We start from the raw sequence: 144,179 nt of genomic DNA, 5'->3' as shown, positions 1-144,179 counted from the left end.
TAACACCACAGTATTATTTAGCGTAGTCTTACTTTCTTTACGTCACGTGGCATTTCCTCAAAAGAAGCAAAGAGCTCAGATGCTACCCGGATGCGAGATGGTCGTTAGGTGTTGAGGTGTAGCTCCTTACATGGTGCCTGTTGAGGTTGAACGTAACAGCAGTGAACGAGGGTGCAGCATGAATCACGGGCAGGATAGGTGGCATCAGAGCTCGAGTATATGAGGTTTCTATGCGATCTGGTAGATGTCACTAGCTGACGGACACTGTTCGAGCTGCAGTCAAAATGCTGTCATTTTTATTTGCAGTTATGTTTTTTCAAGTTTCTAATTATTCATTAATTACTGTTATAATTGTGCTTAGGCATGAGGGTGAATTAAGATGTCAGTGTGAAATAACATTTTACGTAAAGTTTTTCTACTATACATTGATGTAACTGGTCTGTCAGGAATGTTCGAAAATGACGTGTGTATTATTCATACCAGGAAATTTGTTACAAACTATTTCGTAAGTCTATGGTATTGGTGAAATGAGACTATGACGTTGGTAAAGTAGTTTTGTGAATAGGGAGTTAATTTTAATTTGTGGGTTTTACTGTTCTGATTCAGTGACAAATTTTGATTGGTTCTGTATACATGCTCAGATTTAGCGGGTTTAATGCTGCTTTCCAATTGGCTGTGATGTTTCTCTGTCAAACAGAAATTAGCATATTCGCACGTATTTTGGGAACTACAAACTGCTCTTGTGTAGAGAGATGAGTAGAGTCGGGGCTTCGATCTCATAGTGATCAGCCTCGTTGATAGATGCTCCGGTGAAAGCTATTGATATTGTGATAATTCGATACCAAAATGTCTAAGAAGTGCAGTAACATGTGTAAAAGAGTTCCATTTAATGTACGGTGTGAAATTCAGAACATGTGGAGACATTGTAAATAAGTAAATTCCTCATGTCGTCTTGCTTATTCGCGAACGTGTACTTTTTGTTACGTGAGACTGATTATAGCAACATCTGAGCGAGCTATTCTAAAAGAAACTATCCGTTTGTAAACTTTCTGTGAAGGATAACCAATAATTACCATAAACAGGGTGCGGTTTTGAATGATGTGGGCATGTGTACTTTTCAATCTTTGTACAGCTTAGAGTAAGGATTGGTAGTAACTGATGTATGCAAGCTTACGGTAATAGAGTGAAATCTTATGCACATAAATACTTTTATTTAACTAATCTTAACCTTCCACCATCAAATCAATTTTTAATGCGACTTGTGGTTACAAGACGCGCAGTTGTTTCTTTCCTGTAACTTTTTCCGGATAAGAAGTGCATTTCAGTAACTTTAGGGAGGCGTACCATTCCAGTCCCGAACAGAGCGCGGGAATAACGAACACCTAAACCTTTCTGTTCGAGCTCTGATTTCTCTTATTTTATTTTGATGATCATTCTTACCTATGTAGGTTGGGCTCAACAAAATATTTTCGCATTCGGAAGAGAAAGTTGGTGACTGAAATTTCGTAAATAGATTTCGCCGCGACGAAAAACGTCTTTGCTTTAATGACTTCCATCCCAATTCGCGTATCATATCTGCCACACTCTCTCCCCTATTACGTGATAATACAAAACGAGCTGCCCTTTTTTGCACCCTTTCGATGTCCTCCGTCAATCCCACTTGGTAAGGATCCCACACCGCGCAGCAATATTCTAACAGAGGACGAACGAGTGTAGTGTAAGCTGTCTCTTTAGTCGACATGTTGCATCTTCTAAGTGTCCTGCCAATGAAACGCAACCTTTGGCTCGCCTTCCCCACAATATTATCTATGTGGTCTTTCCAACTGAAGTTGTTCGTAATTTTAACACCCAGGTATTTAGTTGAATTGACAGCCTTGAGAATTGTACTATTTATCGAGTAATCGAATTCCAACGGATTTCTTTTGGAACTCATGTGGATCACCTCACACTTTTCGTTATTTAGCGTCAACTGCCACCTGCCACACCATACAGCAATCTTTTCTAAATCGCTTTGCAACTGATACTGGTCTTCGGATGAGCTTACTAGACGGTAAATTACAGCATCATCTACGAACAACCTAAGAGAACTGCTCAGATTGTCACCCAGGTCATTTATATAGACCAGGAACAGCAGAGGTCCGAGGACGCTTCCCTGGGGAACACCTGATATCACTTCAGTTTTACTCGATGATTTGCCGTCTATTACCACGAACTGCGACCTTCCTGACAGGAAATCGCGAATCCAGTCGCACAACTGAAACGATACCCCATAGGCCCGCAGCTTGATTAGAAGTCGCTTGTGAGGAACGGTGTCAAAAGCTTTCCGGAAATCTAGAAACACGGAATCAATTTGAGATCCCCTTGGCGCCGCAAATGGTGCATCGGTTGGGGATTATAGAAAGCTGTAAAGAAGAGACCCACGGACGAGAATAAATGTGAAAATGAACTATTTCGATCAGTGATCGAAAAACAGGCCAGAACAGTGTGTGACAAAGTGGGAAAGCAGGACATTTGAACGAGAAGTGTAATTCTACAGTGGGAAGAAGAAGAAGGTCATCGTACATAAGACAGAAGAAGCAGATGGAACGACGGACGCAGCGGCAGCCGCTGTCTCAGCCTCTGCACTGACGGTGTTGGCGGTAGATGGGAACCATTGAACTGGTATACCTAGAGGCGGAGGACGGCCCTGCTGTTTTATTTAGCGTGCCGAGACTACAATCGACAAGTAGGGATAGTTTAAGTTTAGTCCCCTGTTGTTTTCTTGGGTAAAAAGACTTTTTAAAATAGAGGGGAACCATAATTCTGTAGTTGTCAAGGAAGATTATGTGATTTAGTTTTATGGAAGCGCCAATCAGACAAGCACTACCAGACAGAGAAATGTGGGTGAATTGGAAATAAATGATGTTTCAGTTCCAAATTTACAACACTTATGTACAGTCATGGACAAAACGAGCGAGACCTCTCGCCTTTTCGTTATGCTGATCCGCACAGCCTTAAAGTCTGCTACGCTGCATGGCAGGTAAGGCGACGAAGTGCTACCAACATACTATGCACAAGTGTGATATTGACAAACTGTCCGAACTTGGTCAGACTGTTTTCAATCATGTGTAAGACTACATTAATGCTGATTAGTGTGTTAAGCACAACACGTGAATATGAGAAATAAATGAAAGAAGAAACGCTAATTCGTATGAACTGTACCAAAAAAAATGAATTTCATCTTATCGAGATAACACAACTGTTTTACTAAGACAAAGCACCCCAGATCGTTACGAATTAGCAAAATATTATTCGCATTCGGCCGTGAAACAGTCTGTGTCAATGTTCAGACCAGTTATACTGGATTATCGTTTGCTGACCTACTATCAATGTGTGCAAATTTAGCAATGCTTGAAGATTCATAACTAAATTCAGTTGAAAGTCATTCAGTGCCACACTTAAGCCAATTCAGTTATTGACAGAAGCGGAAAAAGTAGGCAGTAACAAGTATGATATTCTACAACAGTTTCATATTGACATTCACAGGGCGCCGGTACAGAGTAAAGGTAGCAAGAAAACGTATTGAGGGCGCGAGGATTTCTTAAAGTTTTTAATGATAGTCTATTAGCCTCCATCGAGATTAGAACCGAAAACAAACCAGAACTCCCTTGCAGTAGTAATCACATCTCACTACGCTAGCAGACAACACAGGCAAACAATCCTTCATTATTACCCCAGACGTGAATAAGCCGGCAATTCCCAATGAAAATGGCAAAATGATCTGCAGTTTCTGTGGCGTGGAGCTTTCTGGACTCAAAAACAAATTTTCTACCTTTATGTCACCGCTTATGTGACAATCATTCGGGATGTTTATCGAAATAACAAAATACTGTTATTAGCGATCAAATATAGTAGAATAATTTTGCATTACCCCAGGAAATAAACGACTACATAGCTGCCAAACGTATTCTACAATGTTTCGAATTCTCCATTAGACTCGCCACAGCGAGAAAACGTTCATTAGCCTAAGTGTTTCTTAAGCTAGCTAGCAATGGGAATGCTCGCACTTTTAAAACGCGGTAGCATTAATACTGGGATGTGAATTACCAAGTGTTTCTTCTTTCATTTATATCTTATATTTACGTGTTGCGTTTAACACACCAATCAGCATCAATATAGTCTGACACATGATTGAAAACAATCTGACAGAGTTCGGATGGTTTGCCAATTTCACGTCTGTGCATACTATGTTGGTAGCACTTCGTCGCCTTGCCTGTTATGCTGTATTGCCGACTTTCAAGCTGTGCGGATCAGTATAACGAAAACGCGAGGGGTCTCGCTCGTTTTGTCCTCGACTGTACAATTGTGGGAGAGAAACAGGGACAAAATTATCTAACAGATGTAACTATGGGAGAGGGTACCAGCCGTTTAATAATAGATTAGGTGATATTAGTGATTTTGATTTATTTCACACGAGCCAGGGTGACGCAAATGAACAGTAAACAAGAGATTTTGATTTCAAACTTGATATACTGCAAGTAAAGTGAACCGAACAGGAAAATGTAAAGGAGATGTTAGCAGCACTAATGCTTAGCATCAATGAAGCAAATGAAAATTTGGCTAGGGATCTTAAGCAAGATATTAAAGAAGTAAAACAACAACAGTTGAGTAAATTTGAAGAACAGAATGATAATTTTAATAGGATAATTGATCAGCAGTCCAATACCATTAAAGCTTAAACAGAAATCTGGTACTATTAATGATTTAGCTGGTGAGCTTAAACACATCAGAGCTAAAATTGATACTAAGTTAAAAAACCAGGTTTATGGTCTAAAGGAAATGTAACATGAAAGAACTGAAGGATTAAGTTTCTCAAGTAGAAGAAAATTGCAAGAAAGCCTCAGACAGCATAAGAAAGGAATTAACAGATACTGTACAAAGAGTAGCTAATGAAAGCAAGCAAAGAATAGACCCGATCCGGCAAGATGTTCAGAAAGTAGAGCATAAAATAACTACAGTTCTAGGCGTATATGGAAGTGAGCATACTATTTTGAATAGTAAAATCAATGAGGAAAGTGAAAATCGTTTAAAAGCTGTAAAGGTGGAGGATGTAGAAACTAATATGAATCACTTAACTAATTATGTGAGAGTTGTAGCAAATGAATTGCATAATTGTAACAACAGACAAACTAAAGTAGAACATAATACAAAAGTGTGTACCAACAGTGTGGGTGGTAGTCTGATAACAGAGTTGGCTGAAGTAGCTTATATTACTAACAGACAGTTCTTACGTTTTGATTCTCCTGGAAATGTACACTCAAATGAATTTTGGAATGATTTTGAAAATGTTTATAAAGACTGTGGACCGATAGGCAAAATATCGTTTTTTATTTTATCATAATTTTTGGGGAAAACTGGGAACTAGAGTGTGAGTGCTACTGAACCATATGATACTTTGGAAAAGTTTAAAGATGCATTTTTCAAAGAATACTGGGATAAACATAAGCAGATGGCGCTGAAAAACAATTTCTGGGCTGGGTGAAAGGAGAGTGTGAAAAGATTTGCTTCAAAGTGGGTTGCAAATTTATTATATCTCAATAACAAATTAGAGCCAGAGCAGATTGTAATGGGTTTATGTGGGGAACTGCCCATGAACTGGCATAACAAAATAACTGCTGCTCCCATAGACGATATTAATTAATTTACTTATTATCAGGAAAGAGTAGAGACACTAATGCAGGAGGAGACTCAGGCTAATAGAAAATTTAGGCCTTCGAATAAAACAGAACCTCGACAGAATGTAAATGTAAACAAAGTGGGTGTGTCATGAGGTAATCGAAGGGGAAGAGGACTAAGAGTCTGGTGCCAGCCTATGGCAGACAGGCAAACTAACTCCGATCTAGGACGTGCTAACAGATGACGATCTCGAGTATATGACGATAGTGATGTCCAAAACAGACAGCAGAGCAGAGTGCCAGAGGAAGGGATCGCAGAATCACAGAGGATAGGAAACTAGATCCCGTCCGTGAAGATGCTAGCGTTTGCAGGTCGGGAAATGATACTTTAAAACCGCTAGCATCTCGTTTTGTGGTGTGAAATGAGGAAGTGACTGAACTGGGAAGTAACGATGAGGGCAGTACGAATGAGCAAATAACATCAAAATACTTGTATTTAATGGTGGCTTTGGTGACTTCCTGTTTAGGAACGGAAGGGGGAAACTCTACAGTAATGAGGATTTAATATGTGTGTGTACAGTTGATGATACAGGTTCAAATCAACAGGGAAACGTGTCCAATGTAACAGACGAGGAATCTTTTCAGGAAGAAGTGGAGAGCAGAGATAGTAGAAAATTGCAATATTTTGAAGACAGAAATGTTGTGCAGATAATTAATGAGATTTTTTGTAGTAAGGGCAGAGGAACATGCTGAGGATGGCTGTGGGGGTCAGTTAAATAATAGATTAGAGGAGGTTCAGGAAGAAAAAGGTGATGTATCAAGGTGTTTTGATTTGTGATTAGTGGACAGATCGACGGCTACTAAGAGGATAAACACTGAAAATAATCCTACAAATATATGTGTGATCTATAGGCATGGGGAAGTTTTTGAAGGAAGGGAAGTTGCACACGATTTGCTGGCTGAATCTGAAGTCAGCAATATTGACAAGAAGGCAGGAGGCAGGGATCTATGTGCTATTAGTCAAAGGTGGTTAGATGCTTTGCCAAACAAGGACTAATTAATAATAATGCGTGTCATGGTGATTAAAATATTTGCAGCCATAGGAAAGGTTAAGAAACCTGCTAAATATGAAGTGTTGCTGCCTCTTAAAACAAATGGTATACGGTTTTACCATAAGTCCTAATAATTCAACGATTAGATGTGGACATATTCATAGGGGTGGACTTCTTCAATAAATAGAAAGGGAATCTAGATTTCAATGAGGATTCTATGATGTTAGGAACACAGGGAAGAAATGAAATTATACCACTTTCTAAGAAAAAGAACCTCCCCATGAACCATGCACCTTGCCATTGGTGGGGAGGTTTGCGTGCCTCACCGATACAGATGGCCGTACTGTAGGTGCAACCACAATGGAGGGGTATCTGTTGAGAGGTCAGACAAACGTGTGGTTCCTGAAGAGGGGCAGCAGCCTTTTCAGTAGTTGCAGGGGAAACAGTCTGGATGATTGACTGATCTGGCCTTGTAACACTAACCAAAACGGCCTTGCTGTGCTGGTACTCCAAACGGCTGAAAGCAAGGGGAAACTACAGCCGTAATTTTTCCCGAGGGCATGCAACTTCACTGTATGGTTAAATGATGATGGTGTCCTCTTGGGTAAAAGATTCCGGAGGTAAAATAGTCCCCCATTCGGATCTCCGGGCTGGGACTACTCAAGAGAACGTCATTATCAGGAGAAAGAAAACTGGCGTTCTACAGATCGGAGTGTGGAATGTCGGATCCCTTATAGTGGGAATTAGTGAAGTTCGGTGGCAGGAGGAACAAGACTTTTGGTCAGGTGAATACAGGGCTATAAATACAAAATCAAAACGGGGGAATGCAGGAGTATGTTTAATAATAAAAAAAAATAGGAGTGCGGGTAAGCTACTACAAACAGCACAGTGAACGCATTATTGTGGTCAAGATAGACACTAAGCCCACGCCTACTACAATAGTACAAGTTTATATGCCAACTAGCTCTGCAGATGATGAAGAAATTGATGAAATGTATGATGAGATAAAAGAAATTATTCAGGTAGTGAAGGGAGACGAAAATTTAATAGTCATAGGTGACTAGAATTCGAGAGTAGGAAAAGGGAGAGAAGGAAACATAGTAGGTGAATAGGGATTGGGGGTCAGAAATGAAACAGGAAGCTGTCTGGTAGAATATTGCACTGAGCATAACTTAATCATAGCTAACACTTAGTTCAAGAGTCATGAAAGAAGGTTGTATACATGGAAGAATCCCGGAGATACTAGGAGGTATCAGATCGATTATATAATTGTAAGACAGAGATTTAGGATCCAGGTTTTAAATTGTAAGACATTTCTCGGGACTCTGACCACAATCTATTAGTTATGAACTGTAGATTAAAACTGAAGAAACTGCAAAAAGTGGGAACTTAAGGAGATGGGACCTGGATAAACTGACTAAAGACAAGGATGTAGTCTTTCGTCCCTACTGTTCAATCTGTATATCGAAGAAGCAATGATGGAAATAAAAGAAAGGTTCTGAAATGGAATTAAAATTCTAGGTGAATTCGCTGATGGCATTACTATCCTGAATTAAAGTTGAGAAGAATTATATGTTCTGCTGTATGGAATGAACAATCCACTGAGTACAGAATATGGATTTAGAGTAAATCGAAGAAAGATGAAAGTAATGAGAAGTAGCAGAAATGAGAACGGCGAGAAACTTAACCTCAGGATTGATGCTCACGAAGTAGATGAAGTTAAGGAATTCTGCTTCCTAGGCAGCAAAATAAGCAATGACGGCTGGAGCAAAGAGGACATAAAAAGCAGACTAGCACTGGCAAAAAGGGCATTCCTGGCCAAGAGAAGTCTACTAATATCAAATACCGGCCTTAATTTGAGGGAGAAATTTCTGAGAATGTACGTCTTGAGTACAGCATTGTATGGTAGTGAAATATGGGCTGTGGGAAAACTGGAACAGAAGACAATCGAAGCATTTGAAATGTGGTGCTGTGGACGAATGTTGAAAATTAGGTGGACTGATAAGGTAAGGAATAAGGAGGTTCTCTACAGAATCGGAGAAGAAAGGAATATGTGAAAAACTGACAATAAGAAGGGACAGGATGATAGGACATCAGTTAAGAGATCAGGGAATGATTTCCATGGTACTGAAATTCACACCTTTTGGTGATATTGTAAATAACTAAATTTCGCATGGCGTCTTACTTTTTGTTACGTGAGACTGATACACAACATTTGAGCGAACTATTCTAAAAGAAACAATCCGTTTGTAAATTTTCTGTGAAGGATAACCATGTGAACTTTTCAATCTCGGTACAGCGTGGAGTAAGGCTTGGTAGTAATGGGTGTATGCAAGCTTATTCGATGGTAGGTTGTGGGTATGGCGATTGCGCGGTGAACTTCATCTGCCAGCGTGTGTAGTGAAAACAGTAAAATTCGGAAGCGGTGGTGTTATGGTGTGGTCGTGTTTTTCATCGAGGGGCTTGCACACCTTGTTGTTTTGCGTTGCACTATCACAGCACAGGCCTATATTGATGCTTTTAGCATCTTCTTTCTTCCCACTGTTGAAGAGCAATTCGGGGATGGCGATTACATCATTCAACACGCTCGAGCATGTAACATCCACGTGATAAATTTTTGGCTACAGTGCGACGAGAGGAAACTATGCCTCTAACAGTTATAAACATTATTTATTCGACATATGAAAAAATAGTGAATTATTTATTTATATAATATTCTACGATGTAATTGGACATATCGATGTGTATCATATAAAGACAATGATAATTGTAAAGTGCTTTTATGATCTGCGTTTGTCTTCTTTTGCTTTTACCTTTTGTTGGATGGCTTTTGTAGGTTCAGCACGCAAGACGCATATCAAACTGAGGTCTGTTAAGAAATTGTATTTGTTTGTTAATTATTACTTGAAAATAGAGCTCATTATTATTATAGTCATGAGTGAATAATTATTTGTAACTGTAATTCCACTCTCAGTAAGCAGCCATTGATGATAGCGATTTGTATCGCGTTTTTGTCTGTGTTTTCCTTACAAACAAATCAAATGTTTGCTTGATGAGGTCTAAATACTGCACAATATGAAAGTATAGTTTATAGCGTTTAGTAAACATTTTAAATATTTACTTATTTGTTCTAACAATAGAAAGTCTCTATCAATTGCCTGCCGCCATCTTAACAATTATCACAGCGGGAAATTCAAACTACGCAACTCTGCAGACATAAATGCTGAACGTAATACAAATGTGTAAAAATAAATGTGCACCGGTGGTTCCGAACTCATTTTAATGAAAATAATTCGAATCAAATTGGTTCTTAAAAAACAGTGCTCATAGCACGAACGTTCTAACAAACGCACGAGTTGCGAAGAATATTGTTTCAGGTAACATATGTCAGTGTTGTGCGCGGCTGATATTCGGTGGTTTTAATGATCATTTTGCTGAAGATAACTGCTTCCATCTTAATCAATAGTTGTATAGAATCTATTGTATGAACTGCGATTTAGTCACACTTACACAACTTACAGACAACACTTTAACACGACGTTAACTTGGAGTTCTTTAGCAACTTGACCAAATCTTTAGCCGGGAGAAAAATTATTTAGTAATTACTCAATGTAATAAAATAAGAGTATCATTTCCATTTACAAATTATTTAAATACCAAACCACTGAATAACACAGCGAACGCCACACTGGCGCCCAAAGTGGGGCCACCAATGCACATTTATTCCTTTTAAGAATTAAATTGAGATCTATTTCGGGTACGGAGTACCAAAACAAGCATCTTCCTACGGAACTGCCGGCGCGACAGTAACTAGATATAAGCAGTGCAGTCCACAGCTCTCGATCAACTCAAGTACGGACAAATGTTAATGTTCTGTAAGTACATAGCAGCACACTAACAACATTCGCTGCATGTGCAATTTAATATTGATATCAACACCTGCAGCTATAAGTAGTAATAATTGAATATTCTGGCTGCGAGAATAATATTTTTGAGTGTTATTTGTGTATATGTGTTAATTATAAGATCATTTTGTGTCAGCTTGTCAGTGATTTATATATTTGTTGTGCTATATTGGTGATAGAATGGTTAAACAAAAGAAAAATAAACCGAATGAGCATACTGATGCAGAGATGACATCAGAGTCTCAGGTAGAACACTCTAGCCATATTTCTGTCGAATTATTAGAAAATTTAATTATGAATGATAATTTAGAACTGATGTCCCGAGTGATAGTAAAACTGAGGAGTTGGCAAAACAAACTGACACTCCTGCATTCAACCAGTTAAGAATTAATGACAATATTTCTTCTGGGCAAGGGGCAGAAGTTAGCAATGCTCAAGCTATGTCCATACAAGATATGCTAACAGCATTTTTTGAAAAGTTTACTGTTAAAGAGCAGGAGCGTGAAAGACAACGTCAGCAGGAAAAGGAAAAACGTAGACAGGAAAAGCTTATAGAAAAACAGCGACAGGAGCTCAGGGACCAAGAAAAGGAAACGAAATTTATAGAAAATATAAACAATATTTTTCTGGAAAGATAAAGAAATTGTCCGTAGGATAAATGAAGTATTGGTCGATCGTGATAATGCTATTACTACCCATTTTAAGCAGGAGATCTATGCGGTAAAAACCACTATTGAACCGTTAACAAACATTCCAGTTCAGGTCAATAGTCTTCAAAGTGAAGTAGATAGACTAGAGAACCAATTCAAAGCCTTGGCAACCGCTGTGGAAACAATGCAGGAGGACATTCGCTCGGAAATCTGAAAGCAAGTCCGAACAGAAGTAGCCAGGGTGCTGAGCTCTGAAAATCAAAACTTTGAAAATCTGACAGTATGCAGTAATGACAACACTGGTACTGACAGGCAGAAGATCGCAGATAATCTGACGGCGAATATTAATGCACCACAAGGAAGACCAAATTTTGGTAATCAACCGATATTACCAGAGCATTATGTGACACCAAGGAACAATAATAGTGGAGTAGAATGTACTTGTAATGAAGTAACCACACCATCTGCGAATGATAGCATTTCCATGCACTTAACTACTTTGATGCATGAAGAAAGCCTAATTAAGCATAGACAGTTTCAAATATTTAACGGAGAAAGCAAGAAAAACATACATCCAGTAGTTTTCATTCGAAAGTTCAAAAGTGTTCTTCCAAAATCATGGTCGGAAGAACAGAAAATACAGTTTGTGATTTCACGTATTTCTGGTGATGCTTCGCTCTGGGTATTAAATGCAGCAGAAACTTGCAAGACTTTCCACGACTTTGAGAAGGCGTTCCTTGATCAATTCTGGTCAGCGTCTACTCAAGAGCGACTCCGTAAAATTGTTTACAATGCAGAAATGTGCAATCCGAGTCAGGTTCCTTAAGAAAGTACTTTGAAAAATATATTAACATGACCCGGTACTGGGATGAGCCAGTAACCACCAGAGACTTATTGCGAGTGTTAAAAGCTAGATTACCCATACATATTAGAGAAAAATTATTTAATGTTACAGACACCGATTTGAAAGAATTTCTGTCTGTAATTGATTCTCTGGATCTAGTGCAAGAAGACGCCAGAAAAAATTCTGACGTGATCAGCAATAATAATAGTCCTAATAGAAAAAAATCATGGAATGGAAATAATGGAAATAGGGGCAAAGGTAGTCCAAAGAAAAGTAAAAGTAAAGCTTATAGTAACGTAAAATACAATAATAATAATAGTAGTAAGAATCCCTACAACCAAAATTTTGGTTATCCCAATAATAATAATAGTAATTATCAAAAGGCCGAAGAACACCAACAACCGATTGGTAATCAGAGGCCGTACCACAATGAAAACCCAAACAATAACAATAGCAACCGAACGAGACGAAATAAAAACAGGTGTGAGAGACCATATAAAGACAAGCCTAAAAATATGCGGGGTGACAGTGAATATTGGCGACAGCCAGGGCCAAGTCATTGGCAGCTGCAGCAAAATTCTATCGATTCAGGTCAGCAAATAAATTATGTACAGGCTATACCTATACCAAGCAATCAATATCCACCGTGGTGGGATCCAAGCAGGCCTCCTCCGACTGAAAACTCACAAAATGTTAGAATAGTGGAGGTACCTTCGGAAACAAAACACAACACTCAGAAGCCAACAAACTAATTTCGGTCCCTGTAGGCCTTCGCCAGGTGACCGAGGCCAACAATGAAGGCAATAGGTCGACGGAACAAAAAATAAACATGATACGGTATCAGGATGGCAACAGGATCGAAGATGAGCTATATCAGGAACCTGCTGTCTCTGATAAGCCACAAAAGGAAAATATCGAAGAAAGTGTCACCGGAGCTGTAAATGGTGTAACAACTACTATTCCGCTTGACACAGGTGCGAATATATCAGTTATGAACACGCAGTTTTTCAAGAAGGTATCGGAGATAAGGAGATTGCCGATTTTGCCGGTTGCAAATTGTAAGGTTATAGGGGCATTGGGAAAAAAGGCACAGAGTGTAAAATACCAGACACAGGTGGAAGTTTCCTTGGGAAATGATCGCTTATTATGCACGTTCCTACTAATGGATAACTTGTCCATACCGGTGCTTCTGGGTCTTGAGTTCCTTCGGGAAAGGGAAGCTGTAATTGATCTCGCCCGTGGGACATGTGCACTTAAGTACCAACAGCGACCCATAACATTAATGCTGAATCGGGAGTTCGGTGCGAACCTTCCGCTGATGAGAAAAATGAATCTTTCTGTCAGCAAACAGAAGATGTTAGTGTTGGATCATAAGCACCCACAGATGTGTCACAAAAATCGAAATAACGATGCACCCAGCAACGTGAGTGACATCGTCACAACAATAGAAGAGAAAGTACAGGAGGCAACTTGCATTAATGCTTCAGAGGCTAGACAATTAACAGAATTATTATCCGGATACCTCGAAGTATTCACTGAACGCCCTGGAATCATAAAAGATTACCAGTATAATATGAAAGTATATCCGCACAAGACCTATTGCAGGGCATCTTACTCGGTCCCCTGGTCTAAGAAAATCGAAATGAAGATACAATGGACCAATCAGAAGTGCAAGTGCACCATTCCACAACTGTAAATTTAATGTTTATGGTAAAATAATTAGCAGTAATAATTTGATAATATTATGTATGTATTAGTTTATAAGCTTTTATGTCAAGTATTACACTGTAATATTCTTGAATTATTTGAACAAGGAGTAGAGAATCCCCATAATAAATGTATTTTTACTCTAAAAGGGATAAATAACTTGATAAACACTTGAGTGTTGTTATATTAAGTGTGAGGAATTTTACCGTCCTATACGTAGGATAGAAATGGTTAAAAAGCTTGAGTAATATATTTGTTCGTGTGTAAGAATGGATACAACAAAAATATTTTCGTAAGATTGAGTCATGTAGTCCCACACACGTAGCGAGTGTTGGTGGTGTGTGAGCTGTGTGACTGAGAAAAAATAAATTAATAAGTAAGTAAAAAATAAAATAAACTGCTTTCACCACTAGTGAAGCGAAATCTGAATGTGTACTGATTTACGTACACGGTTTCATTACAAAGTCATTTAAAATGCTCTTATGAGCAACATTCCTGTTAGATAAACCGAACATGGACCTCTGTCCCAAAAACATGGTAAATAACGATCCCAATAAAAAAAAGAATAGAAATATATTAATATATGTATCTGTAATAAAAATGGAAATGTGCTGTTATCTGGACAGTTCAGTAATGATCTCATGGTCAAGATAATGTAGCAGATTCTGAAAGTTTTATATATCGTCTCATGTTTATGTGACAGTGTAAAATTTTAAATCTTGTTATTCAGTCATGGTAATATGAACTTATGTTCCAGTGTACCATACCTCATTACTTGAAAAGTGTCATTTGCATATAGATTGTCTGTTAAGTACTGTGGAAAACTACTGACAGCAATCAGAACAGTGAAACGTGTTTCGCAGGAACTAGTGGACGCGTGAAGAACTGTGATTTACATTGTGAATAATGATGAACAGTGATAAAAACTGTGATCACCTAACCCTATCAACGCTCTTGGAGTGTCAAAGTTAGCAGCAACGCTATGAACGTTGAGTACTGTTGACTGTATTAACAAGTAATTTGAACTGATGACCTTTAGTAGTTTGATATGAAGCGTCTCCGCGTGCCATATATAATGTGACAGACTGTACAGCCAGCCGCGCGGCAAAACAATAATGCAATATTGGCTACGCAGCGCGTCGCGAAAATATTTACATTCCGCTTAAGTAAACGAAGCACACTATGGGCACTTGTATGGTTAACGGTGCAGTGTTCAAAATGCGCATATTGTGATAAACTTACATGTGAATCACTACATTGTGTTGAACAGTGTCAAAATGCAGAACATACTCCAAAAACAGTCTAATTCCATCCGTGTGAATGCAAGTGAAATGGACACTAATAGACTTCTCCACAGGATGAGAATAGTAATTATCTTGTCACTGATACTTATATTTTGACATTTTATGTACCCGTCTTAAACTGAGGGACGTGGGAAAGGAGAAACAATACCTGGTGCAGCGCGACTTGTAGCCAGCAGCAGATCCAAACCACGGTGCAGCCGACGGCGACCGACGCCCCACCGACTCGGCCGGGGGCGGTCCAGCAGCAGCCACTACCTGTCTGCGGTCCAACGGCTCGACAAGAGGGCGGTCCTCGACGTCAGCGGCAAATTGTTATGGGGTTCGATAAATGAGTAACTTTGGAAATTTGGTGATACCCCACCATGAGAAAACATTCATTATCTCAGATGCTTACAACAGAGACATAAATTTGCATTTTCCAGCATATTTTATTACATTCATGTCGAGCCTGACTGTTAAAAGTAGGTGTCTGTATTTTCTTGAAGCCCCTTGGACGGTTTTATTCCCGGTTTTCCGAGTCCAGTGAACCCAAATGGGGGTTCAAAATGGTTCAAATGGCTCTTAGCACTATGGGACTTAACATCTTAGGCCATCAGTCCCCTAGAACTTAGAACTACTTAAACCTAACTAATCTAAGGACATCACACACATCCATGCCCGAGGCAGGATTCGAACCTGCGACAGTAGCAGTCCCGCGGTTCCGGACTGCAGCGCCAGAACCGCACGGCCACCGCGGCCGGCCCCAAATGGGGGGGGGGGGGGATAGTTAATCTGGGAAGTATCCGCAGCAATTTCCGAGATAATACAGTCGCTGAAGTCATTTAAAGTACTCGATTCAACTATAATTTTATCATGTCTAAAACAACATTGAAATTAACATTTGCATCTTGAGAGTAACAAATCTACGTGGATTACGTGGACTGATAAAAAAATATACAATAGATAAACTAATTTTTTTTCTCAGCTCAAGGGGCATTGTAACATCCACGTGATAAATTTTTGGCTACAGTGCGACGAGAGGAAACTATGCCTCTAACAGTTATAAACATTATTTATTCGACATATGAAAAAATAGTGAATTATTTATTTATATAATATTCTACGATGTAATTGGACATATCGATGTGTATCATATAAAGACAATGATAATTGTAAAGTGCTTTTATGATCTGCGTTTGTCTTCTTTTGCTTTTACCTTTTGTTGGATGGCTTTTGTAGGTTCAGCACGCAAGACGCATATCAAACTGAGGTCTGTTAAGAAATTGTATTTGTTTGTTAATTATTACTTGAAAATAGAGCTCATTATTATTATAGTCATGAGTGAATAATTATTTGTAACTGTAATTCCACTCTCAGTAAGCAGCCATTGATGATAGCGATTTGTATCGCGTTTTTGTCTGTGTTTTCCTTACAAACAAATCAAATGTTTGCTTGATGAGGTCTAAATACTGCACAATATGAAAGTATAGTTTATAGCGTTTAGTAAACATTTTAAATATTTACTTATTTGTTCTAACAATAGAAAGTCTCTATCAATTGTCTGCCGCCATCTTAACAATTATCACAGCGGGAAATTCAAATTACGCAACTCTGCAGACATAAATGCTGAACGTAATACAAATGTGTAAAAATAAATGTGCACCGGTGGTTCCGAACTCATTTTAATGAAAATAATTCGAATCAGATTGGTTCTTAAAAAACAGTGCTCATAGCACGAACGTTCTAACAAACGCACGAGTTGCGAAGAATATTGCTTCAGGTAACATATGTCAGTGTTGTGCGCGGCTGATATTCGGTGGTTTTAACGATCATTTTGCTGATGATAACTGCTTCCATCTTAATCAATAGTTGTATAGAATCTGTTGTATGAACTGTGATTTAGTCACACTTACACAACTTACAGATAACACTTTAACACACCGGAAACTTGGAGTTCTTTAGCAACTTGATCAAATCTTTAGCCGGGAGAAAAATTATTTAAAATAAGAGTATCATTTCCATTTACAAATTAGTTAAATACCAAACCACTGAATAACACAGTGAACGCCACAAGCACCTATCCATAATGCACGGCCTGTGGCGGAGTAGTCACACGACAATAACATCCCTGTAATGGACTGGCCTGCGCAGAGTCCTGACCTGAATCCTATAGAATATCTTTGGGACGTTTTGGAACGCCGACTTCGTACCAGGCCTCACCGACCGACATTGGTATCTTTCCTCAGTGCAGCACTCCGTGAAGAATGGGCTGCCATTCCCCAAGAAACCTTCCAGCACCTGACTGAACGTATGCCCGCGATAGTGGAAGCTGTCATCTAGGCTAAGGGTGGGCCAACACCGAACTGAATTCCAGCACTACCGATGGAGGGCACCACGAACCCATAAGTCATTTTCAGCAAGGTGTCGGGATACTTTTGATCACATAGTGTATATGGAAGTTAAAGAAGTAGTGGTAATTTCTGCACACGATACAGATTTGGCTAGTATAGCGATTGTAGGTAGGATAGTATTAAAGAGGATTGTAAAAATAGTGTACACTAGAGTGGGACTGGTAGAGCGCCATAACTGGGTCAGTGGTATAGAAGAGCTCTTGAAGTCGGGTCACTGGTTAAATTTGTCAGACAAGAGATATCAATAAAGAAGTAATGACTAGTAGAAAGAGTACTAGGTCATGTAAGTTCGGATAGATTCCACACTCATAATGTCTTAAAAACGAGGCTAAGGCTAGGTTACTATGGACTTATTACTTTGGTAAATAAGTTTTTCCTAACTGCTAAGATAGAACATACGGTACAAAAGTAGAGTGCGCAGGCCAGTGTCGCCAAGCCATAGGCCAGGCAGTGCATGTGAAATTCAATTCCCTTAGATCAGTTTTGCTCCCCATAGGTTATTGAAGCGTCTATTCTATATGATGGTCTGTACAGATAGACAGTAAATTACTTAACTGGAAGAGAAAGAGTAGATGTAAGTAAGATGGGACTTCATCAGGTCCTATTAAGCTACCCTTATACCTTCCTCTCCCACGAGAAGTAACTACATAGCTACTTACCGTACTGGATAGAAAGAACTGATGGAATAATAGTGCAAACGGAACCTAGAGTTCTGTGTTTGTGCATCGTAGGAGTATGGCTCAAATGGCTCTGAGCACTATGGGACTTAACATCTGTGGTCATCAGTCCCCTAGAACTTAGAACTACTTAAACCTAACTAACCTAAGGACATCACACACATCTGTGCCCGAGGCAGGATTCGAACCTGCGACCGTAGCGGTCACGCGGTTCCAAGCTGAAAGCCTAGAACCGCACGGCCACCCAGACCGGCTTGTAGGAGTAAGGCAGTGAACCTAGTGCAAATATCAAAAGGAAACAGCAGCACCAAAAGCTGAAGATTATTCAAGGGTGTTTAAAGGAAACAGCAGCACCAAAAGCTGAAGATTATTCAAGGGTGTTTACTTCAGACATATCTAGGAGAGTGTGGATCGCAAAAATAATTTTAATACATCAGTGCTTCGTCTGAAGCCAGTTTCTCAAGCACGTTTCCCAGGAGGAAGGAGCATGCTATTTTTAGCAACATGTTTTGCATTGTTATAGAAAGTAATCATTACGGAGAGTGGTGAAATTCATTGATGAGAAGCTATTTGACATACATAATAATTTGTGAGATATAAAACAGAGAGAAGAAATTTATAAATGAGGCAGAATTTTGGATGCTTGTGTATTTTTGGTAAATAAAGTAGACGCATTACGTATTTTTGATGACGTGTCAGCACATGGGAGATGATACGTTCCCTATTCGCCATAAATATTTTTTCGTATTTTTTAAGATAATACAGGTCGTTTAGATAGTTTTGAACATAGCGCACAATTCAATCGATCAGATGTTTTTGCATATATGCACCTATATGACGCTCCACAAGTCACCGTATGGTGCGTGGCGGAGGGTACCTTTCATCACTGCTAGTCATTTCCTTTTCTGTTACACACGTAAGTGGAGTGAGGAAAAAACGGCTATATTCCGTGCGAGCCCCAAATCCTCTTATCTTAACTTAGCACTCGTTACCCTAAATATACGTCTCCTGCAGTAGAATCTTACTGCAGTTAGCTACAAATGACGGTTCTCTAAATTTTATCAACAGATTTTCGCGAAAAGAAGTCGTACTTCCTCTATGGATGTCCATTTGAGTTTACGAATCATTTCAGTAACACTAGCGTATTGATCGAATCTACCGATAACAAAACCAGAAGCATTCCTCTTGAACTGCTTTAACGTTTTCCTTTAATACGACATCGTGCGGACTCTTTATGGATGACCCGTACTTTTCTAATGCTTTTCCAATAATCTGAAGTCGACCATTTCCCTTCCCTACTACCGCCGTTGCATGATGGTTCCATTCATATCGCTTTGCAACGTTTAACCTACGTCACAGTGTCAAGCTGCACATAGTAATACTGTATTCGATGTGTACATGATTGTTTTTCTCACTCATCTGCATTAAATTACATATTCCTACATTTAGAGCAAGCTGTCATTCAACACGTCAAATAGAAATTCTGTCAGACTCATCCTGTATCCTTTAACAGTCACGCAACGACGATACGTATCCGTAAAATACAGCGTCATCCGCAAGATCCTTTGCATTTATAGAGAACAAGAAGGGCCGCATCACACTTCCCTGGGGCACTCCTGACCATACCCTTGTCTCTGATGAACATTCCTCGTCGACGACAAGATACTGGGTTCCATTACTTAAGAAGTCATCGAGTGACTCATACATCTGGAAACCTATTCCATAGGTCTGTACCTTCGTTAACAGGCTAGATTGGCGCTCTAAAAATATGGACTGTGACTGTTGCTTTTCGTTTATAGTTCGCAGTATGGCATCTGAGAAAAGGGCAAGCTGAGTTTTACACGAGCGATGCTTTCTAAACCCGTACTGATTCGTACAAATACACTACTGGCCATTAAAATTGCTACACCACGAAGATGACGTGCTACAGACGCGAAATTTAACCGACAGGAAGAAGATGCTGTGATATGCAAATGATTAGCTTTTCAGAGCATTCACACAAGGCTGGCGCCTGTGGCGACACTTACAACGTGCTGACATGAGGAAAATTTCCAACTGATTTCTCATACACAAATAGCAGTTGACCGGCGTTGCCTGGTGAAACGTTGTTGTGATGCCTCGTGTAAGCAGGAGAAATGCGTACCATTACGTTTCCGACTTTGATAAAGGTCGGATTGTAGCCTATCGCGATTGCGGTTTATCGTATCGCGACATTGCTGCTCGCGTTGGTCGAGATCCAATGACTGTTAGCAGAATATGGAATCGGTAGATTCAGGAGGGTAATACGGAACGCCGTGCTGGATCTAAACGGCCTCGTATTACTAGCAGTCGAGATGACAGGCATCTTATGCGCATGGCTGTAACGGATCGTGCAGCCACGTCTCGATCCCTGAGTCAACGGGGCCTTTTGCAAGACAACAACCATCTGCACGAACAGTTCGACGACGTTTGCAGCAGCATGGACTATCAGCTCGGAAACCGCGGCTGCGGTTATCCTTGACGCTGCATCACAGACAAGAGCCACTGCGATGGTGTACTCAACGACGAACCTGGGTGCACAAATGGCAAAACGTCATTTTTCGGATAAATCCAGATTCTGTTTACAGCATCATGATGGTCGCATCCGTGTATGGCGACATCGCGGTGAACGCACATTGGAAGCGTCTCAGTCACCTCTTGTTCGCATTGACGGCACTTTGAACACGGGACGTTACATTTCGGAAGTGTTACGACCCGTGGCTTTACCCTTCGTGCGATCCCTTCGAAACCCTACATTTCAGCACGATAAGGCACGACCGCATGTTGCGGGTCCTGTATGGGCCTTTCTGGATACAGAAAATGTTCGACTGCTGCCCTGGCCAGCACATTCTCCAGATCTCTCACCAACTGAAAACGTCTGGTCAATGATGGCCGAGCAACTGGCTCATCACAATACACCAGTCACTACTCTTAATGAACTGTGGTATCGTGTTGAAGCTGCATGGGCAGCTGTACCTGTACATGCCATCCAAATTCTGTTTGACTCAATGCCCAGGCGTATCAAGGCCGTTATTACCGCCAGATGTGGTTGTTCTGGCTACTGATTTCTCAGGATCCATGCACCCAAACTGCGTGAAAATGTAATCACATGTCTCTTCTAGTATAATATACTTGTCCAATGAAAACCCGTTTATCATCTGCATTTCTTCTTGGTGTAGCAATTTTAATGACCAGTAGTGTAATCTTATTGGTCTCACTGAAATTTATTATATTCAAACTAAGTTTGCGTTCAAGAATTATGCAGCTAACCTACGTTAGGGATATTGGTCTGGAATTTTGCGGGTCCGTTCTTTCACACTTCTTATATACAGGAGTCACCTCCACTTTTTTCCCGTCGTGTGCGTCTTCGCACTGGACAAGAGATCCGTGATAAATGGAAGCTAAGTAAAGATGAATTCCATGAAGGACCCATTGAATGGAGATTATTTTGAGAAATAGGTCTTTTTAAAATTTTCCTGGCGAATTAAATGTTCAAACAAATTTCCGGCATGCAGCCGATCTTTGTTTAATTCATCGAGAGATATTTCGACTGTCGAAATTTATTTGAACAGGATTTTGTAGCCAAAAGAGTACTGAATAATGTAGCGTATTGAATCCTGAATTAAATCATTCTTGTTTCAGAAGAAAGAAGTGTTGCATTTACTTATTAAACGCCCATCGTATGACGGTGCGTATGAAACCGCGTGCTGTAATCGAATTACAATTCGAAGAACTCGTCCAGACATGAAGCACCTTCTCATTCAGCTCGACAATGCCACACCACCCACTATCACTGCGACATCTGCAACAATCCATCGCCTTGGGTTAATTGTCATCGATCGTTCTAAAATTGTTAGAATTGTTGAAGGTGTCAATGGCTCTGAGAATTCAATATGCAGCAATAAAAAATTTTGATCTTTTGCCTAATAATATAAAATGTCTGACAGGTAGCGAAGCAAGTTTTAAATTTAATTTAAAATCATTTCTCCTGGACGAAACGTTCTGTTCCATTGATATATTTCTGCTTAAACACCGATAGCCAGTAAAAAAAAAGTTTCAAGTGTAATTGCATGTGTAGGAATGAAATGCTAATACGTTCATTAATATTAACATGTATTCATATTCTGTAAACTGAATGGTTCCACATCATTTCGATAAAAGAATTTTTTAAATGATCTATGGAACATGTAACTAACTAACTAATTCTTCCATATAGTGCCGATTTGGCCCCTGTTTCCAAAAGTTGAAGATCACTTTCGTCGACATCATTTTGATAGTGAGGAAGCGGTGCAAGCAGATGCGAGGTTGCGGTTCCGTCAACAAAGTCATGCATTCTCAACAAACTTCTCTCGTTGGGAGAAGTATTATTGTCGCCAGGGCGACTATGTTGAGAAATAAATGTGTAGACATGAAGAATAAAGATGCAGAAAGTTAATAACGTCTGTTTTATTTAGAAAGCTTTAAGAGATTTCACATTTAAAAAATCGGAGGCATTACTTTTCCGAAAGCTCTCGTAACTGATGTACATCGATTGTCAAAGTAGTCTGATGTGCAGAACTTAAGGATGAAAGTAACTTTCTGGTAATGTGTTGGTGCCAAACGGCATAGCCCGATGAAATTTGGACCATGCATAGAAACAATTCCTTCAATTATAGCACAGTAAGTAACAGAAAGAAATTCGCAATGAACGGAATGATATTTTTATTCAAAGGCAGTAATCACACTGAAGCTATCGCGTTCCAACATGATCCCCTTTTTTTTTTGGTCATCAGTCTACTGACTGGTTTGATGTGGCCCGTCACTAATTCCTTTCCTGTGCTAACCTCTTCGTCTCAGAGTAGCACTTGCAACCTACGTCCTCAATTATTTGCTTGACATATTCCAATCTCTGTCTTCCTCTACAGTTTTTGCCCTCTACAGCTCCCTCTAGTACCATGGAAGGCATTCCCTCATGTCTTAGCAGATGTCCTATCATCCTGTCCCTTCTCCTTATCAGTGTTTTCCACATATACCTTTCCTCTCCGGTCCTGCGTAGAACCTCCTCATTTCTTACCTTATCAGTCCACCTAATTTTCGGCATTCGTCTATAGCACCACATCTCAAATGTTTCGACTCTCTTCTGTTCCGGTTTTCCCACAGTCCATGTTTGACTACCATACAATGCTGTACTCCAGATGTACATCCTCAGAAATTTCTTCCTCAAATTAAGGCCGGTATTTGATATTAGTAGACTTCTCTTGGCCAGAAATGCCTTTCTGCCATAGAGAGTCTGCTTTTGATGTCCTCCTTGCTCCGTCCGTCATTGGTTATTTTACTGCCTAGGTAGCAGAATTCCTTAACTTCATTGACTTCGTGACCATCAATCCTGATGTTAAGTTTCTCGCTGTTCTCATTTCTACTACTTCTCATTACTTTCGTCTTTCTCCGATTTACTCTCATGATCCCCTGGACACTATAAAAGGCCGGACATGGATCGCTGTATTGTGTGTAGTCACCACGGATGGCAATGCATGCTTTGCGGTGTGCCGCCATGCAGGTCACAGAGTTGATTAGGAGTTGTCGTGGTAGTGCGCATCATTCTCCTACCAGCGTGGTTGTCAACTGCTCGATGTTCGTAGGTGCATGTGGGTGTGTTGCAGTATGCACCCGAAAGGCGATCGATGGGATTTAAGTCGGAGGAACTGGCAGGCCAGTCCATTCGCCGAATATCTTCTCGTTCGGGAAAAGCTCCTCCTCTTCCTGTACCTCCTCCTTCTCCTACGCAGTTCAGTGCGGTCACGCATTGTCATCCTTAATACTGAAGTCAGGGTTGAGTGCTCTCCTGAAAATACGCACTCCGATACGAATACAGTGTCCAGTAACGTTGACCGACGAGTGTACCGTGTTCCAAAATTTGAAGGTCAGTACGCCCATGTAAAATTATGACATACAACAACATAACAACTGTACCACCAAAACGATCATATTCGATACAGTTTCTGGGTGCATCACGTATCTTTATATGGCGAGAGGTAATGATGTAATGTCCAGGGACTGACATGATGTATTTCTTTCCGTTACCTTTGTGTACTATACTGTAACAGTTCTTTCTATGTGTAGTCTCATTTTCATTGAGCTATCCAAATGTTACGTTACTGCTTGGATTTTCATACTATCGTTTGATGCTAATAACTGCTTATCTGCTCTTTCCAGAGTAAATACTCTCTCAGTCTTCTTGAAGGACTTATTAACTTCAGTAACCATCGTCACTATGACATCATGATCACTAATCCCTGTCTACACTGACACCGTCTATAAGGTCAAATCTGTTTGTAGTTGTGAGGTTCAAAATATTTCCATTGTGCGTGTGTGTTCTCGAGCTATCTGCTCCAGACAGTTTTCCAAAAACATGTTCAGAACTACCTCACAAGATTGTCTGGCCATGCCACATGCAATGAATCCATAAATGTCCCAGACTGTACTCGGTAGATGAAAGTGGTGTCCAGCGAACATGACGTAAGCGGGGTACTTCCGCACTACTGCGTTACTGAGCATAGATTTACTTTGAATTATTCTGCAAACGTTACGTCGGTTAGCCGATAAAAACATCCCACGATAACGTGAGAGTTGACCAAGGCCGGTTACTCTTGTCCAGATAATTTCACAATCGGATTCAATATTGACTACGATAGACACAATATTAATGGTGACGGCAATGAACACTCCTTCTACTACGGCGTCTAATATGTCGTTTCAATATATGTTCTATGTCTCGTTCAATATTTGTGAACTTACTACTCTGTGTTTCATCTAGCTCTTGGTTTTGGAAATAATTTCAGCGCTACAACTTTTCCGGACGTTAATAAATTCAGAAAACTTGTTACGAATTTTTGGGCAACTTACTGTTAAAGGCCTAACAATTGTAGTGTCTTTACTTTGTACGTCATCTGTCTTCGCCCTGTGTGTATCGACTGGCGAGCCTTGATCAGGGGACCGCAAACTATGGCCTAACCTAAAAGCAAAGAAAGATGTGCATTCTACAGGTAACCTGCTTCCAAAGTAGTTGCTTCCTCTGTGTAACTCGTCCTGACATATCAGTCCTACAGTTTTCCAACCCATAACGCAGGTTCACACATTTACAGACGACAGCTGAGAAGGCCTCAAAATCGATGGAGCCTCTGACTGAAAATCTCCACTCGGTTCCACCTATAAAGAACACGATTCAATTCTGGACATAACATGGCAAATTTTGACCCTTGATTTCACCCCACGAACGTGGTTAAAATTGATTCAATTCTGGCGATAGATACACATTTTTGACACGGAAGTATTGCTAATTAAGTATTTTGACAAACAATGAAATACTATACTATTGACAACATCGTTTTTTGAACAACGCACCATTTCAGTTAATGTGAAAATCACACAATTTTCTTCCCAAATAAAACTGGTCATTTGACTTGAACTTGGAAGACACGCAGTGGTTGTGTGTGTCATCAATGTTACTTGAATTTCCTGTTAACGTTAAGTCATAGGAAAAGGCGTATGGCTTGTAAAATCTTTATTATAGTTCCATTGATAAGGGCTGTGCCTCTTCACATTATGACGACGACAATGCAGATAACAGTGCGTGGCTTGTGATCTCATGGCTAGGGCAGCGACCTAAACAAGTGACGTCACAAATGTAAACAAAGTACACCAGGGGGAACATGGCCCTTCTATTTTTGCATCACCTATTGAATTTCAAGCTAAGGTCTCAGAATTAAAATCTCGAAAATATAAACTCTCTCCAATCCGAAATTGTTAATAGCTGTGGCAGATTCGAAGATCAGAATGGCTCTACGCGCAAAAAAGGCTAAGCCTTTTTATAGACGGTAACTCGGTTTCTCATCAACTGCGACAAGCAATTGACTTTGTCATTCATCAATGCGATACGTAATTTTCGCCTTGTGTGCTATCTTGAAACTAAAGATACCAAAAAGTACTTGATGAGAAACTGATTAAAATGATACATCTTAATAAATTTGTCCATGAATATTTCGCCCACAGTCGCAATTAAAGTGAATGCTATTTACACATAATTTTAAGTAAATTTATTCTTATTGAACTGTGCCTTGAACCTCTGCAATATAAATTTAAGTGGGACGTCAGTCTCATAGGAAATTATCTGCTGTTTCTGCTGGTGTCGTATAAATTTATGTAGCTCCGATAGATTTTAAATTATGAGCGAATCTATGCAAAAATGATTTGAAAACAACAATGAAATTCTGATAACTCAAAAACCTAAGTTTTGCTCATAGTGTGTGGTTATGTTGTCCAATACATGCTGCAGTGCTATTTGTGTATGTGTTTTGTACATTTAGACTTAATTATTTAATTCAGACCCTTCTCAGGGACTAGTTATGTGCTTGAGTAATCATTTGAGTAGCTCATTGTGTTTGGTTCAACGAGTGCCTTCATTTTGTTGGTCGATCTTCTCAGTGGCTCAATTAGTGTAGATGTTCTTACAATTATTGTAAAAAGTCGTTACTGATTCATTTCCCACCTGTTAATTAATTAAGTACTTCACTTCCACAGGCAACCAGTACATCAACACAAGTGTCTCAGTGGCTTTTTAATTTGATTCCTCGTGCTCTGCTGTACATTCACTGGTTTACACTTCACATATGTAGACATGTATTAACTTCTAACGACTCCTGCGAATCAGACGAGCGTCCGCACGCTCGAACTGAAACACATCACCTCGGAGCTCTATTCAGGCTGACGTGTCGCAAGGGCCACACTGAGATGATAATCCCCGGTTATTTAAGCTGACCGTGGCGTTTAGTGAGGAACTATGATTTTTATCTTTTGTGGGTAGTAATCTAACATCTTAGCCTCAGATGGCGATCAGCAAATTCTATTTGCCACTGTGCCTCTTCTAATATTACTGATGGTTCAAATGGCTGTGAGCACTATGGGACTTAACATCTGAGGACATCAGTCCCCTAGAACGTAGAACTACTTATACCTAACTAACCTAAGGACATCACACACATCCATGCCCGAGGCAGGATTCGAACCTGCGACCGTAGCGGTCTCGCGGTTCCAGACTGAAGCGCCTAGAACCGCTCGACCACTCCCGCCGGCTGATATTACTAGTACAATCTTTAACCAGGTTCTTTTGAAGGCCATCCTGGGATCATACACAGTACACATGCATATCCGTATTTAGATTGGATCTAGATCAATGAATAATTACTGTTTTATACAGATCGATGGTGACTGTCATGGAGGCAAAGTTAGTGTTGCAGTTGGAGTTGCAATATTCCACTACCGTTATTTCTAGGAACTATATTCAAGTGTGTCCGCCGCTCGTGGTCTCGCGGTAGAGTTCTCGCTTCCCGAGCACGAGGTCCCGGGTTCGATTCCCGGCAGGGGCAGGGATTTTACCTGCCTCGAGATGACTGGGTGTCGTTGTGTCGTCCTCATCATAATCTTTCATCCCCATTGCGGTCGGAGGAAGGCAATGGCAAACCACCTCCACTAGGTTCTTGCCTAGTAAGGCGGCGCGGGTCTCCCGCGTCGCTCCCCTACGCTCTGTAAAGAAGTATGGTACTCATCATCATATTCAAGTGTATATTTTGAAATAATTATGCGTCTTATTAATAACATCAGTGTCACTATCAATACTACCAAAATTTGTGTTGCTGACAACAGTGACATTGATGAATATTAAGACTAGTATCATATACGTAAGGCAGAGTTAATATATGAAAACAGCAACAGCCAAGAGATTTGAAGCAACTGTCACACACATACACATACATACTCTATCTCCCTCTCTCTCTCACAAACACACACACACACACACACACACACACAACACAAACACACACAGAGAAATAGATAAATGCACTAGTAAATTAAATATGATGTGAGTATAATTCAGTCTCCAGTCTCTGTAAGGTATAACAGTGCAAATTCCATTGAAACTAAAACAATGTGAAACAAAATACGTTTGTTTTATACATAATATCATCCTTTAATGAATAAAAATAATTATCTTCCAGTCACCTGCACAGCAGGGATTATTATTTTTTATTGGAGTACCATGTACGAACGTGTCTAAAGGTTAAGTTCATAAACTATCACAGAAACTTCTTTCTGACCTCTCTCTTCACATGTTCAATCTATAGAACGACTGTAGACACCTACAAAAGTAGCTTCACGCAGTCTTCTGCTTCAGATTAAGAGCCAAAAGTCTTTTGCAATAGGTGGCTGCCTTGAACAGCACGTAGACCACGATGGACGCCATTGCAACAACGAACCCAATCACGTCGAGCAGCAGCAGCTGCCACCAGCTCAGGTCGAGGGCTGCACTGCGCATGTGCGGAGCACCCTTGTGACGTATCACGTACTCGATCCACCAGACGGCATTGTCCAGGGACCTCTCCTGGTGCTCACGGAATACTGCTGAGAAACGCTTCATGTTTTCTCGATAGCTGTCGTAAAAGAGGACAGATAACCATAGGCTACAAACAGCAAAAGAATAGTGTAAAAACCAGCTAAACGTAGTTAATGAAAAAGTAGATGAATATGAATAAAAACAAAAGTCATTGTCCACTACGAAAAACTTTATACAGTCGACTTGGAAAACACTGTTTTTAAATATAATAACAAAGAGGGGAAGTAAATTATCACCAAAGACAGTAACTTGTGCGAGGAAATAAAGTTCACCAACAGAAATTTTCCATTGTAAGTCTAAAGCAAAGACATATCTCGTGCAAGTTAATTAAGAAAACGGCTGTTTCTTTTTAATATTGTCTTATAATGAGATAAAATTAAGGCTCACCTTTTGTTGACATAGACATCAATAGGAGAAAGCAACAGTCAAACTAGAGAGGGGAATGAAGTGGCTGTCTGTATGTTCCCTTGATAACATAAATGAAATTTAATATTTCTGTTCCTACCTGTCGTTTTCAAGAACTGTGTGAATGGCTTTCAGAATGGTATCAGTAGTGACATCTCTGAACAGCAGCTGGTAACCAATACCAGATTGTACCATCTTAGCCACATTCTGTTGCTGGTCCGCAAAAAAGGGAATTCCTATCAGGGGTACTGCAAAATAACTTGCTTCATTCATGCTCTGAAGTCCTCCCTGGGTAATGAACAGACGAATGTTTGGATGTGCTGGAAAAGCGAAAAGGGAGGTAAGACAAATAGCTTTTACAGTGCTGCACCTACAAAAATTGGTGCACTGAACAGAAGCTTACCCAAGACGTCCTGCTGGGGCAGCCACTTGGCTATCATGACGTTCTCCGGCTGTCCAGGCAGGCTGTCCACCTCCCACTTCCAAAGTACTCGCTGTGGTAACTGCGCAAAAGCTTCCAAGAATGCAATTCGTTTGTGCTCGGGCATTGTACTACCCTTCACATTAGTACCAAAGCTGAAGTAAATCACACCGTTTCTTGCACCATCAAGGAAATCCTGGATATCCTGCAAAATAATTAATCTCGTATTGTATACTCAGTCATTTAAAATAGGGGATGTGCCTTTCAAATCGCCTCACAAATAAGTAAACCGTTTTTGATTAGGTACAGTAAATTCTTTCCATCCTTGAATACAATAAATGCTCCATTTATCTTTTTTTGTAAAATAATAAAAACAAATTTTATAACAACAGCAAAATCAATCTCAAATAATTTTCATCGCAGTGTTTTATCCTATAAGTACCAAAGCCAGTAATCTCATCTACCTCTAAAATACTAGTTGCCACCAATATGAGAGAGTATCTGCATAGTTAGGATGTCGTGGATATGAGCCTGTGATAAGGCGCTGATACGAATTAAATAAGTGTTCACTCATACACATGCTTCATAATAACTGAGGAAATTTAAATCACTCTGTAGATGAATAAGTTACATGTAAAAATTTTATTTTCTTACAACTGTCGAACACATGTTATTATATAGTGCCAATATTTTTGTTAAATCTAAGTACTTCTAAGTTATTGGAACCTCAGCCTCAACCCAAAAATTCTGCAATTTTTGCATCACAATACATTCGAAATGGTACTAGTAGATTTAACTTTAATCCCTTATGTAACACACACAAGTACACCTTTTTTTAAAAAAAAATTGAGAGTGACAGTTGTTGAGAAAACTTCACAAGGATGAAAATGTGGTAATTTAGACTTTCTCGTCGAATCTGGATGATGAAGTCTTCTTGGGTTATCAGCTGAGTCAAGGTGTCGTTCTGTGGCATCCCACTTGCCGTCTTCAGGTCTGATAACCTGAGAAGGCTTTATCATCAAGAGTGAAGATGTACTGTCAAGCTTCTCTCGCTAATTAAGACTGTCATAGAGCTGTCTACCAGCGATTTCAAAATGAATACCATGTATTAGTACCACATACATTAATAAACGTCAGCAAGAGCAATTAACTTGTAGGAACCCCAATTCAAAACTTTTCTCTCTCACACAGCGCCACAGTTTAAGAGATTAGGTTCCAGTCTACCTCCAAAAAAGTAATCCATAATTCTAGTTCTCATAAATGTAGAGATCCCACAAACTTATAAAGCTCACGTTTATGTATCATAATTACGCTTTTCTCTGAAACTGCAATCTACATCAAAGAATTGGATGGTTGAGGTTTTGTCAAACTTAAAAATGTGTTAATATGTGAAGAACATTTCATGTGACTCGATAATCCTTTTTCTCTTCTAGGTAGCATCACACCGAATCTGAGAAAAGACGTCATTCCACAATGCTGTATTTTAAAAATCTACTTTATTGAACCCTCCTAGTTTTGGGAGTGATCCAGTTTCAAGTGCATCTAGTTTCACATTGAGACTAAAGTCGTTTTCTTCCATGGTTGTTCAATATAACTAACCACCACTGTGGCAATCTTAAGTGTTTAAAAAAGAGACATTACATATACCAGGGAAAGCATTACATTCAATACTGCACAAAAAAGTTGCTATGTGTACCTATTTATGTCTAAGAAACTAATTCTTTTTGCACATTCATATAGCTACCAAATATTATGGACTCCTGTAACTGATTAGTCAGCCAACAAGTGAATTAGCTATCATTTAACTCTGCAAAACATCATTTGTATAGATAAAATTGTGACATTCAGCGTTACATGATTCACATATATCACAGAAATTTTAGTTATAGATCGTTTCTTACGTATAGTTTTGATTAGATATTTAGTAAGTTGCACTCTCTGTGCACTCCGAAAACCTAACAAGCTATATTTTGGAAGGTCTTCAAAGAGATATAAAAATATTGCAATGATTTCCAAAGGGTTTCAGGAACCAAACTCAGTCCTTTTTGAAGAAATAATGCTGCATTTATTTTTATCCACATGGAGGATTTATTCAAGAGAGTATTGCCTTTGTTGATATTCTTTAAAGAAGGAGTATTTTCAAGTTATTAACATTCACTGTAATATGCCTCATTCAGATACTTCTCTTCAGCACCCAGTAAGCATTTTATGTTTAATTTAAGTTGTTAAAACTGTGTGTTTATTTTGAGATTTGGTAAATATTTTCAGTATTCATATCACATTGTCACTATTTGCTTTTAAAACTTTCTACAAGTACCACATGGTTTGAATCATATGAGTGGAATTATAAATTCAAAAATTGTTTATTTTTAAATCTTTACTTCTATGAGTTTTATTTTTGTAGCTTTGCTAGTCATAGTTGATATGTAAAGTATCCATACCTTAACGGTTGGAATATTTGTTGGATTTTTATGATAATTGGTTCTTCTTCTGTTGTAGTTACATGTCATTGTGCTTTCTTCCTTTCTGTATCTTCCAGTTTCCTGTATATATGACTGTGTTTAAGATTGGCTTTTGGCTTTGGTCTTGTAGAGCACATGCATTGGTATAGCTGTTACTCAATAAGTTTTCTTTTCATTTACTGTTGTAAGCTATGTGCCTTTTAAATTTAATTGTTATGATATACTCTAAGTTTGCTCTCTACAATGACTAAGAACACTTAATTGACTGATCATCATAGCAAGAAATACGATTGTTATTGTCGACTGTAGTAATTGCATGTATAACAGATACATACTTCACCACCTGAACAATAGTCAAGAGCGAATTTGTAGCTCCAGGAAAATATAAATATCTAATTGTATTTGCATGGCTAATACTAAAGATTCCATAGCTCAGTATTTCATCAACTTTATGTAAGATATCAAATACAAACAAGTGATACACAAAACACACTCTAGCAGGGAAAAAAATCTTGCAGATAGTGAGACAGTAGCTGCTAGAATAACAAAGGCAGTGTGAGTTTTGGATATCTGGAAGCAATCTCCACAAAATTTCTAAATGACAACTTTTTATTCATTGACTGTATGTGTTTAGTGTTATCCTACAACTGAAAATTCTACTTTCAGCCAGTGTCTGGTGGTTTAGCTACATCATCAATAAATATTAAGGACATACATACCCTATGGAACAGCTATTACCATTACACAATGCTTTCATGAAACAATGAGAACTGATAATTAACAAGGACTACTCAAATTCTGATAAATATTGTCAGCATTGTTGAAAGAAATAAGATGAGTGCGATGTTATATGGCTCTTTTCACTGCTGTTATACACACCACCTGTACAAATGATCAAAACACATCTCCTAAAAGTGGTAGAAAAATAAAGCATTCATTACTAAATTTACGAGTATGTAATTGATAGAAATGATTTTCGGGGACTTGGCTTCATGATGTCTATAAACATCCCAGTATTGTACAAAATACTGGTCAAAACAAGTGGAGGAACCTACGACATATTTACAGCAATGCCAAAGTCAGCACTTCAGGCGCTTGAAGGCACCATAATACAGACACTTTTCGTAGTATAAACGAATATAATCCTCTGCAAAGTTAAAAGGGAAGAGAAAATCATGGGACTGGACGCCTCATTGATTGTACTATTAGACGATACATGCATCCACACATTTGAAAAATAATTTAAATCGTAGATAGTCGTGAAGAGATGTCTCGTAAATTGGTTTTATCACAGTTAACTAAATCTTCTATCCTGATGCAACTGTTGACCCAAAATCAATGAACCAAGAGTAATGGGAACTCTTGTCGACTTTAGCAACAACGTTTTCAGTCTTGTTACAAGAGATACAACAGTAGAAAACGGTACTTCTTGCAACAAGAAAATCAACATGTTTGATGGATTTTGTATTTTTAGCCTGAACTCAAAATATTCACGACCCTTCAATCGTGATATTATAATCAATATTCTTAGATTAGGCATTATTTTTTCATAGAGTGACCAAGGACAGTGTATTTATTCGTTTCTCCAAGAAATACTTTGGCGTGTGAAATGTTATGTACACAACATTATTGTTGATTTCATACTGCTCGTAGCAAGTTCGCGTGCAATATATTATGGACTTACATCTACCAGAAAAAAACATTTTTCCTTTTCCTTATACCTACTTCCGATCTGTCAGAAATAACCTAATTAATTTTCTCGTCTACACTCTTCAAACATCTATGTAGTATGCATATGTTATTTCAACAATGGCGGATCTAAACAAACGATTTTGTTATTCTTCCCCTGTTATCTCATTCTGTTCTTTGCACCATCTTTCTTTATGGTAATTACAATTGTTTAGTTTTGAAGTATAGGTCCTTATATCACAATCTGCAATTCTATCTCTGAAATGAGCGCACTGGTGACATGAAATTTGCTTCCTCCCTACTGAAACCGTTTTTCAGTGAGATCCCGCAAAACACATATAATGTGAACAAACAGTGGTTCAGTTGTAGTACAACATGAACAATATTACATCACAATCTCAAAACAAGCTAATCAAATGATCTCGTTTTTCTTCCCACTGTTTCCCTTAAAACGTGTACGGTATGACTAAGAATAGTTTGAACTATAATGAGAATTTGCAGTTATTTGTGAGATATTGTGAAAACAGCAGCTACTAAAATCAATACAATTCTCAGGTCGCACTCTATTAAATCACCACTTGAGGGTAAATGTGCGTTGTTTTATTGGGGAAAAATTCTGGAATAACATCCCGTTTCATAGGGTCTTCTTCACAGATATGATTACCAAAATTTGTAGGCAAGGTTTCAAGTAGAGCTTATAACCCTACTACTACTATTGGAATTTAATATGCTTTTACCTAAATAACAGAAACGCTGTCTCTATGTTCCCACGAATAACCCTCATACTAAAATTTAGTTTAGTTTCTAAATAAAGTACACTGTGTGAGGATAGTCCTGTTTATAGGAAAAGCTAACCAATAGAGTTACCCTTTTTACAGGATTTGACCGTGTGTTGTGTCTAATGAATAAGTAAATCAGACTATTCACTTCTTTTCCTAAGATCTTACCCACCGGTTAGATAGAAACGCGGTATGAATAATATTACACTGAATCTGCGACAACTCAGTTCAAAGTTCATTTAGTGGTTTAAAACATGTACTGACGGCCGCCAGCCTATCCAGTCAATTAAACAATGAAGTATTGGAAAAGCAGAAGTATGAATTGTGCCCACTTTCTTGCTACTGTTTAATTTGGCTCTTCACATAAATATTACTCCTCTTAAACAATGCTCGACTACACCCTTATACATTGCGCTTGCAAAAGAGAAAAAAGCCCTGTAGATAACTTCAAGGAAGCTAAAATAAAATTGACCAGGGGACCTTTAGAAAAGTACTTTCCATAATAAACCAACTTAAATAGTAAAATACTTAGATACTAAAGCGCACACTTTTTATACTGGATATTTAACTTCAAGAAATCCTCTTTCTTACTGGAATTTACTTTCAAAAGATATTACTCTTTGAAGTAATTTTGTATAGTTATTTAACAGATTCTAATAACTTGGCTTCACTTTGGTTGGATTTTACGTAAGCAAACTTTTACTATAACATTTTGCAATAGTTGAGAAAACTTTGTTATTATTTACACAAAAACAATTTAAATGGTAACTCTTTATATTAACTTGGCACTTCAAAAGTCTGTAAAACAGGATACTCGGATTAATCAAACACCAGGAAGAAACTCTATATAGGTGTATGGTTAGGATGAAATAACAGGATGAACCAGTTCCTTTAAAGTTCAAGAATTATTATTAAAACACGGTTTAAATTAATGGTTCACGTTGTACAAAAGTAAAAATACAAAAAAAAAAAATCTTATCTGGTGGCTGTAGGCTTGGGTGTGGCGAACAATTATGACGGCTACACTACCCATAGTATGGCCTGCAATTATCTTGCTGTATGGCTCCATTTCTCTTCTTGGCATTGTTCAATTTTACATACAGTAGCTCAACAACTCGCAGCTATCCCGTAAGCCATTTGCAGTCTTCGTCCGAGGCATTTTTGTGCAAATTTGCAGGCAAAGTTTCTCCTGCTCCACAGAGGTGTTGCCTCAATCACTGCTGCTTACAGACATTGGCTTACTTTCCGCGCTTGCTCTAGGTAGCACGCCAATTTGCCCTTGCCACCTTTTCGACTTTCCAGAACCACTTCCATTTCAAATGCAAGCATACTGGCTTTTACATAACGCCTATCTCTTACACTGTTCCTAGGGGTGACCAGTTCTTAAATTGTCAAATTTACTGAACATTAACAATTTATACACATAAATATTTTTAAATGCGAAATGTCATTAGAAAATTATTTACAGTAATAAACAATTTACATAGTATTTTACATACATTACTCACATACAATGCGAAGAACTTCAAACTTCAGTGTAGCACACTTTACTTTACATCTACAGAAAATATAGTACCAATATGCGAAAATTTTAAAGCAAAAAAATTATAAAAATTTAAATTAACCATAAACAAGTAATGTTATAGGCTGTGTTGTTTGTTACGAGTGTCTTAAGCCAGAACGGGGTCGCTAAAGAGACTCTGAACCAACTGCAGCATCTGTGATATCTAGAAATGACTCATCCGGTGGTACTGCGAAACCAGATTAAGGAAATATTCAAAGAAAATAGTGATGTCTTCCACGTCAGTACCATATGAAGGACATAAAGATATTAGGGAAAGATCTTTGGGATACTCATAGTTGGTGGCTATTCAGAAATATGATTGGTGACTGAAAAGGAGTGATGAGGTGAGGAATTTTGCCAGTACACTATGTACTGCATGATGAGTTTCCTTCCCAAGACACCATTTGGGAGATCAGAGCGTATCTATACGCCACAGCTAGCAAGAATGATTTGTACTGGAAAGAATAGTCAATTGCATGAGTGTTGAGTAGCGCTTCAATTTAGACCGCAGTACCCCCAGTGCCATACAACCAGTTGTTGCTGTTGTTGTCTTCAATCCTGAGACTGGTTTGATGCTGCTCTCCATGCTACTCTATCCTGTGTAAGCTACTTCATCTCCCAGTAATTATTGCAACCTACATCCTTCTGAATCTGCTTAGTGTACTCATCTCATGGTCTCCCTCTACGATTTTTACCCTCCACACTGCACTCCAATGCTAAATTTGTGATCCCTTGATGCCTCAGAACTCGTCCTACCAACCAATCCCTTCTTCTAGTCAAGTTGTGCCACAAACTCCTCTTCACCCCAATTACCTCCTCATTAGTTACGTGATCTACCCATCTAATCTTCAACATTCTTCTGTAGCACCACTTTTCGAAAGCTTCTATTCTCTTTTTGTCCAAACTATTTATCGTCCATGTTTCACTTCCATACATGGCTACATTCCATACAAATACTTTCAGAAACGACTTCCTGACACTTAAATCTATACTCGATGTTAACAAATTTCTCTTCTTCAAAAACGCTTTCCTTGCCATTGCCAGTCTACATTTTATATCCTCTCTACTTCGACCATCATCAGTTATTTTGCTCCCCAAATAGCAAAACTCCTTTACTACTTAACGTGTTTCATTTCCTGATCTAATTCCCTCAGCATCACCCTACTTAATTCGACTGCATTCCATTATCCTCGTTTTGCTTTTGTTGATGTTCATCTTATATCCCCCTTTCAAGACACTGTCCATTCCGTTTAACTGCTCTTCCAAGTCCTGTGCTGTCTCTGACAAAATTACAATGTCATCGGCGAACCTCAACGTTTTTATTTCTTCTCCATGGATTTTAATACCTACACCGAATTTTTCTTTCGTTTCCTTTACTGTTTGCTTAATATACAGATTGAACAACATCGGGGACGGGTTACAACCCTCTCTCACTCCCTTCCCAACCGCTGCTTCCCTTTCATGCCCCTCGACTCTTATAACTGCCATCTGGTTTCGGTACAAATTGTAAATAGACTTTCGCTCCCTGTATTTTACCCCTGCCACCTTTAGAATTTGAAAGAGAGTATTCCAGTCAACACTGTCAAAAGCTTTCTCTAAGTCCACAAATGCTAGAAATGTAGGTTTGCCTTTCCTTAATCTATTCTCTAAGATAAGTCGTAGGGTCATTATTGCCTCACGTGCTCCAACATTCTGCGGAATCGAAACTGATCTTCGTCGAGGTCGGCTTCTACCAGTTTTTCCATTCGTCTGTAAAGAATTCGCGTTAGTATTTTGCAGCAGTGACTTATTAAACTGATAGTTCGGTAATTTTCACATCTGCCAACACCTGCTTTCTTTGGGATTGGAATTATTCTATTCTTCTTGAAGTCTGAGGGTACTTCGCCTGTCACATACATCTTGCTCACCAGATGGTAGAGTTTTGTCAGGACTGGCTCTCCCAAGGCCGTCAGTAGTTCCAACGGAATGTTGTCTACTCCCGGGGCCTTGTTCCGACTCAGGTCTTTCAGTGCTCTGTCAAACTCTTCACGCAGTATCGTATCTCCATTTCATCTTCATCTACATCCTATTCCATTTCCGTCATATTGTCTTCAAGTACATCACCCTTGTATAGACCCTCTATATACTCCTTCCACCCTTCTGCTTTGCCTTCTTTGCATACAACTGGGTTTCCATCAATGGTCTTGATATTCATGCAAGTGGTTCTCCTTTCTCCAAAGATCTCTTTAATTTTCCTGTAGGCAGTATCTATCTTACCCCTAATGAGATAAGTCTCACACATCCTTACATGTGTCCTCCAGCCATCCCTGCTTAGCCATTTTGCACTTCCGGTCTATCTCATTTTTGAGACGTTTGCATTCCCTTTTGCCTACTTCATTTACTGCATTTTTATTTTTTCTCCTTTCATCAATTAAATTCAATATTTCTTCTGTTATCCAAGGATTTCTACTAGCTCTCGTCTTTTTACCTACTAGATCCACTGCTGCCTTCACTACTTCATCCCTCAGAGCTACCCATTATTCTTCTACTGTTTTTCTTTCCCTTATGCTCTCCCTCAAACTCTGTACAACCTCTGGCTTAGTCAATTTATCTAGGTCCCATCTATTTAAATTCCCACCTTTTTGCAGTTTCTTCAGTTTTAATCTACAGGTCATAACCAATAGATTGTGGTCAGAGTCCACATCTGCCCCTGGAAATGTCTTACAACTTAAAACCTGGTTCCTAAATCTCTGTCTTACCATTATATAATCTATCTGATACCTTCTAGTATCTCCAGGATCCTTCCATGTGTACAACCTTCTTTTATGATTCTTGAACTAAGTGTTAGCTATGATTAAGTTATGCTCTATGCAAAATTCTACTAGACGGCTTCCTCTTTCTTTTCTCGCCCCCAATCCATATTCACCCACTATATTTCCTTCTCTCCCTTTTCCTACACTCGAATTCCAGTCACCCATGACTATTAAATTTTCGTCTCCCTTCACTACCGGAATAATTTCTTTTATCTCATCATACATTTCATCAATTTCTTCATCATCTGCAGAGCTAGTTGGCATATAAACTTGTACTACTGTAGTAGGCGTGGGCTTAGTGTCTATCTTGACCACAATAATGCGTTCACTATCCTGTTGGTAGTAGCTTACTCGCACTCCTATTTTTTTTATTAATTATTAAACCTACTCCTGCACTACCCCTATTTGATTTTGTATTTATAACCCTATATTCACCTGACCAGAAGTCTTGTTCCTCCTGCCAACGAACTTCACTAATTCCCACTATATCGAACTTTAACTTTTCCATTTCCCTTTTTAAATTTTCTAACCTACCTGCCCGATTAAGGGATCTGACATCCCACGCTACGATCCGTAGAATGCCAGTTTTCTTTCTCTTGATAACAACGTCCTCTTGAGTAGTCCCCGCCCGGAGATCCGAATGGGGGTCTATTTTACCTCCAGAATATTTTACCCAAGAGGACGCCATCATCATCATTTAACCATACAGTAAAGCTGGATGCCCTCGGGAAAAATTACGGCCTTCTTTCAGCCGTTCGCAGTACCAGCTTAGCAAGGCCGTTTTGGTTAGTGTTGCAAGGCCGGATCAGTCAATCATCCAGACTGTTGCCCCTGCAACTACAGAAAAGGCTGCTGACCCTCTTCAGGAACCACACGTTTGTCTGGCCTCTCAACAGATATCCCTCCGTTGTGGTTGCACCTACCGTACGGCCATCTGTATTGCTGAGGCACGCAAGCCTCCCCACCAACGGCAAGGTCCATGGTTCATGGGGTAGGCATACAACCAGTGATTTATTGGTTTTCTTCAGCTCTTCTGTTCATTGTGTTGGAAAGAAAAATATTGACACGTCACTGTGTTTGTTTTGACCAACTAAAGCGGTAGTAAAGGAGTAGCAGAAGTACTGAACTAGGTTTCCAAATGTTCCTTTACAAAGGAAATACTACAAATATTGACACAGCACAATTAGCGCATCATTAGAAAAATAAGTGCTGTAGATATTAATGGCGATGACGCTGAGAAACAAAAGAGATCATTTAACTGAACAGGTCCCCCAAAGTCCAATGGATTCCCTGCCAGAGTCTATACAGGATCTGCAGTTGACTTAGACCCTTTTTTTGACCATAATAAACCGTAGATCTCTCTGAATCTGTGCCCATTATTTGCTCACACCTGCCTACAAGAAGAATAGCAGAAATGATTCACAAAATTGCCATGTAATGTCATTGACATCCAGCACTTGTAGGATCTTAGAACAACTTATGAGCCCAAATGTAATGAGATATCTCGAACAGAATCACCTCTTCCAACTCCAACCAGCATGAATTTGGAACGACCCAGTCATACGAAACCAAACTAACCTTCTTCACACAGGACGTCCCGAAACCCGTGGGTCAAGGCAAAAACGTAGACTCAATTTGTCTAGTCTTCCGTCAAAGCATTTGATTCAGTGAAATACGGACGATTATTAACTAAGTCCAATTATACGAGGTTTTTGATTGGGTTAATGATTTCTTTGGTATCGACATATCCAGATCTAATTCAACATATACCTCAGGGACATGTATTACTATGCTTGCTGTTAATGCTGTACGTTAATGACATGATCGACAATATTGATAGCATTCCCAGACTTCTTGCAGATGATGCTGTTACGTATAATGACCCACTATCTGAGAATAAGTTGCACAGTTATTGAGTAACAGATTAATAATGTTTCAAAGTAGTGCAAAGATTGGAAACGAAACTTGCTTCAGATATTCAGAAGCGTAAAACTGTGTACATCACAAAATGCTAGCACGTTATAGTCCATGAGTACTATGGCAGAAAAATCTGCATGTAACAATTTGTGGGGATATGAAATGGAAAGATATTGTAAGCCTAGTCGTAGACAAGCTGGTGTCTAACTTCGGTTCATTAGTACCATACATCTACATCTACATCCATACTCCGCAAGCCACCTGACGGTGTGTGGCGGAGGGTACCTTGAGTACCTCTATCGGTTCTCCCTTCTATTCCATTCTCGTATTGCTCGTGGAAAGAAGGATTGTCGGTATGCCTCTGTGTGGGCTCTAATCTCTCTGATTTTATCCTCATGGTCTCTTCGCGAGATATACGTAGGAGGGAGCAATATACTGCTTGACTCTTCGGTGAAGGTATGTTCTCGAAACTTTGACAAAAGCCCGTACCGAGCTACTGAGCGTCTCTCCTGCAGAGTCTTCCACTGGAGTTTATCTATCATCTCCGTAACGCTTTCGCGATTACTAAATGATCCTGTAACAAAGCGCGCTGCTCTCCGTTGGATCTTCTCTATATCTTCTATCAACCCTATCTGGTACGGATCCCACACTGCTGAGCAGTATTCAAACAGTGGGCGAACAAGCGTACTGTAACCTACTTTCTTTGTTTTCGGATTGCATTTCCTTAGGATTCTTCCAATGAATCTCAGTCTGGCATCTGCTTTACCCACGATCAACTTTATATGATCATTCCATTTTAAATCACTCCTAATGCGTACTCCCAGATAATTTATGGTATTAACTGCTTCCAGTTGCTGACCTGCTATTTTGTAGCTAAATGATAAGGGATCTATCTTTCTGTGTATTCGCAGCACATTACACTTGTCTACATTGAAATTGAATTGCCATTCCCTGCACCATGCGTCAATTCGCTGCAGATCCTCCTGCATTTCAGTACAATTTTCCATTGTTACAACCTCTCGATACACCACAGCATCACCCGCAAAAAGCCTCAGTGAACTTCCGATGTCATCCACAAGGTCATTTATGTATATTGTGAATAGCAACGGTCCTATGACACACCCCTGCGGCACACCTGAAATCACTCTTACTTCGGATGACTTCTCTCCATTGAGAATGACATGCTGCGTCCTGTTATCTAGGAACTCCTCAATCCAATCACACAATTGGTCTGGTAGTCCATATGCTCTTACTTTGTTCATTAAACGACTGTGGGGAACTGTATCGAACGCCTTGCGGAAGTCAATAAACACGGCATCTACCTGTGAACCCGTATCTATGGCCCTCTGAGTCTCGTGGACGAATAGCGCGAGCTGGGTTTCACATGACCGTCTTTTTCGAAACCCATGCTGATTCCTACAGAGTAGATTTCTTGTCTCCAGAAAAGTCATTATACTCGAACACAATACGTGTTCCAAAATTCTGTAACTGATCGGCGTTAGAGATATAGGTCTATAGTTCTGCACATCTGCTCGACGTCCCTTCTTGAAAACGGGGATGACCTGTGCCCTTTTCCAATCCTTTGGAACGCTACGCTCTTCTAGAGACCTACGGTACACCGCTGCAAGAAGGGGGGCAAGTTCCTTCGCGTACTCTGTGTAAAATTGAACTGGTATCCCATCAGGTCCAGAGGCCTTTCCTCTTTTGAGCGATTTTAATTGTTTCTCTATCCCTATACTGTGTAAATGCATTCACTCTACAGAGGAGATCGCTTAAAAAATACAAGGCGCGCTGAAAAATTCGTTGAATGGTCCCAAAGGCTAACATCAGCGTCAGTTATAATGAGAGTAATGTCAACAGGCGCTTCCTATGGCGAAAACTGCCGAAGTGAAGCAATGGTGCACCCTGCCACCAAATTAACGGAGTCAATATGAAAACTTGTGTCACTGCAAAATGGAGCAACCCGTTGGCATGAAATTTTGCTTCAACTTAGTGAACACTGTGACGTAGACTCATGGGATGTCAGTGCAAGTGTACGAATTTGAAGCAGTAACTAGGAAGTGTGTATTGCGTGATTTAAACTCTTTAGAGTCGAAAAGAGAGGCTTCATGGATGAGCCACTTTTGGGTCGACTGTCAACAAGAACAGTGCCAGACAACGTCGAGAGAGTGAAACGGATGCATGCGGAGGGTCGGCGACTGAGAATGACAACAGAAGAGTCGAAGATAAGGAGAGACGGTGTAAGAGGTATTGTTCAGAAATATTAAAAAAGGCGGAAGATCGGTGCCCGGTTTGTACCGCACACGCTGACAGACGAGAAGGAGCAAACACGGATGGAAACGTCTGGACATGTCATCGACATGTCTGGCCAGCATCATCACGTTTTGAAAACCATCATTACAGGATATGAGACCTGGTGCTACCAACACGATCCAGAGGCCCACCGACCGTCAGTGGTATGATGTTCATCATCTTTCGCGAACCAAAAAAAAGTCGGCTGGCAAAATCCAAGCTTCCGTCGATGATGATCGCCTTTTCCTACAGGAAGGGCTTCATCTCTCAGGAATTACTACCCGAGGACCAAATTGTCAACATGGAAGTTTATGACTGAGTTTTGAAACGGCTGCTGCAACGCATCCGGCGGATTCGGCCACAACTGGACCTGAGTGGACGGTGGAATTTCGTCGGCGATAACGCCCGTCCGCACATCGCTATCTATGTGCTCAACTTTGTCGCTCTGCGCAAGGTGATTGTTTTGCAACAGCCTCCTTGTCTTTCAGATTTGGCGCCGAGAGACTTCTTTTTGTTTCACTTTAATTTGACGCTGGTTGGCACAGACTTCGAAGACGTTGCGGACATCCAACAACGCGTGGCCGCAGCGATTTGAGCGATTCCACAACAAGCGTTTGCCAACGCCTTAACAAACGATATCAGAGGTGTGTTGTAGCTAATGGTGATTGCCTGAAAGAACAAAACGCCGAAGAATACTCAAAAGGCCCAACAGTATCGACCGACTGCAGTATCTTCAGCCAACAGGTGTCACTGGGTGCGGTTATGGAGGGCATGTGGTCAGCTCTCCACTCTCCCGTTCGTTGTCAATTTTTGTGACCGAAGCCGCTTGTGACGGTACGTCACATAAGTATTGACATTTTTAGCGGTTGTAAATCGTAGTTTACGTATTTTATGAATATAATTAGTGTAAAAGATATAGTTAATGTTCTTGAAACAACTGATATGCACCGATAGCAGCTTTATTCAATGTCTACGAAAATAAAAATGGATCGAAAGAGACGCGATTGTACGGCCGAGGAGAAAGGACGTATTTTGTGGGAGACACACTGTTTTGTTTCGCTATACGGAAGGCAGCCATTTAGCGGCTACATATATTTTATGTAAGTTATTCGTATTCATTGGCAAAACAAACTTGTTATTATTATTACAAAATGAATTTTTTTGTAATAGTTGTAACCTCAAATGCTCGCAGTGGCTATTTTTAATAAGCATTTTTTCAGTAATTTGCGCTGCGAGAAGCTCATCTTCCTATGCAGCCTCTGGGCGGCCATTACGCGCCGAACTATTAATTTATTTATCAAAGTGTTAACAGTAAATGTAAATGCGAGAGATTTCGTTGTACGAACCTTTTAAAATTGCAACAGATAATTAATTTACGTTAAAGTTCATGCTTTTAAATTATACAGATTGACGTCACAAGTGGCGATCAACAACGTGGGGGCCCAAACTTTATGTACCAATATTAAACACAGAAATGACTGAGATATGTTTGTCCGTCTAGAAAACTATATTCAAAAGAAAATTTTTTATGTATATAATTATATGTATGTGAAATTAATGCCATATATGTAATCTATTTCCATGTACCAAAAATACAAAACTTGAACGAGATCCAACCAGTGAAGATAAATGGACATGAAGCTGATTACATGCGTACCATTGTCTCGACTGAGATAAAGACAACACCAAGCAACAATAACTAATAAAGGTAAGGGTGTATATGCATGCGCTTCTGGGCTGGAAACTAAAGGAAGAAAGGATCCGGGGGCCATGCACTGTGTTTATCTTCTTGAGTTAAAATTTGTCAAAAGTGTTTACGCAATTTGTTTTAACGTCAGTGGATAGTGAAACAGATTCATTTACTACTACTGAACAAAAATCAGTGTTAGAATTCTGAGACAGTGATTAGTGTTCTGGATTTGAGGTCACACAATCAGCTGTCTGAATCAAATAAATGCTAGTGAATTTGATTGCCAAAGTAATATTATTGCAGAAGTAAAATTTTTCACAGTGCAACGGAAATATAACGAGTACGAAAGTGTAACTGTTAGTTTCAGTAGTAATAGTAGCAGGTAGCTTCTTTGCTTTACTTGATTTCAGTGTTTTGTATGTGCTTTGTGTAGTTAGAATATTTTGTGTCTGTGTCATTTTTGGGGGAAAATAGATTCTGTGTGTACTCGTGTCTTACCAGTCAGGATTAATACTAGTCTAAATGGTGAAGACACGCAAGGACAAACGGTTAGAGGGGAAAGATCTGTCAGGCTATGACACAGACGAAAATATACAAGAGTGTCCAGTGAGGAACACACCCACAATGACGGGTTCTCAACTTCCAAAACCGGAAGCTGAGCAACCTGAAACGGACAAAATATTGGGATCTGATCAGGATCAAGCTCAACTGAGCAAAGAAATACACTCGACTACTGGCACAGGGAAGGAGGATGCTACTGCATCGACAGCAAATGTTGTACAAGTGCATGTACCAACGACCGATTTTCTAACGGTGCTGATGGCACAATTAGACATGAGAGACAAGCAACGGGAGCAGGCATTAATTAACCAAGTTAAGGACATTTTATTGGAAGAACGTCTCGAACGTCAGGAAAAAGAGAGACAGGAACGCCTTGAACGCGAACGCGGGGAGCAGGAGCGTGATGCTGAGTTCCTGGCAAAAATGAATGACATGTTTGAACAACGTGACAGGGTGTTGGTGTCATATTTGTCGCAGGAGATCGATGCAGTAAAACAGCAAGTGGCTGACTTTGTAGACCAAAACAAACACATTTCGCAAAAGGTAATGCAAATAGACGAGTGCGTAGATCAATTAGACAAGGCGCATAACGTCTTAGAAATTGAAGTGAAATATATCCAGGAAACAGTCGAACACATGTCAAACAATATAGATCAAAAGATCGATGACAATGTCACAGGCGGCAGCTCGCTTAGAGCGGACCGAACAGTCATCGACCCCCGCGCCATTCAACAACAACAACACACAGTACGTTTTTTTTTTTTTTTACGTACTGTGTGTTGTTGTTGTTGAATGGCGCGGAAATGTGCCGATGAATGTATGCCGAGTGAAAAAAGCTGACTGCGAGAAAGTGCAACCGTAACGCCAGTCAATTGTTCAGGCGTTGTCGTCGCGAACGGAGAGGTAGCGCTACCAACTGTAGCGCGAGTAAAGCACGAAGAATCACTATTAAAACACAGGCAGTTCCAGACGTTTAATGATGAGAAAAAGAATGTACATCCGGTAATACTTATAAAAAGTTTCCGGAATGTACTCCCAGCATCATGGACTGAGCACCAAAAGGTTCAGTTTGTGATCTCTTTCATCACAGGCGACGCGAGATCAGGGGAGTACAAACAACGGACAAGCGAACGGTAAAGGAAAAAATCAATCCAATAATAGCCATCGTAAGAACGGGTATTCAAAGAATGACGCATATTCGCAATGGGAAAACTTCTCTAAGAAAGGAAACACTATGAATAGCGTGCCCACTGTGGATGGTCACTGGCACAGCACTGGATACAATACGTACCAGCATGGCCACTCAAACCCGTCTTCGCCAAAAAGAGGTGGAGAAAACTACAATCGAAAGAGACGAGGCGAAGGGGGAGGAAATTCCAACTTCGGCAATAAAAATATGAGAACTAACAATGAGCAATGGCAACGGGCAGGGCCAGCAAACTGGCAGGCACATCAAAACATGCCGTCAGGTCATGTGCCTGTTAATCACATCAATGTCATCCCGATGCCACCGCCTCCACCTCAGCCTCCGAACAATCAGTCACACGTGTACGCACCGCAGTGCACCTCACCAATTGTGACTGATAATGTTCGAATAACCGATGTGTCTGGTCACGTGTCGGCAGGGTGCGACAGGCCGTCAAACTCTGGCCGACCTCTGTAGGCCCTTCCCAGACGGTCGGCAAGATGAAAGAGGGGGGCAGACAGAATGTGGGGGTGAATATGCTCCGCTACAATGACGGATGCGACATGAAAGATGAACTGACAGTTGATCCGCGACCTGCGGACCAACAAGAAATGGAACATGTGCAGGCTGCCTTTGTGGTAAAGATAAATGGGGTCGAAGTAATAATAATATTGGATACAGGGGCGAGTGCTTCTTGTATTGATGAGTAGTTATTCAAGTGCGTGGATCGTGTGAAAAAGTTACCGAGCCTCCCAGTAGAAAATTGTAGGATAGTAGGTGCCCTACGAGGCAGGGTGCAGCTAATAAAGAATCAGGTGCAGGCAGAGATCGCCCTGTAAAACGAAGCCATACTGTGCTCAATCCTGGTGGTCAAAAATCTCACAGTGCCTTGCATACTGGGCCTTGACGCTCTTAGGGAATTGAAGGCAAAACTTGACCTCTCCCGAGGCAGATGCACCTTAACCTATCTAAACCGAAAAACTGATCTGGCATTAATGAGGACTCCGGACGCGTATGTGAACTACTGCCGGAATGTCCGGGTAACTTTACAGGATCCTGACGCATTGAATCACAACAACTGTGTTGTAAATCAAGGCAGCAGCGAACCGGAACCCGGTTGGGAACGGCAAAATGCTATTATTAAGCAGCGTATTGAATCAAAAGTAGCCGAATCTTCGTACCTGAGTCAAGTGCTGAACCAATTTGTACAGGTGTTTTCAGAAAAACCGGGGATAATAAAAGAGTATGAGTTCGAAATGCAAGGAAAACCTCATCAAACTTTCTGCCGTGCCTCCTATTCAATACCGTGGTCGAAAAGACAAACCGTGGGGAGAGAAATTCAGAGAATGCTGCGGTGGCAAATAATAGAACCGTCAACATCACCATATAGTAGCCCTCTGTTAGCGGTTACAAAAACAGACGGCAGCGTTCGGCTGGTGCTGGACGCACGGGATATTAATAATTTAATAATACCTGTTCGGACCCGGCCGGAAAATATAGAGGAACAAACTCAGAAATTTCAAGGTGTTAAGCACTTAACAAGCCTGGATTTAAAAAGTTCGTGCTGGCAGGTGCCGTTAACGCCAAATTCAAGAAAATATACCGCGTTTATATTCGCCGGTAGAAACTATCAATTTCGAGTTTACCGTTTGGGCTGAATATAAGTGCGTGCGTGTTCATTGCAGCTCTGGACACCATGTTAGGACCTGACCTTCTTGAAAGGGTAACGGTGTATGTCGATGATATTCTCATCGCCACAGAAACCTGGTGTGAGCACATCGAGATTTTGTACCGTGTGCTGGCAAGATTTGCAGCCGTCGGGGTTACTGCCAACCTCGAAAAGTCAAAATTTGGCAGGCAAGAAATAAAGTTCTTAGGACATATTATTTCTCCGGTGGGGATTCTACCTAACCCAAAGAAGCTGAAAGCGATAGAGGAGATGCCGTACCCCAAGACGAAAAAGCAATTGAAGGCGTTCCTTGGAATGGCCTCCTTTTTTAGGCGGTTTTTACCGGCGCAGTTGCTAAACAGTGAGGTCTTACTAGGTCTGCTTAGAAAGAATCGGCCATGGAATTTTACGGAAGAATGCAAGAGAGCCCAAGACCAAATTAAAGCGGCATTAGTGAATTCAGGAATCCTACACCATCCTGACATGTCACGAGATTTCTATCTAGCAACAGACACATCTTTTTGCGGGCTGGGATGTTGTTCATTCCAAGTAGACAACAACGGCCAGCAAACAGAAGTAAAGATAATAGGATTTGCTAGCCGAGTGTTAAATTCATGTGAACGGTCCTATTCTGCAACTGAATTAGAGGCGCTTGCAGTAAACTGGGCCTTGAAGAAATTTCACTACTATGTATATGGCAAAAGAGTCATAATCTTTTGCGACCACCAGGCTCTCAGTTATGTGCTTACGTGCCGTTTGTTGCACAAACGACTCACGGGGTGGATTTTAGCTCTACAGGATTAAGATTTTCAAATCAGGCATGTGAAAGGGTCGGACAATGTTGTGGCAGACGCGTTGTCTATATTACCCCGAGCATTACCAGAATTTGCAGGGCTTGTAGAACAATCTACAGAATTCAAAATCTTGGTACTGGGAGATTCCATCCGGCGGAATAAATATGTGCATATGTGTCGAGAGATCGCACGCATGCAGCGTGACGATCCGTTGTGGTGTAAAATAATGGATTCTCTAAGCAATGATCCGTATGGGGAACTTGCCAAATTATATATGACACAAAATTATATTTTGTACCACCGAAGGGCTGAAACATCTGAAAACTGGAATGAGATTTTCACTCTGCAGCGGAGTGTGCGCAGATATGAAACTTCGTGGCAGATTAAAAAGTTTTAATCTGCCAGGAAGTTTCATATCAGCGCACACTCCGCTGCAGAGTGAAAATCTCATTCTGGAAACGTCCCCCAGGCTGTGGCTAAGCCATGTCTCCGCAGTGTACTTTCTTTCAGGAGTGCTAGTTCTGCATGGTTCGCAGGAGAGCTTCTGTAAAGTTTGGAAGGTAGGAGACGAGGTACTGGCAGAAGTGAAGCTGTGAGACCGTGCGTGAGTCGTGCTTCGGTAGCTCAGATGGTAGAGCACTTGCCCACGAAAGGCAAAGGTCCCGAGTTCGAGTCTCGTTCGGGCACACAGTTTTAATCTGCCATGAAGTTTCATCTGAAAACTGGTGTGTGTATATACCAACACAGTCAGTAGAGAATTTAATATGGTACACACACGATTCTTGGGGACACTTTGGCGGAAAGAAATGCGCAGACTTATTGTCTAGGTACTGCTACTTCCCAAACTTGCATCGTAAGGTGAAGGCTCTTGTGAGAACTTGCCTTATTTGTCAAAAGACAAAACCGTGCACTCGTAGCGCGAGACACGAGCTACACCCAATAGTGCCGACAGCACCAGCACCCTTGCCGATAGCAAGAGGCGGGTTGAAGTATGTGGTAGCAGCATTGGACATTTTTTCAAAACATTTGAAGTTGCATCCTACAAAAATGTCTACCACAAAAGCAATAGTCAGGAAAATGGTATCAGATTACATACCGAACGTCGGAAAGCCGATGACTTTATTAACTGACAATGCTACTTATTTTAAAAGTCACGACTGGAAAGTGTTTATTTTGGAACACAACATCAAGCATGTTTGTGTGTCATTGTATAACCCGAGCGCGAACCCTGTCAAACGTTGCTTCCGCGAATTCAGCAGGTTTGTCCGCACATATGCGGCAAATCATCAAACGAAGTGGATTGAGTTAGCACCTCAATTCGAGAAAATACATAGTAATATACCCCATGAATCCACTGGGTGCACACCAAATGAACTCATGACACAGGATTCACCCGACGAGGAGTGGTTAAAGCTTTTGCGACGAATTCCACGACTTGTAAACAGAGAGCAGAAGCTACAGCAAGCCCTGTTCGCAATGCAACACAATGCAGCCATTAGGAAGAAGAAGTACAATCGCACATTTAATAAACTCTACACGTACAACAGAGGAGACTTGGTGATGCTCAAGAGTCATCCCAAGTCCTCGAGTATCAAAAAAGTCAACAGAAAGCGGCAACTCTTGTATACAGGACCACATAGGATTTTAGAGATACCACATGACGGGTGTTACCTGTTGGCACACCCGGACACAGGAAAGATAAGAGGGTTGTTCCCGCACAAGGACTTAAAACCGTTTATATCCAGGGATACTTAAGGGTTTAAGTCTAAAATGTGTAGTGTGTAAAAGTAGATGTAAGTTGTATGCCTAGTTAGTAAGATTTATTTAATGTTTATTTGATTTTATACCTGTGCTTGTTAGATATAGAGTAGTTGCTAAGTGTATGTATGAGTGAGTTGTGACAGAAGGAGAATACTGCACTTAAACAAGTGCCGTGACAGAAATGAGATTAGCAAATGAATCTGCGTAAGGACGCTCTGCACAGGATAAACCTTGAAAATGGAGAAAGCATTGTGCATGGTCGTCGGACGCGCAAATTAACAGCGAGAATTCTCGAAAAAAAAAAAAAAAATTCAAACAGAATAATATCGCTTAACTTCCACACTGATTCCAGCTTGAAGGTGCTTGCAGGTACACCCGCTCGCAAGCAAGGCAGCTGAAAACGCAACAATGACAACAGTTTCTCAATCAGTGTTGAATGAATAAATAATAGACATGTCGTAAAACCTACTGAACTCACGGGTCCGGTATGACCAACTGGTCAACACTTTAAATAAGAGGTGACAACTAGGTCAATCACTGAACACTAAGTGATAAATGAACCTAGAAGGAACTCTAATTGTACCATATCTATGTATATACATAATATTAACATATAAAATGGAATGCAAATTTATTATGTAATTCTAGTAAAATGCTATAAACCATGTTCCAATTTAAAAGTGACTATCCGAACGCTCAAATAGTGAAAAAACGGATGAACTGAACTACGAATTGGATCGACATAAAAGTGTGAACAGTTAACTGTGCAATAACACAACATGTGTGACTGTGTTTAACAGTGGATGACTGTTCTGAAAGTATAGTGAACAAAGGAATAAAAATTAATAGCTCAAATGGTGTGCCTTTCCCAGAAAACAATTTAGATGCGAAACATGATAGACATTCACAATGTGGATAAATGTTTCGGCAAAGAAGTGAGACTTTTGATAAACGGAGCCCTAGCAGTGGACTGAGAAAATACGCTATAGGTAGCGCACAGCGAACTGTGGTTTCCAGACCGGCAGAAGCGCGCTAGAAGCGACGCAGGCCAAGTGATATGAAGCGAAAAGTGTCACCGCGACGTACTCAACCGAACACTCACCATAGTGACATAGTGACTGCGATCAAGTGACCACTTAGCTTAAAACTACAGTTATGTTAAATCAGTGTAAAATATGTAAGTTAGTACCAGAACTTATTTAAAGGCCTGGAACTCGTTCGTTCGTACATTCTTACAATGCATTACGTAAACAGTGAACACGAGTGACTGTGGAGTGTTTGGGAAACTAATGAATTTTCTTCCAACACTTATAGCAGGTATATTTACTTTATTATGCTGATGATACTCGGTGAAATCGGCGGTTGTCCTGTCCACGCAGCGGGCGCGGCGTCACGCCCACCGACCGGCAGCTGTTCGCGCCTACGTCACCGCTTGGGCCAACGAACCGGCGCCGGCTGCTACAAGCGGTCACATACGCTATCGTCTACGCCAGAAGCGACACCTCGCCAGACCAACAACAAACCGCCGTCGGCAACGTTTATTTCGATCAGATCCAAAAATGTTGTAGTCGACGATTAACTGATATACCACGTAAAATGGTAACAGTCAAAAACACAAAGCCTAAAACAACTATCTGTACAAAAAAAAGACTGTTGGACGTTATGTAATTTCATGTTTTAGTGATGATTTTTTGTAATGTAAATGTGTACGTACATATTTGTCTGTTAATTTGTGTGCATGTGCTATACATTCAATGTAAATCAAAATTAACCGTAATAACAACAATCCGAAGGCTCCGGGCGGGGTTTTTTTGGCCCGTTTTTTTCCTTTACGCCTGTAACCCGAATGGGGGAGCGTAAGTCAAAGTGCCTCGGGTCTGTAAGATACCGGATTGTTCCTATTCATAATAAAACAGAATGACAGATGGGACTGATAGACGTACTCACCTGTAATTGTGACAACCATAATTGTGTAATGAACAGAGTATTGAACAGTGAATTGAAATAGGTGGGCCAAACATAAACTTTTGGCCGTCCACAAAACTGAACTAAATATAAAACCGTAGTGAGTCTGTACATAAACAGTGGACTTTATTACGTACACCCTCACTAGGGGGTCCATGTGACGGTACGTCACATAAATATTGACATTTTTAGCGGTTGTAAAAATGGTTCAAATGGCTCTGAGCACTATGGGACTTAACAGCTATGGTCATCAGTCCCCTAGAACTTAGAACTACTTAAACCTAACTAACCTAAGGACATCACACAACACCCAGTCATCATGGGGCAGGGAAAATCCCTGACCCCGCCGGGAATCGAACCCGGGAACCCGGGCGCGGGAAGCGAGATCGCTACCGCACGACCACGAGCTGCGGACTAGCGGTTGTAAATCGCAGTTTACGTATTTTATGAATATAATTAGTGTAAAACATATAGTTAATGTTCTTGAAACAACTGATATGCACCGATAGCACCTTTATTTAATGTCTATGAAAATAAAAAAGGATCGAAAGAGACGCGATTGTACGGCCGAGGAGGAAGGACGTATTTTGTGGGAGACACTGTTTTGTTTCGCTATACGGAAGGCAGCCATTGAGCGGCTACACATATTTTATGTAAGTTATTCATATTCATTGCCAAAACAAATTTGTTATTATTATTACAAAGTGAATTTTTTTTAATAGTTGCAACCTCAAATGCTCGCAGTGGCTAACTATTTTTAATAAGCATTTTTTCAGTAATTTGCGCTGCGAGAAGCTCATCTTCCTATGCAGCCTCTGGTCGGCCATTACGCGCCCAAGTATTAATTTATTTTTCAGTGTTAACAGTAACTGTAAATGCGAGAGATTTCGTTATAAGAACCTTTTTTAAATTGCAATCGATAATTAAATTACGTTAAAGTTCATGTTTTCAAACTATACAGATTCCATGAGTTCAGTAAGTTTCATCTTGGCCGCTCCACGGCAACAATCGAAATTCTCTCAGGCCTTGCTTTGCAATCAATAAATAGAAATTAACAAAATTACATTCAGTTCAGTTAACGGCAACTATATTTTAGTCATCACGTTCAAAATCTAAAGCTGTTACATGAATAACTGAGGCCCTTGAAGAACCCGTTTGATATTTACTTATGCATGTAAGTAAAAGTGGCTCTGAGCACTATGGGACTTAACATCTATGGTCATCAGTCCCCTAGAACTTAGAACTACTTAAACCTAACTAACCTAAGGACATCACACACATCCATGTCCGAGGCAGGATTCGAACCTGCGGCCGTAGCAGTCGCGCTGTTCCGGACTGAGCGCCTAGAACCGTTAGACCACCACGGCCGGCAGATTTCAACTAATCTCTAACAGTCTTAAGAGGCAGTGTTCAGGACTCTAGGAGAATACACTACTGGCCATTACAATTGCTACACCTCGAAGATGACGTGCTACAGTCGCGAAATTTAAGTGACAGGAAATAGATGCTGTGCTATGCAAATGATTAGCTTTTCAAAGCATTCACACAAGGTTGGCGCCGGTGGCGACACCTACAACGTGCCGACATGAGGAAAGTTACCAACCGATTTCCCATACACAAACAGCAGTTGACCGGTGTTGCCTGCCGAAACGTTGTTGTGATGCCTCGTGTAAAGAGGTGAAATTCGTAACCATCATGTTTCCGACTTTGATAAACGTCGGATTGTAGCCTATCGCGATTGCGATTTATCGTATCACGACATTGCTGCTCGCGTTGCGAGATCCAATTACTGTTGGCAGAATATGGAATCGGTGGGTTCAGGAGGGTAATACGGAGCGCCGTGCTGGATCCCAACGTCCTCGTATCACTAGCAGTCAAGATGACAGGCATCTTATACGCAGGGCTGTAATGGATCGTGCAGCCACGTCTCGATCCCTGAGTCAACAGATGGGGACGTTTGCAAGACAACAACCATCTGCACGAACAGTTCGACGACGTTTGCAGCAGCATGGACTATCAGCTCGGAGACCATGGCTGCGGTTACCTTTGACGCTGCATCACAGACAGGAGCGCCACCGATGGTGTATTCAACGACGAACCTGGGTGCACGAATGCCAAAACGTCATTTTTTCGGACGAATCCAGGTTCTGTTTACAGCATCATGATGGTCGCATCCGTGTTTGGAGACATCGCGGTGAACGCACATTGGAAGCGTGTATTCGTCATCGCCACACTAACGTATCACCCGGCGTGATGGTATGGGGTGCCATTGGTTACACGTCTCAGTCACCTCTTGCTCGCATTGACGACACTTTGAACAGTGGACGTTACATTTCAGATGTGTTACAATCCGTGGCTCTACCCTACATTCGATCCCTACTAAACCCTACATTTCAGCAGGATAATGCACGACCGCAAGTTGCAGGTCCTGTACGGGCCTTTCTGGACACAGAAAATGTTCGACTGCTGCCCTGGCCAGCACACTTTCCAGATCTCTCACCAATTGAAAATGTCTGGTCAATGGTGGCCGAGCAACTGGCTCGTCACAATACGCCAGTCACTACTCTTGATGAACTGTGATATGGTGTTGAAGCTGCATGGGCAGCTGTACCTGTACACGCCATCCAAGCTCTGTTTGACTCAATGCCCAGGCGTATCAAGGCCGTTATTACAACCAGAGGTGGTTGTTCTGGGTACTGAATTCTCAGGATCTATGCACCCAAATAGCGTGAAAATGTAATGACATGTCAGTTCTAGTATAATATATTTGTCCAATGGATACCTGTTTATCATCTGCATTTCTTCTTGGTGAAGCAATTTTAATGGCCAGTAGTGTACTACAGCCGCACATTTATCGCTCCCATAGGGACAGTGAAGACAATATTATACGATCTGTATCACGTACAGAGGCATTTACGTAGTGAATTTCCCGCGCTCCACATCACAATATGTGGCACATAGGGGAGTGCTATCCACAAATGGTTCAAATGGCTCTGAGCACTATGGGACTTAACATCTGTGGTCATCAGTCCCCTAGAACTTAGAACTACTTAAACCTAACTAACCTAAGGACATCACACAACACCCAGTCATCACGAGGCAGAGAAAATGCCTGACCCCGCCGGGAATCGAAACCGGGAACCCGGGCGCGGGAAGCGAGAACGCTACCGCACGACCACGAGCTGCGGACTGCCATCCACCACACGGAGTTTGTGTAGGAGCATAAGCTATCACTTTTGGGCTATAGACTACATATCTCCTTCTTTTCATGTGATACTTTCATTTAGATACGTATTATTGTCTTTTACTTCTTATTGTGATGTATTTTAGCATTTCATGGCGGTATATAAGAGAATTCAAAGCCCAACGCTATTCATAGCAATGCTTAATCCATATTTAACTATGAATGTTGTCGTTGTGCGTAGACGAAAACTGCAGAGGATTCTGCAGCCTTTTATTAAATAGTCACACCGGTTTTAGTCAGATCACCGAAGGAGAGTAACGTCTGGCGTGGATAGTAATTGTATGGTTAGCCGTATGGGTAAAGTACGTGCTGTTGGCTATTTTCCCTTTGCTTTTACGGCGAAGGTGAAATGGGATGGTGGCGTAAAATTCCTGACCACCAGACCTCAGGTCGATGTCCTGGATTATATTCTAAACCTTTTGATGTGTCGACAGTAGTGCCGACACAGTGTGATTTGAGGGGACCGCAATGCACGCTATAAACACACGAAGGATGGCGTGAGGTCTGAAACAGGATACTAAATGAATGCTATAAAGAAAAGTACGTAGCTTCTGGAATACTTAACTTTAATCCATCCTTGTTGTACATCGCTCTTGACGATACAAGTGAGACTCTTTAGGTACAAGCTATGTAAGGCTAATGGCGCCTTGCTAGGTCGTAGCCATAGACTTAGCTGAAGGCTATTCTAACTATCTGCTCGGCAAAGGAGCGAGGCTTCGTCAGTGTAGTCGCTAGCAAAGTCGTCCGTACAACTGGGGCGAGTGCTATTCCGTATCTCGAGACCTGCCTTGTGGTGGCGCTCGGTCTGCGATCACACAGTGGCGACACGCGGGTCCGACATGTACTAATGGACCGCGGCCGAATTAAAACTACCACCTAGCAAGTGTGGTGTCTGGCGGTGACACCACATTCCTCCCTCGCAAATCGGCGGACGGTCGTGTTATAAGGCTTCCGCCCGCCGTGGGAGGACCCCATGTTGACGTATGCGACGAGGTGGGGAGCCTAACAACAGGCGAGGCTGTGCCACCCTCACCCGGCCATTCGGTCCGAGGGGAGCTAGGAAACGCCTGAAAACCTACTCCAGGGTGCACGTCAACATGCGGTGTATGCGCCCGTAAAGAGACAGGAGGGGCCGAAGGGTCGACCTCCATTGCGTCGGGGTACCCGACGCGCGAAGACGCCATGTGGTCCGGAGCGGGCAAGAGTTCCGTGGCGGAGGACAGCTGGTCACGGGAAGCGATCGGCGGCGCGTGACCCAGGGAGGCGCTTGGCGGTTGCAGCGAAGCGTCCACTGCAGGCGGCGCCGGCGGGAGACCAAGCGGCGGCGGCGGCGGCGGCGGCGGCGACGCGTCGCCATGGGGCAAAATGGAAGGCAGCGTCGGTAACACCTGGGGATGAGGCGAGCCAGTAGATGGGTCCCCAGGGCGCTGGCCGGACGGCACCGTCGCTGAAAGCAGACGGGGAGCGGCTGAACCCGTGCGACGACAGAGGCGCAGCTGATTGAGATGCCGACGCACCTCACCAGAGGCCCCCAAAACCAAATACATCGCGCGGCCGAGGCAGCGAAGAATGCGCCCTGCGAGCCAACGCCGTGAACCGCGAAAGTTGCGATAGAACACAACGTCGCCTGGAGCAAAAGCAGGAGTCTGCCGCTGCACAGGAACCTGATGCGGCGGATGCAGCAAAGACATCCAGGTTCGATGAGGACGACTGTGGAGCAACTCAGCCGGCGAGCGACCATCTCGGGGCTGAGAGCGATACGAAGACAAAAAGAGCAACAACGCATCCTCCCGAGAATGCGACTCTTTCAACTTCAACATCTGTGACTTGAAAGTCCGGACCAGTCGTTCAGCGGCACCGTTTGACTGAGGCGAAAACGGCGCGGACGTCAGGTGTTGAATACCATTGGCCTTGCAGAATGACTGAAATTCTGCGGACATGAATTGTGGGCCATTGTCGGAAACAATAATCTGTGGAAGACCTTCAATGCAAAAAATTCCAGACAACGCTTGGATGGTGGCAGATGACGTCGTGGAAGACATCCGGACAACAAAAGGAAAATTACTAAAAGAATCGACCACAACCAACCATCGAGCATTCCAGAATGGACCAGCAAAATCGATGTGCAAGCGTTGCCAAGGGGAAGTGGCTTTCGGCCATGCAAAGAATTTCCGCGGCGGTGCGGATTGTTGTTCGGCACACGCCAGGCAAGAAGAGCACATATTCGTAATCGCAGCATCGATTCCGAACCAAGTACAGTGCTGACGAGCAAGTTGTTTCGTTCGCACTATACCCCAATGTCCTTGGTGGAGAAGCCGTAAGACAGAGGACTGTAACGAACGTGGGACCACGACTCTGGACTGATCATTATGAGAACGCAACAACAAAACACCACGTCGTACAAAAAGTCTCTCCTTATGAGCAAAAAATCGGCGAACCAACGGATCCTCGATCCGTGACTTTGACAAGGGCCATGGCGTAGCAACAAAACGCAAAACGGTAGCAAGGACAGGGTCAGCAGCTGTGGCTGTAGCTACACGACCAAAACCAATCGGAAACAAGTCGACCACGTCATCGGTTTCCGAATCAATGAACATGCAAGCAATTTCGGAAGAATCGAATGCTCTATCCTCAGCAACAGGCAAACGGGACAACGCATCAGCGTTTCCGTGCTTAGCAGTGGACCGATACAAGATATCGTAGCGGTACTGCAAGAGGAAAATAGATCAGCGAATAAATTTCTGCGCTGTACGTGGAGGTACAGGCTTGTTCGGATGAAAAAGCGATGTCAAAGGTTTGTGGTCTGTGATGATGGTAAAGTGACGACCATACAAGAAATCATGAAGCTTTGTAACACCAAAGACGAGAGCCAAAGCTTCTTTCTCTATCTGCGAGTAATTTCTTTGCGTAGACGAGAGCAATTTGGACGCAAAGGCAATAGGGCGATCATGCGATCCATCTTTGTGCGCAAGCACAGCACCGATCCCGAAATCCGATGCATCTACCATCAACAAAAGGGGTTTCTGGGGATCGAATGGCGTAGGGCAAGTATTAGAAAGCAACGCCGATTTCAACTGGCGAAAGGCGCGTTCGCATTCCGTCGTCCAGACGAACGGAACACCTTTACGGCGTAAGCGATAAAGCGGAGCTGAAATGGAAGAGGCATGCGGGATGAAGTTATGATAATAGTTAATTTTTCCCAACACACTCTGCAGCTGCTTCAAATTCTGCAGCGAAGGCAAGCCGTGTATGGCACGGAGGTGCTCTGGACTGGGATGTATTCCTTGTGCATTTATGACATGTCCCAGATACGGTAAGTCACGAGCAAAAAAACGTATTTGTCCTTCTGCAAGCGAAGACCATTGTGTCGCAATACCTGAAATAACGTTCTTAGATTTGCGAAATGTTCTTCTGCTGTCTTTCTGGAGATCACAATATCGTCCAGATAGTTCGCAGCAGTGGGGACCGACGCACAAACAGTTTGTAAATATTGCTGAAACAATGCAGGGGCGGATGCACACCCGAATGGCAGTCCTTTGAATCGGTACAAACCAAGATGCGTGTTAACCACCAAGACGCGCTGGGATTCCTCGTCCACTGGTATTTGCAAGTACGCATCTGCTAGGTCCAACTTTGAAAAATATTGACCCGGGCACAGTTTATCAAAAAGATCTTCCGAGCGGGGTAAAGGATAAGTTCCAATCACTAATTGAGGATTCACTGTTGCCTTGAAGTCCACACAAAGTCTCAATTTTCCGGAAGGTTTCGGCAAAATTACTAAGGGTGAGGCCCAGAGAGAAGCTTGCACAAGTTCAATTACACCTTGTGATTCTAAATCGTGTAATGTTCTTGCGACCTCATCACGCAATGCGTGAGGAACATTGCGCGCTCTGAAAAATTTCGGTTGCGCGTTGACTTTCAGTTCCAAATGTGCTTCATAGTTCTGAGCGCAACCTAAGCCCGGTGCAAAAATGTCTGCAAATTCTTCACACAGACGAGAAACACTGTCTGAAGGCACAGTCTGATTCACTGATAGGACCTGATGTACTACAGACATGTTAAACAACTGAAATAAATCTAAACCAAACAAGTTCACTGCAGTAGAAGAACGAAGAACGTAAAATGACACAAGTTTTGTTTGTCCCTTGTATGTTGCAAGAAGAGTGCACTGTCCTAAAACAGGGATATGCTGTCCTGAATAACTAGTGAGCTGAACATTTGCGGCACGCAATGGAGGTTTGCCCAGTTGTTTGTACGTGTCGTAATTGATCAATGAAACTGCAGCTCCGGTATCGAGATGGAATGGTATGACCGTGCCATTAAAGTCCAAATCTACAAAAAGTTTATTGTCCTGCTGACGACAAGAGCGACTGTCTCGTGCAATTTGAACTGATACCGGTACAGCATCACTTGCTAATGGACGTGACTTCCAGCGACGTCGACGCACACATTTTGTGGGACGAACACAGTCACTGTGAGAGAAAGTGGCACTGGACGGACTGGAATTAACTACATGAATGTCCACGGGCGAAGTTCCACGAGCCTGAGTGTCCTTAGTTCGATTTCGGCGTGAAGCAAAGGGCCTGGAATGATTAAGAGCGTCTGATCTGAGCTTTTTCTGGCAAACACTTTGAACATGTCCTTTCTTATTACAGTAAAAACAAATAGCTTGGCGTGACGGGCAATTGTCACGCGAATGTCTAGTTGCACACCGCGGGCATGATTTCACTACATTTGTATGCTTGCGCGGCACACGTGGAGAGCTAGGCGGTAGCTGCGCGGACGAGCGCGAGGGCTGTTTATGGTTCCGTGCAGCGCGCCCGGCGGCCCGGTTAATGTGACACACGGCTGGCGAAGTTGCAAATGATTCCTCTGCAAAGTCAAGTGTGTCTTGTCTATCTAATATGTCTATCACTTGTTGAAGGGAGGGATTAACTAGTTTCAAAATCTGTTCCCGTATACGAACATCAGAAACGTACTGTGCAATTGCATCACGGACCATAGTATCTGAATAAGGGAGTCCACATTCACACTCAAAAGCACAATCCCTTGTAAGGCCTTGCAAAGTTGCAACTCACTCCCGATTAGTTTGACCGGCCGTACGTTTTGTACGAAAGAATGTATACCGTTTTGCAACTACATTAACTGTTTCCTTGAAATAGGCCTCTAAAGCAGACAAAATTTCTTCGTAGTACAGAGTTGCTACGTCGCGTCGGGGAAATAATTTCACTATCACACGGTACGTTTGCACCCCTACACACGACAATAAGTGAGGCTGCCGCTCGTTACCTTGAATTCTGTAGGCGGCGAGATGAAATCCAAATTGGCGTGACCACTCCGTCCATGTTTCCTTAGCTGGGTCAAATGGCCGGAACGGGGGTGCAACAGCATGTTGTGGCTGCGGTAGCAGTGAAGCGGCGGCCGGCGCATCGTTTTGCATTGCACGTTGACCCTGGACGAGCTGTCCAAGGGCATCCAATAACACCTGCGTCTGCCCGATTCTGCAAGCGATAAAATTCGGACAGTACATCTGGAGAAGCCATGACACAAGTAAATGTAAGCAAGTAGAAAGAACAAGACCCTTTTTTGACTCGTCGCCATATGATGTGTCGACAGAAGTGCCGACACAGTGTGATTTGAGGGGACGGCAATGCACGCTATAAACACTCGAAGGATGGCGTGAGGTCTGAAACAGGATACGTAATGAATGCTATAAAGAAAAGTACGTGGCTTCTGGAATACTTAACTTTAATCCATCCTTGTTGTACATCGCTCTTGACGATACAAGTGAGACCCTTTAGGTACAAGCTATGTAAGGCTAATGGCGCCTTGCTAGGTCGTAGCCATGGACTTAGCTGAAGGCTATTCTAACTATCTGCTCGGCAAAGGAGCGAGGCTTCGTCAGTGTAGTCGCTAGCAAAGTCGTCCGTACAACTGGGGCGAGTGCTATTCCGTATCTCGAGACCTGCCTTGTGGTGGCGCTCGGTCTGCGATCACACAGTGGCGACACGCGGGTCCGACATGTACTAATGGACCGCGGCCTATTTAAAACTACCACCTAGCAAGTGTGGTGTCTGGCGGTGACACCACACCTTTCCGCAGCGTCTCGTGTAGTGTAGGCATCTGATACTGTCGATGGTGAGCCGTCCGGCGAAAGGTGGCGCTAAGCTCTGCGCCCCCTTGGTGCTATTCGAAAGGAGTAGGCTGTGTGTCGGTACTGGATTTCACTTCTCCCATCTCTCATCACCATTCACTACAGTCATGACCCCACGATTCACACACACACAATTCTCATACTTCGCGAAGGCATGGCGCCATCGTGGGCAAACTGCAGAAAAACCTAGACAGCTGAACCTGCCCTTCCCGAATCTCCCAACCAACAGCGCCTAAGTAGTGTATTCGCTCACTGCTGGTTGAAAGAGATGAAATTTCAGGAGGTAGAATGAAAACCTGGGGATACTGAGGCAGGTACAAACACTCAGAATAAGTGGTGCGCTGCAATACAGGAGTTTTTTGTACTTACAGATTCGCTTCTTACGTCGTTTTTCTAAATATTTGGTTTCATCGTTCTGACTCAGTAACTCGGAAAAATTTGTTACCTTTTCTCCCTACAAAAGCAACACTTCATTTAGCTAACAAAATCAGGTTCTAGACTTCTGTAATCCAATACGTGGATGAAAATAAGAGTAGATGACTATCTTCTTAATCATAACAGCAGTCGTTCCCCGCTTACAGATGGATTTCTGCCCAGTCATTGCTTCGGAAAGAAAGTCACCGGGTAAAACTGAGACAGAAACTAGCAGGACTGCCAGCATTTGAACTCAAAATAAACTGTCGCCCCCATCATCCCCCCCCCCCCCCCCCGCCCAATCATGAATCATGTTCCATTCCTTAACACCTTTCGGGACAATACGACAGAAGGTATGTGACTGGCCAATGCAAAACTTCAGGGGAGTCTATGAAAGACGACATACAGATCCGACCCAGGTTTCTGATGTTTTTCATTGGTTTAGAAGCCCCCAAAATGTTCTTAATCGTTTTTCAATTGGGTGATGTAGGAAACCTGTCAAAAATTTCCTTCAAAATTAGACTCCTGCTCAGCTCCGCAGAAGAGCTGAATTTCGCATAGAAAGTCTGAATTATCATGTAAAAGCGACTTTGCTGTAGAAAATATTCTAATGTTGCAGTTCCTATCTGACAATTTCTTAAAACTAGAGTATCCATGACGACGTTTACTTCTTGCCTTCTCTTACAATACCACCGTTGATTATACACATGTGTGCTAGTAGCTCTTCTGGAATCTGTCTGGCACTCTTCTCAAACTTGTCAGTCTCTACAAACATGCAGACATCGGTGGCTATTAATTCTCGTTGTCATTTTCTTCTGACAGAAATCATTTGTATGTACGCATTTACATGCGCAACCTAACGTCGCACGTAGTGTATTCAGTGACATGTATGGCAATTTTTGACCAATCCGCATATGATATATTTATTAGGTATTTCAGTGCACAGTCAGACGGTATTGGAAATGCGTCGTGTCCACAGTTGTGTGTAATGGATCAAGAAATGTTCAGTTACTCATAAAGAGTGGAGGATATTCTTACAAGGAAGAGTTTTACACTAATAATTTAAAAATGAAATTATTCTTCTGGGCTAACACACAGTAAATGTTACTACTTACCCGAGGAAGTGGCTTCCGTTGTTTCTCTAGATGTAGTCCCGTCACCTCAATGATATTAGGCAACAGTGGCCGTGGGTAATTCACGCTGAAGTGGTTGTTGACAATAAGAAGGCTGAAGTTTCTGTCAATTTCTTCCACAGGGGGGTGATCAGGGCCAAAATATTTCCTAATCAGTTCATTTTGCGATGGCATTGTTACGTAGTTCCATATGTAAAATATTCGAGCCATAAAATAGGCATTATATAGTCTTTCCCAGAAAGACATGTGGTCTGTGTAGCCAACCAGCAGATCGGGACAGTATGCTGGGTTGTTGGGATTTCCATAAGAAGCGAGAACTGGAGTAGGAGCGGCCAGAGACACGTAGCCAATTGTTGGTGGGGATCCCAACTGGTGAATCAAGCCATAATAGCAATAATATACTAACTGCTCCAGAATAACTACGTCGAAAGACGGCTGGGACCTGCAAACAAAAGTAAGACATCAAAACATCTTAGTATTAAGCATTTTAGAATGTAAAACATATCGCTCAATTCAAACATAATTACCGGAGAAAATCCTTCATCTGTTGGGATTCTAACTGGATCTCACACGTCGCCTTTCCTGAAGGAGACCATCTTTCTATGAATCCAACTGGACTTCGGTCTGACATCGAAGTAAAGTCAAATGTTTTTCTCCAATAGTCGTATGTCATCGATACATCAATTTCTGTAAAATTCTGGATGTTTTTCTGTAGGAAAAAATGTATTTCAGTAGATACGTCCCACAAATATATTACATGTTCAATAACGAACTACACAATGGTGTCCAACTTCTAAGTGTCGGCGTGAAAAAGGAAAACTGAATGAGAAGAATCTGAAACTCATTCCATAACTACATTACGCAGTCAGCTGAGTAGCTGTAAGTATGTATAACACTTGACACGATATTCTGTTCTTTTCTTTACTGCATGAGCTTGTTTGTCAGTGGACGTGAGCTTAAGAATTACCTGTAACAGACTTCGAATAGGTACGTTATTTAAAGATAACGCATTGCAGAGGATCAGGAACACTTTTTCCCGCCATATGTACATCGTCTGTACACTGGTTTACTGGCTACAGTGCACACGTGCATAAAAGTACGCCAGACAACGACCATCGTCACAGCTGAGCTCGCTAACGTATGTCAGTATGGTGTTTCTCCACTCTGAGGTGTGTGGCTCGAGACCGGGCGTTGGAATTAATTTTCATCTCTTGTATTTACCTGACAAATGAACTGCGGCTCATGTGTAGTGCCCTTGAACACAAGATTTTGCGCCAATAACCTGGACTAAATACTGGAAGTCCCCATAACGGTATATGGAGTGAAGGAATGACAAAGTCTTGACTGAAATCCGTCCGATAGATGGGAATGTTAAGCTGGGTGGTCCCTTTGGTGCCTGTTTGAGAAGAGGCTACGTGCTGTCACAGGTTTCACTCTCCTTCTTCTCACATTTTCATACAATACAAATACGGCATTATACACTACTGGCCATTAAAATTGCTACACCACGAAGGTGACGTGCTACAGACGCGAAATTTAACCGACAGGAAGAAGATGCTGTAATGCTGTATATGCAAATGATTAGCTTTTCAGAGCATTCACACAAGGTTGGCGCCGGTGGCGACACCTACGACGTGCTGAAATGAGGAAGGTTTCCAACCGATTTCCCATACACAAACAGCAGTTCACCAGCGTTGCCTGGTGAAACGTTGTTGTGATGCCTCGTGTAAGGAGGTGAAATGCGTAATCATCACGTATCCGACTTTGATAAACGTCGGATTGTAGCCTATCGCGATTGCGGTTTATCGTATCGCGACATTGCTGCTCGCGTTCGTCGAGATCCAATGACTGTTGGCAGAATATGGAATCGGTGGGTTCAGGAGGGTAATACGGAACGCCATGCTGGATCCCAACGGCCTCGTGTCACTAGCAGTTGAGATGACAGGCATCTTATCCGCATGGGTGTAACGGATCGTGTAGCCACGTCTCGATCACTGAGTGAACAGATGGGGACGTTTGCAAGACAACAACCAACTGCACGAACAGTTCGACGACATTTGCAGCAGCATGGACTATCAGCTCAGAGACCATGGCGGCGCCGGCCGGTGTGGCCGAGTGGTTCTAGGCGCTTCAGCCCAGAACCGCGCTGCTGCTGCGGTCGCAGGTTCGAATCCTGCCCCGGGCATGGATGTGTGTGATGTCCTTAGGTTAGTTAGGTTTAAGGTGTTCTAAGTTCTAGGGGACTGATGACCTCAGATTTAAGTCACATAGTGCTCACAGCCATTTCAACCATTTGAACCATGGCTGCGGTTACCCCTGACGCTGCAACACAGACAGGAGCGCCTGCGATGCTGTACTTATCGACGAACCTGGGTGCACGAATGGCAAAACGTCATTTTTTCGGACGAATCGAGGTTCTGTTTACAGCATCATGATGGCCTCATCCGTGTTTGGTGGCATCGCGGTGAACGCACATTGGAAACGTGTATTCGTCATCGCCATACTGGCGTATCACCCGGCGTGATGGTATGTGGTGCCATTGGTTATACGTCTCAGTAACCTCTTGTTCGCATTGAAGGCACTTTGAACAGTGGACGTTACATTTCAGATGTGTTACGACCCGTGGCTCTACCCTTCATTAGATCTCTGCGAAACCTTACATTTCAGCAGGATAATGCACTACCGCAATTTGCTTGTCCTGTACGGGCCTTTCTGGACACAGAAAATGTTCGACTGCTGCGCTGGCCAGCACATCCTCCAGATCTCTCACCAATTAAAAAGGTCTGGTCAATGGTGGCCAAGCAACTGGCTCGTCAGAACTCGCCAGTCACTATATTTGATGAACTGTGATATGGTGTTGAAGCTGCATGGGCAGCTGTACCTGTACACGCCATCCAAGCTCTGTTTGACTCAATGCCCAGGCGTATCAAGGCCGTTATTACGGCCAGAGGTGGTTGTTCTGGCTACTGATTTCGCAGGATCTATGCACCCAAATAGCGTGAAAATGTAATGACATGTCAGTTCTAGTATAATATATTTGTCCAATGAATACCCGTTTATCATCCGCGTTTCTTCTTGGTGTACCAATTTTAATGGCCAGTACACATACCCATTACAATCACCTACACTTAACAGATCCATTTAAGACACAACTCTCATATTGTCACGAACTGCGAAGAAAGGGATCATACAACGAGGTGCCAAAAGACCTCCTAATATCGTGTCGGACATTCTTTATCCTTGGGGAAGCGCAGCAACTCGACGTGATATGCACTCTACAAGCCGTTGGTAGTCCCCTGCATAAATGGTAAGCCTTGCTGCTTCTATGCAGGATTTTGTGGGCGTTCTGACCTCTCGACTGTGTCCCATAAATGTCCAATGGGATTCATGTCGGGCGAGATGGGTGGCCAAATCAAATCGCTGTAATTGTCCAGAATGTTCTTGAAACCAGTTGCGAACAATTATGGCCCAGAGACATGGCAATTTTAATTCATACAAATTCCAATGTTGTTTAGCAACATAACGTCCACAAATGGCTGAAAATAGTCTGTAAGTAGCCGAAGATAACCGTTTCCAGTGAATGATCAGTTCCATTCCATGTAAACATAGCCCGCACCATTATGCAGCCGGCCACCACTAGCTTGCACAGCCCCTTATTGACAACTATGATCCATGGCCTCGTGGGGTCTGGGCTACAATTGAACCATACCATCATCTCTTATCAAATGAATTCGTGACTCGTCTAACCAGGCCACAGTTTTCCAGTCTCTAGAGCCCAGCTGGTATGGTCACGATTCCAGCTGTTAACTGAGGCACTCGTGTCGGTCATCTGCTGCCATAGCCCATTAAAGAAAATTTCGCCTCATTGTCCTAACGGATATGTTCGTCGTGCGTCCTACATTGATTCCTGCCCAGTGTTGCTTGTCTGTTAGCACTGACAACTCTAAGCAAAACCCGCTGCTCTCATCGTTAAGTGAAGGCCGTAGGCCACTGCGTTGTCCATCGTGAGAGATAATAGCTGAAATTTGGTACTCTCGGCACACTCTTGTGGCTGTGAACCTCGGGATATTGAATTCGCTGACGATTTCCGAAATTGAATGTCCCATGCGTCTGACTCTAAGAACTATTCCGCGTTCGAAGTCGATTAATTTCCGCCGTGCGGCCGCAATCACTTGGGAAACCTTTTCACATTAATTACCTGAGTACTAACGACAGCTCCGCCAATGCACTGCCCGTTTCTGCCTTGTGTAGGCGATACTATCGCCGTCTGTATGTGTTGTAGTGCGCTGATGAAGCAAATCCTTCTCTATTAAGCTGCTGAATTTACACATAGGACTCTCCCAAGCCAACAGTAGCACTGAACTCTCTTTTGCGACGCTTCTGACATGCACAGTAAGCAGTTTAGTGATTACTGATGTGTCGTATTGGGATGGTCACACTTTTGTTTGTCATCGAGTGAATGTTTCTTCTTCTGTCGACTACAGAGATGGCTCAAATGGCTCTGAGCACTATGGGACTTAACTTCTGAGGTCATCAGTTCAAATGGTTCAAATGGCTCTGAGTACTATGAGACGCAACATCTTAGGTCATAAGTACCCTAGAACTTAGAACTACTTAAACCTAACTAACCTAAGGACATCACACACATCCATGCCCGACGCTGGATTCGAACCTGCGACCGTAGCGGTCGTGCGGTTCCAGACTGAAGCGCCTAGAACCGCTCGGCCTCCCCGGCCGGCGACTACAGAGATGACGTACTGCAACCACGTAACCGAGAGATGTGGCTGAGGCTCGGAATGAAAGCGGTTCGAACCCCATCTAGCTATCTAAATTTAGAATTTCCGGGGTTTCCCTAAATCGCCACGGAAATAAACCACATTAATTCTCTCGAAAAGATAGCGGCCGATTTCATTTACCTTTTTTACTAAGCACCGCTTTTAGATCGTGCAAAAGAAGCCACCTGTCGTTAAAACTTCATTATTTAAGCGTTTCGGGTGGGGAACATCATCTGAGTGTCTACCAAACACATCACAGTTGACATGAACGCACAACATAAATATGGAAATTTGTGGTAAGTTCCTATGGCACCAAACTGTTTAGGTCATCGGTCCCTAGCCTTACACACTACTTAATCTAACTGAAACTAACATTCGCTAAGGACAACACACACACCAGTGCCCGAGGGAGGACTCGAACCTCCGACGAGGGGAGCCGCGAGAACCGTGGCAAGGTGCCGGCAGACCGCGGGGATACCGAACGAACCGCACAACTTAAAGTTGGCCTATTAAGAATAGATGTAATTAAATCCACTGACAAACAATTTCACACAGTAAAGAAAAGAACTTAATACATAATACCATGTAAAGTGTTACTTATCGCACAACTGACTCCGTACTGCAGTTATAGAACCCAACTATCATAACATGTCACCTGGTGGCATGGTTGTACTGACGTTAGAATGCATCATTAAAGGTCAGCGGACAATTACTAAAACATTTAATGAAAATTTAGAGCCACAGGAACGTGCAAACAGAAGAACATCGCAAAGGAAGGAATATGTAGAGTTTAACATCCCATCGACTATGAAGCCATATAGGGGCAGACCATGAGCTCGGGGTAGGGAGGGATGGAGAACGAAATCGGCCGTGCCCTATACAAAGGATCTATCCCGGCATTTGGCTGGAGAAAGACAGGGAAAACATGGAAAATCTATATCTCGATGAATGGGCTGGGATTTGAATCGTCGCTTCCAAAAATGGGAGTCCGACCTTGTAACCACTGTGGCACCTCACTTTGTAACATCATAAATACGCGCATCAAAAAATGTTTTGCATCACCCCAGTTCCCAGAACTACTGAAGATAGACGTTGACTGTGGATACTGTTTCGCAGTCAGTCCCTTTGACTGTTCAGAGATGTCACTAAACCCGCCCAAAGATGTGAACAACCATGCACGAGCAGCGCCTATTTGACGGACGGGATCCGACAGCCGATCAGTTCGTCATTCCACCAGGAAGGAGGTACACAGCTCTTATTGTCTGTAGTTCAACCATGCCTAGACGGGCAATACCGCGGATCCGTCGCGTCCGCATTGTTACTTTGTGACAGGAAGGGCTCTCAACAAGAGAAGTGTCCAGGCGTCTCGGAGTGAACCAAAGCGATGTTGTTCGGACATGGAGGAGATACAGAGAGATAGGAACTGTCGATGATATGCCTCGCTCACGCCGCCCAAGGGCTACTACTGCAGTGGATGACCGTTACCTATGGATTATGGCTCGAAGGAACCCTGACAGCAACGCCACCATGTTGAATAATGCTTTTCGTGCAGCCACAGGACTTCGTGTTACGATTCAAACTGTGCCCAATAATCTGCAAGATGCGCAACTTCACTCCCGACGTCCAAGGCGAGGTCCATCTTTGCAACCACGACACCATGCAGCGCGGTACAGATGGGCCCGACAACATGCCGAATGTGCCCCTCAGTGGCATCACGCTCTCTTCACCGTTGAGTGTCGCATATGCCTTGAACCAGACAATCGTCAGAGACGTGTTTGGAAGCAACCTCAGCAGGCCGAACGCCTTAGACACAGTGTGCAGCGAGTGCAGAAAGGTGGAGATTCCCTGCTGTTTTGGGGTGGCATTATGTGGGGCCGACGTCTGCCGCTGGTCGTCATAGTAGGCGACGTCATGGCTGTACGATACGTGATTGCCATCCTCCGACCGATAGTGCAACCATGTCGGCAGCATACTGGCGAGGCATTCGTCTTCATGGACGACAGTTCGCGCTCCCATCATGCACATCTTGTGAATGACTTCCTTCAGGATAACGACATCGCTCGATTAGAGTGGCCAGCATGTTCTCCAGACATGAACCCTTACGAACATGCCTGGGATAGATTGAAAAATACTGTTTATGGACGACGTTCCCCACCAACCACCCTGAGGGATCTACGCCCTATCGCCGTTGAGGAGTGGGATAATCTGGACCAACAGTGCCTTGATTAACTTGTGGATAGTATGCCACAACGAATACAGGTATGCATCAGTGCAAAATGACGTGCTACTGGGTATTAGAGATACCGGTGTGTACAGCAATCTGGAGCACCACCTCTGAAGGTCTCGCTATATGGTGGTACAACATGTAATGTGTGATGTTCATGAGCAATAAAAACGGGGGAAATGATGTTTATGTTGATCTCTATTCAAATGGTTCAAATGGCTCTGAGCACTATGGGACTTAACATCTGTGGTCATCAGTCCCCCAGAACTTAAAACTACTTAAATCTAACTAACCTAAGGACATCACACACATCCATGCCCGAGGCAGGATTCGAACCTGCGACCGTAGCGGTCACGCGGATCTCTATTCCAATTCTCTGTAAAGGTTCCGGAACTCTTGGAACTGACGTGATGCAAAACTTTTTTTGATGTGTGTACATGTGGTATGAGCAAGGGATGATGGAAAGAGGAGGAAGAGAGGACAGCGTGAAACAATCCTGGCTCATGCAGTCCGCACATTTGCTCCACCTGTAACCACCTTGTATTCAGTGGGACGTTAAACATATTTTTTTTTCTTTCTTCTATGTATCACATCAGTGATGGGATAAACACATTATTATGAGTATTAATGGTTTCCAGAAACTTGATATTTATTCAATTCGGTCTACGTATGCAGTGAGACACGGCGAAATCATTAAAATGGTTCACATTAATGTAACATTGGTTTCTAAATTTTTAACGAGATTTGTTTTAAGTTCTAAACAATGTATTCATAGTTCCTTCATCAAATAGACCGCATTTACATACAGAATCGTTTCTACATATTTCCATGGCGATAAACGTAAATTGACAAAAATATTGTTGGATGCTTTCTCTCCAGATGTTCTCTCAGGTTACTGTCAGTCATTTTGGGACATAATGTTTGATTACAAATATCGTACCATGCAAATTCGTAACTTTCGTCTGTTACAGTAACATATCTTCACAAATAACTTGACTTATGCCTGCCAATTATTTTTAGCAACCGGAAACGAACACAGACAAAACTGAATCTAGGATTACTATGCTTTACTTTATGTAATTCTAGCGGAGAAACGCGGTGATGCCCAGGTACTTATTTATAGCTACGCGACCACGCCCGTACTGCCCAACGTCTGACCTTGTACTTAATATTGATGACGTCATATCTTCTGAACTATGTGTTCTCCAGTGATATAAATATTTTGGCATATCGCCACCATAAGTGATTACCGACCGAAAAATGTGTTGCGAATGGAGTTACTAGTAAATAAGTAATTAATTTAAACATCATACGTGATGCGGCAGTTTTTCAAATTCAAATGGTTCGAATGACTCTGAGCACTATGGGACTTAACTTCTAAGGTCATCAGTCCCCTACAACTTAGAACTAATTAAACCTAACTAACCTAAGGACATCACACACATCCATGCCCGAGGCAGGATTCGAACCTGCGACCGTAGCGATCGCGCGGTTCCAGACTGTAGCGCCTAGAAACGCTCGGCCACCCCGGCCGGCGCAGTTTTTCACCCAACCCTTTTCTTCTACTTACCTACATGCATCTGTATGATTACTCTCCAACTAACAACTAAGTGCCAGGCAGAGGGTTCATCAAATCATCTTTAAGCTACCGCTCCACTCTAGCTTTCCGTGCGAGCTCAGATTTCTCTTGTTTTATTATGATGATCATTTCCAATATGTAGGCGGGTGCTAGCAAAATATTTTCTCACTGTGAGGAGAAAGTTGGTGATTGAAATTTCATGAGAAGGTCCTGCCGCAGCGAAAAACGCCTTTGTTTTTATGACTGACCTCCCAGTTCGTTTATCAGATCAATGGTAATCTCCTGAACTATATGTTGTACAGTGACAGTAAGGTATACCTGTACCAAGTTTGGCTGAAATCGGTCCTGTGGTTTTGGAGGAGGTGTGGAACATACACACAATGTTAATACCTGCTCACAAGAGCACAGAATACACTCGGAGCTACGAATGTTTCGCCCCTTCCGCGAAAAGAAAGCTGCACTTCTGACGACTTGTTTTTTTCATTCTTCACTAGCACAGCCAGTGAGATGGGGCAATGATTACAACAATGGTCCACATTTGGGAGGACGACGGTTCAAAATTCGCGTCAGGCTATGCACAATATGTTTTCCGCGATTTCCCTCATCTGCCACGGGAAAATGCTGGGATGGTTCCTTTGTAAAGAGCACGGTCGATTTCCTTCACCATTCTTGAAACATTTCCAGCTTCTGCTTCGTCTCTAATGACCTCAACGTCGACGGGACGCTAAACCTTAATCTTATTTCCTTCACTCCTTTTCCAGAATCGCTGTTATATATTTCCCCGTCTCGTTGAGCTTAGTCGACCTTTTATTTTTCACCTGCCTCTCGATAAGTCATTTCCATTCAACATGTAGTGCAAAAGCCTTTTGATCGTTCATTAACTACTCTCTTCATAGCTTCAACGTACCAAGAAGATACTGCGCTTCGTAACTGCGTTTATTTTCGACACCGCCTCGAGATATATAAAATACCCGTTTTCTGGGTTAAACATTTACATACCAGTTACACAGCAAATATTGTTTCCTTGAGAATATAAGTTACTCAGTGCACATCTTTAAACAACACATCGAGTGATCCATCCAATCAGCCACTTCTCCCGCTGTCCACACCTATCCCTTAAACTGTGAGCTGCTAACGAAGACAGAAGTTCCATCCGCGAGTAACACTGCCCGTGTGGAGCTATTACGGAGTAGCGGCTGCCACTTGGAACGGCTTCAGGGGAAACACAAAACTGTTCGTGTGCTTCCTAGGAGTGTGGCCATTGTGCTGATCACACGAGACGTCTCAGTTTAAACAGCTCCGAGACGGAATTCTGAGTCTGTCTACTGTCGTGGCAAGGCGTGAATGGTAAGAGTATTGGTTTGTTGTACATTAATGAAATTTGTAACTGACACCAGCACTAAATTATTGGGGCGGGAGGATTCAATAGATACAGTGCATATCACTAGGGGGTCTAAACATGAGATCCCCTTGAAAGAAGTTGAAAAAATTAGGACCTAAAACCGCTTTATGGAGCATTCTCAATGCCTCAGAACAGATATTTCAATGGTGCTTAAAACTTCTAAAGCGTGTCATTTTAAGACTGCATTACCGACTCTAAAAAAGTTATATAGTATTAATATTTAAATTTGTCGACAGTGTGTGGACTATTACTATACATTATGTGCTAAACAATCGTTTTTCAAACTAAATTCCTTTTGGTGAGTAATACAAGCGCATTTGATTCACTGGAACGTTAGTAAATCCTGAAAACTGTAAATTCTTACTGCACAAGAGCTTTCAGTATGTGTAATCAGCTACGTTTGGATCAACGGTATCATTTTTTGTCAACTAAGACTCAAAAAACTTAAATCGCTTTTCAAATAATATTATGGAGGACTCGCGTCTGCGATCCCCCGCCCCCGCTTCCGGACGGTTATGCTCATGGCTAGAGGAAAAGTAGTTTAGTTTCATGGCCATTGCCAGAAGAAATGTATTTTAGCTTCATAGCTACACAAGACGAGGATTGTGGTGAAAATTCGCTTCTCTGTTTGTGAATGTAATATACCCATAGCGAATCGTGTTATTGCTTCATAGTTACAATTCAGTAGCGGTATTATTTTAACAGCTATGTTAAATATCGCCCACCCTTGAGCCAAATGAGAGACTTTTCAAAGTTCCCTCGCAGTCTCTGTCTCTAGAAGACAGTGCCTGTCTGCCCTAGCGGACGAATATGTGGTGAAGATGCGTATGCCACGTAGACAGATCACACATGATCCCACATATGATTTGCAGAGAGCCGAGTAGCGATGAATAGGGGGAGAAGAACCGCAGATGACCTGCGACCAAGGACGCATGCAGAGCTGTGCAGGAACTTTGTGGACATCCATCATTGCTCTTTCAACAGCCTCAAAGAGAGCATACTACGATGCTGCCAAGCATGTGTGGTGGCTGCAGGTATCCTTTATTTTGTTAAGTACAAATGTCAAGTACAAACACCAGTTTTCTTACTCTTTCTTGGCAAAGGATGAATCCTTTATACCTCAGTTAGTTAGTTACTTAGTTCTGCGTCCCATGCACGACCATAAACGTTATTATCAGGAATTTTTGAACTAAATAAAGGACTGTAGTAACTGTTTCACGTCTCTATACTTGCCAATTATAGTTTTGCATACGTCTACTTATTTCTAATCAAGAGTTGCTGTATGGTGAAGAAAATGTTGTTAAGAAGAAACCACTTAAGTCTTCATGTGGAAACACTTCTAAGGTCCTTCATACATTCCATTCCCATACAAAAAGTTATCAAAGAGTATCATAGGTCCGTATTTCACACCTTGTGACTAAGTTAGATTCACTAGAACGAAATTAAAATTATTTTTCTTTCTATTACTGTATTTGTGAACTGGTTCATAACTCTCAAACTGCAGTGAATTGTGGGCAATAAATATCTTCAGGAAATATATGTACTGTAAAGCTGTGGCCAATGTTCTCAGTTACCTTACGATTATTTTAATTATTTTCCTTTGTGCAATGAGTGCTTAATGAGGGGTTATTACAGGAAAGGTCACTTGTGGACTTACCCTAAACACACTGGCGGAAAACCATCGCAACACTAAGAAGAAGTAGTGTGACATAAAAGAAAGTTGATAGGCATGTTGTCGTACCTTTTTCTTTTCGAATTTCGCGTCTGTCGCGTAAGAGTGGCGCAGTTAGGCCCACTACGAGTATGCAAATCATGTATTTTTCGAATACACGCTGTTAAGGTCATCAGCGTTAGTTACCTTTCAGACTGGACGTGGTGAGTTGATGCCACTCAAGAATGGCTTTAACGCGGCAAAGACACCATTCTCACCGCATCACTGACTTTGAGAGGGGCCGTATAACAGGGCTACGAGAAGCTGGATGTTCCTTCTGCAATACTGCGGAAAGACTTGACAGGAATGTAACCACTGTATTTAGTTGTTGGCAGTGGTGGTCGCAAGAAGACCGGGCTCTGAAGGGCCACGCGGCACTACCGAGAGGAGAGACCATCGTGTTGTGGCGCATCGTACTGCATGTCCAGCAGCAATGTGAGCACAGTGGCACAATGAACTGTTGTAAATCGTTTACTTCAAGGACAGCACCGAGCCAGACGCCGCATACCGTACAATCCACTGATGCTAATCTACCGTCATTTGGGACTTCGGTGGTGTCAAAGGACAGTCACTGAAGGGCACGGTGGAGGTATGTTGTGTTCTCTGATAAAAGCTGGTTCCGCCTCGGTGGCAGTGATGGTTGTTGTAGGATAGAAAGAGCCCAGTTGAGGGCCTGCTGCCAATCTGTCTGAGTGCTAGACACACTGGACCGACACCTGAAGTTATAATCTGTGGTTGAAATTTCGTTTGAGCACTCACGGTTATCCTACGCACCCTGACTGCAAATCTGTGATGCAGAATCCACTCGAGCACATGGCATGACGTCGTCCGCAAACAACTTTAACTGTCCCTGTACTGACCTACCATGTGCAACAGCGCAATAGGCTGCTGTCACTGTCTGCACACGCGCATCTCTCGCACGCTCTGTCCTTAGTACTTCGCTATGACGTTACGATTGAATGAGCGAAAGGAGTAGGGGGGGGGGGGGTGAAACTCATATGGGGACTTCCGGTAACACGATCTTGGTTCGCTGCCAGGCCACTTGGAACGCTGCAAGTTCATCAAGCAAACATCTCGTCTTCTTATTGGGCGATTTAAATCCTTCCATATTTGTTTTGATTTCGTTCAGGACAAATGGAAATGGAAATGAGCGTTTGGCGTCATTGGCCGGGAGGCCCCTTGCGGGGCAGGTCCCGCCGCCGAGGTGCAGGTCTCATTGCATTCGGCGCCACATTGGGCGACCTGCGCGCCAGATGGGGATGAAATGATGATGAAGACAACACAACATCTAGTCCCTGAGAGGAGAAAATTCCCCAACCGGAAATCGAACCCGGACCCTTAGGACGGCAATCCGTCACGCTGACCACTCAGCTATCGGGGCAGACCGTTCAGGACAGAAGTTGATTTCATCGCACTGTGTTGCTGACAGAGTACAACTTCATGTGTTTATTGCACTCCATGAATTGCACTGTTTATATTTTACTCGTTTTGTGCTTGATCTTGCTCGCTTCTGTAATATGGGGCGGAGAAAATAATTCCTTATTTGTTTTCGTTTCATATAAAACAGAAGCTGGTTTCGTTGTACAATTTTCTGTGGCCATTTATTCCTCCTGTAAACCCGTTTGTGAACTAATCGACTTAAATGCGTCGAAATTACGTTGTTCGTATTCTTTTTTATTTTAGTTCGAATCCGTTTATCGTACCTTCCCGCATTTAATGGAGAACTCCATGTTCGCAGCTATTGACAGAATTGCTATTCAACTTTATTACAGCTTTTCAGGAACCGCTTCGAATGATGTTCCTCCTTCCCATTTAGTATACATTTTTGAATTAGTGTCTGAGTACGTAGCTCATGTACCAGTTACTATTATGCAGCAAAAACATTCTACTCGATGGGCATAATTGCACATGGGATTGTGTGAATATACTTCCACAGTACTGAATGCTCCGGCATTTAGTAAACTCTACTTATAAAGATTTCACTAGTAGATCCATTGATGAAAGTATGAGAATGTGTATAATTTGCTTTTAAATTTCCATCAGGGTGGGAAGATGATTATAGCATATTGATTTCTGCTGAGATATATTGCTTGTAGTACATGTTAATAACTTTTGAATACATGTGCGTAACTACTGTTACATTTTTAGCATTTACAAGCAAGGGTGTTTGGGCCACTAAGATAAAATAACGCCTCTTAAGCACATGTCTAAACCTAAAACTCATCTGACGTGACAGAAGCTGGTTTCATCGTATTGTGTTCACGATTATTACTTCTTCTTCATGTTGTACTCTTTGAATTGCTTTGTGAATATCTCGCTAGCAATCTGCTTAATTTTTGCTTAGACTCATAACATTGTGTGGTGTAAATGAATCCACGATTGCCTGTTTGTTTTCTGCATCACATAAATAGAAGCTGAACTGATCGCATTAGTCTAAACTGCAATATTTGGTTTTAAAAATAAATTATTTTAGATACAAAAGGCAACCACGACGTCTTTTATAAAATTTTACATGATTGTGAAACCCAGCTGTGAGAAGTTGAGCTTGGTTTTTGATTGAGATTTCTGGAATATATCGATAGATGGACGTAAATGGACAAACAAATGATTACAACGTCAAAAAAATTATCTATTCAAGAGAAAGCGCTTCACAAACTGAGCAAATCAATAATGAGTTGGTCCACCTCTGGCCCTTATTCAAGCGGTTATTCGGCTAGGCATTGGTTGACAGAGTTGTTGGATGTCATCCTGAGGGATACCGCGCCAAATTCTGTCGAACTGGTGCATTGTTGTTGTTGTGGTCTCCCGTCTTCTGCCTGGTTTGAGGCAGCTCTTCATGCTACTATGTCCTGTGCAAGCGTCTTCATCTCCGAGCAACTACTTCAACCTACATCCTTTTGAATCTGCTTCTCTATTCATCTCTTGGTCTGCTTCTACGAGTTTTGCCCTCCATACTCCCTTCCAGTGCTAAACTGGTAATTCTTTGATGCCACGGAATGTATCCTACCAACCGATCCCTTCTTCAAGTCAAGTTGTGCCACAAGTTCCTCTTCTCCCCAATTCTATTCAGTAGTCTAAGCTATTTATCGTCCATGTTTCACTTCCATACATGACTACACTCCATACAAATACTTACAGAAAAGACTTCCCGACACCTAAATCTATACTCGATGTTAACAAATTTCTCTTCTTCAGGAACGCTTTCCTTGCCATAGCCAGTCTACATTTTATATCCTCTCTACTTCGACCATCATCAGTTATTTTGCTGACCAAATAGCAAAACTCATCCACTGCTTTAAGTGTCTTATTTCCTTATCTCATTCCCTCAGAATCACCTGATTTAATTCGACTACATTCCATTATCCTCGTTTTGCTTTTGTTGATTTTCATCTTATATCCTACTTCCAAGACACTGTCCATACCGTTCAACTGCTCTTCCACGTCCTTTGCTGTCTCTGACAGAATTACGATGTCGTCGGGAAACCTCAAAGTTTTAATTTATTCTGCCGGCCGGTGTGGCCCAGCGGTTCTAGGCGCTTCAGTCTGGAACCGCGCGACCGTTACGGTCGCAGGTTCGAATCCTGCCTCGGGAATGGATGTGTGTGATGTCCTTAGGTTAGTTAGGTTTACGTTGTTCTAAGTTCTAGGGGACTGATGACCTCAGATATTAAGTCCCATAGTTCTCAGAGCCATTTGAACCATTTTAATTTCTTCTCCATGGACTTTTACTCCTACTCCACATTTTTCTGTTGTTTCCATTACTGTTTGCTCAATATACAGATTGAATAACACATAGAACACAGAAAATGTTGTGGGGAAGGCTAACCAAACGGCACTTAGGATCTGTAACAGATCTACTAAGGAGACCGCCTACACTACCCTTGTCCGTCCTCTTTTGGAATACGGCTACGCGGTGCGAAATCCTTATCAGATAGGATTAGATTAGATTGGATTAGATTTACTTTCATTCCAAATGATCCATAGTGAGGAGGTCATCCGGGATGTAGAACACGTCAGAAAAACAACAATACATGACAAATATTTACAAACTAAAACAAATAAGCTAATGTACCATTCCACAGCTCCCAAGTGGAATGATCGTCATTTTTTAATGAACACTATATGAAAGAGCCATTTTACAAATACTAATGCACTGAATTTAAAATAAAAAAGCTCAAACAAGGACAGCTTTGTATTATCGCGAAATAGGGGAGAGAGTGTGACTGAAATGATACAGTATTTGGGATGGACATCATCAGTTTTTCGTTGTGGAGAGATCTTCTCACGAAATTCCAGTCACCAACTTTTTCATCCGAATGCGAAAATATTTTTTTGATGCCGACCTACATAGGGAGAAACGATCAGCATGATAAAACAAGGTAAATCAGAGCTCGTACGCAAAGATATAGATGTTCGTTCTTCCCGCACGCTATACGAGATTGGAATAATAGAGAATTATGAAGATGGTTCGATGAACCTTCTGCCAGGCACTTAAATGTGATTTTCTGAGTGTCCATGTATATGCAGATGAGCATCTGGGACAGGCTACAACCCTATCTCACTCCCTTCTCAACCACTACTTCCCTTTCATACCCTTGACTCTTTATAACTGCCATCTGGTTTCTGTACAAATTGTAAAGAGCATTTCGCTCTCTATATTTTATTCCTGCCACCTTCAGAATTTGTAAGAGAGTTTGCCAGTCGACATTGTCAAAAGCTTTCTCTAAGTCTACAAATTCTATCTTCTAAGATAAGTCGTAGGGTCAATATTCCCTCGCGTGTTCCAGCATTTCAAAGGAATCCAAACTGATCACCCCCAAGGTCGGCTTCTACCAGTTTTTCCATTCGTCTGTGAGGAATTTGTGTTACTATTTTGCAACCGTAACTTACTAAACTGATAGTTCGGTAATTTTTACACCTGTCAACACCTGCTTTCTTTGGGATTGGAATTACTATATTCTTCTTGAAGTCTGAAGATTTTTCGTCTGTCTCACACATCTTGCTCACCAGATGGTAGAGTTCTGTTATGGCTGGCTCTCCCCAGGCTATCAGTAGTTCTAATGGAATGTTGTCTATTCCTGGGGCCTTGTTTCAACTTAGGTCTTTCAGTGCTCTGACAAATTTTTCACGCAGTATCAATTTCTCCCATCTCATCTTCAGCTACATCCTCTTCCATATTGCCCTGAACTACATCGGCCTCGTATAGACCCTCTACATACTCCTTCCACCTGTCCGCTTTCCATTCTTTTCCATCTGAGCTCTTGATATTCTTACAAGTGGTTCTCTTTTCTCCATAGGTCTCTCTAATTTTCCTGTAGGCAGTATCTATCTTACTCCTAGTGATATATGCCTCCACATCTTTACATTTGTTCTCTAGCCGTTCTTGCTTAGCCATTTTGCAGTTCCTGTCGATATCATTTTTGAGACGTTTGTATCGTCTTCATTTACTGCATTTTTATATTTTAACCTTTCATCAATTAAATTCAATACCTCTTCTGTTACTCAAGGATTTCTACTAGCCCTCGTCTTTTTATTCACTTGATCCTCTCCTGCCTTCATTATTTCATCTCTCAAAGCTGCCCATTTTTCTTCTACTGTATTTCTTTCCCCTGTTCTTGTCAATTATACCCTAATGCTCTCTCTGAAACTCTCTACCCCCTGGTTCTTTCAGTTTATCCAGGTCCCATCTCCTTAAATTCACAAATTTTTGCAGTTTCTTAAGTTTTAATCTACAGTTCATAACCAATAAATTGTGGTCAGAGGCCAATGTCTTACAATTTAAAACCCAGTTCCTGAAATTCTGTCATACAATTATATAATCTATTTGAAACCGTCCAGTGTCTCCAAGCCTCTTGCACAAATACAACCTTCTTCCATGATTCTTAAACCAAGTGATTAAGTTATGTTCTGGGCAAAATTCTACCTGGTAGCTTCCTCTTTCATTCCTAACCCCAGTCTATGTGCACCTACTACTTTTCCTTCTCTTCCTATTCCTGTTATCGAATTCCAGTCCCCATGACCATTGAATTTTCGTCTCCCTTATCTGAATAATATCTTTTATCGCTTCATACATTTCTTCAATCTCTTCATCATCTGCGGAGACGTGGTAGACGTGGACTTCGTGTCTGTGTTGGCTACAATAATGCGTTCACTATGCTGTTCGTAGTAGCTTATCAGTGCTACTATTTTTTTTATTCATGATTAAACTTACTCCTGCATTACCCTTGATTGATTTTGCATTTATAATCCTGTATTCACCTGACCAGAAGTCATGTTCCTCCTGCCATCGAACATCACTAATTCCCAGTATATCTAACATTAATCTATCCATTTCCGTTTTTAAATTTTCTAACCTACCTGGCCGATTAAGCGATCTGACATTCCACGCTCCGATCAGTAGAACGCCAGTTTTCTTTCTCCTTTGCCCGGAGATCCGATTGGGGGCTATTTTAACAATGGAATATTTCCCAAGAGGAGGCCATCATCATTTAATCACATTAGATCATTAAAATCCCGAGCTGTTTGGAGAGTCCTGCCGATAATGCTCCAAATGTTCTCAATTTGTGGGAGGTCCAGCGACCTTGCTGGCCTAGATAGAGTTTGGTAACCACGAAGACAAACAGTAGAAACTCTCGCCGTGTGTGGGCGGCCATTATCTTTCTGAAATGTTAGGCGAGGATGGCTTGCCATGATGGGCAAAAAAACGGGATGTAGAATATGTCGACGTACCGCCGTGCTAAAGGATGCCGCAGATAAGAACTGAAGGGGTCGTGCTATGAAATAAATGGCACGCCACACAATCACTGCTGGCTGTCGGGCCATATGGTGGACCGAGTGAGATGGCGCAGTGGTTAGCACACTGGGCTCGCATTTGGGAGGACGACGGTTCAAACCCGCGTCTGGCCATCCTGATTTAGGTTTTCTGTGATTTCCCTAAATCGCAAAATCCGGGATGGTTCCTTTGAAATGGCACGGCCGACTTCCTTCCCCATCCTTACCTAATCCGAAGGGACCAAAGACCTCTATGCCTGGTCCCCTCCCCCGAATCAACCGCCGGTCTGGGTGGCCGAGCTATTCTAGGCGCTACAGTCTGGTACCGGGTGACCGCTACGGTCGCAGGTTGGAATCCTGCCTCGGGCATGGATGTGTGTGATGTCCTTAGGTTAGTTATGTTCAAGTAGTTCTAAGTTCTAGGGGACTGATGACCTCAGAAGTTAAGTCCTATAGTGCTCAGAGCCATTTGAACCATTTTGAACCGAATCAACCACCACCACCATCTGACAGATGACAGACAGGTTGGCGTTCGACTGCTGTCCAAGGCATCTACAGACACGACTTCGCTGGTCATCAGGGAGCAGTCCGAAACAGGTTCATCACTGGAGACATTTCTACTGCAGCCAAGTAGATTCCAGGCCGAGATTTGTTTGGAGGCGCCCCGGATAGCGGTGGGATACCAACCTAACATTCGCCCGCCATAAGGCCCGACAACCAGGAGTGTCGGTTGAGGGTGCATTTCCTTTCACGGCAACACTTCTTTGACTGACATCCGCTTACAGCACAGCGGTGGCCAACATCCAACAACTCCATCAATCAACGCCAAGCCGAATAACTGCGTGGACCACCGCGTTGTTGACGTGTACCATTTCTGGAGCACTTTCTCTTTAATAAACAATGGATTTTTTCTGAAATTCGAATCACTTGTTTGTCTGTACATATACGTCATATCTATAGATTTCCGTTCCACTCGGATAATTCCTTTATGTTGAATCGTTTCTTCTTTTTTGTCTTAGAGCATACGAATAAAAAATTATCAACTAAATCGCGAATTTCGAATTAGAAATACGCATTTTCGTGATTTGTTTTCTCGTATTCAGAGTTCGCTGCGAGGACTCTAGGAGCGCTGCTGTCGTTCTTTACTTCCGTGTCGTACCATGGGCCTCGCACTTCTTATATTTTGTTGTCCTTCAGGGAGGAATACACATGTTTAGTGAGCGGCTGAATGTAACACGAAATGATGCTCGTGATAACACCAGTTCCGCCAGCTGATTAAAACAAAATGGTAGACCATTACCATAAAACAAGAACACTACTGGGCCCATGATGAAACCCCGAGAAGCGCCCTTCGTGATTTTCCCCCATGAACATGATGTGGCGTCCCTACACTCGAACATCCTAGCGTACTTTTCCGTTAACAGTTTGTTAAAACAGATCTAAATAAAGATTGTTCTGAAACAAAGTAAACAATAAAAAAGTTGTTGCTCTTAACAGAATATTATGACTGATACAACCAAATAACTACGAATAGTCACAAAAAATAACAAATGCTTGCATTTTATTTTGTACTCAATAAAATTATAAATAGCTGCCTCATTAGAATAGCCCTTTTAAAAACATACTGTGATTGACTCATCACATTACATATTACACGGCCGCAGAGTTTGAGTTTCTTATTGAGATTTTTTTTATTCTATATGAATTTTTACTACTGAGGATAGTGGTATTTTCCTTATTTTAAATGGTGATATTTTTGTATCAGATTGACTTAGTACCACTTCCTCAATGACTGTTCGCTTACCCCTCTTAACTTCTTGCAAATTTTTAAACTTTTCGTGGTATGTTCCACTTTTTTGTCACTAATCACATTATTTTTTTCTTTGAGATTTTCTGGAATGTTCATGTGAATGAAATTTGAACGACTCTGGGTCACGTTCTGATGCTCCATTGCCGGCCGAAGTGGCCGCGCGGTTCTGGCGCTGCAGTCTGGAACCGCGAGACCGCTGCGGTCGCAGGTTCGAATCCTGCCTCGGGCATGGATGTGTGTGATGTCCTTAGGTTAGTTAGGTTTAACTAGTTCTAAGTTCTAGCGGACTAATGACCGCAGCAGATGAGTCCCATAGTGCTCAGAGCCATTTGAACCATTTTGATGCTCCATTAACCACAGAACAGCAAAGTTCTGGCACTGAGCGCCACGGGTTTTGAATCCGCGCCAGACGGCATGGACCTCGATTACCACTAGAGGTCTCTACAGCCGTCGCGCAATAAGCCGTGGCTGCGCGCGCTCTCCTGGCTCGCTACAACGTGAGGGCGCCACGGTGGAGCACGTGGTCCCAGCAGCCAATAGCGAGGTACCGTACCCTGTATATAAGCGCCTGCCTCTCGCTCAGCTAGCTTTTTGCTGCATGGTGTAACCAGTGGCTCCTGAAACTCAATCCTTCCAAGACCCAGGCCATCATCGTAGGTCGTACCACTCGCTCCTTCCGGCTCCTGGATTTCTCCCTTACTGTCTGCACCCGTCCTGTCCGCCTTACCCCCACCCTCACCTACCTTGGCCTCACCATTGACCGTCAAGTCACCTGGATCCCTCATCTCCGCTCCATCCAATCCAAAGGCCACAACTGCCTCCGACTCCTGAAACTCCTCTCTGGCCAGACATGGGGTTGCACCCCTCTACCATCCTCCACACCTACAAATCCTTAATCCATCCCATCCTATGTTACGCCAGTCCTGCCTGGATATCTGCCCCCCACCCCAAATTCTATAAGTCCCTCCAGATCCTTGAGCGTCATGCACTCTGCCTCACCTTCCGTATACGCCTCCCGCCCCCCACGCGGATCCTCTATGATCTCATTCCTTTCCCCCATCTGCTCCTATTCCTCGAACATACCCGCATCCTCTACACCTCCCACCGTCTTGAACCCCTTCACCCCCTGGTTGCTCCTCTCGTCTCCAATCCCCGCCCCCTGCCACGTCTTCACCGTTGTGTCCCCCCTACCCTCCATCTCTACACCCTACATCTCCTTTCCCAAGGTGGCTTCCATCAACTTCCCCTCCCGGATGATGCCCTCTCTCCCTCCATTTATCCTTCCTATCAACTCTGATCCTCACTCTCCCTCCTTTCCTCTGTCCTTTTCCTGGGCTCCCTTTCCCCCCTCCTTCCATCTTCTTTCTTCCCCACCTCCCCTCTCTCTGCCCCCTTCTCTCCCCCGAGACCTTTTACATTTCCCTCCTCTGCCTCCTCTCATTCCCTCTCGCGTCTGCCCTTCTCCCCCTTTATTAGTCCTCTCCCTCCTTGGTTCCCCCCCCCTTTTCGTTTTTTCCTCTTCTCCCTCCTTGTTTTTCCCCCTTCTCCAAGTCCCCCTCCCCCCCCCCCCAATCTGCCTTTGGATCGGGAGTGCCGTATTTGTGCCGCCATTTTCGTGCAGTGTTTTACGGTGTGTTTTTCCAGTGAGTGTTCCGTGTTGTGTCTTTTCGGAAGTGTAGCGAACAGCCATCATACTGTCGCTGGGTGTGATTTTTTATCTCTTGCGAACAGAAACCAGACTGTCGCCATGGTTTTTTTTAATTGTGTGTCTACTTTGTTCCTTGTCTGATTCCTGTGTATTTTATCAACATTGCTTACCCCTTTTGCTTTCTGTTTTAACTTTCCGCATTTTTACGCCATTTTACACTTTAAATCACCGTTTTATCGCCTGTTTTTCCTTGTTTCTTTCTTCTTCCTTTTTTTTTAAAAAAAGGTCTGTAGGCTATAGAGCAGCGTAGTAAGCTGCTGCCAGCCCGCCCCCTTTGGGGGGAATTGAATATCAATAAAGAAAAAAAAAATGATCAGCTAGCAGGCAATCATTGTAGGCAGAACCACCTCTTCCCTCCGTCTCCACGGCTTCTATATCACCATTTATGGCCGTCCTTATCATCCTCACCCCTACTCTCAAATACCTTGGCGTCACCCTTGACCGTCACCTCTCCTGGACCTCCATCTCCGGACGATCCAAGCCAAGGCACGTTCCCGCCTCCATCTCCTCAAGCTCGTTTCTGGCTGCACATGGGATCTGGACCCCTCCACCATCCTCCATACCTATAAATCCCTCATCTGCCCTATCCTCTGCTACACAGGTCTTGCATGGATCTCCGCCCCTCCTACCTTTCACAAAGCCCTTCAAATCCTAGAACGCCATGTGCTCTGCCTCGCCTATTGCATCCGTCTCCCCTCCCGCACACAGATCCTGTATGACCTTATTCCGTTCCCGCACCTCCTCCTTTTCCTTGAACAGATACGGATCCTCTACATCTGCCATAAACTTGATCCCCCTCACCCTCTTGTCTCTCCCATCCTCTCCCACCCCTGTCCGCTGCCGCGCCTCTATTCCTACGTCCCGCCTGATCTCCATCTCTCCACTCTCCATACCCTCGTCCAAGGTGGCTTCCACCAACTCCCCCTCCCTGATGATGCCCTCATCCCCTCCATCTACCCCTCCTACCTACTTTTATACTCCCCTTCCACACCCTGTGTTTTTTCGTTAGGACACCCTCTCTCCCTTCTCTCCCTCCTCCCTTCCTCCACCACTCCTCCCCTTGGGCTTCCCCTACCCCCTACCTTCTTTCCTCCATCTCCTCTACCACTGGCATCTACACCCTCCCCTCTCCCTCCTCCCCCAACTTTTACCCTTTTTGGCAGGTCCCCGGACTCGTACACGTCAAGTGAACATTCACGCCCCAGAGATCATCGCCGTCGGTTCTTTGCGTGTGCCGTCGTGTTAGTGCTTTAGTGTTTCACCGCTCACGCTCCATCGTTCACGTGTGTTATTTCAGTCAAGTGCTGAAAGTTTCTTATTTTACTACACCTGCGAACGGCTCCGTGTTTTGTACTCATGTGTCCACTGTTTTTTGTACATCATTATGTTTTGTTTTTCTATGTCTTCCTTGTTGCTATTTGTACTAGCTGTAGCCGAAGAGCAGCGTAAGATTGCCGCTGTCGGCCCACCTTTGTATAAGGTGTTAAAATAAAAATAAAGAAAAAAGAGCTCAGCTAGGCAGTCCGATATTCGTGGAGTCTATCGACATCGCTTCAACAGACAGAGTGTTTGGAGTATTTCGTTTCCGTTACTAGTGGACGTTGTGCATTCGTGTCGCTTGTCACCCCGTTGCTTATTGTCGTCGTAAGGTCTCCCTTGGTCGTCCGTCGTTGTTCGTGTCCATCCTTTCCCGTTCGTTTGTTGTTCTCGGGCCGCTCCCGTTTGGTTCCGCCGCGCTTCGTTCTCGGCAACCCCGCTACCGTTCCGGTAGTGGTTACAACAAAAGTGTTTATTTAAATTTAGCGTTTCCGAAAATTCATTATATTTCGTCAGTATTTCAGAGTTATTAAAGGAGTGTTTAAGACATAACTCTACAGCTTGTCTTGCATTTAAGGACAGTTATTGCTTCGTAGTTAAACCTACACTGTTTGTTAAAAAGAGTGAAGCACCGGAATAAATGGTTGGAGGTCAATCTAACTTCATACGTGTGCCGCACTCGGCGGGTATGGAAATTATTAGAGTTGCAATTCTACCTGTAAGGTAAGAGCAGTGGATAGTGTTACTAGTGTTTAGTGTTGTTACTAGGTACGATAGGTATGTAAGGGGCGTGGGTAGTGTCAGATGTTGAGTGAACTCTGTGAAGGACACGAAGATGCCGCTTACTCGTGTCAGACATCGTTATCAGCAACAGAGTTTCAAAGCAATCTTACTGTGGGTCTCCATTGGACTGGCTGATCGTATCGTGCTGTGTCGAGATTCGTGTGGCACCTGGACTCGACCGTGGCCCGATGTTGGACTGCACGGAACGGACGGCAGGCATACCCGTCGAAAAGCTTTCGGTCGAGCAATTCTGACCACCAGAAGGGACGATCGCCGTATTGTGCACTAAACACATCGTAAACCCTTCTGCCCTCCGAAAAAAAGTAATAAACTTCCTGCAACATTTTGTGCCATCGCACATAATTGGACGGAGACAAGCAGGAGCCAGACTAGGGAGCAGCCGTCCGACGCGTAGTCTGCCGTTAACATCGCAACACAGACGGCTGCTTTTGGAGGAGTGCATTGATAGGGAAGCGAGGACTGGTTATGAATGGCGTCGCACTGCGTTCAGCGATGAATCGCGGTTCGTCACTACCCAGTCTGAGCATCGTCAGTAAGTGCGACGGCGAGTCGGTGATAAGTCCCATTCCTCCAATGTTTTGGAGAGGCCCAGCAGTGTTGCCGGCTGCTGTGGCAGAGCGATTCTAGGCGCTTCAGTCGGGAACCGCGCTGCTACTACGGTCGCAGGTTAGAATCCTGCCTCGGGCATGGATGTGTGCGATGTCCTTAGCTTAGTTCGGTTTAAGTATAGGGGACTAATGACCTCAGATGTTAACCCCCATATTGCTTAGAGCCATTTGAACCATTTTGAACCCAACAGTGTTAATCCTGACGTCGTAGTGTGGGCAGACATCAGGAATAACTTCTGGTCATGGCTGGTAGTGACTGAAAGAACTCTGACGGCACAGTGGTACGTCATGGACATCCTGCGGCCTCGTGTGTGAGATTCTTTAAAAGTGCAATTCTTGTCCACACATGACACGTGTCTCTACGAGCTGGCTGCGCGATATGAGATGCTCTGTTGGCCAGCAAGATGCTGAGTTCCCCCCCTCCTCCCACCCCCCGATGGATTAGGACATCGACGAGCAGTTACAACAGCTGTGGGCCTGCTTGCCGCAGGAGAGGATACAACGTCTTCCCGACCCCCTGCGCAACCGAATTAATGCACACATCCAGGCCATACTGATAAGTGGACTCATACCGACAGGTTCCTTGTAAATCTGACTCGACTTAATCTCTGAACTACCTCGAGATGACTGGGTGTTTGTGTTGTACTCATTTCATCATCATTCGTGAATGTGGCGCGTTTGGACTGAACGAAGGTTGGGACTTTGTACGGGCGCTGATAACCGCGCAGTTGAGCGCCCCAAAACCCAAACATCATCATCATCATCATCATCATCTCTGAACCAACTTACAGAACCAATTCAGTTTAATGCAAGCACCTTGCAGTTGACAAAAGCAGCCGTTATGTTTCGATAACAGACTGTGATACGACTTGATTTTCATAATGTACAGTTGATTCCAAAGCCTCAGTTCGATCCTCAGTTTGGTACAAGGAGGAGATGGAAAGAGGATCGGCGTCCAGTCGGTATCGTTAGAACTGGTAAACAATTACAGAAAAAATGGAGAGCTGCAAGCTATACCTGTGAGCCCACAATATTAGCGTCCAGGAAGCAGCGATAGGTCGACAACTTTCGGTGGACCCCTGACCATAAACTCTTTTTGGGTTATTCAGTGGCAGTAAGGGATATCAGAACATTGCGGATTAAGGACAACTGCTCATGGAATGAATGTTATCTTCTTAGTGTATACTGCTACAGACAAAAAAATTCCACATGCACTTCCAACTCTCGACGTCTATTTAGAGATTTATTTTTTTCCACCTGCTCTTCCGACTCTCGACATCTGTAGAGGTTTTCATCTATGTACTATTATTTAAACGGTTTCACAATCGTTCTTTTGATATTTAAGAAAATTTTTCTGCCTCCACTAGAAAGTGAAGAAACCTACAGTCCATATTGAAGAACCCGTAAGCCACGCCAACGACTTTGACTCTAAAAAGTATTTTCTGTCGAAGGTGCACTTACTCTTATCGGGTCCGTTGTCATGACTGTGACCTGATGGCCTCTCTTGGCGAGCTCGAGAGCTATCAGTCTGAAAGGCAGCTGGTGGCTGATGGAGGCCGTCGGGATGATGCCCAGGATCCTGGCTGAGTGGGCCACTCGAGCCGCCAGCATCACTACTAGGATCAGCGTCACGGAGCCATTCATTGTGAAAATGGCACAGTCTCACCTGCAGGCAGGGTTAACGATAACGTAAAAGAAACCTGAGTACAAATTTGTGGCATTCTGAAGAGATGACATAAAAAAACGTTTTGAAATTACAATGAAATCCAGACCATTTGCTGCTTACAGGCATTGATAAATATCAACGGGGACATCTGAAAATGTGTGCGCAGACCTGGACTCGAACCCAGGATCACCTGATTATATGGCAGACAGTGTATCCGACTGAGCCACCGAGGACACAGAGGACGGAGTGACTGCAGGGACTGATCTCTGGCAAACTCCCCGTGAGATCCACATTTCCAACTTACTGTCCACACATTACATTTGTTGTGCCCCTGCCCACTATACTCATTACTCGCGGCAGTAAATCTACCGATTTCGGTGAGAGTTTGAGCAATGCGAGTGCTTCCGCATTGTAGAAGATCATTGTCCGGTAAGCCTTATCTATATGAACATGCTATCTGTTCTTTCGGACATGTCTTCATATAGATAAGACTTACCGGCCAATGATCTTCTTCAGTGTTGCTCAAACTCTTATGGGAATCAGTAGACTGGCTGCGGTGAGTAATGAGTGTAGTGGGCAAGGGCACTATAAATGTACTGTGGGGACTTAAACTGGAAACGTGGAATTCACGGGGAGTATGCCAGAGATCAATCCCTGCAGTCGCTCAGTGCTTTGTGTCCTTGGTGGCTCAGTCAGCCGGCACGGTAACTCAGCTTGTCGGTCAAAGGCTTAGTTGCCCTCCGTAATTAAAAAAAACAAACACTGAGTGAATAGATCAACGATGAACCTGAGCAAGTTTCATGGTACATCCGACCCAAACAAACACAGCGGCCAATGACGAACAAAATGAGATCAGAAAAAAAGTCGCATAGAACATGTAAGCAGGTGATCCTGGGTTCGAAGCCTGGTCGGGGCACACATTTTCAATTGTCACTGTTGATATTTATCAAGGCCTATAAGCAGCTAATGGTCTGGATTTCATTTTAATTTCGTTTTTCGAGAGCTACAAGATCACCAATCTGCTCTTTCGGACATATCCGACCATCTTCATACACTCATATGTCATATAAAAACGTTAGGTTGAACTTTATATTGTATTTTATGAAAATTGATACTTTAAAGTTTATGTTCCTTTTTCTCAGAATCTACGAATTATTTAATTTCGTACACTTTTTCTGTGAACACAATAATTGTCGTCTCAAGAGCAAATTTTAAAATTCTGAGTGTGAACTGAGATAACTGGCAAGGTGCTTAGAACTTTACCTGAATTTTATATTACCCTTAAGAATTAAATTTAAAAAATTATTAAAATTCTCCTGTTCCGTACATTCAAAAGAGTCTCACGAGAGCAGCTTACTATATGCAAAGGGATTAAACAGGGAAAGTTGTATAGAAATCTAGAAGTCTCTCGAACAGTTTCTGAGAAAAAGATGATTATATTATTTACTGCTATTTCTTGAAAAAGTTCCTATCTTAAATACTTAAGAATTAAATTAATACTATATTAAAAAGTATTATACAGCCTGCTTTGGCCTGCAACGTTCACTGTGTGTTAACGTACCGCCGCAATGCCTCGTCGACATTACTATCGTCAGCGACTTCGGTGGTATGTTCCTGTGTATGGTTCATTGAAAGAAATAAAAATTGACCTTACTGGGAAATTTAGTACTGTTATATATATATATATATATATATATATATATATATATATATATATATATATATATATATAATAATCCAAGGAACTTAACAGTGATGTGTTACTTTCATGTAAAGCACGTGCAAAATCTCGTCATGTATTCAAAACTATGGATTTGGCGCTTCTTTTAAATAGTGTCTGTTTTCCATGTACGTGTCCCCCCTCCCTACTTGAGGGAGTAGTGAAAAACGGTCAAATTAATGATTTCACTTGTTCATTAAATGTTGAGTCTTCTGGTCAGAGATATAAAATGTGCTGGCTTCATTCACCTATCGTCTCTCAATTCCAAGTTAGAAAGTTTCATTATGGACTGCTTCTGCAGCACAATAGCGCACAGGCGTTTAATGTTCTTACTACAGGAGAAGTTTCTACACAATGTTATCCCACTCAGACACTTAATGAACGCGGATAGTCAAAATACGTAACACCGTTTAAATATTTTGATGAAGAAACTAGTAATGATGAAGGAGTGTTGTACTCATTGGAAAAACTGTTCTGTGTTTTTAGTTGAGGATCAGTAATTTGTAAATTAATTACAATTTCCTGCCTTGCGCTTTGTCTGAGGTTGATTATAATAATTTTTGCCACTTCAAACGATATAAGTTCTCGTCAGTATCCATTAAATAGGAGGAAAACAATGTATTTATTGAACACAGTTGATATTAATATCGAACCTTGTGGAGCTTCATTAATGATTTCCTCAACCGGAAAATCTTTCCTGCCTTATTACTTGAATTATCCACTTGTTAAACTATTAATTCTTTGAATGCTTTGTTTTTACAGTAAAATCTGCTATGTCGATTTTACGGAAGCTGAGAAAAGCCTGGAGGCGTCTGTGCTCTTTATTGGGATCCCTACGCTGGCCACCTTTGTGAAGAACTCTGGGTGTTTATTATACACGTCTTAGCGAATACAGGTCATGTTTCCTATTTCCGCCTCATAGTCAAAACATAATAAAAATTAATAGACGAAAACCCGAAGAAAAATGCATAATTTTAGGTTTATACTGGTGTGCTGCACGATGTTTTCTTTCACCTTAATTGAAGTTGATGGTATGGCTAAAATAATTCCATTGGGTCACTCAAAAACAAAGAATTCATAGTGAAAAATATGTGAGCACCCACAGGTATGTGTCCTTGATGAGTGATAAATACCCAGAGAAATAGAAGAAAAATTCTATTAGCAATACTGAAGACTTTTCCAGAACACTGCACCACCATAAACGTCATAGGAAATAATTTCAGAGACATGTTAGGTAGGTATAACTGTACAAATGTAGTATCACGTTTTCTAAAAGTGATGTATTGTAATTTCGCTAAAAGATGTTCCTTAGCCTTTCCTCTTTTGTTAAGATACGATTTTTACAAGAGAACGAGTACTGAGCGGTGAAGTTGTAAACCTGTAATACGCCTTACGCTGTATTAAACTTCAAAGAAATTGAATTTTTATCAGTCTTCTTCACTTACTCTTATCTGCTACTTGAGCGTGTTTTCCTCTTCAGATATCATCATCATCAGCAGCAGCAGCCAATTCAATCATTAAATGATGTGGCCTCCTCGAGTCTTGGATTCAGATGGGCTTTCAGCAGTCCTCTCCAAGTGGATCGGTCTTGGACTGTTCTCTGCCACGTGCTACCAGCGATCTTCTTGATATCTTTGACCCATCTGTCCGGTGGTCTTCCTCTAGGCCTCCGATGCTCTCTCGGACTCCACTCAAGTACTAGCTTCGTCCATCTGCTATTTTTTCCTCTGGCGACGTGACCAGCCCACTGCCATTTCAAGGAGCCTGCTGTCTCTAAGATGTCCTTAACCTTCGTCACAGGACGGATGTCACATGCCCTTTTCCAATTCCTTCTTGTATAGCCCAGCATTGATCTTTCCATGGCTCCTTTTGTAAATGAGTTCAGTGTCCATGACGCAACCACACGTCACCGTAGGAAGAATGCATTAATCACATACTGTTTTCTTTAGATTTACTAGCATTTTTGATCTGAATGCTGTTGAATTACGCCGGCCGCGTTGGCCGAGTGGTTCTAGGCGCTTCAGTTCGGAACCGCGCTGCTGCTACGGTCGCAGGTTCGAATCCTGCCTCGGGCATGGATGTGTGTGATGTCCTTAGGTTAGTTAGGTTTAAGTAGTTCTAAGTCTAGGGGACTGATGACCTCAGATGCTAAGTCCCGCAGTGCTTAGAGCCTTTTTTTTATTATTTCTCCCAAACGCTTGCCAGTAAGGCAATATCATGAGCAAATCTCAAGCTGGTAAGCCTTCTTCCATCAATTATAATTCCCTTACCTTCCCAGCTCAGCTCTGACACAGCATTTCCAGTACAGCCTAGGTTTTGAGGAGACGGGATCGCCTTGCTTGACACCCCTCATGATGCGGAATTCTTGAGTTGATTCGCTGATATTAACATAAGCTGAAGAAGTCTTGCAGATATTGCTGAGCACTTCAGTGTACGCTGCTCCCATTCCTTGCTCACTCAAAGCTTGGAGGGCAGCTATATGGCTAACGGAGTCAAAGGCCTTTTCAAAGTCAACAAAGGCAATGCAGAGAGGCAGCTGGTATTCATTTTTCTGCTTATCACTTCACTAACGGGCAGAATGTGGTCAATAGTGCTAAATTTGCTTTGGAATCCTGCTCGTTCTATAGGTTGGGCTGAGTCTAGAGGGGGACTAATTCGATTTAACAGAATCATTGTGAAAAATTCGTACGAAATTGAGAGCAAGCTGATAGGAGGATAGTTTTTGATATTGTGAGTACTTCCTTTCTTGTGTATCAATATAATCTTTGCCTTGTTCCACGATAGTGGGATTGAAACATAGAGCCGCAGGAAGTAAATACTTTTGCCAAGTGATTTATTGTTTCCTCTCCTGCCAGTCTCAGGATGTCAACACTGAGCTCATCATCACCCGGCACTGTTCCCTTCTTCATGCTGTCTAGAGCACACTTGACTTCCGATGAGAGTATATCTGGAACAATAGGTAAATCAATTAATTTAGATACACTCAAATTTTGCCTTGGTTTGCTATACAAACTGCTATAAAAGTCTCTGATGAACTTCAAAACCTCCTCCTTTTCAGTGATTCGACTATCATTTCCACCAAGTGCGATAATCTGCTTTTTACCGATTGTGAGTTTGCGTTTGGGTGACTTCAAACTTGTCTTGTTCTCTGCGTTTGCTTGTAAGGTGTCTTCACTGAATTTCTATATGTCAGTTTTCATTTCTCTTCGCACTACCTTACATAGTTCGGAATTCGCTGCCATGTCACGATCGGTTTGGATTTTCATTTCTCTCCTCTGTTGTAAAAGGTTTTCAGTCTTGACACTGAATTTCTTTGGTTGTTTATTCTTTTGGCATAGCCCACCAACTTCTTCTGTACTTGAAACAATCATTTCCGCCAAAACTCCATCTTTAGTTGTGGAATTTGCTTTAGAGGACTTCTTGGAATTTCGACGAATGTTCTTCCAGGTTTTTGAAGGTTGATTATGCCTCTCTTCCCTTTCATCTCTTACACTGAGCTCGGTCTTTGCTCTCACCAGACGGTGATCACTGCCAGTGTTGAACTGATTTAGCACTGTCACGTCTTTTACAATTCGCGGAATGTTTGACAGAATACAGTCTACCTCATTTTTGACATTGAAATTTGGGCTACTCCAAGTCCATTTTCGGTCAGGGTGTTTCTTAAAGAATATATTCATAATGGACATATTGGTGTACTCAGCGAACTGGACTAATCTCTCACCTCTATCCTTTCGGTCATCAATCCCATAATTACCCACCACTGTGTCACATTGTTTCTTGGTGCCAACTTCTGCATTAACACAGCCAATAACCATCTGGAAGTGACAATCGCTACCTTTTTTACAGGTGCTATCCAGGATTTCATAAAAATATTCCATTTCTTCGTCAGGGTGGCTTGAAATGGGAGCATACACCTGAACAGTCTGTATTTTATACCTATTCGACACTTTAAGGACCATTCGAACTATCCTGCTGGAAGTTCCTTCTAAGAAAGATTCTCTGTCAGAGATATTCTTGTTAATTAAGAACCCAACGCCATTGAGTTTCCTTCCGTGTCGCCACAAAAGTAGAACAAGTTGCCAGAGTGCAAACAGAGACAGTCTTCCCCTTTTCGGCGTACTTCGCTTAAACCAACAATAGTCCAGTTGATTTCTGTAAGCTCTTTCTCGATCTCTTTTAGTCGGTCGTTGCCTATCAGACAGCGACAGCGACAGTTATATGTACAGACTTGAAAAATCTGCTTCTTCTTCTCATCACATCTTGGTTCCAAGGTGGGTGTAAACCGAATGTGTACGCAACGGAGAATAATACACGCTAAAACGAAGATCTGGCCCAGTCTTACTACCCCCTGAAGCAGATCTTAGGATCTCTTAATTCTATAAATTAGAATCTAAACATAAATGAATGATGAAGGCAACTAAACCTACTAAATGATAAACGTTGCTCCTGCTTATATATTTATTGTAGTTTTAAAAAAACTTTCTAATGTGAAGTTTACATTCCCTAAGTAAAATTACTAATCAATCCAACTCTGCTCCTTATTATGACTGCACGGTCTAATATCAATAAAGCGAAATGACTGACATCATCTACGTACCAAACACTAGAAGACTCTACTTTCAAAGATGATCTACGATGGTGTGGAACCTCAGTGGAAATAAACTAACGTGATCACAGCTGTTTAACTTTTATAGCCCTAATAAGCCGAAGCAGTTTGCGATACCACAGTATGTACTGCGTCCGGTGCGTCGAAGTGATGGTTCTCGTACTCGACTGCGACGATGGAATTACTCCAGCCACAGATAAACTCCTTCAAACACTAGGACGGCAGAAGGCGGTCCTCTGACATATACTCTAATGCTGTCTTCTCCTCTCTGTGTTCTACAGACGAGAAACGCGAACTCCCAGCCACAAGGACGGAGTTCAGGCAGGTAACGTCTCAACGTAAGTATAGGCAGAAGAAGTGCTCTCAATTACTGAACGCTGCGTACTCAACGACGACAATCAACCTGGAGGTGAAGTCCAGAACCGTATAGGTTCGCAACAGTGCCTAGCTGTTCAAACTATAAACTCTCCTGAGAGCAAGGACAGCAAATCCGCCTGTATCAACAAAGCTGATATCGAGCGACCGTCACACACGGGCCCTCACAACGGAAGACCTCGTCTCTCCAGCGCTGGCTTCCCAGCAAGGCTCGGCTCCCAACCATCGTAATTCTGAAAACGAATCATATTCCCGTAACCACGGAATATTCTCCCTCTCTGCAGATTCTTCCGAACGCCGACCAACAATATTTTAGTCTTTTGTCGTACAGCGCGGAAAGTTTGCGAGGAAAAACCTATACTCGTACAGTGGTACGCTACTGAGCAAAAATCCTTGGAAATAACCCAGCCAGCGTGGTTTCTGAGGTGCCGCTTCTTCGTTCCTCTCACCTTCGTCCAAGAGTTTCAGCGTTCGCAAGTATTATCCGGTTATCCTTCCGACGCCTACTACAATAGCGGCCAGCCGTCACCCTATTGTGCTGCAGAGCTCAGGTGCCACGATGTCCATCTAGTGATTTCCTGTGCTTAACAGGAAAGTCAAAACAACAAGCAACGGTGGTAACATTAAGAGTGCAACGGGAATTCCACTGTTAAATGCAGAGGAGAGAGCAGATAGGTGGAAAGAATACATTGAAAGCCTCTATGAGGGTGAAGATTTGTCTGATGTGATAGAAGAAGAAACAGGTGTCGATTTAGCAGAGATAGGGGATCCAGTATTAGAATCGGAATTTAAAAGAGGTTTGGAGGACTTACTGTCAAATAAGGCAGAAGGGATAGATAACATTCCATCAGAATTTCTAAAATCATTGGGGGAAGTGGCAACAAAACGACTGTTCACGTTGGTGTGTAGAATATATGAGTCTGGCGATATACCATCTGACTTTCGGAAAAGCATCATCCACACAATTCCGAAGACGGCAAGAGCTGACAAGTGAGAGAATTATCGCACAATCAGCTTAACAGCTCATGCATCGAAGCTGCTTACAAGAATAATATACAGAAGAATGGAAAAGAAAATTGAGAATGCGCTAGGTGACGATCAGTTTGGCTTTAGGAAAAGTAAAGGGACGAGAGAGGCAATTCTGACGTTACGGCTAATAATGGAAGCAAGGCTAAAGAAAAATCAAGACACTTTCATAGGATTTTTCGATTTGGAAAAAGCGTTCGACAATATAAAATGGTGCAAGCTGTTCGAGATTCTGAAAAAAGTAGGGGTAAGCTATAGGAAGAGACGGGTCATATACAACATGTACAACAACCGAGAGGGAATAATAAGAGTGGACGATCAAGAAAGAAGTGCTCGTATTAAGAAGGGTGTAAGACAAGGCTATAGCCTTTCGCCCCTACTCTTCAATCTGTACATCGCGGAAGCAATGATGGAAATAAAAGAAAGGTTCAGGAGTGGAATTAAAATACAAGGTGAAAGGATATCAATGATACGATTCGCTGATGACATTGCTATCCTGAGTGAAAGTGAAGAAGAATTAAATGATCTGCTGAACGGAATGAACAGTCTAATGAGTACACAGTATGGTTTGAGAGTGAATCGGAGAAAGACGAAGGTAATGAGAAGTAGTAGAAATGAGAACAGCGAGAAACTTAACATCAGGATTGATGGTCACGAAGTCAATGAAGTTAAGGAATTCTGCTACCTAGGCAGTAAAATAACCAATGACGGACGGAGCAAGGAGGACATCAAAAGCAGACTCGCTATGGCAAAAAAGGCATTTCTGGCCAAGAGAAGTCTACTAATATCAAATACTGGCCTTAATTTGAGGAAGAAATTTCTGAGGATGTACGTCTGGAGTACAGCATTGTATGGTAGTGAAACATGGACTGTGGGAAAACCGGAACAGAAGAGAATCGAAGCATTTGAGATGTGGTGCTATAGACGAATGTTGAAAATTAGGTGGAGTGATAAGGTAAGGAATGAGGAGGTTCTACGCAGAATCACAGAGGAAAGGAATATGTGGAAAACACTGATAAGGAGAAGGGACAGGATGATAGGACATCTGCTAAGACATGAGGGAATGACTTCCATGGTACTAGAGGGAGCTGTAGAGGGCAAAAACTGTAGAGGATGACAGAGATTGGAATACGTCAAGCAAATAATTGAGGACGTAGGTTGCAAGTGCTACTCTGAGATGAAGAGGTTAGCACAGGAAAGGAATTCGTGGCGGGCCACATCAATCCAGTCAGTAGACTGATGACAAAAAAAAAAAAAAAAAATAAGCAGGACCAGCACCTGTGCGGGCCTTCCGCCCAGAGGTTGAGTTCTGCCTGCCGTTTCATCTCCACCTCTACTAGTATAGGCAATCATTCATTACGCCGTTTTTATAATAAAGAAACCCCGTCACCTTTCATGCAATAAGCGTTAACAATTATTTATAGTGCGTACGTGACATTGTCAGTCTCCTTTAAATATTCATATATATGATGTACTACCTATCAAATAATACCTAATGTGGTTATAGATCACGGCAAAGTATGTGGATGAGTGCTTGTAAGGTACGAAATTATAGCCACCTTACATGGTGTTTGGGACATCGAAGTTGCTCCCACCCGGAGATCCGATTATGGGGCTATTACTCCGGAAAATTTAACATTAATGTCACACATCACAACTCAAATACATCAGAAAACATAATGAACCATACGCGCTGCCGTCTGAGTTTTTGTTTATGACCATCAGTTTAACCTAACAGTGTATTTTCTTCATCTGTGACATATGTTACTTCACTTCGTTTTATTACAATCCATATCGATTTAGGCCTGTTACCTGAATTGTTAAACAGAAGAACTGCGGCCAAGACATTGCTTTCAACGACATACCAATAGTTATAGTATAAAAGTCCGAGTAGAGATTGACATTTCCAGGAACGAATATAGATTCATTATAGAGGAGGGCTGTGTGCTTCACGCTTTGTGGCTTCCCGGAGGGGAGGTGAATACGCAGCCACGGTGCACTAGGAATACAGTGGCCATGAAGCCATCTCCGTGGACAGTAATTTTTTTGATAAACATTCCCCCTCCCTTACTCCGCACGTTTCGCTTCTACATAACGACGATGACCAACCAGTAACTGAAGGAAGAATTTTAACCAGTAACTCCTCTTCTTCCGCATAAGCGTGGAGATACTCCTTTTCTATCGAATGACAATGGCCCATCAATGGTAGCCACAATAATTTTACCCATTTCTTCTATATAAGCGCGGGAATACTCTCTTCTAGAAGAAAAAGCGACACTAGCCTTTGACGTGTTCAGCTCTACATGAACTGCTACCCTGAAGAAGACCCCAGCAGCAGAGAGGTCGAAACATCGATCGTGTAGAAGAAATATGTCATGACCTAACAACCTACAATATTTTACCTTCAATTGTTAATTTGTCTCATAATATACAGACGCTTAGGCTTTTGTAATAAATGTCCTTTACAAACTGCCGAACAAAAAACGGTAAAGGGGGGAGGGGGGAGGTAGGGAGGAGGGAACGAAATTAAACCTCACAGCTTTAGAAGGTATGCGTTGTTATTTCAATGGTTACAGTATCGACTGAAATTTACGAAGAACTTGGCAGTAAGATCCCACTTGTCAGGATGTTTTTGCACTTCCTCTGGCCTGGATGAGTGCACTCATTAGCTTGGGAAGAGGGTCATAAAGCCATTGTATCCTTTCCTGTGGCAAATAGTTCATAAATGTGTAACTGGTGCTTGATATCCTTGATATTGGCATGTCCCACATATGTTCTGTCAGGTACAAACCTTAGGATCTTCCACAGGAGTACGTCAATATCTGGCAGACAATTCATAGAGACACGTACCATACGTGGAGGAGCATTGTCCTGCTGAAAAATAGTATTGCGATATTGTCGGGTGAGAGGTAACATATGAGAATGCAGGATGTCCTTGCTTGACATTCCGTTATGTAGTCAGAGAGCCTTCAATGGCTATTAGCCGTGTCCTTAAGTCGTAGCTGATGACACCATGCACCAGGAGTCACACAGCTGTGTCTCTATAGAATACTGTTAAGTATGAGACTTCTTCCCAGGATGCCGGTATACTTTCCCACGTTGGTCATCTGGTAGTGCAGAATCGCGATTCATCACCAACACAGTGCAACGCCATTCATCGGCAGTCCATGCTTCCCGGTCATAGCACCTCTCCGTAGGTAGTCTACTCGAGCGACGGTGATTCCGAAGTCCGACTGCAGCTGGTTTTCGTCCAAAGGTGTCACAGAATGTTGCAACGGGTCCATTACGTGTTGTATAATGGCAGGCGCAGAAGTAAAGAGATTACTGTGTGGTTGGTGCACAATACAGTCATGCTCCCTTGTGGTGGTCAGGTGTGACTGATGAGAACCTCGATGACGAGTACACCTTCTCTCAGGTTCCCAGGCTGTCTAACATCAGGTCACTATCACATCCGAATGCCCCACAAATCTGTACATTGCACGATTCGACCAGGTGGTGAAATGGAGACCAACAGTGAGGCCACTTTCTAACTCTGTCAGGCGCTAATAATGTTAACTAACATGAGTACGCAGCTTGTCAGTGTCCTTCACACGATCATTCAACTTCTCTCGCTGATCACACCTGTTATATGAGGTGTGACAAAAAGTAATGAGACTGATGCGAAAAAAAAGTGTTGTGTAACGCTTTAGTCAGTTTAGTGTTGTCTCCTTCAAAGTAGTTCCCTTCTGATTGCACACACTTTTTCCAGCCCTTCTGCCATTGATGGTAACATTTCTGAAATTCATGATCTGTAATATCCTCCAAGACCCTCGTCACAGCTTTTTGGACATCTTGTGTTGTATGAAAATGGTGTCCCTTGGCCGCCTTTTGAGTCTTGGAAATAGAATAAAGTCGCAGGGAGCGATATCTGGTGAATAAGGTGGCTATGGTATCTGTTTTGAGGTTAAAAATTGCCGTACTGACAGAGCAGTATGGGATGGCGCATTACGGTGATGCAGAATCCAATTTTGCACAAATCTTTCTCATACCAAGATCTTCAGTTATTATCAGACGAGCCGTTTCTCGACTGATGTTCAGTTCTTCTCCAATAATTTTCACGGATAACCTTTGATCAGATCTAGGTTGATGGTCATCCACTGCGGTCTTCATTTTCAACATTCGTTCTGCCTCCGCTAAACACTTTACAGCAACGAAAAACTTGAGCTCTTGACATAACTTCCTCTCCAAAAGCCTTCTGAAGCTTACCGTAAGTTATCGTCGCGTTTTTACCCAATTTAGCGCAAAAAGAAATGGCATACCGTTGCGCAATGTTAAGCAGTTCCATTTCCGTGACGAGAGACGCAAACACGTGTTAACTTATTACAGCACAACTGACGACTGAGCAGTTGCATCGATGTGCCGCTTGAACTAGAAGCAGCTTATAGACCAAGGTCAAAGATATTGTGCCTACGCAAGCCTGCAGGGCTGCCACATCTTGCAGAGAAAATCAGTCTCATTACTTTATTGTCACACCTCGTACATCATACGAGGCATTTTAATGGCACTAAACACGCACAACACTAATGCACTGTGATGGCCATCCTGCCTCTCAAAGATGCTGCAAGGAACCCAATTTACGTATACGCGAATGGTGTGTATGTATTACATTGTTGTCCGACCACGTCTTCTGGATGCTCCACATTTTTTTCAGACAGTATACATTGGATTAAGATTTGTATGCGCTGTATATTATTATGGATATTGTATCAAATTCAACTTCTCATTTATAAGATCAGTTAATCTCTTAAGTGACCTTTGGTTTTTTCATGCTTGTTGAACATCATTTCCCATCACATTGTTAGCTAAGTTAGATTCAAAATACAAGATATGCCTCCCATCAAATATGCTACATTTCACAGTGGCCGTCCTTATACCGTACACTCCACTCTACCTCTCGTAATTATTTCAAAGCTATTGTCTCAACGTATCGTTAACTACCTTCACACACTTTTATGACAGTTTCTTTGTACTACGTTGTTCTATGTTTTTAGTGTTTTGTTAATATAATCACAAGCTTTTTTTGTAGAACTATGTGTGTGTTGTGATGTAACATCTCTGTTTTACATCTCTAAAACAGTATCTGCATAACTACTGGGTGCAGAATTGTGGCACAAGAGAGAGATTACCCATTATGACGACGTTTACTTTTAAAATTAGGAGAGCATATGTTCCAAGAAGGGTCGGGCAACGTATTACTTTCCATCACGTACGTCTCGCGAAATAATCACGACGAGAAAATTTGACAAATTACAGACCATAAGTAAGTCTACCGACATTCTTTCTTCCAACGCAAGATGGCGAATGAGCGTGGTTTAGAGGTGTAGGAGGCGATACTAGCGGTGACAGAAGTAGGTTGATTTGTTGAGTAAAGATGTAGCTCCTCCTCGCCTTGACGTGACTGAGATGTCGGTGTGTTTCAATGATCCACTGATCAATGCTGGCTGGAGTAATGCTTCTTCTAGGAACAACCATGCCACACTGGTCAGCTGGTGATATTGCTGACAAAGAGAAGGCCCGATGGGAGTCTTCTTGGGAATAAGTGGGCGGCAACCACACGAGCCTTAGCTAAGTCTGACATTACTTCCACTTACTTGTGTCAGGTTTCGTCCGTTTTTCTTTCCTATAAGCCTCCCTTGGCCTGCTCTTGTTTTTTCGGTCTCAACGGTTTAAGGATTCGAGACCTCAGGCGGCTTTGGTTGGTTCAAATGGCTCTGAGCACTATGGGACTCAACTTTTGAGGTCATTAGTCCCCTAGAACTTAGAACTAGTTAAACCTAACTAACTTAAGGACATTACACACATCCATGCCCGAGGCAGGATTCGAACCCGCGACCATAGCGGTCTCGCGGTTCCAGATTGCAGCGCCTAGAACCGCACGGCCACTCCGGCCGGCAAAAATAAAAACATAAGAACAAAATAAACAACACATAAAATATAATAAGTATTGTACCGCTTCCTTTATCCTTTTCTTTTTTAATGAAATGTTCAGAGGCATATTTAATTTTTGTTTATGGGCGGAGCCTCAAGTGGTTGCACATGACCCTCCTAGTTAGCTTTAGGGTGAAAGTGGCGGTGGCACTAGCTTTGTTTTTGATTTTAGGTTAGATAGGTTTTTTAGGATAGTATGGGTGTCCGAAATACGTAGGCGACTGATGACCTCAGAAGTTAAGTCGCATAGTGCTCAGAGCCATTTCTTTTATTTGTAATTCTTTCTTTTCTTTTCTTTCCTTTTTTTTCCTAGGGGGTGTCCACAGCAGCCAGACGGTGGGATGTCCTCGTCGTCTTCTCGTTCAGCGAGGTTGAAACACCCTATAATTACCGTTGATGTATCTCATCAGTCCATCATGTGTAATATCTCAGTCTCTTCTCACACCCGGTACACCCCTATGGTCTGGAGGGCCCATTAACAACGACCGCAAGTAATTCGCAAGCAGCGTACCATTCCATGCTTTGCGCCGTAAAATCGTGTAATTACTCATTAAATAATGCCAGAAATCTAACAAACCTGCAACGCAATTAAAAAAGTATGACAATGCCACATACCCTCAGCCCACACCATGGCGTTGTGACGAGTAGCAGGGTAGCAAGTGACGTCGGGATGGATCAGTTCGGTGGGCTCTACGGACTGAGGCGTCCGTCGCAGCAACAATGCCAACTTGGGATGTGTGAGGTGGCAGCAGTCGGTAGCCGTACCACAAATTAAACGGTTCATTTCAGTGTCGACATCGGTGCATCTGGGGTAGAGAGGATCCTCGGCAAGATGTGTCATGTGTGAACGTTGTCGGGTGGGGAATTTTTCAGTCGTTATCACATACCACAGTTCCCTGACCGTGGTGGGAAGGAAAGGCGAGTGTATGTTACTCCACACCCGCCTCCAGCTAACTGCCGGATGTCGGCGTACAACCACACTAGCAGGCAGCGTCCGTTGAAAGTAGCGGTAGAAGTCCTTGGTTCTAGGATCCCGCGTGGTCGGCAAGACATCCAGCAGATAACTCATGTCGACCAGATAGGTGCGAATGTGACACAGGGCTGGCGTGATATGTCCAACAGAAATCGGCGGACGGAGGGATTGAACCACCACCTCCTGAATCAGTTTACCAGGGATAGTGTCCTTGTCCGAAGTACGTAAGCGACTGCATCGTCCGCAGGAAGAGAGCGCGCGCTCTGTTGTGCACGATTATCATTCCAATGCCGCCTGCATGTGTGGGCAGCGTTAGCGTCTCGTAACGGTTCTTGAACACCCTACCCTCCCTGACGAAATGACCGAAGGCCGCCTGGAACTTGGCAGCTACCGTAGCGACCATCGGGAGAACGTGTGTGTAATGATTAAGTTTCGGAGCGAAGTAGACGTTGACAAAATATACTCGCACTATCAAGTCAAGTGTTCGAAAGTTATGGAGGCGAACTTGCGTGCGGAGCACATTAAGTAGTCTGCGATACGTATCTGCTGTTGTACGCTGCACGTTCCCATGGAAGTACACTTCCAAACACTTCATCGCCGGGACTTGGCCACTGGCGTATTCATAAGCAGTCCTCAGCCCACATCCATGTAGTGCGACTTTCGCGGGTTGATACGGCTCCCGGCCACGTCTCCGTATTACTGAAGCCACTCAATCGCCGTACATATATCTTCTGCCGACCTCGCCAAGACTACTACAGCGTTGGCATAGGCACAACATTTAAAATGCACATCGCGGAGGCGAATGCCCTCCAAACGCTGTCGTAGACCTTGAAGTGCAGGCTCGAGGGCAAGAGAAGGGCCGACAGGGGACATCCTTGTCGCACTGGGAGCGCAACATCTTCTCTGAGACAGCCTGCAAGAAATGGTGCTCAACTCGGTCAAGTGCGTGGTCTAGGTCAACTGCCACGTAGGCACCCTCTAAGCGGCATGCCGACATGAGCGCCTCCACATCTCTATAAGAGCTTAACGCCGTGTGTATATTACTACCACCTCCCAGTCATGTTTGGTCGCCATGAATAGCATCTTTGACAATAGCAAAGAGGCGAGATCGAAGCATGCGGGCGAACAGCTTGTAATCCGAATTCAATAACGTCAACCCCCCCCCCCCCCCCCATTTGGGTTTGGCCCTCCAAAAATTCGAGTGGACGCCGAAGCCCGGATTCAGGAGTTCGCAGCACAGGCGCCGCCAAACTTCCCCAGTCAGGTCAGAAAACGTGCTATAAAATTCAAACGGAAGACCATCAGGTCCAGGTGATTTTTTTCTCGCGCCCGCGATGGGGCCATGCGCATTACTTCCAACGTGACGGCCTCCAAAAATGTGGTACGGCCTTGCGCCCTGCCCGATGGTGGCAGGTCGTGCAGGACGTCCTCAAAGTCATTGTCACGCCGTTGATCTGCTAGATAGAGAGTGCCGTAATAATCTGTGAGGGCGCAGGATACGCCGTTGTGTGTCTCCGCGCTTTGCCCGTCCACAGAAATAATTGCTGCGGTGAGTCGTGTCTTACGGTGTCTGCGTTCTCTGACAATGTGATAAAGAGAGGCACGTTCCTCGGGAATGGAATCTGGTAGTCCCGATCGAACCCGCGTACCGTCCAATATGTCAGCCATGATCTGCAGAAGCCACCCATGCCTGTGTCCGGTGGACGGCCATTTGACGCTCTGGAGAATGTTGTTGCGATGCTAGTTCCCGCAAGACCGTGTAGTAAAAGTCAGAGGTGGATCGGAGCCAAAGCGCCCTGTCTCGTCCGTATACCATGAGCGTGCGTCGAACAGCTGGTTTGGCGCAGTATGTTCACCATCGTGTCGTGGAATCATACGTATGGCGCCGTCGCTCACATTTGTGCCCGGTATCAGTGACGGCTTCACTGCAAGCCTCTTCCCGGAGAATGTTAACGTTAAGAGTCCAAGGTCCTCTAATGCAGCTCGTCTGTTGTCGTGGCAGAGTCACGGCGCACATGAAGGCCTGACGGTCGGTGAATGCAGTGAGCCACAGCTCAGCACCGACAGCTGCTGACCGAAGACCTCGGGAGACATGAATCCTGTCCAACCTACTCTCAGAGTGGCTGGTGACGTGTGTATATCCGCGTCGGTCACCGTGGATTAGCGTCCATGTATCATGCAAAGCGGGATCTCTGACCATAGCATAAAAGGCTGGACATGGGACGTGGTGAGGTATCTGACTCTCAGGGCGTAAGGCACTGTTAAAGTCCCACCACCAGGTGCTCTGTAGCGCCTAGAAGCAATAGAGCTACCTCAGTGGAGTAATAGAGTGTTCGATCTCAATGCTTCGCAGTACCAGAAGGGGCATACAGATTCAAAAGGCGGACTGCGCCGATGGTGAGCGCAATGCCTCTCGCTGATGGCAAAAACTGAATATCCGTTGGTACGATGCCATCGCGTAGTAGTATGGCCGTACCACCACCACCGTCGGAAGTTGGGCTGACGTAAGACGCGTACCCATAAACATCTAGGCGCAGATCAAGCCGTACCTCCTGAAGAAACAAGATATCAATGTACGCCGCCCGAATCATGTCCTTTAACAACTGAGTTTTGGTAGTGGTACTAACGCCGTTGACATTGACTGTACCTATCCGATACACCTGGGTCATTTGATAGTACGATGACGTATCCTGAAGTCGTTTAAGCCAATATGAGCCACGTCGTCCGTCCGACCGTCCCTGTCACCCGCACCGTATATATTATTGATCGGCTGAGACAAGATGTCTGTCCTATGATCCGCCGGCCGCGGGCATCTGGTTGTCGCTCGAGTCTGATACCATTCTTACCATCTCCATCTCCGACGCCCAATCACCAAGCTAGAGGTGTTGTACGTTAGGCGACGCATGACGTTCTTCCGGTGTCTAACCCCAAAATCGCCAGGGGGCTAGTCGGTGAGTTGAACATCAACTTGGCTTTGTCCTTGGGCGGACATTGCCAGCAGCCAACCAGGAACCGTTGGCGTGAGGTCCACAGCCCGGGCCGCAGAGGGATTTTTCTCATCCTCCTGCAACCTGTCACTATGTCGCGAATCATTTTCTGACGACAGTCTCCTCTTCTTTCGTCTCTTGGACGACTTCTGCTTGCGAGAACACCGCGTTCTGTTGATCACGACGAACAGTAGGCACCTCCCCCATCTCCATGCCCGAGCTCGAATCGATTTGCTGATGCTCTCCTTCCTCACAGGGCTGGGGTGCAGACGTGGTCGCTGCTGTCGAGCACAGCGACAGTTCAGATGGAGGCTGCGTCGTCGTGGGCTCGGAAACCGGGCCCGCGGAAGTCGACAACTGGAACGCAACAACGTCCGCGTCCTCGCTGCCTCATCGTATGTAATAGGCTGCGTTTTCGGTTGCTATGTAGGCGTCGTGTTTGCAAGTCGTATCTGGACTAGGCGTCGCTGCAGGCATTCAGAGCGTACAGGCCCTTCCTGCCCGCACCCTGAACAAGTCCGCGGCTGACCGTCATAAATGACGATCGCGCGACAGCCACCAAAGGTCACGTACGATGGGATGTGTTTACGCAGTTCGATTCGCACCTGACGCACTCCATTTAGTGCAGGATACGTCTCGAACGTATGCCATTTTCCTTTCACGTGACTTAGTACTTCCCCGTAAGGCCGCAGTGCGTTCACGACAAGCGTGGCTGGAACTTCAAACGGCAGCTCGAAGATTCGTATATTTAGAACGCCGAGTCCTGCATGGTCGATAGTCACTACACCCACATGGCCGTCCGAGGGGTGGAAAAGATATTTATCGATGGAACGGCGAAGAAGTCGTTCGTACACTGCTTCATCGACAAGTTTCAGGTAAACTGTGCTGGAGGCGATCGAAAGATGTTCCTGTGGATCGACGTGCATCACTTCACGTACGAGACGCTCTACTTCGTATGCCTTAGGTCGTGCGTACTGGGCATCGAACGTTACATTAATCATGGCCTTTCTGTAAGAAAGCGAAATCGTCGTTCGAGATGATTTGTTTACACTGCAATACCACTACCACTACCCGCGCGAGTAAATAACGGCGCGCTTGCGGAGCGCCGCACAGAGCCTCGCTCACGTCCGCTTCACAACACGGCTGATAGCCGACTGGCTGTCCGACTGAGCCAAAAAGGACACAGACGATAGTGCAACTGCAGGGTCTTATCTCTGGCACATTCCCCGTGAGACCCACACTTTCCAACTTTCTGTCCACACACTACATTTGTAGTGCGCCGGCCCACCATACTCATTACTCGCGGCAGTCAATCTACCGATTCCGGTAAGAGTTGGGGCAATGTGAGAGCATACGCACTGAAGAAGATCATTGGCCAGTAAGCCTTATCTGTATGAAGATGGTATCTGTACAGATACCATTGGCGATCTTGCAGCTCTCGAAGAATGAAATTATAATAAAATCGAGACCATTTGCCGCTTACAGACGTTGATAAATATCAACGGGAACAGTTGAAAAATGTGTGCGCCGACCGGACTCGAACCCGGAATCACTTGCTTACATGGCATACGCTCTATCCGACTTTTATTTATTTATTTCTTTTTATCTCCTTTTGATCGTCATTGGCCGCTATATTTGTTCGGGGCGGATGTACCATAAAGCTTCCTCAAGTTCATCGTTGATCCATTCACTCACTTCTTTTATTAGAGAGGGCAATTAACCCTCTAACCCTCTGACCGTCACGCTGAGCTACCGTACCGACTGCCTGAGCCATCGAAGACACAGAGGATAGAGCGACTGCAGGGACTGATCTCTGGCACACTACCCGTGAGTTCCACGTTTCCAATTTACTGTCCACACACTAGATTTGTAGTACCCCTGTCCACTATACTCATTACACGTGTCAGTCAGTCTACCGACTCCTGTAAGAGTTCGGGCAATGTGAGTGCTTTCGTACTGAAGAAGATCATTGGTCGGTAAGCCTGATCTATAAGAACACAAGTGCGCAAGAGCTTTTCGTTCACAAACGCAATGACTCAACAACGCTGTCTAGCAAAAACGTCCTGATGGGCGATACGAAAACGCCCTCACATTGTCAAGGAGGCCATTCATTATCTTGTCTGGGAAGTGCTGCCGCATTCTTCATATTCTCCCGGCTTGGCACCTTCGGATTCCAATCTGTTACAAACCCTCTCTAATGCATTTCGACGCCTTTCGCTCAATAATGATGTGTATCTGAATGCTAGGCTGCACGGTTTCTTCGAGTGGAAATCAGTTGATTCATATTGTCACTCACTGAACAACTTGTTGAAAGTTGGAAAGATGTTTTTTGTCCATTCCTGTTTGCCTTTGTAAAAACCTAAACGTAAAATTAAAAAAATCGCCACGACTTATGGGCTAACCCAATACACCCAATTAAACTGGTACAAGATAAGATGTAATGAGATGAATTAATACAAGCAGATACATCTACTAACACTGGTGAGCCAAAATAATATGACCACCTACTGAAAAGCGTCTCGGTCCACCTCTGGTGCGCAATTCAGCAGTGATTCTGCCTACCATTGATTCGATAAATACTTGATGGGTTTCTAAAGGTTTGTGGCACCAGATACCTAAGCACAGGTTACACACTCCCAGTAATTTACGGGCACTTGCCTTGTGGATCAGGAGCTAGCGCCCGATAGCGTCCCAGTTGCGTTTCATCGGATTCAGCTAAACCGAATTTGATGGCAACACATCAGCATGAGTAGACTATCATGCTCCTCAAACCATTGCAGCACCGGTCTTATGGCATGGACGGTCATCATGTTGGAAGATGCCATCGCTCTTGGGGAAGACGTCAGGCATAAGGGGCTACACGTGGTCCCTAATAATGTTCATATAGTCTATATCTGTCACTGTGCCTTCATTACTACCGCAAGTCCCGTAGAAGACCATAACACAACACAGCTTCCACCAGCGAGTGTCCGTGGTGCGCTGCATCTTTCGAGCAACCGCTCACCTGGATGATGGCGTATCTGGACCCTACCATCGACCTGTTTTTAACAATAAACGGTATTCATCTGGCCAGGCACACGATTCCATTGATCAGTGGTCCAATCTGGATGATCCCGCGCCCACTGTAAACATAAGTGACGATGTAGTTGGGTCAACATGGAAACACGTAGGGGTCGTCTGCTAAGAAACACCATGCTCAAAAACGTGCGCTGAACGTGTGTCTGCGCCAGGACTACACTCTGTCGTCAGATTTGCCACATCTTGCCACCTGTCCTGCTTTAGAGAGCGAGCAAACCACCAATCCCTATGTTCTGTGATGAAGTATGGATGTCCAACTTCTCGTCGACTACTCGTGGTTTCAGCATTCTGGAATCGCTTTCCATAAGTCCTCACGACGGTAGCACACAAACAGCCGACCAACTTCGTCGTTTCCAAGATCCTCGCCCCCAGAGACTGGGCCACAATAAAATGACATTTTTGAAAGTCGCTTAAGTCGGCGGATTTTCGTATTTGCGCCATTTACCATAGCCGGGATGATTCCCCAATCGTTTCTGCTCCACTCATATGCTTCTCTTGCCGCGTCACGTGCCCTCAGCGCAACCAAGCAGTATACAACCTCACTGTGGACACTGGTCATAATGTTTTCGCTCATCAGTTTATTTTTTCATACATGTAATACTGAAAGCTGGCGAACCGGCAGTACCTAAAAGCGGTTGAGATGTCCATTTTTCTCCATAATTGGATATCCTAAATACTCCAGCTAGTTATTTGCTGCCAGTCTTGGGTCTACGATGTCTTTCCAGATACCCACGAATTTTCTTTTTGGGAAGTCGTGCAAGATGTGTTCCAATGTTTGTTCCAACGTTCCGCAGTCGATAGTGGTCATCATTCCCCAATTCAATAGGATTGCTGCGGTCACGCAGTAGCCAATTCTGATACGGTTGAGGTAACTTGTAACGCCGGAAATGCATATCCTCCTATTTCCATCTATTGTACTATAAAGTTTTTCCTTATTTCTTACCTGAAGATATGACATTTCTGTGTCTTTATATATTGTAATTGTTTTGCTATTTGTATATATATATGCATTTATGTCGATGTATAATTGGTTTGTTTTGTAAATATTATTTGTATTTTTTCGCTGGGCCTTGCCTAGGGAAAACTATGCTATCGAACGATTACATCGATAGGGCGTGTGGAGAACCAAAGTGTTTAGGATCTTTGGTAGTGTTAACTCTGCCGCGTGGAGCCCAGGCAGAGCAGAGTCTGGCTGGAGTAGGGCGGTGGAGCAGGTGTGTTGTGTGACGCTCTTGTGAGTTGCCGCGCTTTCGGGGTTTGGCAGCATGTAATTTCGCTTGACTTGCTATAATAGTTTCTGACACGGTGTGGCGGACGGGAAGCATTAGCTGGGCAAATCAAAAGCCCATTTCGCCTGGTGACTGTGTTGGGAAGAAGGCACGCCAACATCCAGCTTCTGCTACAGCAATGGCCGACAATGAGTGACTGTCGCCACCTCCTCGATCGACGACTTCAAACCTTCAATCAACCAACAAGGAAGACTGAAAGCACGTAAAGTTTTAGAACTGTATGGCAGACCTCAGCTTTTCAAACTGTTCCATTTGCCTCACAAAAATACAGCAACTTAGCATGAACCTTCGTTGCTCATTGTCTCAATTGCATTACCAAGCAGGGTCCCTTCCTTTTCCAGAATGAACCCGAGTGTCGTTGAAATTCAGACGCAAGCATTAAAGTAATATCATTCTATTTGACTGCTTTAATTTCAAAGTTCAGTTAAAGTATTCATAGCTGGCTACCATAACCAAACAGAATTATATTTGCATTCCGCAAGCACAAATTAAGAGCGCGAGTTTTGTTACCATATTTTAGCTTACCTGTGACTGCAACTCAGCTTGGTACGTACTAAGTTTTACTATTGTTAACTGTTCAAAATCATTTAATTCAAGTTCAAAGTTAAATCTCTTATTTCTAAATTGCGCAGATTCAAGTTGCTTTTGAGATGATTGTTGAGGTAGCCCAAGACTAACCTTACTTTATTTAATTTCGTAGTGCTTCAGAACCAAAGTTCACTATTAATTTCAGTCACTAAATTAACTTTCAATTCTCCGGTTTTATTTTGCTAAATTAAGTCAGAGTGTAGCGAAATTTATTACTTCTGACAAACATTCAGTTTTCACACAACACGTGCCAACCTTCATTTGCCACGCTTTTAGTGCTAATTATATGTGCAATAACCTTTTTTTCAGTTACTATAGTAGTTGTCCATAGGACTGGCGACCATAATTTTTCCCAAATCTCAAATATCTAATTAACGCCAGTTAATTGCTAGCGTAACGACTGCACATTTACCTTCTTTATTAACTTTACCCCTTTTCAAAATTAATTTCCACCAGTTTCATTTGCATTTTTCCTTTCATTTAGATGTAACCCTTCCTCCCTCTTTACCAACTGATTAACTTCGGCGACGATTGCTTTTCCCAGATTTCCATTAGGTACACGCGGTTTAATTTTTCACTGTCATTAAGGTCGATAAGTGAGGGGGAGGTTACAAACTCAATATTTGTTTTGCTTGGTTCGCTTTGGGGAGTTGTGTAGTCGGATCTGTTTCACCCAAATTTTTATTGCCATGGAAGGATCCGCATTAATTTCTCGATTCTTTTTGTTAGATTATACATTTCTGGAGCGAGTCGGCAGTTGTTTATCCGGATTGGTTCTATCGATTTGAGTCACGTTCGTGATAAGTTGTTGAATGTTTCATGAACTGTTGTCTGTGGGTCTTTTGAGCTCCATCAGTTCATGTGTTACTGCTTGTTGTCGTCGGAGATTTGGAGTGGCAACATTGGCGAATACTGACAACCACGATATTGGTGTGGATTTAAGAGTCCCTGTCAGGATCCTCATCGTGTCATTTAGACAGGTATCTATTTTCTTGACATGGCTACTTCTCCTCCAAACAAGACAACTGTATTCGGCGACAGGATACACAAGTACTTGTGCTGTAGTTCTTAAGGAATTTGCATTAGATCCGCCTATCACCAGCCTGTTTCCTTAATATATTATTTCTTATTTTAGCATCTGTGCTGTTAGTTCTCGGTGTTTCCCTAATGTCAGGCTCTGTCAAGAGTATCACCTTAATGTTTGGGGTGTCATACATGTCGTAATTTTTTGTTGTGAAACATTACTCTCGGTTCATGTTTGCCATTCTTCTGGTTACATGGAATGACATGACTTCTGTTATATTAGGCTTCGGAAAGAGTCTCCACTTCTTGTAATACTGGTCGTTCTTTCCTTGACTGTTAGTAAGTGTTTGTTCACCTTCTTCAAATGTGTTGCTTTGAGCTGCTACAGCTAGGTCGTCGGCGCAGCTAAACTTTGAAGGATCAGTAGTGACTATGTACCTAGTGTACAAGCTAAATAAAAGTGGCACCAGAGCCTAGGCCTATGGGCGACCACTCTTTATGGTATAGGATTTACTTGTGTTTCGATGACCATTCTATATGGTATGGGATTTACTTGTGTTTCTGCAGCCTTCATTTTAAAAGAGAGGTTTTTAAGCATGTTTTCGATTAGTGTTGTGATCTTTGAGCTTGGAACGGTTTGATAGGGCTTATATATTAATATACCCAGCAGCACGGTTACATATGTTACTGTGAGGTCATTAAAGGAAACTGGGGTTTTGTATTTCAGTTAGAAGCCCGTTTCTATAAAAGATGCTACGGCGAGAATTTGCTCGCTGTAGCTTCGATTCTCACGAAATCCTCCAATAACCCCGTCACTTACCGAAGATGTAAGGTGTCGCATGGCTACAGCATGGATACAGAAGTTAAGCTTAGTAAATTCGGCCACTTATATGAAACAATTAACAAAAACCCTTAAAAATAAAACTAGGAAATATATTCAAATCAAACACTACAAAACTGTTGCAGATCCCACACTACACTACGTACGCGAGACATAACGGACTAACAAAAAGCAAGAAAGCCGTAATCAGGCACAAGAAATAAAGTCCCTAAAAAGAGTTAAAAGTTGCACAGTAGAAGGGAGACTAAAGAATCAAGGTATAAGAGAATAATTAAAACATTTTCTTCTATATGATACAATTCTAGATCACAGAAGAAAATGGAACGAACACCTAGAAAGAATGGAGAGTACGAGACACCACTTATAGGCTAGTGAAAGTGTCAAGGAAGAAGAGACAGACGAAGACCCCGGCAAGAATGGGTACCGTAACAGACAACTTTGCCTCATACCGGGAGAGGAAAAGAAGAAGAAGGTGTAGCCGAAGGACTCTATGTTTTTGTTCAGTTACAAAAGAGAATCTGTTCGAAATAGGAGAACAAGGATTCTGCCTTCCAAAATCATCATGGAATGGAAAACTACATTGCGTCTCAAGTCTGCAGGTGGTAGCAGAGAGAAATAAGAATATGTATTAACTGTGGCCTCTGATATGCACGAAATTTATACGAAAAATATAACTGCTTGTCAACACGAGCAGGAGCAATTTGGGAAAATAATTAGAAGACAGTCGAAGATAGTCTCAGGAATAGTTCGGTCTGTAAACATTACTACACATGAGGTATTTTGCAAGGTGTCAGTCATATATACCACGGTCCCAAAAAAGATAGCAACTCTCCCCTGGGAAAATAATTAGAAGACAGTCGAAGATAGTCTCAGGAATACTTCGGTCTGTAAACATTACTACGCATGAGGTATTTTGCAAGGTGTCAGTCATATATCCCACGGTCCCAAAAAAGATAGCAACTCTCCCATATGTCCGTTATCTCATTCTGTTATATAAATATGTGTTGCAGTAGGAATCATATGACATCACACAGTATTTATTTATCTCACTGAAGCATTTTTACATGGAAAGGATTATCTGCATAATGGTAATGAGCTGGAACATATTTATTTATTATTTTATGTAGGACGTTCAAACTCTCCCCCACCATGAACTATACGCATCAAAAACTAACACAGAATATTATCATTTTCTATGAGTGTCTCTGATACATTATCCTGAGGCTACTTATACTTACAAGGGCAAGTAAATACAGTAAATGATAAAAATACGAATAACAATAACAATGATAATAGAAGGCAAAAAGAAGCCGTATTTAATATCATCAGAAGCACAAAGTGTAATGACAGGGGAAGATTGAAATGACCGTAACTATTCAGAAAGAGCTGACTATTTATTAATGAGACAATCAATTTCGGTCAGCTGTTACTATATTCAGACCTGAGTGAATCCAGTACATTACATAATTCGTGTCATTGTATGTATAGATGCTACAGTCACATTAATGAGCCATACAAGCTGCGTCATGATATGGCTGATTAATGTGACTGTACCATCTATACATACAATGACACAAATAACGTCATGTACTGGATTCACTCATTATCTGAAGATGGTGATAGATGACCGGTATTCATTTCCTGGTTAATATCATTTCTGTGATAGATGACGATTTACAACAAAATAAGCATTTCCTGGCTCGCTGTGAAACATTATTACATACATGTTGCAACTCATGAAAAGAGCTGACTGTTTTAATAGAAGACTGTAGACAAGGGGGAGGGAAAGATGAAGGGGGAGGGGAAGAGGAAGTTGAGACTAGTGATATAAAGGCAAATGTATGAGTTCTTTGAGATTTCGCAGAAGACCCTTCTGGGTTCTTGTTACAGAAAAGGAGTTTGAGAAGATGGGTCTATTATACGACTGAACAGAGAAGATTTTAATTTGTTGGGAGCCACTACTACTTCTATGATATTTAGGTAGATGTGTGAGAGGTGAGTGTGAACGAGAGGGAGTGCAATGGCTGAGCAGGCGGTTCTGCAGCAAGAGGGTACGGTAATCATTAATTCTGTATTCACGTAGCCATGATAATTGTTTCTTACCCAAGAGTGATATGATCGAAAAAACAATAGGCATTAATGTATCGCGCACACGCGTTCGTCGACAGTTCCATCCGGTGTGAGGTCCTTCAGGTAAGTCCTTGAGTAATACATTACTAGCCATTAAAATTACTACACCAAGAAGAAATGCAGATGATAAACGGGTATTCATTGGACAAATATATTACGCTAGAACTGACATGTGATTACATTATCACGCAATTCGGGTGCATAGATCCAGAGAAATCAGTACCTCTTGCCGTAATAAAGGCCTTGATACGCCTGGGCATTGAGTCAAACAGACCTTGGATGGCATGTACAGGTACAGCTGCCCATGCAGTTTCAACACGATACCACAGTTCATCAAGAGTAGTTGAAATGGATCAAATGGCTCTGAGCACTATGGGACTTATCATCTGAGGTCATCAGTCCCTTAGAACGTAGAACTAGTTAAGCCTAACTAACCTAAGGACATCACACACATCCATGCCCAAGGCAGGATTCGAACCTGCGACGGTAGCAGCAGCACCGTTCCGGACTGAAGCGCCTCGAACCGCGTGAACAAGAGTAGTGACTGGCGTATTGCGACGAGCCAGTTGCTCGGCCACCATTGACCAGACGGTTTCAATTGGTGAGAAATCTGGAGAATGTGCTGGCCAGGGCAGAAGTCGAACATTTTCTGTATCCAGAAAGGCCCATACAGGACCTGCAACATGCGGTCGTGCATTATCCTGCTGAAATGTAGGGTTTGGCACGGATCGAATGAAGGGTAGAGCCACGGGTCGTAACACATCTGAAATCTAACGTCCACAGCTCAAAGTGATGTCAATGTGATCAAGAGGTGACCGAGAGATGTAACCAACGGCACTCCATACCATCACGCCGGGTGATACGCCACTATGGCGATGACGAATACACACTTCCAATGTGCGTTCACGCCAAATACGGATGCGACCATCATGATGCTGTAAACAGAACCTGGATTCATCCGAAAAAATGACGTTTTCTACTTCGTGCACCCAGGTTCGTCGCTGAGTACACCAACACAGGCGCTCCTGTCTGCGATGCAGCGTCAAGAGTAACCGCAGCCATGGTCTCCGAGCTGATAGTCCATGCTGCTGCAAACGTTCTCGAACTATTCGTGCAGATGGTTGTTGTCTTGCTAACGTCCCCATCTGTTGACTCAGGGATAGGGACATGGCTGCACGATCCGTTACAGCCATGCGATTATGATGCCTGTCATCTCGACTGCTACTGATATGAGGCCGTTGGGATCCAGCACGGCGTTCCGTATTACCCTCCTGAACCCAACGATTCCATATTCTGCTAACAGTCATAGGATCTCGACCAACGCGAGCAGCAATGTCGCGATACGATAAACTGCAATCGCGATAGGCTACAATCCGACCTTTATCAAAGTCGGAAACGTGATGGTACGCATTTCTCCTCCTTACACGAGGCATCAACGCCGGTCAACTGTTGATTGTGTATGAGAAATCGGTTGGAACTTTCCTCATGTTATCACGTTGTCGGTGTCGCCACGGGCACCAACCTTGTGTGAATGCTATGAAAAGCTAATCATTTGCATATCACAGCATCTTCTTCCTGTCGGTTAAATTTCGCGTATGTAGCACGTCGTTTTCGTGGTGTAGCAATTTTAATGGCCAGTAGTGTATTATAGTCGGCCTGCGTGACCGAGCGGTTCTAATCCCTTCGGTCTGGAACTGCGCGACCGCTACGGTCGCAGGTTCGAATCCTGCCTCGGGCATGGATGTGTGTGATGTCCTTAGGTTAGTTAGGTTTAAGTAGTTCTACGTTTTAGGGGACTGATGACCTCGGATGTTAAGTCCTATAGTGCTCAGGGCCATTTGAACCATTTGAATAATATAACTTTCAAACACGTTCGTGTGATTAAGCTCATGGTAAGCATAGAGCATGTAAGCGGAGGCCTGAATAAAAGTTCACCTGCTCGCGAGTACTGCAGGCCAGCAACGCAACAACGCAACCAAAATGTGTGCTGACGCTGGCGAAGACTTCAGCAACGGATCTCGACAGTGCAATCGGCTGGCATCTGAAAGCAGACGCGCCTGTTCTGGCATTAAGTCGCTGCGCCCGACCTCGGCACTCCAGCCGACACCACCTAGACTACAGGCCTGCGCACACACTTGTGACGTCACATACTGATGGCCGGGTCTGTATCGGAACGCTCTGCAGCTATACGACTTTACGAGTTTTAGAACTGAGACCGCATAAGGATTCTCCTGCTTTCCTCTTCTACATGGCCTTGTAATGAAAGTATGGAAATTTATATCATTGCGTAAAGTAACTGAACAAAACTGCCCTATGTTATTTCAAGATGTAGAATTATTTTGACGATTTGCCTTAAATACGCGTTTCTAGGCTTGAATACAAACTGTAATTTTAAATTCTGTCTTTTACCTCAGGAGCTACGTTTGTTGCAGTAAAAAATCGGCAATATGCAACAACAAGCAGACGTTTTCGGTTTTAAATAAAGCAACTGGAGTTCCTTCAGAATTTAAGAATTTGTTTCCCCGGTTATTTTCGTAAATTTTCCTATCCACTTCAAAATTTGCTGACCTCACACGAAACTCAAATCATTCGATGAAATGCAGCACCTCCTGACATAATGTTTAATAAATCAAAAAACCCGAAAAAAATTTTTATTTCCCTGTTTCTCCAGAACTTTAGAACCTTAAACATCAAAAGATTGTTTCTCGTATATCCTTGACTGAAATTCGTGTCACAGAGTGCTGTTAATTTAATCACAATGCACTTACCTCGAACTTTTGCTTTCTATACTGCTTAATCTGTCGAACACTGAATTCATTAAAGCAATTTTCTAAGGTGGTTTACTCAAATTGAAATTATTTCCGAATAGCGGCATATGTAAAACTGAACAAAATCATTCTGTAGCTGTTCCAAATAAAAATACTGGAAACTCAATAATCTGGTAGGAATGACAAGGAATACTAAACATTTTCGAGCCACACTAATTAATATAACTATTATATGTGACAATAGTTGCAAATATGAGACACTTCACAGCCAGCTTCGTATTAACCTCGCAGAAATGGTCCAGAATTAAGAAACAAATTATACTGGTACCTGATACGTAACTGCTTTTAAAAACAATGTTGTGCAATGGAAACAAATAACACGCTATAGATTTTTTGTCATTTACTTATCCTTGAATGATGCGTAGACTGAAATTCATGTCTGTGAATAGTTTGGCAGCTGAGCTATCACATCTCGAAGTCACCTTTCGTCAGAATGGTTATAGTGAGAGGCGGATCAAACGTGTGTTGCGCTATCGGCCTTCTGTCAACGGGTGAGTGACGATAGCAACGAAGTCTACGGCCTTTTTGCCTTACGCAGGAAGCATTTCCAACAGAATTGGCCGTATTTTGCGTAAATATGACGTGAAATGTGTTTTTCGACCACCTTGTAAGATTAAGGCCCTGTTGGCGTCCGTAGAAGACAATATTGGTTTGCGTAAGTCTGGTGTCTATCGCATTCCTTGCAGTTGTGGCATGTCACATATTTGTCAATCAGGACTGTGGAAGACCGGTGTATTGAACATAAGCGTCACACACGCTTACAACAGCCGAGCAAATCCGCTACTGCAGAACATTGATTTGACACCGGTTATCCTATGGAATACAACAATACAGAGATTCTGGCTTGCACGTCCAGCTATTGGGATAGTGGTATTAAGGAAGCTGTTGAAATCAAACTATCAAGCAACCTTATAAACAGAGATGGTGGATTTTGTTTAAATGGTGCTTGGAATCCGGCTCTGTCTCTCATCAAAAAACAGAGGGACAGAACTAGTGCTATCTCACCTGCTGATTAATAGTCACTATCGATATTTCTGATGTTGGTTATCTTTGATTGTGTGTGGACTCTGCGGTTACTTGTTCTATGTGTGGTACCTTCCTTATTTCTCCTCTGTGAACCGAGGTATTAAATTCCCTTGCACATTGCTTCCTCCTTGCAGTTGTGCCTTGAGAATGGCAGGGTGTGCTGCTGTCGCAATATCGGCAGTGGTCGGTGACGTCAACCGGCAGCAAACCCGTAAGTTATTTGAAATGTTTTACTTAAGCTGCGCATTTAATATAAAGATAAGTTGTATTCATACCAGTAAAAGTTCAGTTCAAATTAGGTTCTGGTTAGTCAAAGGTTAGCATCCGAGTTTAAGTTAGATAGCAATTTGAGGGTACATAGTTTTGGTAATACATAGACATTTTATAGATTGGGAGTTAAAGTTGGGTTAAATTTCATACAGAAACACGTAGTCAGGAACTTACATACGTCGACCTTTTCTGCTAGTATAGTTCGTTGATTCGATTTGTAATACATAGCCAAATAGTGTTGGATTCATCAAAAGCAAAACAAAAAAAAAAAAAAACCGCTGTGCTAATTCTACCAGTCTTGTGCTTCTTTTTCAGGCAGTTCATTCAAAATTTTGTTTTGAATCTGCGAAATTTTGTGTCTTCTCACGATTATCGATTACATTATTACGTATACAATTACCATAATAGTGCAGTATCTGTGCGGATTTCATATATTATTGAGTATTGACTACAAAACATTTCACTTATATAAGAAGAAGGGAGTGCAAGGGTGCCTAAAAGCTTACGAAGACTAAGCAAAATCAGGGGGGCTCTTGTCTATTACGTAAGTCAAACGAAACTGAACATCTGTCATAGAGAAATGAGACACCATTAAGACCTTATGTCGCGTGCTAATCAGGTGTATGAATTTTTAAACAACTTGTGTAACTCCTGCACTCGGAAATAGATAGTTGATGTATATATTTTTGATAGTTGATATATATTTTTTTATTATATATTATTGAGTATATAGTACAGTTTTGTTTGTTTGTTTGATCACTGCATCCGTTTTGTTTTTCCAAGAAATAGTATTTCGTCATGTTTGGCACAACAGAAAAAAAAATGAAAGTCCGTCGTAGCACAAGAGAACAGAGGGTTTTACGAAATAGATGGTCGGCACAGGAAGATATAACTCACCTTGAGTAATTAGGAACTACCAGTATTTTACATGAGACTACAGGGAATTGCGTGGTTCCACAATTATTAACCATAAGTGTAGAATTCGGTGGCCAGTGTCACAGTTAGTAAAATTTTTCTTAGTTTGTGACAGTATTGTCAATACGAAAAACTACCGACGTTCCGGTCACTGTTACAAGTGACCTTCTTCAGGTTTTTTTTAAAGAACCAAAAAAAAGAAATTAAAGCGCCCTGAAGAAAGTCACTTCTAACAGTGACCGAAACGTCGGTAGTTTTACATATTAACAATGCTGTCACAAACCAAGAGTTTTTTTTACAATTATTAACCAATTTAGCGAGCGATAATGGAAAGGACAAACGATGGGTAATGAGGTCGCCAATTCTGAAGTCGAGTCGGTCGGTGATAAGTCATCACAGTCTACAGAAAGCTTACAAAAGTTGCCACAGTCATGCGAAATTTTGCAACTAGTCAGATATACCTCAGCGTAAGGTTTTTCGTCAATGTCTTTTGAAGGAACACAGCCGACATCACCTACAGTGAACAGTTATATAGAACCAAAGTGCGCGAATCCGACAAATTTTCTAGAATCAATTCGTCAGATCCTTAAAGAAGCATAAGATGAATTCAGTAAGAAAACTGACAAATCACAGAAAGAATGTAAGAAATCACAGAAAGAAAATGGTAAGTCACTTAGGGAAGACAAAAAAACAAAGAATGGAAATACAAGATCACTGGAAGAAATGAAATTTAAAATACAAAATTTAGGAAAGAAATTAAACATGACCTGCAACCAACAATAAGCAGTTTTACAACAGAACACGAAAACAAACAAAAACGAGGGTAATGATAAGGACGAATTGTCAGCCAAAATCAACTATTTCCGTGTGCAGGAGTTACACAAATTGTTTAAAAATTCATACACCTGATTAGCACGCGACATAAGGTCTTAATGGTGACTTACGTAATAAACAAGAGCCCCCCTGACTTTGCTTAGTCTTCGTAAGCTTTTAGACACACTAGCACTCCCTTCTTCTTATATAAGTGAAATTTTTTGTAGTCAAACTATCAGTTTATTGCTGCTAATCATTACATGTCTCGTGGTTTTTTAATATTTTACTTACGATGCGAAGATCTTTTTGTCACCATATCCTCGTATTTGTTGTGTTACTTTTTAACTGCTTGACAGCACTATGTAAAAATATTTTAACGAAGGTACGTTTATAATCTGTTTCTTACTGTACACTTGTTGTTATTAACCTGCTGTTAATTGTGATCCAACTCTAGCAATCACTAAATTTTCATTCTGTACACATTATTTGTAGGACTCTGTCGGCCAGAGTTCGCTTGAAGATTGCTTTCCGATGTGAGCTTAATTATATTGTCTCCTGAGGGGGGCAAATTAATTTGCCGAAATTAGTCAAGAAGTTAATTTAACAAAAATGTGTGCAGATGACGACTGATTGTATCTATTCTTAAAGTAGCAAGATATTCATACACAAAGGAAAAAAGAAAACAAGTGAGCCAGACATGTTTTTCGTGGAATGTATGATTAGGCATGTAGAAAATAGATTATTTGTGTGATGGCACGGATTTTCCTCATTACGAGATAGTTAGAATAATACTTAAGACTTGCTAAATAACAAAGTTAAACCACCCAGCCGCACAAATTCAAATTCAAATCGCTCTGAGCACTATGCGACTTAACTTCTGAGGTCATCAGTCGCCTAGAACTTAGAACTAATTAAACCTAACTAACCTAAGGACATCACACACATCCATGACCGAGGCAGGATTCGAACCTGCGACCGTAGCGGTCGCTCGGCTCCAGACTGTAGCGCCCAGAACCGCACGGCCACTCCGGCCGGCCCAGCCGCACAGTTCCTTAGCTTGAACGCTAGAGGAAGCTTCATACAAGGGACTGGCAATTTTCTCGACACACTTCCTGTTGAACTACGTACACTAACATACAATTACGGTGGATCTGGAACAAATCTGTAGAAAGATTAAGCAAGGCGTTAACGATATCGAAGAAGCTTGTGAAGTGCATGATGCGTCATACAGTGCAACCAAAGTTGTTACAGAATGTCACGCAGAAGATCCTATTTGACGTGATGGGGCTAAGGAGATCCGTTCAAAAAAGTCCGTTGATTTAGGACAATATATTGCAGCTTTAGCATCGGTAAAATAATTTGTGCAAAAACGAAACTGAGTGCATGGATATGTTGCTGACGAGCTATGAATGCCTCTCGCTGTCCTGCAAACTTCAAAAGTGATGTAGCAAAATGCATTCGATCATCTTCATCAGCAGCTGAAAAGGCTCGTAACGCAGAAACGAGGAAAAAGGCAAATCAAAATGAGACGTGTTATACCCCTACCTAACATTTCAGGTGAATTTCTTCCATTTCTGATCATTTAGTTGATCCGCCGACTATAACGTTTTTAGGAGGAGGAGCTAATGCAATAAGTCAAACACTAATAAATGTGAAAAATCCACAAGCTTAGTTTTAGGGAGCCAAAAGACATAATAAATCGATGGACTAAACGAATGCATGTTGTCTTTTCTTTTAGAGATGTCTGAAAGAACAGATACCATGGGTTATCCCCAGCTTTTATACGTATTACGTTCATTGAATGGGGTGTGGAAGAAAGGAAAGGGAAGGAAATAATGATGTCAGCTGCATTACGACTTCATGCGGAATTAGCAGTGACGAGTGGAAATGTGTGCCAGACCGGGACCTGAACCTGCATTTCCTGCTTACTGGGCAGTTGCGTTAACCAATGTGCCACCTGAACACAGAGTTTATCGCAAATGCGCAGACTATCTCAGCGCGCTCCCCAGCTAACTCCATTCCACCTACTATCCATAGTCCCTACCCATGTCCTCCATGCTTACTAAAATTAGATTCTCACTGGGGGCGAACTCAACCCGCCAGGGTAGACGAGAGCGCTAACTCGCTGCTTCCTGGACTCGGATCGGCACGCCAGCCCCAGATCGAATCCGCCCGGCGTATTAACAACGAGGGCCAGAGTGCCGGCCAGCCTAGATGCGGTTTTTAGGCGGTTTTCCACATCCCGATAGGCGAATACCGGGCTGGTCCCCATGTTCCGCCTCAGTTACACGGCTCGCAGACTTCTGAACAATTTCGCACTATCCCATGGATTACACTCGACACAGACAGTTGGGGTACACTAATTCCGTCCTGGGGGGTACGGGGTGGCGGCAGGAAAGGCATCCGGCCACCACATAAACATTAACATGCCAAATGATGTCTGACCCTGCATAACTGCGGGACAAGGCTCAAGCGATAGAACTGGAGGTCGAACTCAAATGTGCATCCACAGTGAACATTGTAGATTCATCGCCCTATCGAGGTGAACCAAATATATGAACGTGTGGTATCTGTTCTTTTAAACATATCCAATAGAACAGACACCATGCGGAATATGCAGCTTTGATACATGTTATGTAAATTGAAGGGAGGGAGAAAGCGAAAAAAAGGGGAGGAACTAATCAGCTTCAATGGGAATCAGCGGCGATGAGTGAAAATATGTGCCAGACTCGGCCTCGAAACTTGGATATACCACTTAAAATGGTTCAAATGGCTCTTAGCACTATGGGACTTAACATCTGAGATCATCAGTCCCCTAGAACTTAGAACTACTTAAAACTAACTAACCTAAGGACATCACACACTTCCATACCCGAGGTAGGATTCAAACCTGCGAACGTAGCAGTCCCGTGGTTCCGGACAGACGCGCCTAGAACCGCTCGGCCACGCGGCCGGCATCTCCCACTTACTAGGTAGCTGGGTTAACTACTGTATATTAAGCAAGCACTTAAAGAAACAAAAGAAAATTCGGAGAAGGAATTAAAATCCATGGAGAAGAAATAAAAACTTTGAGGTTCGCCGACGACATTGTAATTCTGTCAGAGACAGCAAAGGACCTGGAAGAGCAGCTGAACGGAATGGACAGTGTCTTGAAAGGTGGATATAAGATGAACATCAACAAAAGCAAAACGAGGATAATGGAATGTAGTCGAATTAAATCGGGTGATGCTGAGGGAATTAGATTAGGAAATGAGACGCTTAAAGTAGTAAACGAGTTTTGCTATTTGGGGAGCAAAATAACTGATGACGGTCGAAGTAGAGAGGATATAAAATGTAGACTGGCAATGGCAAGGAAACCGTTTCTGAAGAAGAGAAATTTGTTAATATCGAGTATAGATTTAAGTGTCAGGAAGTCGTTTCTGAAAGTATTGGTATGGAGTGTAGCCATGTACGGAAGTGAAACGTGGACGATAAATAGTTCAGACAAGAAGTGAATAAAAGCGATCGAAATGTGGTGCTACGGAAGAATGCTGAAGATTAGATGGGTAGATCACTTAACTAATGAGGAGGTATTGAATAGAATTGGAGAGAAAAGAAATTTGTGGCACAAGTTGACTAGAAGAAGGGATCGGTTTGTAGGACATATTCTGAGGCATCAAGGGATCGCCAACTTAGTATTGGAGGACAGCGTGGAGGGTAAAAATCGTAGAGGGAGACCAAGAGATGAATAAAGTAGACAGATTCAGAGGGATGTAGGTTGCAGAAGGTCCTGGGAGATGAAGAAGCTTGCGAAAGATAGATTAGCGTGGAGAGCTGCATCAAACCAGTCTCTGGACTGAAAACCACAACAACAACTGAGCCATCCTGGCACAGTGCTTAGCGCAAATGCATGGATTATTTGGGGTGCACACACATTCCCACGTAGCGCCACATCCTCCATGCTCCCTAATTTTAGGTTCCCACTGAAGGTTTAACTTAAATGTGGATCCACACTGAATGTTGTGGACTTATTTCCCATCGAGGCGAATTAGTTATATACATGCACGGTCTGTTCTCTCAGACATGTCGGAATCAACATACACCAAGTGGAATCCGCAGCTGTGATATGTAACATGTAAATTCATGATGGGCAATGGGGAGGGGGGGGGGGGGAGGAAGAAGAGGAGAGAGAAGGAACTAATAAATCAGCTGCATTGGGACCTTGTGGGGAATCAGCAGCAATGAGTGAAAATGCATGCTGGGTTGGGATATGAATATGGGAACATCCGCTTACCAGACAGCTGCATTAAGCATTGCACCACCCGGACACTGTTGTCGGGAATGCATGGACAATATCGGACGCTTCCCAGACAACCCACATTCCTCTTCCATCTCCTCCATGCTCACCAATTTTAGATTCCCGCTGAAGGTTGTGGATTCACTGCCTATCGAGGCCAATCAGTTATGTGAACGTGTTGTGTCGTAACTGATTCGCCTCAACGGGCAATGAATCCACACCCTCCAGTGCGGAGCACGTTTATGTTCATCCGCCGGTGGGAATCTAAAATTAGCGAGCATGGAGGACTTGGGTAGTGACTGCTGATGGGTGGCGCTAGGTGGAAATGTTAGTCAGCCGGGGAGCGTGCCGAGACAGTAAACGCATTTCTGATACACGCTGTGTGCGGGTGGCGCGCTGTTCAACGCAACTGCCTATTAAGCAGGGGATCCTGGGTTCATGTCTCGGTGGAACACACATTTTCACTGATCACTGGACTGATTCCACGTAACGTCCTGATGCAGCTGATATTATTAATTACTTCTTTCCTCACCTCCTTCAATTTACATAATGAATTGATGGAATCTGTAGCTATAGGTAAAGACCTACATTTAAACCCATACAGACATGGGATGCGACAGTAAAAACAGTCCCCTAGCTATTCTAAAAGACAGACTTCTCACAAACACAGCTCTTCTGAAATGTGTGAAAAATTCCCACATCACATCACTGCTAGGAGTGTTTACCCGCAATGAATTTACTAATACTGTATGGGAAACGACTGAATTTGAAATTATGAATTTAGATATGGAATGAAGCTGTGGCACCCACTGAGTGGCAAAAGTGAAGCTCAAAATGGTTCAAATGGCTCTGAGCACTATGGGACTAAAATTCTATGGTCATCAGTACCCTAGAACTTAGAACTACTTAAACCTAACCAACCTAAGGCCATCACACAACACCCAGTCATCACGAGGCAGAGGAAATCCCTGACACCGCCGAAAGTGAAGCAAACTCGGAATAACACCTATTACTTTCACTCGTTTCGAGGCTGAAAACGTCCCTAACAATTACTTCTAGGTCATGGTCGATTCATAAAAACTTTTTCCTAATGTTTTATCTTGGACTGCGAGACACATCCTCAGCGGCAAAGCGGCGAACTGCAACCAGAACTCGAGGGAGCTCCGAATATGTAGAAAGTGTAGAGTCCATCACATGACGTCAGCTACGAGATTATCTCTGATAATGCCAACATTCTCTGCTGAAAGAAACTGGTCGTCACTCTTACAGTGCAATGCTGGCTTGCAAATTTGAGCTAATTTAATACCTTCCTCTTTTCTGTTACAATTACACTCCTGGAAATGGAAAAAAGAACACATTGACACCGGTGTGTCAGACCCACCATACTTGCTCCGGACACTGCGAGAGGGCTGTACAAGCAATGATCACACGCACGGCACAGCGGACACACCTGGAACCGCGGTGTTGGCCGTCGAATGGCGCTAGCTGCGCAGCATTTGTGCACCGCCGCCGTCAGTGTCAGCCAGTTTGCCGTGGCATACGGAGCTCCATCGCAGTCTTTAACACTGGTAGCATGCCGCGACAGCGTGGACGTGAACCGTATGTGCAGTTGACGGACTTTGAGCGAGGGCGTATAGTGGGCATGCGGGAGGCCGGGTGGACGTACCGCCGAATTGCTCAACACGTGGGGCGTGAGGTCTCCACAGTACATCGATGTCGTCGCCAGTGGTCGGCGGAAGGTGCACGTGCCCGTCGACCTGGGACCGGACCGCAGCGACGCACGGATGCACGCCAAGACCGTAGGATCCTACGCAGTGCCGTAGGGGACCGCACCGCCACTTCCCAGCAAATTAGGGACACTGTTGCTCCTGGGGTATCGGCGAGGACCATTCGCAACCGTCTCCATGAAGCTGGGCTACGGTCCCGCACACCATTAGGCCGTCTTCCGCTCACGCCCCAACATCGTGCAGCCCGCCTCCAGTGGTGTCGCGACAGGCGTGAATGGAGGGACGAATGGAGACGTGTCGTCTTCAGCGATGAGAGTCGCTTCTGCCTTGGTGCCAATGATGGTCGTATGCGTGTTTGGCGCCGTGCAGGTGAGCGCCACAATCAGGACTGCATACGACCGAGGCACACAGGGCCAACACCCGGCATCATGGTGTGGGGAGCGATCTCCTACACTGGCCGTACACCACTGGTGATCGTCGAGGGGACACTGAATAGTGCACGGTACATCCAAACCGTCATCGAACCCATCGTTCTACCATTCCTAGACCGGCAAGGGAACTTGCTGTTCCAACAGGACAATGCACGTCCGCATGTATCCCGTGCCACCCAACGTGCTCTAGAAGGTGTAAGTCAACTACCCTGGCCAGCAAGATCTCCGGATCTGTCCCCCATTGAGCATGTTTGGGACTGGATGAAGCGTCGTCTCACGCGGTCTGCACGTCCAGCACGAACGCTGGTCCAACTGAGGCGCCATGTGGAAATGGAATGGCAAGCCGTTCCACAGGACTACATCCAGCATCTCTACGATCCTCTCCATGGGAGAATAGCAGCCTGCATTGCTGCGAAAGGTGGCTATACACTGTACTAGTGCCGACATTGTGCATGCTCTGTTGCCTGTGTCTATGTGCCTGTGGTTCTGTCAGTGTGATCATGTGATGTATCTGACCCCAGGAATGTGTCAATAAAGTTTCCCCTTCCTGGGACAATGAATTCACGGTGTTCTTATTTCTATTTCCAGGAGTGTATTACGGTGTTTATAAATCTCAGTATCCTGTTTATACATGCGCGCATGATAGTGCGTTGTTTTCAACATGATACTCGTCTCACTGAATTTTATTTGATGAACATCTTTATGGGAAACATGATCCGTTACAGCCAATTTATCCGTATCTCCCAACGTCTTCTTGTGTTCAACCAAACGGGTCTTAACACTTCCTTTCATGGTACCAATATAAACCAATCGACAGCCGCACGCAGTTTCATACATAGCCGGTGTAGCAAAGGATGTATATATTTTGCCAGTCTTACCCTTCTGGTGGGTCTGAAGATAGCTTCCACACCATACTTGCATAACACTTTCACAATGCGATCGGTAATCTTAGTAATGAATGGAATGAAATCTTTCTCCTGGCCATCCATTGTTCCTCATTGATCCCGATTCTCTTCCTAGGGCAAAATGCACAATTTAACTCCTTGTTAGACTAACCATTCTTCTTGACTGGCGATCATAGGTGTCCAGCCTTATCTTTTAAATAATTTATTTCACATATTTTCTACTCCCAGTCTACCAAGTTTTCAATCACACCTCTCTTTTGTCTCTGGTGGTGGTTAGGATCTTTACGAAGGTAACGGTCGGTATGCACGGTTTTTCTATTCTAACCACCATCCCACAAAAAACGAGACGTGGTTAAAACCTTGGTAGACGTGGCGTACAAAATTTGTGAACCGGCTTCTTTAATAGACAAGGTTAAACATCTGCAGTTGACGCCAGAGGAGAATGGTTATTCCAACAAGCAAGATATATCGAGCACTTCGCCCTAGGGAGACAATCAGGACCAACGAAGGACAACGGCCGCCCATGGGGAAAGTTTTGCTTCCGTTCATTAGAAAATTATAGATCGCATTGCAAAAGTGTTGAGCAATTGTAGTGTTGAAACTATCTTCAGACCCACCAGGAAGATAGAAGAATATTTAAGATACCGTTTGGATAGGCCGGGTGTCTATAAAATTCTTTGAATTTATGGATTGGTTTAATTGGTACCGTTAAAAAAAGTCTTAACACCCGCCCGATTGAACACAAGACGAACTGCCGTCTGGGACATATGAATAAATCGTCCGCAGTGGAACATTTTTATCAAATGGACGTTCGTGAAATAAAATTCAGTGGGACGAGCGTCATATCGAAAACACTGCATTATCATGTGCATATATACAGAGAGGATTTTGAGATTTATAAACACCATGATAATTTTAACAGAACAGAGGAAGGCGTTAAATTAGATAAAATTTGGATGTCAATGTTGTACCGTAAAAGTGACGATCGATTACTTTCAGTCGAGAATACAGGTATTCCCAGAGATAATCTCGTAGCCGACGTCAAGTGACTGCCACTGGTGTCCTCTACACATCCTATCTATTCAGGGCTCCCTTGACTGCTGGTCCCTAACAGAATTGTAATATATATATATATATATATATATATATATATATATATATATATATATATATATATATATATAAGGGTGATCCATTGATTGTGACCAGGCCAAATATCTCACGAAATAAGCATCAAACGAAAAAACTACAAAGAACGAAACTCGTCTAGCTTGAAGGGGGAAACCAGATGGCGCTATGGTTGGCCCACTAGATGGCGCTGCCATAGATCAAACGGATATCAACTGCTTTTTTTTTTAAATAGGAACCCCCAATTTTTATTACATATTCGTGCAGTACATGAAGAAATATGAATGTTTTAGTTGAACCACTTTTTTCGCTTTGTGATAGATGGCGCTGTAATAATCACAAACGTATAAGTTCGTGGTATCGCGTAACATTCCATCAGTGAGGACGGTATTTGCTTCGTGATACTTCACCCGTTTTAAAGTGGACTGTTTACCAATTGCGGAAAAGATCGATATCGTGTTGATGTATGGCTATTGTGATCGAAATGCCCAACGGCCGTGTGCTATGTATGCTGCTCGGTATCCTGGACGACATCATCCAAGTGTCCGGACCGTTCGCCCGATAGTTACGTTATTTAAGGAAACAGGAAGTGTTCAGTCACATGTGAAACGTCAACCACGACCTGCAACATATGATGATGCCCAAGTAGGTGTTTTAGCTGCTGTTGCGCCTAATCCGCACATCAGTAGGAGACAAATTGCGCGAGAATCGGGAATCTCAAAAACGTCGGTGTTGAGAATGCTACATCAACATCGATTGCAGCCGTACCATATTTCTTTGCACAAGGAATTGCATGGTCACGACTTTGAACGCCGTGTGTAGTTTTGCCACTGGGCACAAGAGAAATTACGGGACGATGACAGATTTTTTGCACGCGTTCTATTTAGCGACGAAGCGTCATTCACCAACGGCGGTAACGCAAACCGTCATAATGTGCACTATTGGGCAACGGAAAATCCACGATGGCTGCGACAAGTGGAACATCAGCGACCTTAGCGGGTTAATGTATGGTGCGGCATTGTGGGAGGAAGGATAATTGGCTCCCATTTTATCGCTGGCAATCGAAATGGTGCAATGTATGCTGATTTCCTACGTAATGTTCTACCGATGTTACTACAAGATGTTTCACTGCATGACAGAATGCCGATATACTGCCAACATGATGGCGGTCCGGCACATAGCTCGCGTGCGGTTGAAGCGGTATTGAATAGCACATTTCATGACAGGTGGACTGGTCGTCGAAGCAACATACCATGGCCCGCACGTTCACCGGATCTGACGTTCCCGGATTTCTTTCTGTGGGGAAAGTTGAAGGATATTTGCTATCGTGATCCACCGACAACGCCTGACAACATGCGTCAGCGCATTGTCACTGCATGTGCGAACATTACGGAAGGCGAACTACTAGCTGTTGACAGGAATGGCGTTACACGTATTGCCACATGCATTGAGGTTGACGGACATCATTTTGAGCATTTATTGCGTTAATGTGTTATTTACAGGTGATCACGCTGTAACAGCATGCGTTCTCAGAAATGATAAGTGCACAAAGGTACATGTATCACATTGGAACAACAGAAAAAAAATGTTCAAACGTACCTACGTTCTGTATTTTAATTTAAGAAACCCACCTGTTACCAACTGTTCGTCTAAAATTGTGAGCCATATGTTTGTGACTATTACCGCGCCATCTATCACAAAGCGAAAAAAGTGGTCCAACTAAAACATTCATATTTCTTCTCGTACTACACGAATATGTAATAAAAATGGGGGTTCCTATTTTAAAAAACGCAGTTGATATCTGTTTGACCTATGGCAGCGCCATCTGGAGGGCCAACTATAGCGCCATCTGGTTTCCCCCTTCAAGCTAGACAAGTTTCGTTCTTTGTAGTTTTTTCGTTTGACGCTTTTCTCTTGAGATATTTGGCCCGGTCACGATCAATGGACCACCCTGTATATATGTGTGTGTGCGAAGTCATGCATTGTTTGCTATGATGCGTACATATGAATTCAAAACTGCTGCAAATCTACATTTCAGTTTAACTTATATACCGGGTGATCAAAAAGTCAGTATAATTTTGAAAACTTTATAAACCACGGAATAATGTAGATAGAGAGGTAAAAATTGACACACATGCTTGGAATGACATGGGGTTTTATTAGAACCGAAAAAAAATGGTAGACGCGTGAAAGATCTCTTGGGCGTTTCGTTTGGTGATGATCGTGTGCTCAGCCGCCACTTTCGTCGTGCTTGGCCTCCCAGATCCCCAGACATCAGTCCGTGCGATTATTGGCTTTGGGGTTACCAAAGTCGCAAGTGTATCGTGATCGACCGACAACGCTAGGGATACTGAAAGACAACATCCGAAGCCAATGCCTCACCATAACTCCGGACATAATTTACAGAGCTGTTCACAACATTATTCCTCGACTACAGCTATTGTTGAGGAATGATGGTGGACGTATTGAGCATTTCCTGTAAAGAACATCATCTTTGCTTTTTCTTACTTTGTTACGCTACTTATTGCTATTCTGATCAGATGAAGCGCCATCTGTCGGACATTTTGTGGACTTTTGTATTTTTTTGGTCCTAATAAAACTCCATGTCATTCCAAGCATGTGCGTCAATTTGTACCTCTCTATCTACATTATTCCGTGATTTATTCAGTTTTCAAATTTATACTGACTTTTTGATCACCCGGTACACTAATGCTAAACGGAAGAACTACGATTCTAAGTGCAAATTATTTTGCAACATTAGACTTGGGCAAAGGAAAATGGTTTACTAGACTGGCAGCCTTCGGGGTGTATAAAGCAATGTCAAATATCACATCACCAAACTGTAAATTAAATCTAGCAGGTAACAAGTCTGTAAGTGTTTCCTATGGCGAAATCGATACTGATTATGTCAATGCATATTTAAAACGGTTTACAGAAGGGTCTGAGTTACATTCAAGTATCAATAACCTTAATATGTAGATATAAATAACTGAGGAGACTACTGACGAGAAGAGGAAGGATCAATCGGACACTTTTGTGTTTTACAATGAAACAATGTCGGGCATCAGATTCTGATCAAGTTTATGTGTCAAGTGGTAGCTATATTACCAACTATTACTACTCACACTGAGTGTAATATAGCAAAAATTGCTTATCTAAATGAGAGATTCATCCGAAATTTACATTTTTTTCCTGCATCCGACCCTTAAGCGTTACAGCGTGCAACTATTTGTGTACCTGCATCTACCAACATGCACAGGACGTACATGAACTATTAAAATGGCAGTAAAACTTGAAATGCTGTGATTCGTAATAATTGCACTGCAAACGGGCCGCAATGGAAATTCTAAAAATGATTCTAGTGAATTTGATCACTTGTAAATTAACAAAGGAGAAGGTATACTTAACTCATAATTATATCCACGAGCAGCTTAGAACAGGATTGTGAGTAGAACATTTACACCTTACTATATGACTTGTAGACGAAATTTCAAAGCACTAATTATGAAGGTCTTAAAGACGGTAGCTGTATCTTATCACCGAGGGAACTGAAGAAAACGACTCCCATTGTCGTAATCGACTATCGGAAACAAAACGAAATCATTAAATCAGGTCTAGTTGACGTACGTAGTCAGTTTATAACCATGGATAACTTCCCAGGGAGCACACCTACCTAATTAGCATGGCCGTGTCATAAATAACACACCGTTCAGTTGGTACAAAGAGATGCTTAAAAGGAATTTTAAAGAATTTCACTATGATACGTATCTCCATATTTCAGTCGTCCCAGGATTCCACGACGACAATGGTTTCTTTATGGTGAAAAATGTCACGTTGATCGCTCTAGGAGAAAAAGTACGTGTTATCACAACATTCAGTACGATTGTGGCATCGCAAAAACTATTTCCCAATGTTACATGCTTGAAAACACGATAAACGACATTGTGGTTGGTGCATCATTTCTATGGGATCTGATGCGATGAACCTGGTATTCAATACACGGACTTAACAAGTGGTTCAAATGGCTCTGAACACTATGGGACTTAACATCCGAGTTCATCAGTCCCCTAGAACTTAGAAGTACTTTAACCTAACCAACCTAAGGACATCACACACATCCATGCCCGAGGCAAGATTCGAACCTGCGACCGTAGCAGTCGCGCGTTTCCAGACTGAAGCGCCTAGAACCGCTCTGCCAACGGGGCCGGCACGGACTTTACAGCGACACTGAAGATGTTCGATCATACAAAGTGGAAAAACGGCTAGGATTCGAACAAATGGGTATGTAGCAGTGCGATCTCTTGAAGACATGAAGACATGCGATACCAGTCCTCATACTCTGAAGATTGTAAGTGATAAAGTTACCAAAGCATTTGACAATATAACACTACTGTTAAAATGGATGTTAAAACAAACTACTTTTTTTAAACAAAGCTGCTTTTACTTTACTCACCTCCAACACGTGCGAATAGATGTAGTGCGCGCCCACTGATAGTTACGGAGGGGGCAAGGTGGCGCGGCGTGGTTATGGAAGAGAGCGTGGAGACATTCGCTTTCCCATCTCCGCACAGTGCGCGAAACCACTGGTTTAAAAATGTTACTGTCGTTGTTAGCCGTACGCGTGGTGGCGGTGATGAACACACGTGTGTAGACATAATGAAAGTTAATGTGGAAACATTCGTTTATCCATCCCCGTACAAGTTGGCGAAACTAAATTTCTAGAGCCATAAAGGCCGTTCTTGAACAGCAATTAGCCGGACAAACTGTGACGGTTGAAACTCTTGCTCGTGTAAACCACGAATGTAAGCGTTCCCCGTATCGTTAAACTTCTTCTGCGACCTACATCGGTTTTGCGAAATACTCGTGCGGGCACTGTGATAATGCAAGTGTCCATGGAAACAATCGTTTGTGCTTGTCGTTAACTTTCTCCCACAAACTACGACGGTCGTAACGACGTTTGAAGATACTTGCTAAAAGGTTAATTATGGACGGGCGCAGATATTACATACTATCTGTGGATGTCTCCGATTGTACGAATGATTTACAAATACTTTTCTTTCGTAGCACCTCACTGTAGCGTACACTCAGGGGTAGGCGCGGAGTAATAAGGTGCTTTGGTCTCTGCATAAGACGTCTGAGAACGAGCCGCCTGCATCATCCCCACATAGCGCCGTCCTTGTCTTTTACACAACTACAAAATCGTTTTGGCATTTAATTTTTAGATGTACGAACGAAAAATTATGATCTATGTTTTACAGCTAAAACGATCGAATATTTTCCATCGCAGATAAGGTATTCCGTATGTACCCATCCTGAAACACATACCTATACACTGAGGCGATAAAAGAAATGAGATAGCAATATGCACACATATACTAATGGCCATTAAAATTACTACACAACGAAGATGACGTGCTACAGATGCGAAATTTAATCGACAGGAAGAAGATGCTGCGATATGCAAGTGTTTAGGTTTTCAAGGCAATCACAAAAGGTTGGCGCCGGTGGCGACACCTACAACGTGCTGACATGAGGAAAGTTTCCAACCGATTTCTCATACAAAATCAGCAGTTGACCGGCGTTGCCTGGTGAAACGTTGCTGTGATGCCTCGTGTAACGAGGAGAAATGCGGACCACCACGTTTCCGACTTTGATAAAGGTCGGATTGTAGCCTATCGCGATTGCGGTTTATCGTATCGTGACATTGCTGCTCGCGTTGGTCGAGATCCAATGACTGTTAGCAGAATATGGAATCGGTGTGTTCAGAAGGGTAATAGGGAAGGCCGTACTGGATCCCAATGACCTCGTAGCACAAGCAGTCGAGATGACAGGCATCTTATCCGATGCCTGTAACGGATCATACAGCCACGTCTAGATCCCTGAGTCAACAGATGTGGACGTTTGCAATACAACAACCATCTGCACGAACATTTCGACGACTTTTGCAGAAGCAGTGACTATCAGCTCGGAGACCATGGCTGCGGTTACCCTTGACGCTGCATGACAGACAGGAGCGCCACCGATGGTGTACTCAACGACGAACCTGCGTGCAAAAATGGCAAAACGTCATTTTTTCCGATGAATCCAGGGTCTGTTTACAGCATCATGATGGTCGCATCCGTGTTTGACGACATCGTGGTGTACGCAAATTGGCAGCGTGTATTCGTCATCGCCATACTGGCGTATCACCCAGCCTGATGGTACGGGGCGCCATTGGTTACACGTCTCTGTCACTTCTTGTTCGCATTGACGGCACTTTGAACAGTGTACGTTACATTTCAGATGTGTTACGACCCGTGGCTCTACCCTTCATTCGATTCCTGCGAAACCCTACATTTCAGCAGGATAATGCAAGACCGCCTGTTGCTGGTCCTGTACGGGCCTTTCTGAATAAAGAAAATGTTCGACTGCTGCCCTGGCCAGTAAATTCTCCAGATCTCTCACCAATTGAAAACGTCTGGTCCATGGTGGCCGAGCAACTGGCTCGTCACAATACGCCAGACACTACTCTTGATGAACTGTGGTATCGTGTTGAAGCTGCATGAGCAGCTGCACCTGTACACGCCATCCAAGCTCTGTTTGACTCAATGTGCAGGAGTATCAAGGCTATCATTATGGCCAGAGGTGGTTGTTCAGGGTACTGATTTCTCAGGGTCTATGCACCCAAATTGCGTAAAAATGTAATGACATGTCAGTTCTAGTAAAATATATCTGTCCAATGAATACCCGTTTATCATCTGCATTTGTTCTTGGTGCTGAAATTTTAATTGCCAGTAGTGTATAAATGGCTGTAGCATCGCGTTCACCAGGTGGTAAAGGGCAGTCCATTGGTGTAGCTATTATTTGCACTAAGATGATTGGTGTGAAAAGATTTCCGACGTAATTATGGCCGCACGACGGGAATTAACAGACTTTGAACGCTGAATGATAGTAGGAGCTAGATGCATGGGGCATTCTATTTCGGAAATCGTTACAGAGTTCAATATGGCGATACCTTCGGTGCCGAGAATCCGAAACTTCAGGCATTTGTCCTCACTACGGGCAACGCAGTGGCCGACGGCCTTCACTTTACGACCGAGAGCAGTTGCTTCTGCGTAGAGTTGTCGGTGCTAACAGATAAGCAACGCTGCTTGAAATAATCACAGAAATCGTTGTGGGACGTACGACGAACGTATGCGTTAGGGCAGTGCGGCGAAATATGTCTTTATTAGGCTAAGGCAGCAAACGACCGACGCGTGTGCCTTTGCTAACAGCACTACATCGTTGCAGCGCATCTCTTTGGCTCGTGACCATTTGGTTGGACACTAGATGACTGTAAAACCGTGAACTAGGCAGATGAGACCTGATTTTACGAGGGTGAGTCAAATGAAAACATTAAATATTTTTTTAAATATTATTTATTGTGCAGAAGTGGTACAAAACTGTATCACGTTTCAACATAATCTCTCCCACGCTCAATGCAAGTTCTCCAGCGATTACAAAGTGCATAAATTCCCTCAGAAACAGATTCTTTTGGTAGTCCACTCAACCACTCATGCACCGCGTGGCGTACCTCTTCATCAGAATGGAACTTCTTTCCTCCCAGTGCGCCTCTGAGTGGTCCAAACAAATGGAAATCACTTGGGGCAAGGTCTAGTGAGTACCGTGGATGAGGTAGACACTCAAAATGCAGGTATGTTATTGTTGGAACTGTTGTACGGGCAGTGTGGAGCCTTGCATTGTCATGTTGCAAAAGGACACCTGCTGACAGCAATCCACGTCGCTTTGATATGATTTCAGGCCACAGATGATTTTTTAGGAGATCTGTGTATGATGCACAGGTTACAGTGGTCCCTCTAGGCATGTAATGCCCCCAAACTGACGCCTTTTGCGTCCCAAAAGCGAGTCACCATAACCTTTCCTGCTGATGATTCAGTTAGAAACTCCTTTGGTTTTGGTGATGGGGAATGGCGCCATTCCTTGCTCGCTCTCTTCGTTTCCAGTTGGGGAAAGTGAACCCAGGTATTGTCCGCTGTAACGATTCTTGCAAGGAAGCCATTACTTTCTCGTTCAAAGTGCCGAAGACGTTCTTCACAAGCATCAACACGTCGTTCTCTCATTTCTGGAGCCAGCTGCTGGGGCACCCATCTTGCAGACACTCTGTGAAACTGGAGCACATCATGCACAATGTGGTGTGCTGACCCATGACTAATCTGTATACATGCTGCAATGTCATTCAGTGTCACTCGGCGGTTTTCCTTCACTACGGCTTCAACTGCTGCAATGTTCTGTCGAGTCTCAACTCGTTGTGCCTGACCTGGACGAGGAGCATCTTCCACTGAAGTCACACCATTTGCGAACTAACTACTCCATTCGTAGACTTGCTGCTGTGACAAACAGGCATCACCGTACTGAACCTTCATTTGTCGATGAATTTCAATAGGTTTCAAACCTTCACTACGCAAAAACCGAATAACAGAACGCTGTTCTGCCCTGATTCAAGTCGCAAGTTGGGCGGCCATCTTTATACTGATACTGCGACGGTATGTGTGCATCGGCAATATGCTGGCACCTACAGGCTATTCTGCGCGCTGTTTGTAGCACGCTTACCAACTTACATGATAACAGAGCGAAATTTCGATTTGTCATTACAAATTTAAGGTTTTCATTTGACTCACCCTCATAGTTGATAAGAGTCGATGATAATATTCGAGTGTGCGCAGACCCCACGACACCATTGACTCAAATTGTCAGCAGCGCACTGTGCAAGCAGGTGGTGGCTCCATAATGGCGTGGGCTGTGTTTACGTTGAATGGACTGATTTTTCTTGTCCAGCTGAACCAATCGTTGACTGGAAATGGTTTTGTTCGGCTGTTTGGAGGCTATTTTCAGTCATTCGTGGACTTCACCCCAAACAACGATAAAATTTTTATGGGCGACAAGGCGCCGTGTCACAGAGCCACAGTTGTGTGCGATTGGTTTGAAGGCCATCTGGACAATTCGAGCGAATGATTTCGCCATTCATATCGCCCGACATGGATAACATCGAACATTTATGGAACATAATCGAGAGGTCAGTTCATGCACCAGACCCTGCAGCGGCAACACTTTCCCAATTATAGACGGCTATAGAGGCAGTAATATTTCTACAGGGGACTCCGACGACTCGTTGAGTCCATGCCACGTCGTGTTTCTGTACTATGACGGACAAATAGAGGTCCGACTCCATCTTAGGAGGTATCCCATGGCCTTTGTCAACTGGGGTGAGGGGCACGGAGGGGTATTATTCTGCTGTGCTTGCTTCCATCTTCTCCCAAAATCTTTTCATGCTCTCACTATGGTTTTTCTTACGTTCCTCTGTCAGCGTTCTCTTAGATGTGACGGTTTAGCTTTAAACTGACGCTTGTCCTGTAGAATTTTGTTTGTAATGCCTATTTCCTAAGTATATTTTTCAATGTCAAGTGCCCCACGGTTTTTTACTTTCATTAAGAGGGCATACTAGGACTTCTTCTGGTCAGTCTACTATTTTCATTTTGAGACTGTGGCCAAAGAATTTCGGTCCTTTATCTGAGTGTCCGAAATTATCTCCACTTTTTCTGTAACTCGTTGAACTTCCGTCTCAATCAGATGCACTCAGCACAAAATGGACCAAGAATTTTCTTTAGTATTTTCCTCTGTACTGTGTCTATACCTGTATTTAATAATCTGCCTCCAATTTACAGTCTCTAATGCATATAATGTTTCAAGTTTGACTATTGTGATACAAATTTTTAATTTAATGACAGTGGGTTTTTATTACAGCTATTCAGTGTAGTTCTGTAAGATTTTTGTAATTTAGTGATTCTGTCTTTGCTGCTTCACGATTTAATGCAGAGGTTAGGTTCGAATCATCCCTTGGGCATGGTTTGCGTGTTGTCCTTCGTGTCAGTTAGTTTAAGTTAGATTAAGTAGTGCGTAAGTTTAGGGACCTATGACCTCAGCACTTTGGTCCCATAAGACCTTACCATAAATTACCAATTTCCAGATTTAGGATGAGTCCTCATAGGTATTTAAACTAGTATAAACTTGTATACTTGAGATATTTTGCTAGACTTTGTAAACATGGTTTCCCATTTAAGTATCTCTAAGTATCGAGGAGATTGTATTGTTTTTTTCCATAAGAAATTTTTGTTATGCCACAGCCAAGGTAGCTCCTGAGGGCTAGCAACCCATATTACACCACAGAGGACAAGGCTGTCTATATCCAAGGCGTACCAAAAGCACGATGGTAAATACCAACTATTTACATACAAGATAATGGAAACAGACATCCCGAGCACTACTTCCTGCAGAGGAAGCTCGAGCCACGGCCTGCAGGAAGTATCACTACGCCATAACCTGACTGGCTGGAGACAGCTTTTTAGGGGCTAGAACCAGCCCCGAAGTTCAGTTCACTCTGGATGCCGACCTCGTGTACTTCGACCGCTGAATTGGACTCTTACTAGTGTATGTGTGTGTTACCACGAACCTTTGCGGAAAATTAGAACTGAACTTTTCTTTGCCTCAATTAGGAGACTTTTACTGGCATTGTTATTGATACCTTTCTTTTGCTGTTCAGTCATCAACCTTCTGATTTTTCATCAATAAAAGTTGTGTTTGTGAAAAATTCCGAATTGTCAGTCACAACAATTTTCAGTTCACTTTTAGCCGGTATTTCATGGAGTCTTTTGAGGGAATTTACACCTCTACTCTGTTGTTTGAAACATCGCTGCACTGTCTGCATAAGCTAAACTGTGTAAACGAATTTTAGTTTCTTGTAGTCTGCTAATGCTTGTTCCTTCCTTTTCATAGTACAAGATTTAACTGTGCGGGGGGTAATCTGTCTCCCTGTCGGACTCATGTCTATATATCCAAAGCTTCAGACATTTCACCTTGTAATTTAACTTCTGGGATGGTGTCGTTTAATATTTGTTTAATCAATGTATTGTCCTTCCATCCACTTTAAACTCTTCTAGTGTACATCTGTATTCTGAACAGTATTTTTAAGCCCTGTAAGATGTTTGCTGTTCTTGTAAGACCGTCTTCAAACTAAAGAATTGTTCCACACAAGATCCCCTTTCCCTAAAACCTGCTTGATACTCGCCAATTGAAAGGTCCGTTTCTGGTTCAAGACTTTTAATAAGATTTTTGAAAGAATTTTTAAGTAATAACTAACAAAGACATCACTCTGTAGTTATCACATTAGTTTGATCCACTTATTCTGTAATCGGTGGATTATTCCACATTGTCTTTCTTTAGGTATTGTTGCCTCCAACCAAATACCTGAGGGACTTTATACATTGACTTCTTGAGGCTTTTATCGCCTATTCTTCACTTTCTGTTATCATCATATCTTCTCCTCGAGCTTAATTGTTTTTAAGTTCACATATTGCTTTGTCAGCTTCTTATATTGTTGGAGGCGCTGATTCTACGTTGGGCTCAGATTTTCCAAATGTAAATTCGGCTACAGGAGATACAGAGTTTAAAAGATCATAAACTACTGGTCTAGGAATATAATGAATTTTTTTGAGACAGAGAAGTTGCTGTCCATGCATCAGCACGGCTTTAGAAAGCATCGCTCCTGCAAAACGCAACTCGCGCTTTTTTCGCATGATACCATGGATGAAGGGTATTAGACGGATGCCATATTCCTTGACTTCCGGAAAACGTTTGACTCGATGCCCCACTGCAGACACCTAACTAAGGTACGAGCATATGGGATTGGTTCCCAAGTATGTGAGTGGCTCGAAAACTTCTTAAGTAATAGAACCCAGTACGTTGTCCTCGATGGTGAGTGTTCATCGGAGGTGAGGGTATCATCTGGAGTGCCCCAGGGAAGTGTGGTAGGTCCGCTGTTGTTTTCTATCTACATAAATGAACTTGATAGGGTGGGTAGCTATGTGCGGCTGTTTGCTGATGGGAAGGTATCGTCGATGAGTGAGGATACAAGATGACTTGGACAGGATTTGTGAATGGTGTAAAGAATGGCAGCTAACTCTAAATATAGATAAATGTAAATTAATGCAGATGAAGAGGAAAAAGAATCCTGTAATGTTTGAATACTCCATTAGTAGTGTAGCGCTTGACACATTCACGTCGATTAAATATTTGGGCGTAACATTGCAGAGTGATATGAACTGGGACAAGCATGCTATGGCAGTTGTGGGGAAGGCGGATGGTCGTCTTCGGTTCATTGGTAGAATTTTGGGAAGATGTGGTTCATCTGTAAAGGAGACAGCTTATAGAACGCTGGTGCGACCTATTCTTGAGTACTGCTCGAGCGTTTGGGATCCCTATCAGGTCGATTGAGGGAGGACATAGAAGCAATTCAGAGGCAGGCTGCTAGATTTGTTACTGGTAGGTTTGATCAACACGCGAGTGCTACGGAAATGCTTCAGGAACTCGGGTGGGAGTCCCTAGGGGAAAGGACGCGATCTTTTCGTGAATCGCTACTGAGGAAATTTAGAGAACCAGCATTTGAGGCTGACTGCAGTACAATTTTACTGCCGCCAACTTCAATTTCGCAGAAAGACCACAAAGATAAGATAAGAGAGATTAGGGCTCGTATTGAGGCATATAGGCAGTCATTTTTCCCTCGTTCTGTTTGGGAGTGGATTTCGGAGTATGTATGTAGATGTAGGAGCAACGTGTTTGAGTAGTAATCAGATAGTCGTGGTTTGAACATCGTCACTGCTTAAATTTTCAACAAAAATCATCAGCAATGGCGGCCGAAGACTTCTCTCATGGGAAGTCACCCTCGTTCTGCCAGCGGCCTTGTCAAAGAGGGCGGAGGAGCGGAAAGTGTTTCAGGGCACGCCCTTGCCATAGGGTTGGGAAAATGCCCCTTAAAAGGCGGAAGAATCAGCAGTGACCAATAGTACGAGTTCGCACAAGGAATAGAAACCACTGTATTAAGGACTCATACAGTAATGTCTATCGACAGAAGATCTGCCTGCAACTGGAAAAGTGTTAACAATAACACTTTTCCAGTTACAGACAGAGAGACATCGGCAAAAGATTCCTCCACCCTGATCGCCGAGAGGGGACTGGCAAGGGTTAGGTGACCATGAGAAAAAGATTGAATAACCTACGGAAGGGTAACGTCCCACGAATTGGAGAGTGGAATATCAGAAGTTTGAACATTACAGGTAAGGTAGAAAATCTGAGAAGGGAAATCCTGAAGGTAAGTCTAGATACGGTGGGTCAGCGCGTTCATATGGAAAGAATACAAGGATTCTTGGCCAGACAAATATAGCGTAACATCAACAGCAGCGGAAAATGGTGCAAAGGGGAGCAAGTTGACATTTCTTGTCTAAAAATATATCTGGGAAGTATCCGCTTGTTATTTGTCTTGCACTCTTTTTCT

The 144,179-nt window shown here is 42.9% G+C and overlaps 1 protein-coding gene across 1 annotated transcript; it reads right to left on the bottom strand.

The window, feature by feature from the left end:
- Positions 1 to 27,746: 27,746 nt before the first annotated feature.
- Positions 27,747 to 135,490, bottom strand: LOC126473720 (UDP-glycosyltransferase UGT5-like). Its single transcript, XM_050100966.1, has 8 exons — positions 135,270 to 135,490; positions 89,690 to 89,894; positions 64,047 to 64,228; positions 63,502 to 63,961; positions 29,436 to 29,658; positions 29,133 to 29,352; positions 28,378 to 28,664; positions 27,747 to 27,759 (listed from the first exon to the last, which is right to left on the bottom strand). Exons 2-7 carry the CDS (start codon positions 89,870 to 89,872, stop codon positions 28,388 to 28,390), a joined length of 1,545 nt encoding a protein of 514 aa, XP_049956923.1. The 5' UTR covers positions 89,873 to 89,894; positions 135,270 to 135,490; the 3' UTR covers positions 27,747 to 27,759; positions 28,378 to 28,387.
- Positions 135,491 to 144,179: the final 8,689 nt, after the last annotated feature.

Source organism: Schistocerca serialis, chromosome 4 (genome assembly GCF_023864345.2).
Source record: "Schistocerca serialis cubense isolate TAMUIC-IGC-003099 chromosome 4, iqSchSeri2.2, whole genome shotgun sequence".
NCBI lineage: Eukaryota > Metazoa > Arthropoda > Insecta > Orthoptera > Acrididae > Schistocerca > Schistocerca serialis.
This window is presented reverse-complemented; position numbering and strand designations above follow the sequence as displayed.

Coding starts and splice junctions, on each gene's coding strand:
- LOC126473720 (XM_050100966.1), bottom strand. CDS start 89,872: ATGAATGGCTCCGTGACGCTGATCCTAGTAGTGATGCTGGCGGCTCGA. Junction 29,659..63,501: donor AACGGAAGCCACTTCCTCGG/GTAAGTAGTAAC, acceptor ATTATTTTGCAG/GATATCCAGGATTTCCTTGA. Junction 28,665..29,132: donor ACAGTTCTTGAAAACGACAG/GTAGGAACAGAA, acceptor CTTTTACGACAG/CTATCGAGAAAACATGAAGC.